The sequence below is a fragment of the Physella acuta genome, unplaced genomic scaffold, assembly GCF_028476545.2.
Source record: "Physella acuta isolate Inbredline_101_S28 unplaced genomic scaffold, ASM2847654v3 ptg001284l, whole genome shotgun sequence".
NCBI classification, from domain to species: Eukaryota; Metazoa; Mollusca; class Gastropoda; family Physidae; genus Physella; species Physella acuta.
The window spans coordinates 159,808-281,703 of record NW_026732799.1 but is presented as its reverse complement, the minus strand read 5'-3'; the positions used below and the strand labels follow the sequence as shown (position 1 = coordinate 281,703).

General features: G+C 41.7%; 3 protein-coding genes across 5 annotated transcripts; 1 reads left to right on the top strand and 2 right to left on the bottom strand.

Moving 5' to 3' along the window:
- Window positions 1-3,841: 3,841 nt before the first annotated feature.
- Window positions 3,842-68,534, top strand: LOC131958029 (buccalin). 2 transcript variants are annotated; one of them, XM_059322919.1, is made up of 3 exons: window positions 3,842-4,203; window positions 64,243-65,011; window positions 68,317-68,534. In XM_059322919.1, the coding sequence occupies exons 2-3, from the start codon at window positions 64,259-64,261 to the stop codon at window positions 68,335-68,337; spliced, it is 774 nt and encodes a 257-aa protein (XP_059178902.1). In that variant the 5' UTR covers window positions 3,842-4,203; window positions 64,243-64,258; the 3' UTR covers window positions 68,338-68,534. The 2 variants fall into 2 exon arrangements, with proteins under 2 accessions (XP_059178902.1, XP_059178903.1); XM_059322920.1 differs by lacking the exon at window positions 3,842-4,203 and adding an exon at window positions 60,288-60,438.
- Window positions 68,535-96,288: 27,754 nt separating this feature from the next.
- On the bottom strand, window positions 96,289-98,123 carry LOC131958033 (general transcription factor IIF subunit 1-like). The gene has a single exon (XM_059322934.1). The coding sequence runs from the start codon at window positions 98,011-98,013 to the stop codon at window positions 96,463-96,465; it is 1,551 nt and encodes a 516-aa protein (XP_059178917.1). The 5' UTR covers window positions 98,014-98,123; the 3' UTR covers window positions 96,289-96,462.
- A 5,485-nt stretch (window positions 98,124-103,608) lies between these two features.
- On the bottom strand, window positions 103,609-117,611 carry LOC131958019 (uncharacterized). Of its 2 annotated transcripts, none has more exons than XM_059322903.1 (14): window positions 117,455-117,611; window positions 116,682-116,757; window positions 115,586-115,707; window positions 114,716-114,796; window positions 114,198-114,368; window positions 113,706-113,810; window positions 112,867-112,989; window positions 110,445-110,576; window positions 109,057-109,090; window positions 107,415-107,515; window positions 106,696-106,853; window positions 105,983-106,145; window positions 105,468-105,590; window positions 103,609-105,145 (listed from the first exon to the last, which is right to left on the bottom strand). In XM_059322903.1, the coding sequence occupies exons 2-14, from the start codon at window positions 116,743-116,745 to the stop codon at window positions 104,954-104,956; spliced, it is 1,569 nt and encodes a 522-aa protein (XP_059178886.1). In that variant the 5' UTR covers window positions 116,746-116,757; window positions 117,455-117,611; the 3' UTR covers window positions 103,609-104,953. The 2 variants fall into 2 exon arrangements, with proteins under 2 accessions (XP_059178886.1, XP_059178885.1); XM_059322902.1 differs by having other exon boundaries at window positions 117,463-117,611.
- Window positions 117,612-121,896: the final 4,285 nt, after the last annotated feature.

Below are 121,896 nucleotides of genomic sequence, written 5' to 3'. Positions count from 1 at the left end.
ACAGTTGGGCCATGTCGGAGATTGTTGTAACAGTTGGGCCATGTCGGAGATTGTTGTGACAGTTGGGCCATGTCGGAGATTGTTGTAACAGTTGGGTCATGTCGGAGATTGTTGTGACAGTTGGGTCATGTCGGAGATTGTTGTAACAGTTGGGCCATGTCGGAGATTGTTGTGGCCAGAGTTGGGCCATGTCGGAGATTGTTGTAACAGTTGGGCCATGTCGGAGATTGTTGTGGCCAGAGTTGGGCCATGTCGGAGATTGTTGTAACAGTTGGGCCATGTCGGAGATTGTTGTAACAGTTGGGCCATGTCGGAGATTGTTGTAACAGTTGGGCCATGTCAGAGATTGTTGTAACAGTTGGGCCATGTCGGAGATTGTTGTAACAGTTGGGCCATGTCGGAGATTGTTGTGGCCAGAGTTGGGCCATGTCGGAGATTGTTGTAACAGTTGGGCCATGTCGGAGATTGTTGTAACAGTTGGGCCATGTCGGAGATTGTTGTGACAGTTGGGCCATGTCGGAGATTGTTGTTACACTGTTGGTGTCCGAACAGATTTGGAAAAATTAGAATCTTTGTCTCAAAGTTCAGCGGAGATATACATTTGGGATTTCTGAGACAAGTCAGATTCTGTGAGACGAGTTAGATTCTCTGAGACGAGTTAGATTCTCTGAGACGAGTTAGATTCTCTGAGACGAGTTAGATTCTCTGAGACGAGTTAGATTCTCTGAGACGAGTTAGATTCTCTGAGACAAGTCAGATTCTGTGAGTCAAGTCAGATTCTCTGAGACGAGTTAGATTCTCTGAGACGAGTTAGATTCTCTGAGACGAGTTAGATTCTCTGAGACGAGTTAGATTCTCTGAGACGAGTTAGATTCTCTGAGACAAGTTAGATTCTCTGAGACAAGTTAGATTCTCTGAGACGAGTTAGATTCTCTGAGACGAGTTAGATTCTCTGAGACGAGTTAGATTCTCTGAGACAAGTTAGATTCTCTGAGACAAGTCAGATTCTCTGAGACGAGTTAGATTCTCTGAGACAAGTCAGATTCTCTGAGACGAGTTAGATTCTCTGAGACGAGTTAGATTCTTTGAGACGAGTTAGATTCTCTGAGACGAGTTAGATTCTCTGAGACGAGTTAGATTCTCTGAGACGAGTTAGATCCTCTGAGACAAGTCAGATTCTCTGAGACGAGTTAGATTCTCTGAGACGAGTTAGATCCTCTGAGACGAGTTAGATTCTCTGAGACGAGTTAGATTCTCTGAGACCAGTTAGATTCTCTGAGACAAGTTAGATTCTCTGAGACCAGTTAGATTCTCTGAGACAAGTTAGATTCTCTGAGACAAGTCAGATTCTCTGAGACGAGTTAGATCCTCTGAGACGAGTTAGATCCTCTGAGACGAGTTAGATTCTCTGAGACGAGTTAGATTCTCTGAGACCATTTAGATTCTCTGAGACAAGTCAGATTCTCTGAGACCAGTTAGATTCTCTGAGACAAGTCAGATTCTCTGAGACGAGTTAGATTCTCTGAGACGAGTTAGATCCTCTGAGACGAGTAAGATTCTCTGAGACGAGTTAGATTCTCTGAGACCAGTTAGATTCTCTGAGACAAGTTAGATTCTCTGAGACCAGTTAGATTCTCTGAGACAAGTTAGATTCTCTGAGACAAGTCAGATTCTCTGAGACGAGTCAGATTCTCTGAGACAAGTCAGATTCTCTGAGACCAGTCAGATTCTCTGAGACGAGTTAGATTCTCTGAGACAAGTTAGATTCTCTGAGACAAGTCAGATTCTCTGAGACGAGTCAGATTCTCTGAGACAAGTCAGATTCTCTGAGACAAGTCAGATTCTCTGAGACGAGTCAGATTCTCTGAGACGAGTCAGATTCTCTGAGACAAGTCAGATTCTCTGAGACGAGTTAGATTCTCTGAGACGAGTCAGATTCTCTGAGACGAGTTAGATTCTCTGAGACGAGTTAGATTCTGTGAGACAAGTCAGATTCTCTGAGACAAGTCAGATTCTCTGAGACGAGTTAGATTCTCTGAGACGAGTTAGATTATTTGAGACAAGTTAGATTCTCTGAGACGAGTTAGATTCTCTGAGACGAGTTAGATTCTCTGAGACGAGTTAGATTCTCTGAGACAAGTTAGATTCTCTGAGACGAGTTAGATTCTCTGAGACGAGTTAGATTCTCTGAGACGAGTTAGATTCTCTGAGACGAGTTAGATTCTCTGAGACGAGTTAGATTCTCTGAGACGAGTTAGATTCTCTGAGACGAGTCAGATTCTCTGAGGCAAGTCAGATTCTCTGAGACGAGTTAGATTCTCTGAGACAAGTTAGATTCTCTGAGACGAGTTAGATTCTCTGAGACAAGTTAGATTCTCTGAGACGAGTTAGATTCTCTGAGACAAGTTAGATTCTCTGAGACAAGTTAGATTCTCTGAGACGAGTTAGATTCTCTGAGACGAGTTAGATTCTCTGAGACGAGTTAGATTCTCTGAGACGAGTTAGATTCTCTGAGACAAGTTAGATTCTCTGAGACAAGTTAGATTCTCTGAGACGAGTTAGATTCTCTGAGACGAGTTAGATTCTCTGAGACGAGTTAGATTCTCTGAGACAAGTTAGATTCTCTGAGACAAGTCAGATTCTCTGAGACGAGTTAGATTCTCTGAGACAAGTCAGATTCTCTGAGACGAGTTAGATTCTCTGAGACGAGTTAGATTCTCTGAGACGAGTTAGATTCTCTGAGACGAGTTAGATTCTCTGAGACGAGTTAGATTCTCTGAGACGAGTTATATCCTCTGAGACAAGTCAGATTCTCTGAGACGAGTTAGATTCTCTGAGACGAGTTAGATCCTCTGAGACGAGTTAGATTCTCTGAGACGATTTAGATTCTCTGAGACCAGTTAGATTCTCTGAGACAAGTCAGATTCTCTGAGACCAGTTAGATTCTCTGAGACAAGTCAGATTCTCTGAGGAGACGAGTTAGATTCTCTGAGACGAGTTAGATCCTCTGAGACGAGTTAGATTCTCTGAGACGAGTTAGATTCTCTGAGACCAGTTAGATTCTCTGAGACAAGTTAGATTCTCTGAGACCAGTTAGATTCTCTGAGACAAGTTAGATTCTCTGAGACAAGTCAGATTCTCTGAGACGAGTCAGATTCTCTGAGACAAGTCAGATTCTCTGAGACAAGTCAGATTCTCTGAGACGAGTTAGATTCTCTGAGACAAGTTAGATTCTCTGAGACAAGTCAGATTCTCTGAGACGAGTCAGATTCTCTGAGACAAGTCAGATTCTCTGAGACGAGTTAGATTCTCTGAGACGAGTTAGATTCTCTGAGACAAGTTAGATTCTCTGAGACGAGTTAGATTCTCTGAGACGAGTTAGATTCTCTGAGACGAGTTAGATTCTCTGAGACGAGTTAGATTCTCTGAGACGAGTTAGATTCTCTGAGACGAGTTAGATTCTCTGAGACGAGTTAGATTCTCTGAGACGAGTTAGATTCTCTGAGACGAGTCAGATTCTCTGAGGCAAGTCAGATTCTCTGAGACGAGTTAGATTCTCTGAGACGAGTTAGATTCTCTGAGACGAGTCAGATTCTCTGAGGCAAGTCAGATTCTCTGAGACGAGTTAGATTCTCTGAGACAAGTCAGATTCTCTGAGACAAGTCAGATTCTCTGAGACGAGTCAGATTCCAGGATTGGGAAATCTTGCTTCACCCTCTCACTCGCACACCGATTCGGCGCCTGCCTCACTGCGCATGCGCACGTGGGTGGCGCCCGCTATCGCCCGCCGCCAGCCAACCAATGCCCAGCTTTCGAGGGGGTAGATGCTTCCTCCCGCTGCCGCCTATAAATGTTTTGGAGCCAACTTTTTTTGAAGAATTAGACTTTTTCGAGCGGGTCTTTGATGCTGGTAGTTTGGTTGTTTAATTTGCTAAGTAGAGAAAGCTACGGGCGAGACAAGGAAAGAAAATTGTAACAAACAGCTAAACAAGTTTTTCAGACTATTCCAACAAAATATTAGCTGCAGGCGAACTGTTGTACGATTTCTTAAGACAATAGAACTTTTGTTGAACAAAGATAAGCAATATTGGAATTTAATTGATAGATAACACAACAGCGAACTACAGGGACGAGCGTGTATATTCTGATGTCAATTTTGCCTTTCGTCTGCTAATATTTGTCTGCGCTATCCGATTGTCTCAGGTAAGAATTTTTTCCCCTATTCTACAAAGTTTGTCTTTTAAAGCAAGTTTAAAATGCTCCCCCCCCCAACCCCGTGCTATAATATGTGACCCTAATGTAAAAACCAGTTTGAATCTTGCCTAATGTACCGATACAATATGTGACCCTAATGTAAAAACCAGTTTGAATCTTGCCTAATGTACCGATACAATATGTGACCCTAAGTTTGAACATATTTTTCTCAGCTTTTCTAAGCCGTGTCCATCCAACTTATACCCGGCACACGGGCATAACCGATTCTATTGTACTAGTTCGTTACGTTTAAAATACCGGCTGGTAATTTTTTTTTTTTTACCGTTAAACATTCTTTAATTCGTACTATCCTAGAAAACTTATAAATACTCAGGTTATTAAACAACTCATCCTCATAATAGAACAGCCAGTATTTTGGTACACAAGTATTTAGATAACTCCAGCCTCTTTTCCTAATGCATTCATTTCAGCATTTTCTGTTTCCTTTCTTATTATCTCAATCTTGACTCTATGCTTTTCTTTAGTAGCATCCTCGTGCTTCTGTATCTCTATTTCCTTGTTAGCCATGTATTTCTAGCTATATACTTTATAAACAATGCCTGGAAAACCTTATAAGTGTGAGGGCCGTCCCTTCCTTCTGTTCAGCAAATAACATTAAAATTATAAAAAATTACAAAGTTATAATATTATTGTGGTTACAACATCCTTGTGGTTACATAATCCTAGGAACTGACTTGTCAAAACAAAACAAACTCTAATGCATACTTGACTGAAATAATCCCACAATAATCTTAGGAACTGACTTGTCAAAACAAAACAAACTCTAATGCACATTTGACTGAAATAATCACACAACAATCCTAGGAACTGACTTGTCAAAACAAAACAAACTCTAACACACTTGTCAAAACAAAACAAACTCTAATGCACACTTGACTGAAATAATCCCACAATAATCCTAGGAACTGACTTGTCAAAACAAAACAAACTCTAATGCACACTTGACTGAAATAATCCCACAATAATCCTAGGAACTGACTTGTCAAAACAAAACAAACTCTAATGCACATTTGACTGAAACAACCCAGAACTGTCTGCTTATAAAGTCATCTGAGTGCAAGCCATAAAAGAACCACAACTGTCTTTTACGTGAAATATCGATATATCATAGTTATCCTTCTGGTTTTCTAGGGTTATCCTTCTTGAATACCCTCATACAGTTGCTGGTCTTGGATTAAGATCTGCAGAGTTATCCGACCTGAATTAGGGACTTGCTAAAAAAATGTTTAATTAATGCTAAAATTGTGTGTGGTGAAATGTGGCTGTGAATTCAAACAGCTAATGCTAAAAGGTTTGTTTTTTTAGTTTAAATTCACCTGATGGCATAGTTTTTAATGGGCTTTTTTGTTGTTTTTTACCAACAAAGGGCATTACTTTTACTGACGTTAGGGGAGGTCATTTTTGACCAACAAGCGGCATTTTATTCTGGTCATAATGCCTCTGACGTACGCCGTGAATGTTAAGCTACAAAGTTCCAATCGATTCATTTTCCAGCTTTGACACAAAGTCAACCCAAACGTAACCCTTACCCTAACTATAATCCTGACCTTAAGCCAAACCCTAACCGTAACACTAACTTTAATCCTAACCTTAACCCAAACCCTAACTTCAACCGTAACACTAACCCCAAATTTATCTCAACCCTAACTTTAACCCTAACCCTAAAACAAACATTAACTTTAACCCTAACCCTAAAACAAACACAAACACTAACCCTAACCCTAAACACAACCATAACCCTATCATTCTATGGCACTTAACCCATCTACGTAGCTCATTAATTATTAGCAATACATTACAAATCAAGATACGCCTCCCAGAGAGCAGAGAACTTGATATTCATCAAGATTGGTGATTGGCCTTAAGTGCATTTCCTCGTCTTATCTAGCATATCATCGTCCTTGTTATCTAACACAACATCGTTTTTGTTATCTACCACAACATCGCCTCTATCATCTAACACAACATTGCCACTATCATCTAACACATCAACTCTGTCATCTACCACACTATCGCCTCTATCATCTAACAGAACATCGTCTCTATCATCTTACACAACATCAACTCTATCATCTACCACAACATCGCCTCTATCATCTAACACAACATCGTCTCTGTCATCTAACACATCATCTCTGTCATCTATAAAACAGCGTCCATCACCGACAGTTTGTTCATCAGGATGAGTCAGGCACCACTTGTTGCAAACAGATAAATCTTAAATTAGTCGCGTTGTTGAATGCTTCAAGTACCTACATCATTGTTAAGCCGAAAACAAATCTGTACCTCATTAGTTCAATATATTTAGTGTAGTTCACGATTTTAGATTATGAAATGGTCAACCGGCAACTAAGGGGCGGGTATGTAAAGGTCTGCTGGGAGTCTATTTCCTGGCCAGGGCGGCGGCAGGGTGGGGAAATGAGCCCCGTCAGGAAGAACAGCTGGTCCAGTTAAGCTGCTCGAGCCTAGGGGGAACTCGGTTTGTAAACCCTGGGATATTGGACCGGGGGGTGGGGGGAGATAAGGTTTTTTATCGGCAGCTGGAAGAATGGCTGTTGGTTCTACTGCTCCAGGTCTAGTCTAGCCCCCCCCCCCCCCCACTGGACCCATGGTTCTACTGCTCCAGGTCTAGTCTAGCCCTCCCATTGTACCCATGGTTCTACTGCTCCAGGTCTAGTCTAGCCCCCCCTCCCACTGTACCCATGGTTCTACTGCTCCAGGTCTAGTCTAGCCCCCCCCCCCCACTGTACCCATGGTTCTACTGCTCCAGGTCTAGTCTAGCCCCCCCCCCCACTGTACCCATGGTTCTACTGCTCCAGGTCTAGTCTAGTCCTCCCACTGTACCCATGGTTCTACTGCTCCCCTAGCACTGTACCCATAGTTTCACGGCTAACATGGTAGCCTCATTTCTACTTTCTTGTATACGAAGTATAGAGAAAGTGTAATTGTTTTACACCTCCTTAAGTCGGAAAAGCTTACTTTGGCATTTTTTATGTAAGTCTGTGTATACGTGTGTGTGTGTGTGTGTGAATGTGAACTTGAGTACCATTTCAGTTATATTGATGAAATTATATATATATATATATATATATATATATATATATATATATATATATATATATATATATATATATATATATATATATATATATATATATATATATATATATAACTATTCTATGAAATTACATTTATCTTTTGAGAGCTTTCCGGTAATCGGAAATGTGGTGACTTTTCAAAAGAACAACAGCATCTTAGTGGTCAGTTCTCACAACATCATTTTCTCCACTGAACCATTTACCCATTCTATCCACCAAGTTGCTGCCGTTGTTGTGTGAACTCACCAACAAGTTGATGCTGTTGTTGTGTGAACTCACCAGCAAGTTGATGCTGTTGTTGTTGTGTGAACTCACCAACAAGTTGATGCTGTTGTTCTGTAAACTCACCAGCATGTTGATGCTGTTGCTGTTGTGTGAACTCACCAACAAGTTGATGCTGTTGTTCTATAAACTCACCAGCAAGTTGATGCTGTTGTTGTTGTGAACTCACCACCAGTTTGCTGCTGTTGTTGTGATCTCACACATCTGATACCAGCAGAGAAGAATTAATCGCAGCTTGAAACAAAGGCGACCGGAGGATCAGTTTCATGTCCCCCCCCCCCCCCTCCATACAAGCTTGACGGATCTGTGAAGCGATAAACACGTGCAAACACTCACTCACGGACGCACGTGCGATAGCCTGGTTGTGTTCGGGTGCCGGTCAGGATGAGGGTGAGTGGAATTCTCTTTGACAACAAGTCGTTCAGGTGACGCGACAGCAACACGCCGCTAATGATTTCATTGCTTCAATGGTCCTAATAAAGGTCATTCAGCGGTCCTACCGAAGGTCATTCGATCGTCCTTCTGAAGGTCATTCAATGGTGCTGCTGAAGGTCATTCAGCGGTCCTACTAAAGGTTATTCAATGGGCCTATTGAAGGTCATTCAATTGTCCTACTGAGGGTCATTTAACGGTCCTATTGAAGGTCATCCAATTGTCCTCCTGAAGGTCATTAAACGGTCCTACTGAAGGCCATTCAATGGTCCTACTGATGATCATTCAATTGTCATACTGAAGGTCACTGTCACACTGACCACTGTTACACTGACCACTGTCACACTGACCACTGTTACACAGACCACTCACACACACCACTTACACACACCACTGTCACACACCACTGTCACACAGACTACTGTCACACACAGACCACTGTGACACAGTGACATATTCCACTGACAGGATGCCATGTAGATTTAGATATCTGTACTGGTCTGAAACTTTTTATCTGGGTTAACAGATCACGTGATTGCGTGTGTAGTTAAAGTTCTAATCATGAATTTGTACAGAGCTTAAAAGCTAATGTCGTTTTAGCACAAAATTGTGATTTAAAACAGCAAGATCTTTCAGCGGTCCCTTCCTAAACTTCCTGACTCCGCGTAGGTCATGCCCCCCCCCGTACGTCCTACCCACCCCCGTACGTCCTGACCCCCCCCCCTCCCCCCGTACGTCCTGACTCCCCGTACGTCCTGACTCCCCGTACGACCTGACTCCCCCCCCGTACGTCCTGTCCCCCCCCCCATACGTCCTACCTACCCCCGTACGTCCTTACACCTTTTATCCTGATAACGTACCACGTCATCCAGCTAACTCCAAAAGACAGACGAGAACATGAATGTGGCGTCTATCATTCTTCAGACGTGCTCCGTTCTATAGACGTCCCCCTTCCTCAGACGTCAATCGTCTTGTCTGCCAGTTTTTACCTGCGATCGTATGTCTCACCCAATCTCCGACTGTATCGGTGAAATTAATTCGATCCGGCTAATTAATTACATTCCACTTGTGTTCTCCTGATGGATAAGGCTGGCGTCAAATTGCTGGGAGATTCGACGTGGGAATCTTTGCCACGCTCCAACTGTAGCCGCTGGGGTGGGGAGGGATGTGGGTACGGGGGACAATGAGGGGCACATACGCATGTTGACAGGGGTGGGGGTGGAAGTGTGGAGGTGATGTATTGCTATGGGAGAATGGGTGTTTTGTCATAGGTATCAGAGTCTGGATATTTCGTATGTCGAGATGGATGACATGAACAAAAATTGATTCTTTAATGTGAAATTTCCACATTTTCTTCCAAAAAGCGGAATTCGCATTTTTTTTCTGTACCTTTGTAGACGTATCTCATATAACATTACTCCCACGAGTTTCCAACTTCACTTACGTTCCAATTTGACACAGTAGTGTATGATGTCTAGAAAAAAAATAAAGTCCGTACGTTATCAGACCACTTGATCAAACACCTTCACAAAAAGTATTTTATTTGTTTTAAATTTAGCATCAGCGCTGCACAGAAAATAAAATGAAATAAAAATAATGAGCGATTCTACAATAAAACAATTTGCACGAACTCGAAGAAAAAAATTACGTCTTAATGGCCGGTTGAGAAGTGTGCATGTCGAGATATCATTCAACTACAACCTTGGAGGCGACAATCATTTATTATCGCCAGCTAATTAATTTGAAGTTTGGTGTTTAATATCGTCACCTAATTAATTGTATTGATATGTTGGCGGTTAAATCGGACGCATATCGCTCAACATTTGTACGATTTGATCAAATACAAATAAAAACATGCGATCGCCAAGGCTCTATGGGGTGATAGGATGTTTTGCGTGCTGCTAGGGGGGAATAAAAATGCCGGAATTTTTATTTCCTAAATGCGCATGACACAACCAGAAACAGGAAGAAGACAAAGGCCATTAAAGACAGACCGCACGGATCTAGAGCACGTCATTATTCCATGGTTGATAGATCACTTTACAGTTAGTGGCTTTCAATGTGCGAGAAGGATTCTATTGTTGGTGGAGAGGGCTGTGGTCAACAGAATTGTTCTGTGGTCAGAGAATTGTTCTGTGGGACTTGATGGCTCGCCACATTCACGTGCTAAACAAGAGATCGACATCTCTACGCTCAAACATTGGGCTGGCGGAGTCAATGGTCAGCTCAAGTCATTAACTATTTGTTTGCATTCATTCTTGATTACATCAACTAAAGATTCTTCTCATTAATGAAATAATGTACAAATATTCTTGACATTAATGAAATAGTCTACTAAGATTCAAATTTCATTATTTGTTTATACGACAAGTGTGACTCTGGACCGTCGAATATATTAATATTTTAAACATCCGTGTGAGTCTAATTATAAATGTTAGTAAAGTTAGGTAGATTAAATTGAAATAAATTAATGTACATAACTAACTTATACATTTCAATTCATTTGATTAATTAGATTTAAAATTAAAACTAATATGTTTAACAATATGGTAAATTGAAATAAATTTGAAGAAGTGTGGATACTACCCATTTAAATTGGCTAAAAGTCGTGGGTGATTTTAATGAAAGTTAATTAGATATATAATATTTGTACACAGAATGGGACAAAATGCCCCTTTAATAAATAGAGCCCTTGCAAAAAACTTGGATTATATATGTACTTTTGATTCAGTTAGATTTCAAATTCAAATTTTGTTGTGACCCAAGTCAAATAAAAGTTTCTATTATTTTTCTGTAATCTTGCTTCGCGTAATTGTATTTATTGCCTGTCTATCTTTACAATATGTGGAGTGAGGTGTGAGGTTTACAAAATGTAAGGTTTATAGCATGAAAGGCTTACAAGAATGGACCACAAAACGACAATGTAGAGTTGACTAAATGTAAGGTTTATTATAGCACAGCATGAAAGGTTCGTAAGAAGGGACGACAGAATGGCAATGTAGACATCTGTCTATGACAGATTATTGACAGAAAGTTGACATCATCTGGCTGTCCAACTTCTGTACATTTTTACCGCATGGCCGGCCTAACCGGTTAACCAAACACTTAACCGGTCAAACCGGTTAACCAAACATTCTGATAGGCCTAACCGGCTGATCAAGCACTTTGACCGGTCTAACCGGCTGACCAAACACTTTGACCGGCCTAACCGATTAACCAAATATTTTGACCGGCCTAACCGGCTAACCAAACACTTTGACCGGCCTAACCGGCTGACCAAATATTTTGACCGGCCTAACCGGCTAACCAAACACTTTGACCGGCCTAACCGGCTGACCAAATATTTTGACCGGCCTAACCGGCTGACTAAATATTTTGACCGGCCTAACCGGCTGACCAAATATTTTGACCGGCCTAACCGGCTGACCAAATATTTTGACCGGCCTAACCAGCTGACCAAACACTTTGACCGGTCTAACCGGCTAACCAAATATTTTGACCGGCCTAACCGATTAACCAAACCACCACCACGGTTATTTGGATCTGACTGACCGTGCTAGTGACGTCACCACCAACCGGTCCGTGGTTATTAAATTATGAGCAGAATCACAAAAATCTGGCATGGAAATAATGGCCATCTCAAGATACAAGGGCACCGGTTTTTAGTGCCGGCAAAATCCGGTAATGAAGACACTGCACAGCAGCAATATAATCCATCTTTCGGCAGGGCCAGTGTTGGGGTGGAGGTAAGGTGGGGGGCAGTGTGTTTTAGTTGGGGGTGGGGGTAGGAGCCAGTGTGTTTTAGTTGGGGTCGGAGGTGGGGTGGGGGCAGTGTGTTTTAGTTGGGGGTGGAGGTAGGGGTGAGGGGGCAGTGTGTTTTAGTTGGGGGTGGAGGTGGGAGTGGGGTAGGGGGCAGTATGAGTGTGGAAAGGGGTGGGGTGGGATCAATAGTGTGACCCTAACCCAACCTCAACATTTATTTTAAAAATGACGCTTATCTGATGAGAATGTTATGGAAATCTTATATTTTCTATTACAATACGTTTGATCGCCAATGTATTCTGTTTTAGTCAAGTAAAATTTCCACTTAAGCCAATATTTGTGTACTCCTCATGACCATATCAAAGTCAACATCTAGACCAATGGTCGCACACGATGGTAGGACTATTTAGTTCGAACCGGAAACAGATAAGTAGTGCGCATGCGTCGCGTGAGTGTGGCGTTTCTTATGATACTCTCAAACCTCAATTGAAACGCCCGCGAGTACTCACGCTGAAGATGCAGAGTTAAATGTCAAGTTGTGCTGGTGCTATGACATGTACAGCTTGTAAGACGTATACCCGCTACACGACCATGTACCTTAACGACTCGTGGTTTTCTATCGCCATCTAGCTGTGCTACGGCCACTACATCACTAAACGATTGGGATTTATTTTTGCACGTTTAACGTGAATTCTTCTGATCTATAAAAAAAAAATTACAAACGTTTTCGAGGGCTTTTAAAATTCAAATTATTCTTTGTCTACGTCTTGAGAAAGAAATTATTCTAGTTCTTGAGTGTATTCTAGCTCAGTATAGATCTATCAAACTCCCTAATTAGTTTCAAAAGGATATTAGTATTCCAGTATTTATATCAGAATCTTGTCACGATATATGCCAGTATTTATATCAGAATCTAGTCACGATATATTCCAGTATTTTTATCCAAGCCTGCTGAAGTTATCTCCCCGTAATGTCGATAGTGTGAGCAAAAGACCGCTTCTGTTATACTTTAATCGTGTTGAAGGTTCCATTATTTTTTCTTGATTCGCCGAGGAAGTAAAAGCAAACACTGGCCAACGACCTGTGGCTGTTTGCTTTAGTCTTCCCCGACCTGTGTTTGAAGAAATTCGGATTGTATTATACTCTGGTTGTTTGCTTTAGTCTTCCTAGACCTGTGTTCAAGGGAATTCTGATTGTATTAGACGCAACAAAACAAAGCGGGGTTTTTATTCTTTCTGTAGAATACATTCAAGGCTTTGGTATTTCAGATCTTATCTGTAGCACAGATTATATAAAACATATTTTTATGTATATAGGAAAAATAAACAAAGGTTGTGTAACAGAATACAAATATACCCTTCGGAAATCCCGTAGATCTATTTATAAACTTTAAAACTCCGTTGATCTATTTATAAACTTTAAAACCCCGTTGATCTATTTACAAACTTTAAAATCCCGTTGATCTATTTATAAACTTTGAAATCCCGTTGATCTATTTATAAACTTTAAAATCCCGTTGATCTATTTATACCCGCCTGCAGCAAGTGAGCTAGCCTATTGAGGGACAGACTTGACCCAGCTGAATGACGAAAACTGTTCCATTAGATTTACTTTAGTCGCTCAATTTTCCTCAGGCTTCTCAACTGTGTAACAAAACACACAGATTTCAGCCGTCAACATTGGACACCACGGCCCACAATGCCAGGCCCTATTAAAGTTGACTGGTTTCCGCCTAGCTTTGTTCTGTGGGACCTTTTTCTTTGCCGCCATCTTCGGGTAGCTTGTTTTATAGTAGCCGCCATCTTAGGGTAGTTTGTTTTATAGTAGCCGCCATCTTGGGGTAGTTTGTTTTATAGTAACCGCCATCTTGGGGTAGTTTGTATAACATATGGTCTGGGATGTTTTATTTGTTTGTGTGGGTGCGCGCGTGTGTGTGTGTGCGTAATTTCTAAAGACATCTTCTACTTAATATTTGACTTTTTTATTTGCATTCCTCATTTCTAAATATGTTCCTATACACAGATTTAGGAAAATAAAAAGTGTAAAACTTTATCGCAGACACTTGACGTCACGTGACTAGATCACGTCACATCAGGTGACGTCACGTCATAACACGTCATCACTGTACCAAAACTTTATCTAGGTAATTCCGCTTCGGAAATATTTCCGGTTACGTTATGTTGTGAGTAATATTTGGATCCTGAATGCTTCACCTTACCTTATTGTGTGAACACTATTCAGATCATTACCGTCTCGTCTTTAGATCCCATTACACCAATCTGCAGAAAACTGCTAAGCTGCTAATTATCATCGTGGGATATCCATCCCCATACACTATGGCTCCAAACCTTCATCTCACCATTAACTTGTTACAAACAAAACAACTAATTTCCTCAGGTATTAGATCAGAGTTAGGTTTTCAAGTGGGTTTAAAACGATGAGATATTATGGAGTTATCGTCCATTGTTGTTTCGCCAATTCTGATGCACAAATTGGCTATATACTCGGCCGACTGCGCCACAAGGGGCCATAACTTAGTGCCGCCCCCACAACAAAGGGAAGTAACTTAGTGCCGCCCCCACAACAAAGGGACATAACAAAGTGCCACATCAACATCTAGGGATTATAACTTGGTGCCATTACATCCTACCACGCTATTTCCGACTTGGTTAAATAAGCGAAGAAAAAATTCACCAACTTGTGGGACGAATAGATTTAGTTTTTAATCTTGACGTGTTTAAAGCCCACATTAGAGTGCTGCGGATAATTAGGGTGTAACATATGTTAATTACGTCAGGTATTGATTTTTAATGGCACCTGATGCTTGTGCCGGTCGTGAAGTTATGATGGCAGGGGGGTACGTGCATTTTAATGAGCTCGTGACTTTGTCAAGTGTAATGTCATTAAAATACAATTACAGTGGAGAGATGGTAGGATAGAGAGTAGAGCAGAAACAGACTTACAACTATATGGTGTATTTTTTCTGTGACAGACAGAAACAGACTTACAACTAAACCTCGAGTAGAGTCCATGTTGCTGTCGTGTGGTACATTAAAGGTGGATGTTGTTGTTGTGACTCACACACCACAGTTCTGCCAGTGCATGATACCAATGGCATCGTGTCCGTCCTAAATAAACTGAACTGACCTTAGACTGACCATTGTGACATCACTCGACCCCTTTAATTGGTCGTTGGTCGTAATGACTGTGTGTACAATTGTGTGTACAACTGTGTGTACAACTAAAGGCTACTTATCAGTGTCAAACATTTCCTTAAGTCTGACCGTAGTTATACACTACTATTGTTGTCTAGTTCAACATTCACCCCAAGATGTGTTTAATGACCTGCTGTAAAGATCTACTTTGGAGGTAAGTAACATCAACCCCCCCCCCGCCTGACATGGTGTTAAGACTTACTTTGGAGGTAAGTAACATCAACCCCCCCCCCCCCACTGACCTGGTGTTAAGACCTACTGTGGAGGTAAGTAACATCAACCCTCCGCCTGACCTGGTGTAAAGACCCAGTGGCGTAGCGAGGTCGGGTGTCACCCGGTGCGGCACTTAATGGTGTCACCCCCCAGAGGCGTAGCGACCCTTCCTGGGGACAAATTTTCGATTTGCACCCCCCCCCCCCCGCTTTCAAGTTTTCGATTTGCAGCCCCCCCCCCCTCAAAATTTCGATTTGCACCCCCCCTCAAGTTTTGCTATTTTTTGCCCTCCCCCCACCCCCCTAAATGGTGTCACCAGGTGCGGTCCGCACCCCTCGCCCCCCCTCGCTACGCCTCTGTAAAGACCTACTGTGGAGGTAAGTAACATCAACCCCCCCCCCCGACCTGGTTTAAAGACCTACTGTGGACGTAACATTACTAACATCAATCTCCCCACTCCACTCATCGTCTCTGTCTTCTCTATTGTTATTTGCATTCACATTCACTCGTTCTGTCCACACACTCTCCTTTGACCGAATGACCTCAACAAATTCAACAACTACTGTATGTTAGATACTTTTAATGCTTTCATTTAAGTTTTTGCTTAAGCCATACATTTTTCTCCCTGTTATTTTATATTACCTGCCTTAACTCTCAGCTTCAATGCCGGACAATTTAGAAGGCGTGCACATTTTAAGGGTCGAGACTGACGCAGTATTTAATTATTGTGCTCATTGCTCCAGTGGATGTGTTCTAGTAATCTTTTATAACACGAGATTTGAGTCGTGGAAGTGTTCTAGCCATCTTTTATGACACGAGGTTTGAGCCCCTCCTCCCCCAGAAAGTGCCGTCTGCTATCGGCCATCCATTATTCATGCAACAGTTACAAGAACTGCTCTATGAGAAGGTCGGTGTCCCGGCAAATTCCAAGACAATGACTTCACTTCATCAAAATATCCCCAGCCATAAACTGGTTCAGCAATCACGCATTGAGTACCCGTGCTATGGGCCGGGGTTTAAACCTTATTCTCACAAGGTATGCTAATAAGTTAGCACGTTCATAGCTTGTGCTAAAGTGGTTGATTAAATGTGGTTATTTATATGCCACGTGTGGCTAGAAGCAATCAAGTCAGTGGTTCAATGTGTCGGTGGGTTATAGACTGCTAGGTATATGTGGCTGTTGTATGGTGTTATAGACTGCTAGGTATATGTGGCAGTTGTATGGTGTTATAGACTGCTCGGTATATGTGGTTGTTGTATGATGTTATAGACTGCTCGGTATATGTGGTTGTTGTATGATGTTATAGACTGCTAGGTATATGTGGCAGTTATATGGTGTTATAGACTGCTAGGTATATGTGGTAGTATGGTGTTATAGACTGTTAGGTATATGTGGTAGTATGGTGTTATATACTGTTAGGTATATGTGGCAGTTATATGGTGTTATAGACTGTTAGGTATATGTGCCAGTTATATGGTGTTATAGACTGCTAGGTATATGTGCCAGTTATATGGTGTTATGGACTGCTAGGTATATGTGCCAGTTATATGGTGTTATAGACTGCTAGGTATATGTGCCAGTTATATGGTGTTATAGACTGCTAGGTATATGTGCCAGTTATATGGTGTTATAGACTGCTAGGTATATGTGCCAGTTATATGGTGGACAAACGTTATGCCTGATGGTGTGGTGAACATGGACACAGGCAGATGTAGGGAGTTGTATGACTGACTCATTCATTCATTGTCTACTCATACAATTCTAATTTTCTTAATTTTTCTTAGTTAATTTGAATATCGCGTTTTGATTAAAAAACATATTTGTTCCAAAATTAATCGCGATGCGTCATGACATTAGTATAAGTTTTTAAATTAGTTATAAGTGTGAGTGATGGTACAAGCATATACACCCCCCCCCAGCACATGCATAGACCTCTATAGTCTGAGGTGCTACTGGTGACAAAAATTGCAAGTCAGTCCAAACGTAAAAAAAAAGCTGCCTTTGACAATCTACGGCCAAAAGATAGATCACACAAAAATCTGGCATACTATTTGGTGGCATCATCAGCAGACGCACCAAAAATCTGGCATATCGGAGTGGCGAAAAATTGAATTATATTTGGAGCGGCTCTAAGCTCGTTAGTTTGGGAGGAGGGGGGGGGGGAGTCAAGAAGTTCATGAAATTGTATTATATGGGACAAAAATTGTAACTTTGTCTGGCAACTGGTCTGTAGCATGGGTTTCTTGTTGTAATCATCCAGCCTCTGGTAAGATCAAAGCGAGATACACGTCAATATGCCTCATTCATTGAGTCACTTGCTAGCTTGTTAAATTAGTAAAAATATTGCTAAAATTGATTTTAGAAGTGGCGATTTGGTTTTCTTAAAGCAGTTTTTGTCTTTTTATAAAACTTAGCTCCAGCAAGCTTTCAGAACTACACGTGATTTCTACACGTCATATACAAGTTCCTACATGTTCCCGTGTGTTCCCTTATACGTCATTGTTCCCCTGTCTTATGGAATGCCTCACGCTCTATTCAAGCGCACTGAAGCGTCTTAGTAAACTGATTCAAGTAAATCAAATGATGGCTCATGTAGCAATGAAATGATGGCTCAATGTAGCAATCATATGATGGTTCAATTTAGTAATCAATTGTAGAAGAGATTTAAGCAAAAGTTCTGTAGAACTATTTTGTGTAATATTTTTATGGAACGAGTTTGTGCCAGATTATTGAGGAACTGTTCAAAAAGAATTATTTTGTACTAGATATTCAAGGAAGTTTCTTGTCGAAAGCTTCCTTAAGTATTGTGTTGTGTTTTAGAATATGGACACTATGTTTCACATTGTAGGTTTACTTAACTCAGTTTAAAGTATCATGCATTTACGATCATAAACAGTTTCAGTTATGTGTTTTTAATGTACACAATGCTTTAAACTTGAATGCACTTGCTCTTCACGATAGAGTGACCGAATTAATGAACGAATTAAAAATACATTCTGAAGATAGATTGACTGACTGAACGAACAATTGATTCTGAATTTTTGAGCAAGTGATGGCAGTAGTGTGGAATGGAGTGATTACATATAGCATCCAAGAAGAATAGAAAAACAGGTCGATTCGTTGATTAATCACCAATTACGTCATTGAATTCAGCGCTAAAAAGCTGACCAAGTTGAATACGTTTGTTGCTCTATAGCACACATTTTATATCATATTTCTGCTTTATCGCATATATTGTATGTAGTGAAGCTTTTAAGTCGTGTTTTATTTATCGCATATATTGTATGTAATGAAGTCTTTAATCAAATGTACAGAGGGGACAACGTGATAAATATGTCCTGGAGTCTATGAGGCATCTCCCTAACGCTCGATCTAGATGACGACTGATACAGGATCCAAAAATTGTCTGACTGATTTATATTTATATCAGTCATTTGATATAAGGCATATCAGGTTAGCGTTTTGATGATATGTCTCTATGTAGGGGAGAGACAGGATAATTCACTTGTTAATACTATAAATAGCTTGAATATTGAGATGACGTGGGCGGGGAGGGGTCTAACCCCCCCCCCCCCCCCCCAACGCGGTGCCCGCCGGTGATTAACTTAATCGGCTAAAGACATAATAGAAGCTTCACGCCAACTTAGCGGTGTGTGACTGATTATCGCCCTCTGAACTTGGCCATCGATCTGATGCTGGGGGTGGGGGGTGGGGGGTGGGGTGGGGATCAAATTGCCGGTCACAGATGACGTGATGAGGTTAGGTTTAAATGTCGGGTTAAGGCACGTAATCCAGCAATTAGACAATTATGTCGGTTTTAAGATCAATACGGTCACCGCTATACGTTTTTAATTTTTATAACACCTAATACATGTCATTTGATATAGTGGTTTAACACCTAATACATGTCATTTGATATAGTGGTTTAACACATAATACATCTCATTTGATATAGTGGTTTAACACATGTTGGCGTCGAGTCGGATGGAAAGTTTTGTGATGAATGCAGTCAGTGTTTCTTCCAGACTTTTTTCTCCGGGGGGGGGGGGGGCACTTGAAATCTTCGGGGGGGGGGGGGGGGCGGTAAACTTTCTTCGGGGGGCGGACACTGTTAAAAGTATATATTTTCTATATAAATTATATAAATTACATTTCGTTCGGGGGGGGGGGGGGGGGGGGAGGGGGCCGTAAAAAATTTTCGGGGGGGGCGAAGAGAGAGATGCCTGGAAGAAACTCTAAATGCAGTTGCTATTCTAACCTAAATTGTGATCAATGCAGTTGCTATTCTAACCTAAATTGTGATCAATGCAGTTGCTATTCTAACCTAAATTGTGATCAATGCAGTTGCTATTCTAACCTAAATTGTGATCAATGCAGTTGTTATTCTAACCTAAATTGTGATCAATGCAGTTGTTATTCTAACCTAAATTGTGATCAATGCAGTTGCTATTCTAACCTAAATTGTGATCAATGCAGTTGTTATTCTAACCTAAATTGTGATCAATGCAGTTGCTATTCTAACCTAAATTTTTTGGCCATAGCGAGCCGGCCTGGTCAAAATGTAGCACGTTCGCTTGACTATCCGATAGTCTACAGTTCGACCCAAAACTGTAAGACGTACCCACGACCAAACTGCCCCACCCCTACCCCCTCCCTCATACTTTTAACAAAACCAAGAAGGGGCCTAACTATTTCACGATCTTAAGTCTCAAGTCAAAGTCACGCCGATTAAATTGGCCCTGTCATCTAATGACATTTGGATGCGTTAGTCTATTTTGATCAGATGACATGTGGGTTAGATTTGGATCTCATGTCACCTAATGTCACCTATGTGAGCCTATGTTATATTCCCTAATATCACCTAATGTCACCTAATATCACCTAATGTCACCTAATGTCACCTATATGAACCTCGCCTGTCGTGTTTAGTGTGTCTTGTTCAACACCTTGACTCCGCCTCTAATCGCCTAGATTAGCCAATCACGTGCTATCCCTTCATTCAACTCATCCCTGTAACCTTAGACTGTCATGATCAGCCGGGGATCCTCAATGTAATCAGCGGTAGCACTTAGCACTCACGCTAGCCGGCATGGGGTGTACGTCACACGCTAGCCGGCATGGGGTGTACGTCACACGCTAGCCGGCATGGGGTGTACGTCACACGCTAGCCGGCATTGGGTGTACGTCACACGACGTATGTAGGCTCATGACGTATTTAGGCCCATGACGTGTACAGACCATGAGAACGTTGAAACCTACCCAAGCGTGTCCCCACGGTCCGTGACGCCCCCACAACACCGCACCGACGCGCGACAGTGTGTAACAAAACTGTACGGTCGATGGACAGACGTCATACAGACAAACGTACGGTCGGTCACGGGCAGACGACACAAAACATACGGTCCTTCACGGGCAGGCGACACAAAGACAAACAGACAACACTAGAAAAAGATGGTCCTGTTTAATTGAGTGCTCTATTGATTCCAGCTTTCAATGGAAACAAAAGTTGACGGTAATCAAAGACCAGGGCTTTGTTCTAATGGTAAGGTTCAGCCGTGTACAGAGGTTAGGTTTAGGTTTAACATCCGATGGATTTAGAGACAAGAGCATTGTTAAAATATGTTAGGTTTAGATGAAAGTCTTTTGTCAAAAGGTTAAGATTCAATTTAAAAAAAAAGCTTTTATTTTAAAAATGATAATTTTGTTTCTTAACTTCTAAACGTTAAGCTGAAAAGAAAAGTCTGGCGGAATAAAAGATGAGGTCTGTGTTACACATAATTTCTGGAGACGTCCACCGGCTCCTGCCGGCTTTATTTCCAATGCGCTTTCAATCAGCCGGCAGTGAACCGTGAACCATTGAGCCGGACGTTTTTGTATTCTCCCTCCTGTGGCAGGATCGTAAAGAGAATGGCTAAAGACGTGTCTCATTAATTAGACGAAATCATTCAATTAAGTCCAGATCTATTTTGTCGTCGTTTTGTGTCCTGTTGTAAATGGTGTGCTAACTATTCGGCCGTGTACAAAGGTGTACATGTCAATGGTGTAAATGTGAACACTTTCTCAATGTAAGTGACAATATATTAAATAGAGACATGTGTACATGTCAAAGTTGTAAATCTTGAAATATATTCCAATGTACTTGTGTACATAATTTTACCGTACGCAAGAAGGGCATTGGGTTGTTCTAATGTACGCATTATTTGATTAACTTCACCTCAGTCGTTGTAGCGGACATGGTGCAGAGGGAGGTGGGTGGGGCCACAAGAGGCGGTGGGGGGAGGCATTAAAGTCCTGTACCATGTGACAATTTCACAGCCCAGGGCGCCCGGGGACGGGGTGCCCGCTGAGCCGGGTTACAGTCTAGTCGGGATGACGAAGGCCGTGAAAATTAACGACTTGAAAACTAAAACGGTTGGAGAAAACAAATGAAGTGATGAAAGTAACGAGGAAAACAGCGATAAGTTCAGCGGGTCATCGTGTCACAGTGGATAAAGTGGTGGACTTCGGATGTGGACAGTGGATAGAGAGATGGTCTGATGTGGATGGTGGATAGAGTAGTCTGATGTATGTTGTGATGTGTCCAGACGCCACATTACCGTCAACTAGCCCTAGTATGACACAGCTCGGGACGCCCAGGTTGTACTGGCCCAGGTTGTGCGAAGAATGTTGGAAATGTCCCTGACCTTGATGATGCGGCTTTTGACGTCATCATCTGCTCCCCCATCCTCACTTACTCCCCAACCTAGACACGTGCAGTAAAACATCCGAAATTGTCGTACTTCTTATATCAAGTCGAAGCCTCTCATTCTTTTCAGTCATGAAAATCTTTTAAATATATTTTATTTAAAATATCCGTAAACAAATCTTAAAATCATTAATGAATCAAGTAACACTTTAATTATATTATTTCTAAACCTCTGGAGGATAGCCGTGTACTCTAAATGGTTCTAGTAACTTCCACTAAACAGGTAGATAGGCCTAGGATCGATGGCCCCGGCTAGATTGGCTGCCCAGAGTGGCAGAGAGATAGAGATTTGATCGGGGACGGGGTAAGATGGGACGGCTTAGGGGCTTACAAGTGACCAATGGGTGGGGGGTGGGGGGACTATGTGGGGGGGATGGTCGTCGGCTCACTGAAATTAAGTGGAGAGACCAAAACACAGACATAGACACGAGACATAGACATGAGACATAGACATGAGACATAGACAGCCATAGATGCTAGCTGCTACAACACCGACAATCAACAACACCACTGCAGACAACGTTCACAGCACCACTAACTACCACCATAGCACCACTAACTACCAGCACAGCATAACTACCACCATAGCACCACTAACTACCACCATAGCACCACTAACTACCACGACAGCAACATTAACTACCACCATAGCACCACTAACTACCACGACAGCAACATTAACTACCAGCACAGCACCACTAACTACCAGCACAGCACCACTAACTACCAGCACAGCATAACTACCACCATAGCACTACTAACTACATCCATAGCACCACTAACTACCACCACAGCACCACTAACTACCACCACAGCACCACTAACTACCACCACAGCATAACTACCACCACAGCACCACTAACTACCACCACCATAGCACCACTAACTACCACCACAGCACCACTAACTACCACCACAGCACCACTAACTACCACCACAGCACACTAACTACCACCACAGCATAACTACCACCACAGCACCACTAACTACCACCACCATAGCACCACTAACTACCACCACAGCACCACTAACTACCCAGCACAGCATAACTACCACCATAGCACTACTAACTACATCCATAGCACCACTAACTACCACCACAGCACCACTAACTACCACCACAGCACCACTAACTACCACCACAGCATAACTACCACCACAGCACCACTAACTACCACCACCATAGCACCACTAACTACCACCACAGCACCACTAACTACCACCACAGCACCACTAACTACCACCACAGCAACATTAACTACCAGCACAGCACCACTAACTACCACCATAGCACCACTAACTACCACCACAGCATAACTACCACCACAGCACCACTAACTACCACCACAGCACCACTAACTGCCACGACAGCAACATTAACTACCAGCACAGCAACATTAACTACCACCATAGCACCACTAACTACCACCACGAAACATCTAAAATACACCAACATCTATCATTCTCCGAGTTACACTCACATCCAACCAACATCCATTAACCATCCAACATACACCAACCATCCAACATCCACCAACCATCCAACATCCACCAAACATCTACTCACATCTAATATCCACTAACATCCAACGTCCTCCGAACGTTTAACATTCGTTTAACGCTTCCATCCCCCCCCCCCCCCCCCCCCCCCCCCAAAGATTTCAGCCTTCAGACTGCAACCGGAGCTAATCATATTCAATGAAGCGCGAATATCCAATCAACAGCCGGGGTTTTCTCCCACGTAATGCGCATGTCAGCAAGGGTAAGGGGAGGTAACACAAGACCACTGCATCTATCGTGGAAACACGATCACAACTAGAATGGCAGAATGATATAAAAGAACCAGGGTTCCACAGACGTTTAGATCAGCTGTGTTCTTTCGGGGACAATCACTATTTCATTTAGTCATTTGTTCAATGGGGGATTTATGGCTCGTAGGCGGTCATAAGTTTTTGTATATCTGTAGCTCTCAATATCCGGTTGCAGTGTGCAGGTTAATTAATGCAGCTTGCAGGTTCATGCGGGTTGCAGGTTCACGCAGGTTGCACAGTGCCGGCATCAGGTTTTTTGTCCTCCTAAAACTATTTAAACACATCTACATAATCCGATCACATAACCACAGTGGCGTAGCGACCCCTCCCGGCGCCCGGGGACAAATTTTCAATTTGGCGCCCCCCCCCCATAAATGTTTTATATTTATAATTTAAAATAGCACCTAAATTAGCTTATTTTGGTGCCCCTAGGGTCGGCGCCATTGGACATATGTACCCCCCGCCCCCCCTCCCCCTCCCGTCGCTACGCCTCTGCATAACCATTTCATACAACCCCTTACTTAACCCCTTACATAACCCCTCACCTAACCCCTTACATAACCCCTTACATAACCCCCTTACATAACCCCTCACCTAACCCCTTCACATAACCCCTTACATAACCCCTTACATAACCCCTTACATAACCCCTTACATAACCCCTCACCTAACCCCTTCACATAACCCCTTACATAACCCCTTACATAACCCCTTACATAACCCCTCCACCTAACCCCTTCACATAACCCCTTACATAACCCCTTACATAACCCCTTACATAACCCCTCACCTAACCCCTTCACATAACCCCTTCACATAACCCCTTACATAACCCCTTACATAACCCCTTACATAACCCCTTCACATAACCCCTTGACATAACATCAGTCCCAAAGATTCATACATCAATGAGAACAGTGTCCTAGAGTTTTGGCTTTGTTGTAGACTTAACCCTTCGTTAAACCTGACAAAATGTCTAGTTAATCCGACGTTAACCCGACGTTAAACCGACGTTAAACCTGACCTAGCTCTAGCTGTCATTACTGTAACGACAGACAAACCCTCACATCTTCTATGTTGTATTTTACACGTACCGAAATATTTGTCTACAACAATAGACTAATCAGGACCTGCTGACTATGCAGGACCTTTAGGACCTGTATTATAGGACCATCAGGACCCGCTAACTGTGCAGGACCTTTAGGACCTGTAGTATAGGACCATCAGGACCTGGTAACTGTGCAGGACCATCAGTGCTAACTGTGCAGGACCATCAGTGCTAACTGTGCAGGACCATCAGTGCTAACTGTGCACAACTAGCAAACTACTCTGGTGCCAATTACCCCCGGTATGAAAGCTGGAATGGATGGCAACCATTCGTCATGATCGCCTTTCTTATCTCAGCTTGCAGTATCGTATTCATTGTCTGCTAGTTTGTGATGGTGTTGCGACTTCGTTGCGGTGCTATAGAGTAGTCACAATGGTTGTTTTGTTAGGCAAGTGGTCGGTGCTATAAAGTGGTGATTGTAGCGAATTTGTAGTCAGTGGTTGGTGATATGGACTGCTCGCGATGGTGTATCATCGTGCTTTGCCTAGCGTCATGGTCACCTCTTATCGTTACTACTTCCAGTTAACTTGTCAACACCAGCTTAATTAAGGTCACATTTTGCTCTATAGGGTCTCCACCTCAACCTAGGTGTATACGTGCATACAGATGAGTAAATTAAACTAATCTCCAACAGAGAATATCACAGGAGTTGTTTTTTTTCTAAACTTCTTTTTTTCTCTTGTCCGGTGTCACATGATCAGTTTCCACAGTTCCGTCACGTGATTAGTGTCCCTCTTGACATCACGTGATCAGTATCCACAGTTCCGTCACGTGATTAGTGTCCCTCTTGACATCACGTGATCAGTGTCCGCCTACGGTGCTATAGGACAATTATAAGCACTTAATCTTGAACGTCTTCCCCAACCAGATTGTAAACCTACCAATTTACCCAACCTACCCAATCTACCCCACCTACCAACCTACCCACCCTACCCCCACCTACCTAACCTACAAACCTACCCCACCTACCAACCTACCCAACTTATCCAACCTACGCAAACTACCCCACCTACCCTCTAGACTACCACCCACCATCATAGCCGTATCACCCTCCCCCACCCCACCCACCGTCATAGGCGTACCACCCTCCCCCACCCCCACCCACCGTCATAGCCGTATCACCCTCCCCTCCCCCACCCACCGTCATAGCCGTATCACCCTCCGCCAACCTCCTTCACCCCATCCCCATCCCCACCGACGACGTACCGCCTTCCAAATTCCCTTGTCTTCCTAATGCCCAGATTTTCCAACTTCCGGTGCCCCGTGGCATCTGTTAGAGGTCATTTCCGGCCGAGTTTCTCGTCCAGGTTCCTAAGACTCCGTGAAACTACTGGCCGTGTCACCAGCTATTGCTCAGCTCCAAAAGACGGGATCGTGTTTTAAAACAAACTTGACAAGGCGAACATTTGACGTTGGACCTATGGTATTCGCGTTGATGCCAATTTTTATAATCTACCATAGCAAGTTGGAACTAATACTTTGGTAAACTATATTCGGTCTAATTGCACTATAGTACACAACTGTATAAATGATTTGAAATGCGATCGCAGGCAAAAGAGATTATCTTAATGTTAAGTGTGAATACAATCAAAATGTTTTTGCTAAATGTACCGTTGATTGTATCGTGATTATTTCCGTCAAAAACAATTAAAGACAGCAACAAAAAAAAAATTTTCGATTTTTTTTAACGCACAAATTACTTTCCGACAGTAAAAAAAAAATGAGTGTATTTTTAAATTAATTTCTAAAATTAATTTTCTGGCGCAAATGGCAGCTAATTTAACAGCGGCGATAATTGTGTATTTCAATTACAATCTTTGTCTATTGGATGGAGGCTAGCTCGAATTGTGGAGATAAGGCGATGTTTCTTTCGTTTGGTGATGTTGTGTGATGTTGTGTGATGTTGTGTGATGTCGTGTGATGTTGTGTGATGTTGTGTGATGTTGTGTGATGTTGTGTGATGTCGTGTGATGTTGTGTGATGTTGGTTAGAGAAGGGATGTTTGTATGAAGGATGTTGTCTAAAATTATGTTGGCTACTGTCTAAGTGGAAATGACACTCCCAGAGCTGGAACAAACTTGCCGACACCCTAGACGTGTTTTTGTGGGTGCTGGACATTCGGCCTTGACCCCATCATGTTACACGTCACCAGGTTACGTCCAGCTGACCAATTAGAACCACGTGGCACGTTCATTCAAGTAGAAACAAGAGCCAACAGCGTAAAAATTAAAATCAAATTAATTTAATCTTTAAAACGCCCGCCGTATTAGACTACTAGATTAAAAACTATGTTGTTCCGCCTCCAAAAGAACCTAGAAAGCCAAAAATAGATACAATCTATATTTAGATTGTTTGCAACATTGCATTACAATACATCCATATACGCAAAGTAGGGAGATGTAGAACGATGAAAACTGTCAAAATATGCAAATTATTCTAAACTCTAAACGATCTCACTACTTCCTGTATACGAGAAAGTAAAAGCAAAGTATCTTCTTGTAATTTGTAACAAAATATTGCGAAAGCTCAGAATTTTAAAAATGACCTAAAAATGACAGTAAAAAAGTGTTGATTAAATGGCTAATCAAATATGATATGACACAAAAACTGTCCGACTCATGGTCGTATGATTAACTGTAAATGTGTCCTCGGGTTTTTAAACAATATGCATCTAAAAATTTAATTATAATTTGTTGAGAGTTTTTACATTTTTAAAAGCTTTCATTTGAGCAAGCAACAGACGAGACAGAAACCGGTTTCGTCCTGCCGACAATTACTCTAACCACACCTGTGTACGGAGGCCGCGCTAGACGGACGATGACAACACCTGCACGACAGTTTTTGTTTTAAGAAAGATTTAATTTCACGTTTTCACACAAAAGTTGAGCAGATTGCCAAAATCATAAACAATTTCAAATCTTCACGCGGATTTTTGAAAACTCAAAAATTGCATTCAGTTCAAAAATAAATTCCAAAATAAGTTTTAAAATTCGTATCGAACGTGCAATTTTTTAAACTGGTATCTAAGCTACAATTTTAAAGTCGCATCGATTCCACAATTTTAAAGTCGATAAATAACAAACGGAACCTGGGCACATAAACACCCCCCCCCCCCTCTCCGCCGTTTGACAAGTTTGAAATGAAAACATTTTCCTCGTCGATATTTTACTGGCATTTATCTAACATGTGAGGCGGATTTTCTCGAGATATTTTTGTTTTTGTTTAAAGATTTGGTAAGTCTAAACGGATTTTCTCGAGACATTTATTTTTCTTGACATACAGAGCGAGTCTGAGCGGAGTTTTTCGAGATGTTTTAATTTTTATTGACATACTGGGCTACTGGGCAAGTCTGTTCGTAGTTTCTCGAGACGTTTTATTTTTTTATTGACGTACAGAACAGGTCTGAACATATTTTCTCGAGATGTCTTATTTGTATTAAAAGACTAAGAAAGACTGTACGAAGTACCTATGTGATTGGCAAGCTGTGTCTGAAGCTCAGATCTAAAGTTTAAAATTGTTCTCTCCCTTGATCATTTGGACGCAATGCTAATGACAGTATTTCAAGAGGAAGTGTTTAATGGGGCCTGTCCCTACCCCGGCATGCAGTTGGGGGGTGGGGGGGGGGCGTCGGCTGCACCGATCAATATTTGAATGTCATTGTTTGTGTCGGCCTTAGCACGTGACATTAAACGCGAGCAAAGTTCAATCAAATACACGGATTAAAACTCTGTCATTTGGCTTTAATATGAGGCCGAGTCAGTCAGCCCGACACAAACCTACAAAAGATTACCTGACGGGGGGGGGGGGGGGATCAATGGAGCCGCCACAGGGTACACCACCACAACAAGGGGGACAACTCTATAGTACATCAGCAGATCTACGCGCGCCCCTCCGTCTTCCTGCTGGCCTGATCGATGGGCTGTGATTGACAGGCGACCAATCACCTGCGGCCACAGGTGTGGGGCCAAACCAACCCCCGGGGGAGCGTTGGGGGTGGGCAGAAATCTCGCTAATTGAAGCAGTTGTTACCTCCCCTGATTTAGTTTTCAGCCGACGACTCCCTACATGTTGATGTGGTGTTGTTGTGGTGTTGCTGTGGTGTTGTTGTGGTGTTGCTGTGGTGTTGCTGTGGTGTTGCTGTGGTGTTGCTGTGGTGTTGCTGTGGTGTTGCTGTGGTGTAGCTGTGGTGTTGCTGTGGTGTTGCTGTGGTCATGTTGTAGTGTTGCTGTGGTGTTGCTGTGGTGTTGTTGTGGTGTTGCCATTGTGTTGCTGTGGTGTTGTTGTGGTGTTGCTGTGGTGTTGCTGTGGTGTTGCTGTGGTGTTGCTGTGGTGTTGCTGTGGTGTAGCTGTGGTGTTGCTGTGGTGTTGCTGTGGTGTAGCTGTGGTGTTGCTGTGGTGTTGCTGTGGTGTTGCTGTGGTGTTGCTGTGGTGTTGCTGTGGTGTTGCTGTGGTGTAGCTGTGGTGTTGCTGTGGTGTTGTTGTGGTGTTGCTGTGGTGTTGCTGTGGTGTTGCTGTGGTGTTGCTGTGGTGTTGCTGTGGTGTTGCTGTGGTGTTGTTGTGGTGTTGCTGTGGTGTTGTTGTGGTGTTGCTGTGGTGTTGCTGTGGTGTTGCTGTGGTGTTGCTATGGTGTTGCTGTGGTGTTGCTGTTGTATTGCTGTGGTGTTGCCATTGTGTTGCTATAGAGTTGTTGTGATGTTGCTATGCTGTTTCCACAGTGTTGCTACGGTGTTGCTATGTGTTGTTATGATATTGCTTTTGAGTTGCTATGGAGTTTCTATGGTGACGCCATGACGTTGCTATAGTGTTGCTATGGTGTCGCTATGGTGCTTATACTAGCGTGCTAGTGGCACTAAACTATCTTGATTTAAGACTTAAGCCAATCGCTCGGGTCTGAGAATATGTTTTAACCTAAAGCCGGCATTAAACCATCGTCTACAGTCAGCCAAAGCATTAATTTACAGTCCTCTGTAAACGGCTTTACCCCAGCTTTACAGGAGCCTTGCCGACTGTGGGCCACAGAATGGGATGATTGTAAATTAAGAGCCAGACACGAGGGGGGGGGGGGACTAAACGGGACTGTCGCACGACATGATTGAAACAATCCTACCCAATCCTGGCACAACCCGACATTCTTATGTGTGATTGTTGTTGTAATGGTGCAGGAAATAAGTTTTCATCTTGTGACCCGGGTTTATATGTGGTACATACACTGTGGTGTGTACATGTGGTACATACACTATAGTGTGTACAAGTGTGCTAGCGTGTGGAATGTACAAGTGTGCTAGCGTGTAGAATGTACAAGTGTGCTAGCGTGTAACGTGTACAAGTGTGCTAACGTGTAGTATGTACAAGTGTGCTAGCGTAGCGTGTAGTATGTACAGAAGTGTTAGCGTAGCGTTTAGCAGTCTAAAGCTTACCAACTTTTGACTTAGCCTTACGTAATGATGGGGTAGTTTCGCTTATTAAAATATAATCTCTAGCAGTGACATTATTGACTTAGTTTTAAAGATTTTTTTTTTTTTCTGAAAAAAAAAAATCCGCACTTTAGTTAAGCGGGTTTTGATCTGACTGCGCTGTTGAGCAGTGGTGGTGAGGTAAGGATGAGATAAGGATGAGATAAAACATCTCACCATCTCTTTTCACGTGATGACGCAGCTGCAAGGGACAGAACTCGAATTAGATTACCTTTCTAAAACTGGAGTAAGAAGTTATCTTAGCATTTCCGGGTTAATCGCAAACTCGATCAATCAATTAATTAATTAAGCCGATGCTTAAATGCCAGGATAGAGCGTTTAAAATAACTCTCAAGGTCGTCCGGTCAACTTCCGGGTTTGAAATGTGAGCCTGGACTCACATTTGAAGTTCCTGAACAGTTTCTTGTTTCTGTGTCCTCTCACCATTCTATCCCATAATTCCTGGACGAACAGTGTCGTGTGGCGGTGCTATTCAAGATGTGTGGCAATCCACTTTATCTCTTTAGTGGCGAAGGGGGGGGGGGGGGTGGGGTTGGGAGGGGGTGGGGGAGGGAGGGCGGGCTATCTATGACAAGTTCTTCAGCTTTAAAGCAACGCGACAAGAAATGATTCAAACAGCTGGTGTTTTGTTCCGTAAATATTATCAGCCCATGTTTTGTTCCGCAAATATTATTAGCCCATGTTTTCCCATGTTTTGGTTAGTTTTCACAGACCTGTGGTTAAGTGCGCCATTCATCATTGAACAAATGAAAGCGAGTTTTTCTACCTAGTGGTAACTATAGTATAGCTGGTCTGATGGGGCAGCCCAACCCACAATCATCAGCTTACACTTACATTGTACATGAGTTCAAAGGATGGTAACGTATAAGCGAACAATTACATTGTACATGAGTTCAAAGGATTGTAACGTATAAGCGAACAATTACATTGTACATGAGTTCAATAGATGGTAACGTATAAGCGAACACTTACATGGTTAATGTGAAAATGGGATGGTGATGTAGCTTGAGCCAATAATTCTATGCAGTGATATATCTAGACATTAACCAACTGTCAACACACTGACCAACTGTCAACACACTGACCATCTGTCAACACACTGACCATCTGTCTACACACTGACCATCTGTTCTCTACACACTGACCATCTGTCTACACACTGACCATCTGTTCTCTACACACTGACCATCTGTTCTCTACACACTGACCATCTGTCTACACACTGACCATCTGTTCTCTACACACTGACCATCTGTTCTCTACACACTGACCATCTGCCTACACACTGACCATCTGTTATCTACACACTGACCATCTGTTCTCTACACACTGACCATCTGTTCTCTACATACTGACCATCTGTCTACACACTGACCATCTGTTCTCTACACACTGACCATCTGTTCTCTACACACTGACTGTCTGTCTACACACTGACCATCTGTTGTCTACACACTGACCATCTGTTGTCTACACACTGACCATCTGTTCTCTACACACTGACTGTCTGTCTACACACTGACCATCTGTTGTCTACACACTGACCATCTGTTCTCTACACACTGACCATCTGTTCTCTACACACTGACCATTTATCTACACACTGACCATCTGTCTACACACTGACCATCTGTTCTCTACACACTGACCATCTGTCTACACACTGACCATCTGTTATCTACACACTGACCATCTGTTCTCTACACACTGACCATCTGTCTACACACTGACCATCTGTTCTCTACACACTGACCATCTGTTCTCTACACACTGACCATCTGTCTACACACTGACCATCTGTCTACACACTGACCATCTGTTCTCTACACACTGACCATCTGTCTACACACTGACCATCTGTCTACACACTGACCATCTGTTCTCTACACACTGACCATCTGTCTACACACTGACCATCTGTTATCTACACACTGACCATCTGTTCTCTACACACTGACCATCTGTTCTCTACACACTGACCATCTGTCTACACACTGACCATCTGTTCTCTACACACTGACCATCTGTTCTCTACACACTGACCATCTGTTCTCTACACACTGACCATCTGTTCTCTACACACTGACCATCTGTCTACACACTGACCATCTGTTCTCTACACACTGACCATCTGTTCTCTACACACTGACCATCTGTTCTCTACACACTGACCATCTGTTCTCTACACACTGACCATCTGTTCTCTACACACTGACCATCTGTTCTCTACACACTGACCATCTGTTCTCTACACACTGACCATCTGTTCTCTACACACTGACCATCTATCTACACACTGACCACTGGAGATGTCCCACAAATCAATGCACAAAGCTCCTGCATCAATAAACCCTCAAATCGCCAGCTAATGCGAGAACTGCAACAGGACACAATTTTCAGCAACCGGCGGAGAATATTTGTGTTGTTAGGGGCATTAATTATTGATGGTCTAGCGGGAGAGAGTTCTCACCTAAAGAGATAGTTTCCCCTGGGGGCCCAGGATCACATTTACATCGTCTCTAGCTTGTGGTTACCGCTCCTGTATATGCCTCAGGTTAATCCGGGGGTTAGCGCTCCTGTTTGTGCCTCAGGTTAATCTTGTGGTTACCGCTCCTGTTTGTACATCAGGTTAATCCGTAGCGCTCCTTTATGTATCTCAGGTTAATCCGTAGCGCTCCTATATATGCCTTAGGCTAATCCTGCGGTTACCGCTACTGTATGTACCTCTTGTTAATTCGGGTGTTAGCGCTCCTGTATATGCCTCAGGTTAATCCTTAGCGCTCCTTTATATGCCTCGGGTTAATCCTGGGATTAGCGCTCCTGTATGTGCCTTAGGTTAATTCAGAGGCGTAGCGACCCTTCCCGCCCCCCCCCCCCCCCCCGGGACAACTTTCAATGTGGTGCCCCCCCCCCCCCATATTTTTTTATATTTATAATGCAAAACTGCAGATAAAATGAGCTTTTAATTTTTTTTTAAACCCATTTTGGCGCCCCCTTTAGTCTGCGCCCGGGGACATATGTACCCCCCCTCGACCTCCTCTATACGCCTCTGGGTTATTCCCAAACAAATAGTCGCTTATATTATTTTCTGACAACTAAAAACGTTTTGTTTATTTATTTTATTCCGACATTATAACACGCCCAACGTCTTGATAGGTCTACACAAGCACTTTGTAGCTTGCTTATACATCACTACACGGTACTACACGGTACTACACGGTACTACACGGCACTACACGGTACTACACGGTACTACACGGTACTACACGGTACTACACGGTACTACACGGTACTACACGGTACTACACGGTACTACACGGTACTACACGGTACTACACGGTACTACACACGGTGCATTTTAATACCCAACAGAACACTACGACACCCTAGTGCACTATCTGCTGAGCTGGTATTAAAACTTTTGATTAGAAATTCTAAGCATCTCTTGACAAAAATAGAAAAAAAAAATCAATGATCGAGATGATGTTTCAACCTCAAGACTTCTACAGACTGAAACACCCAACAGTAGAAGTTAGAAAAATAAACAACCAACAGCAGAAGTTAGAAAAATAAACAACTAACAGTAGACGTTAGAAAAATAAACAACTAACAGTAGACGTTAGAAAAATAAACAACCAACATTACAAGTTAGAAAAATAAACAACCAACCGCAGAAATTAGAAAAATAAACAGCAGAAGTTAGAAAAATAAACAACAAACAGCAGAAGTTAGAAAAATAAACAACTAACAGCAGAAGTTACAAAAATAAACAACTAACAGCAGAAGTTAGAAAAATAAACAGCAGAAGTTAGAAAAATAAACAACTAACAGCAGAAGTTAGAAAAATAAACAAACAACAGCAGAAGTTAGAAAAATAAACAACCAACAGCAGAAGTTAGAAAAATAAACAAACAACAGCAGAAGTAAGAAAATGCTGATTTGATTTCACCTGTGTGACCGCAGCTTCGTTTAAAATTCACAGCATTTAATCCGTGAATGTAGCGGGTAAATGTCAGAACTTCGGCCTTAAAGGGCAGATCTTTTTTTATCTTTGTTGATCTTTGTTGATCTTTGTTGATCTTTATTGAGACAACACTAAGCGTGTTTAAGACAACAGATTTGCTGGTAGGTGATATAAGGTCAGCCGCAATATTTAATACGGTGGAAAGCTAAATGTAAAATGGTTAACAGTTAGATGTTATAAGGGTATGCAGCAATTTAAATAGGGTTGACAGCAATATTGAATAGGGTTGACAGCAATATTGAATAGGGTTGACAGCAATATTAAATAGGGTTGACAGCAATATTGAATAGGGTTGACAGCAATATTAAATAGGGTTGACAGCAATATTAAATAGGGCTAACAGAAATATTAAATAGGGTTGACAGCAATATTAGATAGGGTTGACAGCAATATTAAATAGGGTTGACAGCAATATTAAATAGGGTTAACAGTAATATTAAATAGGGTTGACAGTAATATTAAATAGGTTTGACAGCAATATTGAATAGGGTTGACAGCAATATTAAATAGGGTTGACAGCAATATTGAATAGGGTTGACAGCAATATTGAATAGGGTTGACAGCAATATTGAATAGGGTTGACAGCAATATTAAATAGGGTTGACAGCAATATTAAATAGGGTTGACAGCAATATTAAATAGGGTTGACAGCAATATTAAATAGGGTTGACAGTAATATTGAATAGGGTTCGCAGCAATATTAAATAGGGTTGACTGCCATATTAAATAGGGTTGACAGCAATATTAAATAGGGTTGACAACCATAAAATAGGGTTGACAGCAATATTAAATAGGGTTGACAGCCAAATGTTCCCGATGAAAATTTGCAGACATTTTTGTACTGTATTAGAGTCCCTGATTTTTTCTTAACTCTCCTCGAAGCTGGGCATTTAACTGAAGTGTAGTTTAATACATTACTAAATTGCGGTTTAAATAGATATTAATTGAATTCGATGTCGCCTTACAAAGTGTAGTTTAACACAGTTCAGCTTACATGGAGTACTTTGAACACCACTGCCGCTATCTACACTAAAAGTCCGACAGCCAATTTCATCATGGATTAAAATATTAAACCATTTAGTGCTCCGTAAGGAATACAGTTTTGAAAACATTTTTATTGATTTTAAAATTGTTCTGTCGAGGTTTCACAAAAATAGTTTTTTTTGCATTGCATATTATGTTAGACCTATAGAGCGCAGATTGGTAAAAACTCCAATTGTCAGCTATTTAGTTTTAATCTCGCCCGACGGATGCAGCTATCATTGGGAGATTGGAGAATGGATTAAGTCCCACTCCTGATATCATTCGTTTATGGTCGCGGTAAACGATTGAAAAATGTGCTCAAAGTTTGCTACACGTCACAAATGCTGGTCTTAAATAATTGCCAGAAGTTTTTCTGGGCGGCGGGGAAACACTTGACAAAACATTGACGAACACTTGACAAAACATTGACGAACACTTGACAAAAGATTGACAAACGTTAAACAAAACATTGACAGTATAAATGTGCTCATAAAACATTGACAGTATAAATGTGCTCATAAAACATTGACAGTATAAATGTGCTCATAAAACATTGACAGTATAAATGTGCTCATAAAACATTGACAGTATAAATGTGCTCATAAAACATTGACAGTATAAATGTGCTCAAAAAACATTGACAGTATAAACGTGCTCATAATTGTTTGAGGTAGTAGTTTTTTCATGATCGTCGAATGTATGATATTTACTTCATCGTGCATGTAAGATTGTGTTCATGATTGTTCGTGATTGCAGTTAGTAAAGTATCCGTGCAATCGATTTGCTGCGGACCGTTTTTTTTTAAATTTAAAATAAAAATAATCGTTGTCAATTAATTTAAACCCAGAAGGTGATGTGCTCTTGTAGGCGTAGAGGCAAGATTTTTTTTAAACGTGAGCTGTACTGATGTTTGATATCTAGTCTTTAACGTGAGCCCCCCCCCCCCCCCACCCTTGCCTGGTATCCAGTCTTTAACGTGAGCCCCCACCCCCACCCCCCACCCCTTGCCTGATATCTAGTCTTTAACGTGAGCCCCCCCCCCCACCCTTGCCTGGCATCTAGTCTTTAACGTAAGCCCCCCCCCCCCCCCTCACCCCTTGCCTGGTATCTAGGTGACCGTGGATGCTGATGCTGCCTTTACGTAAGACACTTTCTTGTTTTGTTTGTCTTGCCAACGTCCACTGGACACCATTCGTCCTTCAGAGTCACGTGACATAGCCACAAGTGGAAAAGTGCAACAACCCAGTTTAAGCAGGTGTCGGGTGTACGTCTAATCGCCCTAAAAACGCCCCACACCCCAGAAGTTTCTCCCCAGCGGACGCCCTACTCTGACACCCTAGCAATCATTTTTCTCAAAGTCCGTTCGTGACAACGGGAAAAAAAAGTCAATAAAAGCTGAAATGTGTGCAGCAGCTAAGGATTCAGTGCCCTCCCCTATAATTTAAGTCCCCTACATAGAAGCTATTTAGTCCTATCCCTCCCATCGACCCCTTCCCCCCCACCCCCACTCCCTGTTTTTTTCAAATTTCGAATAGCTTGAAGTTGTCATCGTGAGCTTTGGATCGATCCTATCTTTTCAACTCGCGATACTGGCAACTCCTTCCTTATGTTGCTTTAATTGTCGCCCCACTTCTTGCTGCCTACGCTTGCTGAAGTAGTTCCTAAACTATCTATTAAGAAAAGTGTTGTTGGTCTAATGAAATGTTCCTTTTACAGTCGGCCTGGTCCATTCAGTACTCAACATTCTGGTGAGTTGATTCAGTACCCAACATTATGGGGGTTGATTCAGTACCCAACATTATGGGGGTTGATTCAGTACCCAACATTATGGGGGTTGATTCAGTACCCAACATTATGGGGGTTGATTCAGTACCCAACATTATGGGGGTTGATTCAGTACCCAACATTCTAGTGAGTTGATTCAGTACCCAACATTCTGGTGGGTGGGTTGATTCAGTACTGACTCCACGAATTTCTGACTCCACGAATGCCTGACTCCACGAATGTCTGACTCCACGAATGTCTGACTCAACAAATGTCTGACTCCACAAATGTCTGACTCCACGAATTTCTGACTCCACGAATGCCTGACTCCACGAATGTCTGACTCCACGAATGTCTGACTCCACGAATGTCTGACTCCACAAATGTCTGACTCTACGAATGTCTGACTCCACGAATGTCTGACTCCACGAATGTCTGACTCCACGAATGTCTGACTACGAATGTCTGACTCCACGAATGTCTGACTCCACGAATGTCTGACTCCACGAATGTCTGACTCTACGAATGTCTGACTCCATGAATGTCTGACTCTACGAATGTCTGACTCTACGAATGTCTTGACTCCACGAATGTCTGACTCCACGAATGTCTGACTCCACATATCCTCACACCCAGAGTCTGTAGGATGTCTGTTCTCAAGTCTGGTTAATTGGTCCTGTGAATCTCTGTCTTCGTACTTCTGGTAGATCTCTGTTCTAATTGGCCCATATGTTTCTCTGGTCTTCATAGAGTGACCCATCTAATGCCTTGTCCGTCTTCATGGAGTGACCCATCTAATGCTATGTCCGTCTTCATGGAGTGACCCATCTAATGCTATGTCCGTCTTCACGGAGTGACCCATCTAATGCCATGTCCGTCTTCACGGAGTGACCCATCTAATGCTATGTCCGTCTTCATGGAGTGAACCATCTAATGCTATGTCCGTCTTCACGGAGTGACCCATCTAATGCTATGTCCGTCTTCATGGAGTGACCCATCTAATGCTATGTCCGTCTTCACGGAGTGACCCATCTAATGCTATGTCCGTCTTCATGGAGTGACCCATCTAATGCTATGTCCGTCTTCACGGAGTGACCCATCTAATGCCATGTCCGTCTTCACGGAGTGACCCATCTAATGCTATGTCCGTCTTCATGGAGTGACCCATCTAATGCTATGTCCGTCTTCACGGAGTGACCCATCTAATGCTATGTCCGTCTTCATGGAGTGACCCATCTAATGCTATGTCCGTCTTCACGGAGTGACCCATCTAATGCTATGTCCGTCTTCATGGAGTGACCCATCTAATGCCTTGTCCGTCTTCATGGAGTGACCCATCTAATGCTATGTCCGTCTTCATGGAGTGACCCATCTAATGCTATGTCCGTCTTCACGGAGTGACCCATCTAATGCTATGTCCGTCTTCATGGAGTGACCCATCTAATGCCATGTCCGTCTTCATGGAGTGACCCATCTAATGCTATGTCCGTCTTCATGGAGTGACCCATCTAATGCCATGTCCGTCTTCATGGAGTGACCCATCTAATGCTATGTCCGTCTTCAAGCTTGGATTATTTTGTATAGAAAACCGTTATACAATTTACCATTCCCTCAATATGTATCTCGTTTGTTTTAAAAGAAAGTATTGCGAGCTATTAAAATCAGTTCCATTAATTTAATCAATCAGATGCTAACATCCGCATTACAATTCCAAAAAAAAGTATGCTTAAAAATTTCACAATATAAACATGAACAGTTTAAAAAAATAATGAGGCAAAACCCGTTGCTATTTATAGTATTGCTTATCTGTCTGCTTCCCCCCCCCCCCCCCCCTCCCCCAATCTCCATTTGTGATTAAGTATTTCAACATCCAGTGCAAGAAAGAGTTTAAAAATTAATCTCGGCACTCTGTAGGTGGACCTCGGGGAGGTGGACTCAGGGGAGATGTACCCGGGGCGGGGGTGGGCGACATTGGGGACGTGGACCCTGGGGGAGGTGGACCCGGGGCGGGGGTGGGCGACATTGGGGACGTGGACCCTGGGGGAGGTGGACCCGGGGCGGGGGTGGGTGACATTGGGGAGGTGGACCTGGGGGAGGTGGACCCGGGGCGGGGGTGGGTGACATTGGGGAGGTGGACCTGGGGGAGGTGGGCCCGGGGCGGGGGTGGTTGACATTGGGGAGGTGGACCTGGGGGAGGTGGGCCCGGGGCGGGGGTGGGTGACATTGGGGAGGTGGACCTGGGGGAGGTGGACCCGGGGCGGGGGTGGGCCTGGGGGGAGCCAGGGGACCCGGGGGAGGGGGCTAGACCTGGGGGAGGTGGGCGACATTGGGGAGGTGGACCCGGGGTAGGTGGAATCTGGGAGCAGTCCACCGGGGTCAATGACCGCTTGCAACATGAGCATCTGATCCACGGAGCCCCAGATTAGGCCACGCCCCCATGTTTGACCAACGTCTCCCATCAAATCCTAAACCAAACACGGCTCCTGTTTGTTCCAATGAAACCATCAGCAAGGGAGAGAAATGCCAGTATCTTGAGATAACTGATTTTTTACGTCTAGACATTGCTTGAATGAAGTACAAAATATATCGGTTTGATTTCTTCTAAATGTTTTAAAATAGAACCTTTTTACTTTCTCGTATATGCTAAGTGTAGAGAAAGTCTTGTAATCGGGCAAAAAAAAAAAAAATTGAGATTTTTGCAAATCTCGACGGTTTACACCTCACTGATACGGAAAAGGGTATTTTTGCAATCTTGTCCATATGTCTGTGTGTATGTCTGTGTGTGTGTCTGTGTGTGTGTGTCTGTGTGTATGTCTGTAAACACGATAACTTAAGTACCGTTACAGCTAGGTTGATGAAATTTCAGATATAAGTATTTTATCAAAATCGTAGATCCGTGCCAACTTTTGAGCTATTTCCATTAACCGGAATTGGTACTTTTTTCACTTTGAATTTTTCAAAAGCCTATAACTTGCGTACTATTTTAGATAGATCAATGATATTTCACACGTAAGTAAAAGATCTAATTCTCTATCTTCTGTCAAATTTTGAGTAATTTCAGTTGACCGGAAGTACTAATTTACGCTATTTCCGATTTCTCAAAAAAACGAATGTAAATGTATAAAGTACTAATAATATTGCGCACTATTATGCACATTTTGTTTTGGCGTTCGCTTGGTGTGCAATTCTTTTTTCTATGAGATATTATTCTATTTTAGAAAGTTTAAGTAATTAAAATGGATTAAAATTCATGTCTATAACCCGAGTTCCCATCTCCTGTTTTTTTATATAAGAATATTTGAGAAAGTTTAGGGGATGTAGCTCCCGTTTTATTTATGTATATAATATAAATTTAAATCACTCTTTGAAATCATAAGTCGTAAAGGTGAATCTCAACTCCTGATTAAAAAAATAAAAAAAATAAAACGGATAATCGTCACATATTTTTGTCCCAGGTGCCAAAAATAGGATAATCGTCACATATGTTTGTCCCAGCCGATTTGTTCGATCAATATTTCCACGAAACAAAATCAAATGTAGCCACTGTGTTTTCCACAAATCTATTTTAAGCGTGTTGTTGTGCTGCTTGTTACACCACACCGCTACCACTGACGTGTGGTTGTAAGACCCTAATGAGAGCCACGGAGCTGTAATTAGAGGGCCGGGGACGATGCCTGGCTTCCCCTGAGCCAACCCGGAGCCCGGGCTTCCCCTGAGCCAACCCGGAGCCCGGGCCCCGTCCCGCTAACCACCCCGTCACGTGACCGTCCATCTGAGCCCGGCATGGCTTCGTGCCGAAGGTTCCAGAAAGCAGCTAACGATATCTGCAGGCGAGACAAGGTCCTTGCATGTCTTCCCGCTGTGGTCGGGCGAACTGCCTCTCCCATCCACACTCGGTAATTAGCCGAAAACATAAACCAAGAAGCCAAGTGAAAAGACGAACTGGTGCAATTTGACCAGTTCTAAAATATAATTGGTTGCTCAATTTCCTAGAACATTTCTCGGTAAAATGCTAAAGTCAATTAGACGAAATTAAATGAGATAAAACTGAAGGGAAATAACCCATTAAATGTATAGAATTTAAGGTTTTATCTTTTGATGTAGTCTAAATTGTATAATTTATTTATTTTCTAATTATATACTGCAACATTTTTAAAGAGTAAAGATCGAAAGGTTTCAATTATCGACTGATTTCTATTAGCCTTTACTCGGTGCAGATCAAAATATTATATGTGTCTTCACGTGTTAAAAAGGTCAGATATTTTTTAACCGGTAAATATCTTTACATATTCATTGAGTAAACACTCTACAAAACTGTTCTATCGCTTTATTTGCAAACAAAGATCTGTTTAAATATAGACTTTACAACTGGGCAAACTTGGACAACAAAATTTTGTCTTTCGCGCGCGCCGCCAGTTAATTTTATTCCTTGTGAAAATTCCCGCAAACAATTTTATTGTACATCTATTTTTTTTTTCTTCCTATTGGATTCCTGTAACGTTAACCTATCTATCAGCTAAATAGAAGGAGAACGTCCCCGGATTCTTTTTTCGGGGTCATATGCAAATGCCTTACGGCCTAAGTGGATGAACACTTAGCACAACGACCCACTAGGGCTCGAAATTAATGTCTAGGGAAGCTAGTGGTACTATTGTAATTAACACTCATCCAATCTACATACGACCTTTTAATCAGCGAACTCAGAAGTGGCAAAACACAAAGATGAACTAGATAAAATATTTAATGTATAAAATATCAAAAACCCAACTTACAAAATGTAGGAAAAATCACTATCACAGATTTCTACACTGTCAAAAGAACAGCTACAGGCCACACAACACTGCTGTAGCTTCTAGACTTACTTAGCGACAAGTAATATTAAACTAGAAGACTAAATCAACTGAAGAAAGCAAGGCACACACAGGTCTTAAGTACTCTCACGTTCAAATGGTCAGAGTCTATAGCCGGACAATATGGACGGCTGCCTGAACGAGGTAAAACGGTCCCGTAGACTGCCAGGTCAAGAAAAAACTGCCTCGTGTTGCGAGTGTGCAGTGCAATTAAAGACTTCTGTGACAGGGGAGGTTATCCTCAACTCATGTCGCCATTGGTTGGGATAATCATCTGATCAGAATCATTCAATCAGATTTTAATGGAAAATTTCTATGTCTCAAACACCTTAATAAGTCAGTGGAAAAACCCCAGGTGTTACACCATCATTCCATATAAGGAATTATACAATGTCAAAATAAAAATGACTCGACCTAAGTAGGTCACATCCCCTCCCTTTTTGGAAGTGACAGATAGGTTCCACAAAAACATACATAAGGAACCAATCTGGCAATGAAATAACAAAAATGTTTTACAAATGTAGGCAATCAAAATCATAACACCAGATGAAAATATCCCTGAACATAAAAGGGAAGTAACTCCAACTTTTACAATTGGTGAAAGGGGAGTAACCCTTCAAAAAGTAATTATACATCAAAATCCCTCAAAAAGGGGAATTACAATTTTTCCATGAGAATATTAAAAGTGGTAAACCCGCCAGGGTAAGACCTTTATTTCAATGACTAGCTACAATATCAACTGATTCATATGAGACATATTATTATAAAAGATTACATATAATCAAAAACCACCTTTAATTAAGGTTCACCTGAAAATAAATAAAATTTTCAACAGGAATGGAATTTTGAAAAAATCAAAAATCATACCACTCATTTCCATGTTAAAACACACTACTTGTGTATGGTCTCAATGAACCACAAAACATGTCACATGATCAATGTGTACAATAAGATTTTACATCCTTGACAAACAATCAGCCACAACATTATCACTACCCTTAATGTGTGAAATTTCCAGATTAAAATTTTGGAAATATAAGCACCATCTCAATATTCTTTGATTTGTCTGTCCTAACTTAGAGGTAAATTTCAGGGGATCATGGTCAGAAAACACTCTGACTGGATTGGTTGAAGAAGAGACATAGACTTCAAAATGTTGTAATGACAAAACCAAAGCTAAAGCCTCTTTTTCAATAGTAGAATAATTCTTTTGGTTTTCATTTAACTTCCTGGAAAAAAAGGCAATGGGATGGTCAATTCCCATGTTGTCTTCTTGAAATAGGACTGAGCCAATGGCTAAGTTGCTAGCATCAATGGCAAGTTTAAAGGGCTTGCTAAAATTTGGTGCAGCCATAACAGGAGCATTTGATAGAAATGACTTAATGGTTAAAAAAGCTTCTTGACATTTATCTGACCATTCAAACTCAACACCCTTTTTCAATAATGCAGTAAGAGGTTCAGCAATAGCTGAAAAGTTTTGACAGAACCGCCTATAGTAACCAGCCATCCCAAGGAACTTTTTGATCTCTTTACAATTTTTGGGAGGTGGTAACCTTACAATAGCATCTACTTTAGCTTCAATGGGCCGAACTTGGTTCGTTCCCACTTGATAACCCAAATAGGTAATTGAAGCTTTACAGAAATCACTTTTATGTAAGTTTACAGTAAAATTAACTTCAGACAATTTTCTAAAAAGTTTAGTCAATTGAACAATATGTTCTTCAAAAGTATTAGAAAATACAACTATATCATCTATGTAGGCCTCACATTGGTCTATGTCAGCAATGACAGAGTTAATGACCCTCTGGAAAGTTTGACCAGCATTTCGCATACCAAAGGGCATGCGTTTGTATCTATAAAAACCATTAGGGGTTACAAAAGCAGATAATTCTTTTGCACGGTCAGATAAGGGGATTTGCCAGTATCCTGAAAGTAAATCAATTTTGGAAATTATCTTAGCCTGACCAACTTTATCAATAACGTCCTCTATCCGAGGTAAGGGATAGGAATCAGCTTTGGTGAGCGCATTCACCTTCCTAAAGTCGGTCACAAACCTGAAAGATCCACCGTCTTTCGGGACTAGGAGACATGGGGAACTCCAGTTGCTGAAACTGGGCTCAATGATATCATTCTTGAGCATATAATCAATTTCATCTTTTATCAAAGCAGCTTTTTCCGGGTTAACTCTATAGGGGTGTTGTTTAATGGGTTTTGCGTCACCAACGTCTACATCATGAGGTGGAACCTTCGCTTCTTTGGGGACATCCCCAAAAATAGAGGGAAATGTCTCAAATAACTGAGACAATCTATGGCTTTCCTCTGTGGACAAATGCATAAGGTGGACATTCAAATTATCTAAAAAGGAAGAATTTACCAATTTTGGGGGTTTCAATTTATCATGTATCACATCATCAGAAACATTTGAACATACAGGTAAAGTAGTTTTAGCTGTGGATTGAAAATTGTTACAATTATCATAATATTTTTTCAGTGAGTTGACATGATACACTGTCTGTTTCTTTCTTCTGTCGGGCGTATTGACAACATAGTTCAAATCACTTAATTTTGAATGCACAGTAAAGGGTCCACAATATCTCAAGGATAACGCATTGTTCAGATTAGGTACTAGCACAAGAACTTTGTCGCCTGGATTGAATGTTCGTTTACAAGAACTCTTATCATACAGTTCTTTCATTCTAACTTGGGCCTTTCTTAAGTTCTTGTGAGCCATTTCGCACACGGCTTTCAGTCGAACGTGAAAATCGTCGAAGTTTTCCACTGGATGATCACTGGTACCTGTCCAACGTTCGTGTATCAGCTTCAGGGGGCCACGGACAGAATGTCCAAACACAAGTTGAAAAGGCGAGTAGCCTAAAGAGTCCTGGACACAGTCTCTCGCGGCGAAAATAATCCAAGGAACAGACTCATCCCATTGGGTGTTACTGTTAGCGAATGTCCTTAGCATGGTTTTGAGGGTTTGGTGGAACCTCTCAAGTACGCCTTGAGACTGAGGGTGGTAGGCTGAGCTGGTGATGTGGGTAACGCCTAGCTTGGCTAGCGCTTCCTGAAAATGGTGACTGGTGAAGTTGCTGCCTTGATCTGTTTGCACGATTCTAGGTAATCCAAAGGTAGTGAAGAACCGGGTCATGGCTCTGACTACAGTCTTTGCCTTAATGTTCCGTAAGGGAATCGCCTCGGGAAAACGGGTACTTGAACACATAAAGGTAAGTAGGTACTCGTTGCCCGCCTTGGTTTTAGGCAAGGGACCTACACAGTCCATGACGATTTTAGAAAAAGGTTCTTCTAATACAGGAATCGGACTCAAAGGGGCCTTAGGAATTGTCTGGTTTGGCTTTCCGGCCAACTGACAGTTCGTGCAACTTCTGCAGTAACGCGACACATCTTTTCTCATTTTGGGCCAAAAGAACAGTTCTTTGATCTTCGCCGTCGTTTTAGTGACACCTGGGTGCGCTGACATTGGATGGTCATGTGCCAGCTTAAGTATTTCATGCCGATAAGGTGGAGGGATCCACAGCTGGTTTTTACCCAACCATGGTTCGGCTGGTGAGGCAATCACTGGTATAGCGCGACGAAAGAAGAGGCCGTTCTCGGAGAAATATTCTCCATCGTCAGATGATAGAGATTTTTCGACCGTTGCTTGGAGCTCCGCGTCGACTTGTTGAGCTTTAATGATGTCTTCCTGAGATATTCTCAGGGGTAAGCCCAGACTTGTGTTCTCTGGAAGCATAGACTCCAGTTTGGGAGTCGAATTTCTTGACGATGATGGTAGATGTGGTTCAGACGTTGTGTCAGCCAATTGTTTGGTCTGGCTTCTTGTCACCGCACATGCAGGATACAGTTCATTATCATTATCTGGAACTGTTGACAAAGGGTCTGAAACCGTACAGGGGTATACTTTGCTTCCCGCAAGGTCATTCCCTAGAAGTAGGTGTACTCCTGGGACAGGAATACTATCTATCACACCTAAAATGACCTCACCTTCGACGAGATGATGTTTCAGGGCAAACTTGTGTAGAGGGACGACAGTAGATTTTGTCCCCACTCCCTGGATAATGGAAATCCTTCCGGTGTTCGTCTCTGGTGTAATGTCCATTGAACTTTTCAAAAGGAGTGATTGTGACGCTCCTGTGTCTCTTAGAACGGTGATATTCTTCTGAGACAACGGATCACCTGGTTTGCTAATGATGGCTTCGGCAATAAAAGATGAAAAGTCAACTTTTCTCGATCCCTCGAGATCGGTAGACTCGGAAGAAACTGGATGGTGGCGAGAACAGTCAAAATGTGACTGCACATAATGTGTGGAGACTTGACTACCTTCTTGCGGACACTTAGGGTTAGAGTCCTTTAGAATTCTAGAGTTCATAGTTGAACTGGCTGCTTGAGGGGATAGAGCATAGTGCGCGGAAGTACGCACCACCTCTCTGTTATTCTGAAGACGTTTGTAACAGTCCTTGACAAGATGACCAGGCCTTTTGCAGAACTGGCATACTGCTCGACGATTGAGAGTTGATCTTGGTTTCTCTCTGGACTGTGATGTCTTCAAATGTTGGCCAACAGGAGGATTGCTGCCAAAAAGGGGAAGCACGGGGTTGAGGCGGTTTCCTGACACTGGTGGTTTCTTATGCACCAACATATATGTGTCAGCCGACTCAGCAGCCTTCTGGATGTCAGTTATCTTGTTATCCAGTATGTGTAGTCGTATCTCTTCAGGCAGGGACGATAGGAATTCTTCCCTTAGGATAAGTGACCTGAGTTTCTCAAACTCAGAAACTTCCTCAGAGTGTAGCCACCTTGAGAATATTTTCTCCTTTTCAAAGAGAAATTCCACATATGATTGTGTGGGTAACTTGCGGAGTGTTCGGAATTTTGTCCGATAGGCCTCGGGCGTCAGTGCGTAGGCCTTTAAAATGGCAGTCTTGACCAAACTATAGTTATTTTGAACGTCGTGAGAGAGTGCCTGGTATGTTTTTGCAGCTTTCCCAGTAAGGACAGAACTCAATAAAGCAGTAATGGAGGTTTCGGGCCATTCACATGTCTTCGCTAAACTCTCAAATGAGTTAAAGAAAACGACCAAATCTGTTTCATCAAATTTCGGAACTAATTTCCCAAATTTGGCAATCACTTGCCCTACCGACAACTTTTTTGGATCTACCGGAGAAGTGACATCACTAACTTGACCAAACTCTAATTCCAACCTCCTCTTATCTAAAGCAATCTTAGCCTCTAACTCCTGTTTCTCTAGAGCAACTTTCTCCTTCTCTAGAGCACTTTTAGTTTCAAACTCCTTTTCTTTTAATAAAAGCTCCCTCTCTTCTATAGATTTCTCCTCGCGGAGCAACACACTAGCTAACAAACTTTCGTCAAATACTCCTTCATTAATGAAATGAACAACAATTTTATCTCTCAACACCTCTGACTTCTGCGTAACAGAATAATCCAATTTCAATTCCTTAACAACACTAACCAAAACTTTTCTACTCAACTTTTCTACATCTTCAACAGTAGGATTAGCCAAAAAAGACTCCATAACACTACTTGAAAATCACAACAAGCCTAGATCCTTTAAATTAACACACCGTGTTGGGCCGTGTACTCGACCTCTAAATGTAGGACGACACGTCTGCTTATTTGACCTAGATACTCTAGCCTGAGCGCGCGTTGTAAGAACACTGCGCTACTGGATATAAAAACAACTAAATCCAACTAACCTTAGTATTCAACTGATATAACCAACAACTGGAACGACAGATTAAATCCCGGACGAGCCCCCACTTTGTAACGTTAACCTATCTATCAGCTAAATAGAAGGAGAACGTCCCCGGATTCTTTTTTCGGGGTCATATGCAAATGCCTTACGGCCTAAGTGGATGAACACTTAGCACAACGACCCACTAGGGCTCGAAATTAATGTCTAGGGAAGCTAGTGGTACTATTGTAATTAACACTCATCCAATCTACATACGACCTTTTAATCAGCGAACTCAGAAGTGGCAAAACACAAAGATGAACTAGATAAAATATTTAATGTATAAAATATCAAAAACCCAACTTACAAAATGTAGGAAAAATCACTATCACAGATTTCTACACTGTCAAAAGAACAGCTACAGGCCACACAACACTGCTGTAGCTTCTAGACTTACTTAGCGACAAGTAATATTAAACTAGAAGACTAAATCAACTGAAGAAAGCAAGGCACACACAGGTCTTAAGTACTCTCACGTTCAAATGGTCAGAGTCTATAGCCGGACAATATGGACGGCTGCCTGAACGAGGTAAAACGGTCCCGTAGACTGCCAGGTCAAGAAAAAACTGCCTCGTGTTGCGAGTGTGCAGTGCAATTAAAGACTTCTGTGACAGGGGAGGTTATCCTCAACTCATGTCGCCATTGGTTGGGATAATCATCTGATCAGAATCATTCAATCAGATTTTAATGGAAAATTTCTATGTCTCAAACACCTTAATAAGTCAGTGGAAAAACCCCAGGTGTTACACCATCATTCCATATAAGGAATTATACAATGTCAAAATAAAAATGACTCGACCTAAGTAGGTCACATTCCTATGATTGATTTGATATTCAGCTGGTCCAAGTAACACAGTCTAGCGTAAAAAGTGAGTTAAGCTAATCAACACACAGGGGGATACTGTAAAATTGTGGTTGAGTTAAGCTAATCACAACACATAGGGATAGGTCTAATGTAAAATTATGGTTGAGTTAAGCTAATCACCACACAGAATGATACAGTAAAATTATGGTTGTGTTAAGCTAATCACCACACAAAGGGATAGTGTAAAATTGTGGTTGAGTTAAGCTAATCACAACACATAGGAATAGGCCTAATGTAAAATTATGGTTGAGTTAAGCTAATCACAACACATAGGAATAGGCCTAATGTAAAATTATGGTTGAGTCAAGCTAATCGCTGTAAAACTGATGTTCTAGTCAATGTTGCGACCGTTTCTTCCTCTAGACGGTCGCAAGTCTCTTATATTGTTATTGATCTCAGGTAGAAAGTTAAAAGAAAGAACGTCATGTGATCCGTTTTATGGTTTTATGTCTAGTTTGAATCATTTTTGTTACAATTCAAAGACTTGTAGCAAGTTTCTAGTTCAGATCGCCCGGCTGCTACCGCATCCAGTTCTTCTGACGCCGGCTTGTACCTCTACCAGTTCTGCTGACGCCGGCTTCTACCTCCACCAGTTCTTCTGACGCAGGCTTCTACCTCCACCAGTTCTGCTGACGCAGGCTTCTACCTCCACCAGTTCTGCTGACGCAGGCTTCTACCTCCACCAGTTCTTCTGACGCAGGCTTCTACCTCCACCAGTTCTGCTGACGCAGGCTTCTACCTCCACCAGTTCTGCTGACGCAGGCTTCTACCTCCACCAGTTCTGCTGACGCCGGCTTTGACCGCCTCTAGTTCTGCTGACGCAGGCTTCTACCTCCACCAGTTCTGCTGACGCAGGCTTCTACCTCCACCAGTTCTGCTGACGCAGGCTTCTACCTCCACCAGTTCTGCTGACGCCGGCTTTGACCGCCTCTAGTTCTGCTGACGCAGGCTTCTACCTCCACCAGTTCTGCTGACGCAGGCTTCTACCTCCACCAGTTCTGCTGACGCAGGCTTCTACCTCCACCAGTTCTGCTGACGCAGGCTTCTACCTCCACCAGTTCTGCTGACGCAGGCTTCTACCTCCACCAGTTCTTCTGACGCAGGCTTCTACCTCCACCAGTTCTGCTGACGCAGGCTTCTACCTCCACCAGTTCTGCTGACGCAGGCTTCTACCTCCACCAGTTCTGCTGACGCCGGCTTTGACCGCCTCTAGTTCTGCTGACGCAGGCTTCTACCTCCACCAGTTCTGCTGACGCAGGCTTCTACCTCCACCAGTTCTGCTGACGCAGGCTTCTACCTCCACCAGTTCTGCTGACGCCGGCTTTGACCGCCTCTAGTTCTGCTGACGCAGGCTTCTACCTCCACCAGTTCAGCTGACGCAGGCTTCTACCTCCACTAGTTCTGCTGACGCAGGCTTCTACCTCCACCAGTTCTGCTGACGCAGGCTTCTACCTCCACCAGTTCTGCTGACGCAGGCTTCTACCTCCACTAGTTCTGCTGACGCAGGCTTCTACCTCCACCAGTTCTGCTGACGCGAGCTTAAAATTTTAAATTGGCCGCCACTTCAAGACACTGATCTAATTGTAAAGATAAAAACTGAGACTTGTCTCCCCTATAAAGATGGACTGACCCCTAATTTGCATACAGTAAAGCGAAAGACGATTGGGCGAGGATTAGAGGGGTCCGTGCAGGGGTTTATCCACGGTGTCGCGCTGGCGGGAATCTTCTAGATGGATCTGTGGCTGTAGGCCGTGGACGTGGTCAGACAATTTGATGGTCAGATGGTTAAGTGGTCAGACAGTTAAGTGGTCAGACAGTTTGATGGTCAGACAGTTAAGTGGTCAGACAGTTAAGTGGTCAGACAGTTAAGTGGTCAGACAGCTTGATGGTCAGATGGTTAAGTGGTCAGACAGCTTGATGGTCAGACGGCTTGGTGGTCAGACAGTTAAGTGGTCAGACAGTTAAGTGGTCAGACAGTTAAGTGGTCTGACGCTAGGAGTTGAAGCTGTCATTTGTTAGAGAATGTACTTTCGTACTTAAAGTGATTTTTGTAGAGAGTGTACTTTAGTGCCTGTCATTTCGTTAGATTACTTTAGTGCCTGTCATTTCGATAAAGTACTTTGGTACCTGTCCTTTCGTTAGAGTACTTTGGTGCTTGTCATTTCGTTAAAGTACTTTGGTGCCTGTCCTTTCGTTAGAGTACTTTGACCATTACTGTACGAGTGTACTTTAGTGTATCAAAGCTGTACCCGGGGACAAGATTAACAACTTCTCGCTGGCCTAATGGAAATACTAATTAATTATTTTTGCAAAGCGAGAGGGATACATCAAAATATTAGAACTTTTTTTTTAAGGCTGGTTTGAAATTCTCTCTACGTTGCAACTGTTTATTACTTACTATACTACTACATACATAACCCCCGCTTCCCCCTTCCAAAGTCAGGCCTTGACACCCCCTCCCCCAATCTAATACTTTTCTCAAAATCATCCGCTCCCACTACTAAATAGATTGATCCGTCCCAACCTCACTGACCATTTAGTCAAACCCAACAACTGGTTGTGTGTGGGATAGTCCAGCCGATGACGTCACTTCTGTAAGTTCAAGGCCAGAGCTCAGTACCAAACGTTCATGTTTGTGCCAGACTACAGTTCCTAACCTTTGATTTCAGTTGGTTTTTCCCGTAGTCTAAATTTAGAACATGCAGTCAGCAATTTAAAATGTCTGCTGTTGTTTGAGAGTTAAGTTAAAATTTTATTTTAATTTCCCAAGAACGCACGTCAAAAGTTGTAAGCAAAACCTAATGTCTCCATTCTTTTGCCGTGGCGCTTCCATTCGCGACAAAAAGTTACCACAAAAAATGACAAGTTCCCCCAACATACCTAGATCTATAGAACAGCTAACACTATTGGCAAGATAACAATAACAATCACTACCAATAACAATAACAATCACTACCAAACATGAGATTTATTTTTTAAACTAATTGTGCGACTAAATGTCAAAGCAATTTTAATCTAACAGTACCGCCATTTTCAATTTTTTAATGTCCGGTGTAAGTGTCGTCGTCTGCTGTTTTTATTGTATTTGTAAACACAGCAAGGGAATCAGTCTCAGCAGATGGCGGGAAATTGGTCTGAGTTTTGGACAGGGTAGGTCAAACAGGTCTAGCAAATGACAGCCACATTGTTCGATATCAGCCTAAGGAATTTTTCAGCCAACCTACATCGTTCCGGGTTGGCTAAGTTTATCTTGACAACCATTCCGCCTGGTTTAAATATGTTCTTGTCTTCTTTTATAATCTGACATTATCATTGACACGATAAAAAAACAACAAAGTTTATCATTTAAACTTGTCAACAACAAAAAAAAAACAAAAAAAAAACCAAAGTTTATCATTTAAACTTCTCAACAAAAAAAGTTTATCATTTAAATTTGTCAACAAAAAACAACAAAGATTATCATTTATCATTTAAACCTCTCAAAAGAAAAAGAAGATATGTCAACTCCACACAAAGCCTCTCTGAAGCTTCCAATAAAAACTGCGATATTTAATCTTGTCGTAAAAATGTTCTTTCAACTCCCCAAAAAACTTAAGACGTTGTAGGCGTTTGATCTTAGATAATACTTGCCGGAATGAGATAATTCATACCGGTCTAAGATAATTCATGCGGAATGTAAAATATGTTTTAATTAAAAGTTGTATGTTTTGTAAATGAGGTGAATATTATTGTAAATGTTGTCACGTGCTACATGAGTTACATCAAAGCTGTTCACAATACAGAATGAATAACACTTTATTTGGTATCGATACCGTAATTACATCAAATGTGATGTAAGTCACATAATCAATAACATTGTATTTGGTATCGATACCGTAATTACATCAAATGTGATGTAAGTCACAGAATCAATAACGTTGTATTTGGTATGGATACCGTAATTACATCAGATCTGATGTAAGTCACAGAATCGATAATATTTTTTTTGGTATCGATACCGTAATTACATCAGATCTGATGTAAGTCACAGAATCGATAACATTTTATTTGGTATCGATACCGCAAACTGCCAACTTGCAATTTAAGGCATACACCCCCCTTTGTTTAAAACTCCCCGGGCCTCCAGTAATAAAAGATTGCCAATTATGTTTTTCTCATCTAAATGAGTTAACCCAACAATGTTAGAACGAAAATTAACATAATCGCCCCCATACATGCTAAACTGCAACACTGGAGCCAGCCGCACGCTTGTAGCTGGCGCCCCACCCATACTACACCCGCCCCTGACTACCCCACGTGACACAATACTGAAATGAAAACACGATATTCGATATTCGATATCGATACCACAATCATCATGGCAGAAGTTGGTAAATAAAACTCGGCACGGAGTAATCCAATTGTTTATGTAATGTAATGTAAACTTAGTGGTAAGGCGGCAACCTAATTTGTATGCAATTTAATCTTTAGCCTATTTTTACATTGATCTGTGGTTTCTTGGTTAATTCGTTATTGCACAATGTGAATTCAAACTAGCATCGGGTTATTATAATTCCAATTTCCAATTTCTTTTTACACTTTTATAATGCTAATACACATTTATTAAGAATGTCTACTTAGTAAGTGTGCATTCGGGCATTTTTCGCATTCGGGCAAGTGTTTATTAGGGCGTTTGTTATGACACCACCATCGCAACACCACCATCAAGACACCACAATTATGACACCACAATGACACCACAATTATGACACCACCATCGTGACATCACCACCATGACACCACCTTTATGACACCACCATCGTGATACCACCATGACATAACAATTATGACACCACCATCGTGACATCACCACCATGACACCACCTTTATGACACCACCATCGTGACACCACCATCGCAACACCACCATAATGACACCACTATCGTGATACCACCATGACACAACAATTATGACACCATTATCGTGACACCACCATCGTGACACCACCTTGACACAACAATTATGACACCATTATCGTGACACTACCATCGTGACACCACCGTCGTGACATCACCATCGTGACACCACCATCGTGACACCACCATCGTGACATCACCATCGTGACACCACCATCGTGATACCACCATCGTGACACCACCATCGTGACATCACCATCGTGACACCACCATCGTGACACCACCATCGTGACACCACCATCGTGACATCACCATCGTGACACCACCATCGTGATACCACCATCGTGACACCACCATCGTGACATCACCATCGTGACACCACCATCGTGACACCACCATCGTGACACCACCATCGTGACACCACCATCGTGACATCACCATCGTGACACCACCATCGTGATACCACCATCGTGACACCACCATCGTGACACCACCATCGTGACATCACCATCGTGACACCACCATCGTGACACCACCATCGTGACATCACCATCGTGACACCACCATCGTGACACCACCATCGTGACATCACCATCGTGACACCACCATCGTGACACCACCATCGTGATAACACCATGACACCACCTTTATGACACCACCACCATCGTGACACCACCATCGTGACACCACCATCGTGATAACACCATGACACCACCTTTATGACACCACCACCATCGTGACACCACCATCGTGACACCACCATCGAGTCCCAGAAACTTGTATTACTTATCTTGTATCTCATTTGTTCAACACTAATCCTTATGTGTAAGCTGTGGTTAAAAACTTTCAGCATAAATAACCACCACAGCTTACAACTGCGCCAGAGTTTAGCCACCTACAACAACCCTTTCAGTTGACTTTAACTAACGAACTGCTGACCAAAGTACAACCACTGAATCAAACGTTTTTTAATTTACCACGATTCCCAATAGCCAGCAGTTTCTTTACATGTTAAACTACAGACCAGAACTGATAGAGTATTCCAGAGAGCGGAGCAGCTAATGAATCCGTCTCCGTGAGGTGGAAATTACATGGAAATTTTAGAGGTGGAAATTACATGGAAATTTAAAGTCTCATTGCAGACCTGAACTTCTTGTTGGTATATGCCACAGGAGAATTCATTAGACATTTAAATTTCGATACTGCTCAAGTAAAGTGCTAGATTTGGACTGTGGTATAATAGACTTCCTATATATTTACATTTACACACACATACATTTATATATATATATATATGTATGTGTATATATATATATATATATATATATATATATATATATATATATATATATATATATATATATATATATATATATATATATATATATATATATATATCTGTGTGTGTAAACACTGGTACATATCCTGACACTGCCCACTACGAAAGAAACGTTCAAATGCCGCCAATAGAGATTTTAAAAAAGTGATTCTTGATCACGCTGGTACCATTGACCTGACCGATTTAACGCCTACGGCAACATGTCAATTACACCTACAAAATACCACAAGTCTCGTCTGTCGAGTTGAGCGCGAGATCTCGCCGAGAGGCAAACATTCATGGACCGCACTTGACCCTTGGAGTGGTATCCAATGGAATGTTCTTTCAGACGATTTGAATGTTTATCAATGGTGTGTTTTGTAGTTCAATACTTTTTCATCCCAGCTGATTTATTGATTTGTTTAGTGTCTGATCAGCTATATATTTCATACACTAGTACATACACTGCATAGTTTTAAACTTCTGACATACATAGTAAATACAGTGGCCAACATTTCATGGAAACGGATGTATGAGAAGAACCAAGAAGACTGGATGGTGTCTGCGCATAATGTTGTAACCATATCTTTCTGTAGCCTTAACAGCTTCCACGGCTCTCTGTAGCCTTTACAGCTTCCACGGCTCTCTGTAGCCTTTACAGCTTCCACGGCTCTCTGTAGCCTTTACAGCTTTTTGTAGCCTTTACAGCTTCCACATCTTTCTGTAGCCTTTACAGCTTCCACAGCTTTCTGTAGCAGCTTCCACAGCTTTCTGTAGCCTTTACAGCTTCCATATCTTTCTGTAGCTTTTACAGCTTCCACAGCTTTCTGTAGCAGCTTCCACAGCTTTTTGTAGCAGCTTCCACAGCTTTCTGTAGCAGCTTCCACAGCTTTCTGTAGCCTTTACAGCTTCCACAGCTTTCTGTAGCCTTTACAGCTTCCACAGCTTTCTGTAGCCTTTACAACTTCCACAGCTTTCTGTATACTCTACAGCTTCCGCGGCTTTCTGTAGCCTTTACAGCATCTAAAGCTTGACAGATCGATGCCTTAACCCCTCCCCCCTTCCCACTCAGCTTATAATCAGATAATCGATGGAGATCTATCACACAGTAAACAGCAGATTATCTCCACACAGCAACATTTGTTCTGTCATAATGTAGCAAGTCAATGAATCACCACACTTTGACACAACCCCACATTAACAAAACACAATGAGAAATTAGCACAACACTTCATCAACAGAACACCACATTAACACATTACCACAACACCACATTACCACAACACCACAACACCACATTACCACAACACCACATTATCACAACACCACATTACCACAAAACCACATTACCACAACACCACATTACCACAACACCACATTACCATAACACCACATTACCACAACACCACAACACCACCACATCACAACATCAACACATCACAACATCACCACAGTACAACACCACCACATCACAACACCACCACAGTACAACACCACCACATTACAAAATCACCACAGTACAACATCACCACAGTACAACACCACCACATCACAACACCACCACAGTACAACACCACCACAGTACAACATCACAACAGTACAACATCACCACGGCACATCACCTTACCACACGCAACATCGCTCTGTTGTCTCGACGCTGCAAGGTATCGACCGACCACACAAACAATCTTTCAGAATTTTCTGATGGCTTCTAGAGCTAAGTGCGATAACCCACTAGGCTAAGTATGATAACCCACTAGGCTAAGTGCGATAACCCACTAGGCTAAGTGCGATAACCCACTAGGCTAAGTGCGATAACCCACTAGGCTAAGTGCGATAACCCACTACTTGAAAACGATATCTGATTAGTAAATTATCAAAGCATAAACCTACGCAGACCATCTAACATGAGAACTACCTTTTGTAGACAAGCGTATTGTCTAAACATGCTTATCATATGTGTATATGTGTCATGCTGAGTGTATGTATGTATTCATCAGATGTGTCTGTTTTAGACGCATATGTCTGATACTACAAGCTGATATACCCATACAATTTTAGTCACGTGACATATACATTAATAGCCTAGTAACAAATCAAACATGGATTTCTTTTGCCACGACAAACTATACCTGGGTTGCTCTCTGATTTTTAGATCGTCTGAATGAACTGGTATAAAAATTTTAAAATTCTTTGAAATAAATGGACTTACGTGGACTTGTATAAAAACCTATCGTCTTGGTTTCTCTGATGTCCGTCTGTGTACCGGGTGATGCCCGACCTAGCGACATTGATCTGACTATGAACCACGTTGCCGCACCATCATCAGATGTGTGGCGTCACCAATCTAGGAGTCAGGGACTCATTGACTCCTTGCCCTGAGGGGACGAAACCAGATTGATACATTTCAAGGGGATGGGGTCTATATAAAAGTGTGGACGGCATGTGTGTGTGTGTGTGTGTGCTTCTATCAGCTTTCTGTTATTGTGTTTTGTATTCGCACTCTAAACACGATTTACTTATAGAACAACACTGCCGTAGGTAACATGGGATCACGGCTGATATAGGCGTCCATTGACAAGTTCACTCACTGACTCGTGACATCTACTCACTGACATGTGACATCTAGTGACACGTGACATCTACTCACTGACATGTGACATCTTCTCACTGACACGTGACATCTAGTGACACGTGACATCTACTCACTGACATGTGACATCTACTCACTGACACGTGACATCTAGTGACACGTGACATCTACTCACTGACACGTGACATCTACTCACTGACACGTGACATCTAGTGACACGTGACATCTACTCACTGACACGAGACATCTCATCATTCAAACGTGACCAAACTGCATGTTTAATCAGAACTAAAAATTCACATTCTTGTGATAACCTACAATTCTACTTTTTGCCATAGTGATTAGCTTTTATGTCGAAAATCGTCATCAAACTATATTTGAACGCTTTGCTAATCAACCTAATTTCCGATTAATTAAAACGTAGCGTCGTTTTACGTTTCCTTTGACCTTGAGCTTTCATTTGCACTCCTTTTGTTTTTAATGTTTTCCCCGTGTTTCGCTTGATTGCTGTCTAGCAAACTTCAAATCCCCCCCCCCCCCACACACACATCACGCCTAAATCTCGACACAACTTCTCGGGTCTCAGTCTAAAAGCACCAACAGACTCTGGCAGTGAGAAAACCTCTTATGCCCCCAAAAAGTGGACACAAAGAATGACTTTTGTGTATCGAGAGGATTTGAACACAAATTGTGTTTTGTACATTTTGATTTATAATTCGAACACAACAAACAAAAGTTTGTGACTAGAGTCTAGACTAAGTCTCGAGAAAGTTCTATGCCACCCAGGTATGCTAGTGCTGATTCATCGATATCTGTGACGTCATATCGTTGATGGAATCATTTGTGTATTTATCAGCTGTAGTGCGTTGTCAATTTGGTGGAGAGGGGGTGTCTGGTGGTATGTGGGTGTTTGGTAGCATGTGGGGTGTTTGGTGGTATGTGGGGTGTCTGGTGGTGTGTGGGGTGTCTGGTGGTGTGTGGGGTGTCTGTCTGGCTATAGAGCATGAAAGGTTTCCAAAAAGCTTGCAGTGCATCAATGGGCAACAAAGGCGGGCAACAAAGGCGGGCAAAAACGGCGGGAAACAATTAATGACTCTTCTACTTCCGGTGCTCTCCGCCTGATATGGTCATCTCGCCCAGTGCAATCACGTGTGTAGATGGTCTCAGTCCTCACAGACTTAAAGATTAATGGCTGCATTACAACACCCGTCAGGCACCGACCCGGCACAAACAAAGAAATAAATGGAATAGCAGCGCCCCGGCGCTCCAACGCCCCAGCATTGCTCTAAGTGAATTGAGGCACCGCCAGAGTTTATCACCACCCCTACGTCATGGGCGTCCACCCACGATAGATAACTCGCTTCTCTTGTGGCCCTTTGTCAGCTGGTGCGCTTGATTCATTTTTACGACTTATCCCCCTTAGTTTACTCAAAACGTTGGCTACTTAAGAAATGAATCTAAGTGGTAGCCATATTTCTTGGTGTTTCCTTGGCTTTGTACAGGAAAACTTAATAACAAAGTACATGTCAGAAAGAAGTATTACTGCTGTAAATCTGTATCAGTACTCATAAGCCGATGATGAAAACTAACGCTGTAAATTACAAGTCTAAAACAATTAAAAAGAAAGAGTGAATACATAAAAGCCACCCCCTCCCCCCCCCCCCCCCACCTTACTGACTTAAATTGTACTTTACACGTTTAGTACATCCGGACTGAGGACTGATATGCAAAGTCACGGGTCACTTTACAATATGTAATATAATATATTAAACATAATAACAAAACGACAAATAAAAAATGGCTAATTTTAAAAAAAAAAACACAATTTAATTAAACATCAAAACAATTACAGCGATCTCGGCGGCCCACCTAAATTATTTTTTCCCGGCGGCCCACTTGGATTTGTTCCAGTGTCCCAACAGCCCAGTCTACCGCTGATTTTTTGGATGCGTTCATACAATTATTTCACTTACAGCAACAACTATTTCATTTTGACATCATCGTCTTATTTCGTAATTGTCACATTGGAAGGTATTTCCTCCACCACTATGAAGTGTTTGGTGTCACCATGTCATACATCACGTGTCCTGTCACCATGTCATACGTCACGTGTCCTGTCACCATGTCATACGTCACGTGTCCTGTCACCATGTCATACGTCACGTGTCCTGTTGACCCCGACTCCAGCCCTCATATTTCTCTACCACCTAACGAGCCCCCATATGTTGGGGCCGACTCGGGACTTTAGCATCATCAAACATACGTTCTCCTAGATTTACTTCAAACCTTAAAACATACGTTCTCCTAGCTTTACTTCAAACCTTAATGTTGCAGTGTTCAAATACTATTGTCAAATTTCTATTTTTAACCCTTTATGTGCCAGACTTTCGAGAAAGATTTTATCAGATCAAACATCTCTTTATCCCCCATTGATCCGCCATACCTAGAGCACTGGTTGCGAAAACCAAAGTTCACTTGAGCTAGAAGTTCAGTACCTCCAGTGATAAAAGATCTATTGACTGTTTAATTAGTACCCGAGTGGGCCAGTGGCTGGGCTAAACAAACATGGGGCCGTCGTTAGTTGGCTCAGCTTCACACAAACACCGGGGCCACGCAGGTAAGAGGTTATAATTACCGTTCGGAGATCGAAGCGTGCGCGCCGTCACATTGATCCCGTGAGCACAAGGGTAGCCGTGATGTCAGTTCTGCTCACGACAAGCGCCGACTTCACGCTAGACGTGTACTCAGCTTGCGACAAGTTTGGCTGAAAATGTGTCTGACATGACAGGTTCTGTCGTATGCTGGATGTCCCATACGTTCTTCATCGTGGCAGTCGTTCTGTGTCACTCGTATGTGTTATGTTATAGTTCTAACCTACGTCTCCGCGACTGATCATATGTGTTATGTTATAGTTCTAACCTACGTAAGTATCAGATAGTCTAATCTGCAGATCTCACGTGACTGACTTTCAATGTAGAGTCGACGGTGAAAAGGATATACTAGTAATAAATGTCAAATGTATTTTCTAACGTTGTCATTGATACGGTTAGGTTAAAAGTGCATTAATAATACCACAGACATTTATATTCAAAACACAACGAAATAAACTTGGTTCTTCATTTCTTAGATGCATCATAAACTTTGATAGTACTTGCTATTATTGGCTTTGTCTGATTATATATATGTTACGGTCAAAGCCCGAAGTCGGCCAAAGCTAGGATTGGCCGGCCAATCCGCGCATTGGCCAATGTCGCCTCCCATAGGTCGGTCAAAGTCCGAAACTTTGCTTGATTTCGGCCTTTGGCCGGCCAATCCGCAGACTGGCCATGGTGGAGCGGCCAAAGTCTGAAATAGCTCTTGATTTCGGCCTTTGGCCGGCCAGTCCGCGGACTGGCCATGGTGGACCGGCCAAAGTCTTAATTAGAAGATCTTGAGCAGATTTTTTTTTTTATGCCGTAAGGATCATGAAATTAAGTCTTTATTGATTATTAATTAAAGTAAATGACAAAAACATTCAAATTTTTTATTGTACTATAGTCTCAATCTATTAATATGATCATTTGTTACAACAAGTTGAACTTTTATTGCATTTAGAATTTTTATTTAGAATTGTTATTTTTACACTTGCAGCGATTTGTTGTGCACTTAGGTGTGCCATTGCAGCTAGTGTAGCCTTGGCCCCCAGTCAATGATTGTGAAGATGCGATGGTTCGTAGTGATTTTTCCTCAGTGCCAACTGACGACAATAAGAGCAGTTTTTCGTGAAGAATTGAAAACTCACTTCTAGCATACAGTTGTTTTAGAACACCATGTTCCGTTCCTAATTTGTAGAAATCGCCCTAGACGCTCATGACAACTGCAATCAGAGTTTCTTCCAGGCATCTCTTTTACCGCCCACCGAACGAAATGAAATTTATATAATTTATATAGAAAATATATACTTTTAACAGTGTCCCCCCCACCGAAGAAAGTCTACCGCCCCCCCCCCCCCAAAAAAAAAATTTCAAGTGCCCCCCCCCCCCCCCCCCCGGAGAAAAAAGTCTGGAAGAAACACTGACTGCAATCACGCTTCGGGGATCACCGTGACCTCCGTTAACATCTGGAAAACGGATGCGTACATTGTCACCCACTTCACCATCTTTAAATATTTTGTATTTAAGGTGTTAAGCATCTTAACACCTTGAGTGTGCAAGCCAGTATGAGCTGCTGACCTGTGTTCCATGATGTCTTGTTTGTTGTGACACAATCTGCAGGTAATGTTCCCTCCGTACCCTTCGTCTGCTTCATTGGGTATTCCACAAATAGCATGGACATCGTAGCCACAGGATCCAAAAGAATGAGCTGCACTACAATATTTTTCACAAACTATATAGAATATGTTGGCCACATTATTGTCACGCAACTGGTCTGGGCGTTCCGCCACGGCAGTAGATGTGCTAGCTGAGGATGTCGTTGCATTTATGGCAACCTCCATTTCTTGTTCAATGTTCTCAAGATCTTCCTCAGTAACTATTTTATCGAGAGCCCATATATGGAAACTAACATGGATTTACATTTTTTTCTTTTGACAGCCATCTGCTATGTCTGTCTCATGGTCTGACGGCCCTTTTGATCCATGTCGCCTTGCATATAGAATGGTAAACAAACAAGAGCTAAACAATACGTTACTCTCAATGAAAACGCACCCAGAATAATGAAAATGCGATCACGACTTAGTCTAGATAGAACATTGGCCAGGAGATCCCGGCCAGTGCGCGCATTGGCCGGCCAATGTACAAAATACGCTGTCAAGTTTAAGTGCTTCGGACTTTGGCCAGTACGTCCCGGCCAGTGCGCGCATTGGCCGGCCAATGTACGAAATACGATCTTAGTGCTAAGTTCTTCGGGCTTTGGCCAAGAGAGCCGGCCAATGCGCGGATTGGCCGGCCAATCCGCGCTTTGGCCGCACTTCGGGCTTTGACCGTAACATATATATATATATGTTACGGTCAAAGCCCGAAGTCGGCCAATGCTAGGATTGGCCGGCCAATCCGCGCATTGGCCAATACCGCCTCTCATAGGTCGGTCAAAGTCCGAAACTTTGCTTGATTTCGGCCTTTGGCCGGCCAATCCGCAGACTGGCCATGGTGGAATGGCCAAAGTCTGAAATAGCTCTTGATTTCGGCCTTTGGCCGACCAGTCCGCGGCCAAAGTCTTAATTAGAAGATCATCTGGCTAGGGACGACCGGCCAAAGTCCGAATTAGAAGATCATGAGCAGATTTTTTTTTAATGCCGTAAGGATCATGAAATTAAGTCTTTATTGGTTATTAATTAAAGTAAATGACAGAAACATTCAAGTATTTTATTGTACTATAGTCTCAATCTATCAATATCATCACTTGTTACAACAAGTTGAACTTTTATGGCATTTAGAATTACATAGCAGCTTGTTATTTTTACACTTGCAGCGATTTGTTGTGCACTTAGTTGTGCAATTGCAGCGAGTGTAGCCTTGGCCAGCAGTCAATGATTGTGAAGATGCGATGGTTCGTAGTGATTTTTCCTCAGTGCCAACTGAGCAGTTTTTCGTGAAGAATTGAAAACTCACTTCTACCAAATAGTTGTTTTAGAACACCATGATCCGTTCCTAATTTGTAGAAACCGCCCTCGACGCTCATGACAACTGCAATCACGCTTCGGAGATCACCGCGACCTCTTGTCAACATCTTGAACACGGATGCGTACATTGTCACCCACTTCACCATCTTTAAATTTTGTATTTGATGTTTTAAGCATCTTAGCACCTTGATTTTGCAAGCCAGCATGAGCTGCTGACCTGTGTTTCATGATGTCTTGTTTGTTGTGACACAATTTGCAGGTAATGTTCCCTCCGTACCCTTCGTCTGCTTCATTGGGTACTCCACAAATAGCATGGACATCTTTGCCACAGGATCCACAAGAATGAGCTGTACAAACAAGAGCTAAACAATACGTTACAATGAAACCGCAACCAGAATAATGAAAACGCGATCACAATTTAGTCTAGATAGAACATTGGCCAGGACATCCCGGCCAATGCGCGCATTGGCCGGCCAATGTACAAAATACGCTGTCAAGTTTAAGCACTTCGGACTTTGGCCAGTACGTCCCGGCCAGTGCGCGCATTGGCCGGCCAATGTACGAAATACGATCTTAGTTTTAAGTTCTTCGGGCTTTGGCCAAGAGAGCCGGCCAATCCGCGCATTGGCCGGCCAATCCGGGGTTTGGCCGCACTTCGGGCTTTGACCGTAACATATATATATATATATATATATATATATATATATATATATATATATATATATATATATATATATATATATATATATATATATATATATATATATATATATGTATATGTATGTATAATATGCTTGTACGTATCTTATATATAAGTAACTGACTGCACATACACCTGTTGATACAATTTTTATCGCCTACTCAACCCTGTCATATGGTAAAACAAACATCATGACATACAACTAATGTAGGCTATTACATACAGCATACTAAATATTGATCTCAGATGAAACAAACATCATGACATACTACTCATGTAGGCTATTTTACATACAACTTGCTAACATATTGCCCTCAGATGAAACAAAGATCATGACATACTGCTAATAATAGCTAATACATACAACATACTGACCAATTGACTGACCTTGTACTTTGTTGACAACTGTCTTGTACTCTCGTCTGCAGGTCCAGCTCAGCCGCCATGTTTAAGAGAGGATTATTACGTCACTTCCTGTTGTGTTTGCTCGCCCTCGCCTTGACCTCAGCGCTTGCCGACGACGATGTACGAGAACCCAACCAACTAGGTGACCTTGACACCGAGTTGTCCATCGAAGACGGGCAGGACCTGGAGTCCTTGCTTGACCCTGACGATCTCGAGGATGACCTTGAGAAACGAAAGATGGACCGGTATGGTTTTTCTGGAGGAATCGGTAAAAGAGGAATAGACCGATACGGATTCGTTGGCGGTATCGGGAAACGGCAGTTAGACAGAATAGGTTTTTCTGGGGGAATCGGGAAACGCGCAATCGACCCGTACGGCTTCTATGGCGGTATCGGTAAGAGGGGATTCGACAGATACGGATTCGCTGGAGGTATCGGCAAGAGAGGACTCGACCGATACGCTTTCTACGGCGGTATCGGAAAGAGAGGAATCGACAGGTTCGGCTTCGCTGGAGGAATCGGCAAAAGGCGAATCGATCCCTTCGGCTTTACAGGAGGAATCGGCAAAAGAAGAATGGACCGATACGGTTTCGCTGGAGGAATCGGCAAACGTGGACTAGATCGGTACGGATTTTATGGAGGAATCGGTAAGCGATTAGACCGCTTCGGATTTGCAGGTGGAATCGGCAAAAGGATACCGGATATGGAGGATGGTGAAGTAGAGTTTGTGAAACAGGATGACGCAATGAGGGACATGGACAAAAGATCGGCAGACGAGACCAAGACTGACATGGTGAGTACAACAGTTGCTGTGTCCTGTGTGTGGTATGTGAGGATGTGTGTGGTATGTGAGGGTGTGTGTGGTATGTGAGGGTGTGTGTGGCATGTGAGGGTGTGTGTGGTATGTGAGGGTGTGTGTGGTATGTGAGGGTGTGTGTGGTACGTGATGCAGGAGTCGCTGGGTGAGGGATAATGGCCGCTTGTAATGTACGGATATTTTTAGTGGAGAAATATTCGACAAGTTCACACACTCTCACTACATACCCCACACACACCCACACACGTCATAGCTCTACTACCACACACACATACATCACAGCCCTCCTCACACACCCACACACATCACAACCACACTCCCGCACTCACATCACAGCCCCACACCCACACACATCTTATCCCTCCCCCAAACACATCACAATCTCCCACCCACACCACATCTACTACCTGTACATATGCTAATCCTGGTCACGTGGTCACACATGTTGAGCTCATTTTAATTCCTAGCATCAACCTATACAAATACTTTGCTATTTAGCTAAATGTAAACACATTTCTTAAAGAAACTATTTTAATTCCCAGCATCAACCTATATAAATATTTTGATATTTAGCTAACATATTTTTTTTTTAAGAAACGGAAAGTATATCATTGGATTGTACCTCTGATTACCTACAATAATTTAAATCGTCAGACGCCGCGCAAATATCGTGCGTGATTTTTTTTTTATTCTAGGAAAAATCGAAAACTAATTAGCGATCACTAATTGTAAGACATTACCTAGAGAACTGTAAGAAATTTTAATTAATGAGCTTTAATTAATGAGCTTTAATGAAAGAACGGTGCTTTATTTTTCATATAAAATGTTAAATTTCCTATTAATAGTTAATTTAAAATTAATAAACTACTAGGCTATACCCCATTGACAGCTATTGTGTATTTTATCATGGAAAAGAATTGTTTTGACTTTCACTTTTTTACTTTCCCTGGCCGCTCCGGTTGACTTCAAGCGGGGGGGGGGGGGGGCGTTTTTTTTAAACATTTGAATTAATAAAATAATTCAAACAGCTTTTCAACGGCTTATATTAAATACACAAATAAAAAAATGGTGTAATCAATGGTTCCCAAACAGCTTTAATTTTTTTAATAAGTACCTATAATTTTATCGCTAGCCATATTTTTTTTTACATTATTTTTTTAAAAATTTAGAATAATTACATATACTTTGCAAGCCTATTGCCCGAAGGCCGTTTGCTAGAATAGAAAGTGGCCCAAGAATATATTAAGTATCGAAATTTGCGAATAATTTACTTTTATAGTTTTCCTTACTATTTAAGTCTATAAAAAGAATCTAAATTTTGGATAAAATTAAAGAACATCATTAAGGGCCTGCTTAAATATACGTAACGCCTAGACAATGTGCACTGATTGGAAATCAATTAAAACAAGCAGTCATTTCTCAACAAAACCACGCTTTACATTTTGTGAAATGATCACCGCTAAACATCGACAATGATCACCACCGAACATTGATAATGATCACAACCAAACACTGACAATGATCACAACCAAACACTGACAATGATCACCACCGAACATTGACAATGATCACCACCGAACATTGATAATGATCACCACCGAACATTGACAATGATCACCACCGAACATTGATAATGATCACAACCAAACACTGACAATGATCACCACCGAACATTGACAATGATCACCACCGAACATTGATAATGATCACCACCGAACATTGACAATGATCACCACCGAACATTGATAATGATCACCACCGAACATTGACAATGATCACCACCGAACATTGATAATGATCACAACCAAACACTGACAATGATCACAACCAAACATTTACAATGATCACCACAAACCACAGGTTTAACACGATCACCACCCAATATTGGTTTAACACTATCACCCCATACGGGCTTAATATGATGACCATACACCATTGGCTTAACATAATCTCATCATAACATAGACTGAAACAATTCACACAGAAAGCCAGCCTTCTCAATCATAAACAAACGAAATCGCCTGTTCTCGCTGTTAAAGACCCCCCCCCCCCCCCCCGAACCCACCTAGAAGAAAGGATGTAACTAGCCCAACATGTAGAACAAACTAGGTGCTAAATCACGAACCAGAAGTAGCCAGTTCATGTGACACCACCACCTACAACTACAACACTGGCCTAAATGTCACATAATCACATTGATACATGGGGTTAATGTACGATTATTTTAATGTTAAACATGTGTATTAATAAATGTTACAGAACTTAATAAAATAATATTAAAGCAGTTTCTCAAATTAAATAAAGCTAAATCTTCAAAAATTGTAGTACAGTCTTTTTTTTTTGAGGGGTTAGGGTTAGGGTTAGACTTATTTTAATTAAGAAAATAACAAATCCATTTTACTTCCATAAGCTACAATACAATATTTCATATTTTTTGGAAATTGTTGCAATGGTCCCATTCAGGGCCAAAGCGACAAATGACATTCGGGTAAAATCCTACCAGTCGAGAGTGTGAAACATCCGAAAGTTGATTCTCCGTTTTAAATGGGTCAAACAGAGTTACTAGACTGGACGCAATACAACTGGACAGTCAACAATCGGACAACAGGACAACTCGACAGTCATACAATCGGACAACAAGTCACGGCTAGCCGGCTTTAAGACCCCCATCACGGCTAGCCGGCTTTAAGTTCCCTATCACGGCTAGCCGGCTTTAAGACCCCCATCACGGCTAGCCGGCTTTAAGTTCCCTATCACGGCTAGCCGGCTTTAAGTTCCCTATCACGGCTAGCCGGCTTTAAGACCCCCATCACGGCTAGCCGGCTTTAAGACCCCCATCACGGCTAGCCGGCTTTAAGTTCCCTATCACGGCTAGCCGGCTTTAAGACCCCCATCACGGCTAGCCGGCTTTAAGTTCCCTATCACGGCTAGCCGGCTTTAAGTTCCCTATCACGGCTAGCCGGCTTTAAGTTCCCTATCACGGCTAGCCGGCTTTAAGTTCCCTATCACGGCTAGCCGGCTTGAAATAGATCCGTCTAGAGAGCGCTGACTGGTACCCGAACTCACGATTTTAGTTACAGCTAACGCTCTAACCCTCGACTCTTACCATCGCAACCTGTAAAATAAGCTTCAGTTAACCTGTGCTCACCTGAGTTTAATCCATCCCATATTTTTTCTTACCATCCCGACCTGTAAAATAACCATTAGTTAACCTTTGCTCACCTGAGTTTAACCTGTGCTCACCTGAGTTTAACCCATCCCATATTTTATCTCTCGTGCAGGCTGAGTCCAAGTCCACGTGAGGGGATACGCTTGTGACGTCATCAACTGAAGCAACGTCATACAAATGCTCAGTGTCCAGGACAAGGAAACAAGACTGAAACAGATTTCTTTCATTCCAGAGTTTTGTTTTTTTATTTAGGCATCAATTTCTCGTTTCGCGTCTTTCAAAAAGTAAAAGAAATACACAAAAAATAAAACGGAACAAAATATCAATTTACATTTTGTGTTTCACAGGTCTGGAGTGTCTGTACGCAGCTCGTGTGATAGAAACTATTTTTTCAGCTGTAACCACCATTCTGTAATTAAACCAGTTCAGCTGTAATCGTTATGTAATTAAAGCAGTTCACCTGTAATCGTTATGTAATGTAACCAGTTTTGTTTCAAGCAATGCACTTCTAGATTAGGACAATGTGAACAACTGTACGGCTGTAGCTCGGTCAGTTCATCAAATTTAAAAAAATTGGTTTTCGACAACTAGTATGACCTGTTTGAAATGTTTTAATTAACATTCGATGCCTTTTTTAAAAAGAATATATTAATGGCAACACATGCACCAAGGACGGATATCTGTGGTGACATACGTCCATACGTCCATACGTCCACACACCCACACGCCCACACACACACACCCACACGTCCACACGTCCACACACCCACACACCCACACGTCCACACACCCACACGTCTACACACCCACACGTCCACACGTCCACACACCCACACACCCACACGTCCACACACCCACACGTCTACACACCCACACGTCCACACGTCCACACACCCACACACCCACACGTCCACACACCCATACAACCACACGTCCACACACCCACACGTCCACACGCCCACACACCCACACGTCCACACACCCACACACCACACACCCACACACCACACGCCCACACACACGTCCACACACCCACACGCCCACACACATACACGTCCACACGTCCACACACCCACACGTCCACACACCCACACGTCCACACACCACACGTCCACACACCACACACCACACGTCCACACACCACACACCACACGTCCACACACCCACACATCCACACACCCACACACCCACACGTCCACTCGAGTCAGATCTGAAAGAAATAGCTTGCTGTTGTCCAGTCCTCCACAGTTGTTAGCTAAAAATTTGTTTGCTCAGAAAATAAACTCATTTCTATCAACACAAGGGCTTCTCAAGTTTGTTCACATGTCCCCAGCAACTGGTTCTCAAATTTGTTCATATGTCCCAGAGTGCTTCACTTCAAATGTATGTAGATAAACTTGGTACCATTACACACAAATGTAATCAGCGGCATAACGCGCCCTTTGTATCGTGAATAAAAGAAAGTTCAAGAAACATGCAACACCAGCAACTTAAACATACAACATCAGCAACATAAACATACAACAACATCAACTTAAACATACAACACCAGCAACTTAAACATACAACACCAGCAACTTAAACATCCAACATCAGCAACTTAAACATACAACACCAGCAACATAAACATACAACATCATCAACTTACACATACAACACCAGCAACTTAAACATACAACATCAGCAACTTAAACATACAACATCAGCAACATAAACATACAACATCAGCAACATAAACATACAACATCATCAACTTAAACATACAACATCAGCAACTTAAACATACAACATCAGCAACATAAACATACAACATCAGCAACATACAACATCATCAACTTAAACATACAACATCACCAACTTAAACATACAACATCAGCAACTTAAACATACAACACCAGCAACTTAAACACACAACACCAGCAACTTAAACATACAACATCAGCAACATAAACATACAACACCAGCAACTTAAACATACAACATCAGCAACTTAAACATACAACATCAGCAACTTAAACATACAACACCAGCAACTTAAACATACAACATCAGCAACTTAAGAAACATACAACATCAGCAACTTAAACATGCAACATCAGCAACATACAACATCATCAACTTAAACATACAACATCATCAACTTACACATACAACACCAGCAACTTAAACATACAAGATCAGCAACATACAACATCATCAACTTAAACATACAACATCATCAACTTAAACATACAACATCATCAACTTAAACATACAACATCATCAACTTAAACATACAACATCATCAACTTAAACATACAACATCAGCAACTTAAACATACAACACCAGCAACTTAAACATACAACACCAGCAACATAAACATACAACATCAGCAACATACAACATCATCAACTTAAACATACAACACCAGCAACTTAAACATCCAACATCAGCAACTTAAACATACAACACCAGCAACATAAACATACAACATCATCAACTTAAACATACAACACCAGCAACTTAAACATCCAACATCAGCAACTTAAACATGCAACATCAGCAACTTAAACATACCACTTCAGCAACTAAGCTCTGAAGACAAATACACCGGGAACAAAATACATTAACGTTTTCAATGACAATTTGAACAAAAATATAAATACAATTACCATTCCAACTTAATTAAAGCCACAACTAAATAAAAAGTAAAGAAGCTTTTACAACCACAACCAACAAATAACTCGGGGATATAGACATGATTTTTAAATCCATTTTAAGTACTTAACCTTTTTAAAATAGAATAGAATCTCGTAGAAAAAAAAATTGCGCATCAAGTAAACGCCAAACAAAATGTTTATAATAGTGCGGAATATTATTAGTACTTTATATATTCACAAGCGTTTTTTGAGAAATCAGAAATAACGTAAATTACTACTTTTGGTCAACGGAAATTACTCAAAATTTGAAAGAAGGTGGAGAATTAGATCTTTTACCAACATGTGAAATTTCATTTTTCTATCTGAAATAGTACTCAAGTTATATGCTTTTGAAAAATTGAAAGTAGAATAAGTTACACTTCTGGCTATTGGAAATCGCTAAAAAAGTTGATACGTAACTACAAATTTGACATAATACTCATATATGAAATTTCATCAACCTAGCTGTAACGGTACTCTAGTTATCGTGTTCAAAGACGAACACACACACACACACACACACACGGACGGTAATGCAAAGCTAAGTTTTTCAGACTCGATTATGCATAAAACGTAAAAAAATTTAATAAATCTGGATTTATAATTTTTGCCCAATTAAAATAAGTCCTCTATACTCCGGATGTGTAGGACTGAGGTGTAAAACGTTGAAAACTGTCAAAATCTCATGTGACTTTTGTGCACAATTACAATACTTTCTCTCTACTCGGTATACGAGAAAGTAAAAATAAAAAATCGGCTTGAAAAATCTAGGTAGTCGTACTAAGTTTTTGAAAAAAATGTTGCTTTTTTAAAAATATAGCAACTACAAAATTAAAGTTACATTTTAAAATCTTAAAGCTGTTTAGGAACCATCGATTACACTCATTTTCACATTTTTTATTTAATATAAGCCGCTGAATAGCCGTTTAGAATTATTTTATCAATTTAAATATTTTCAAAAATCGCTATCAACTTCTCTTTGAAGTCAACAGGAAATGCCAGGGAGAGTAAAACAATTGTTTTCCATGGTAAAATACACAATATGGGTATAGTCTGGTAGTTTATTTATATTATTTATCTTAAATAATATAACATCCCCTATCATCACAATACCCTGACTGACCCTGAAATAAAAGTGTTGGCTAAATGACTATCATACTACTAGTAATTATTTGTTTGATTATTTCTAGACTTAGTAAAACCGGAATATATTTTGAAATTGTTGAACAAGTATTGTAAAACAATTTATTATTTCTTTTGGTTGAAAAATATGCTTTCTGGCAACATAAATGTTGAACCATTTGGAACCTGCTTTTCAAGCCTATTTAAGCGAAAACGTGTAATTAAAAAAAATAATGTAGCTTAGTTCGTGAAGACATTAATCTAAGAGATTTAAAAAAATATTTTCAAAATGAAAATACTTTTTTAGATGTGGCTCGGCAAGATTTTAAAATAATATTTCAGGTGTAGATCAGAAAGATTTTTTTTTAAATATGTAGATCAGAAATACTTAAACTTATCTGGCTTTTCAACTAAAATATAATTAGATAAAGTAGTCGCTTTAATTAAGCTGTGTAAATAACACAGTCTCTGGTAATAGCACCACAACAATTCAATGGTGTGTATTGATCTACATCAAACCTTAATTGACTTACATTATAGATCGACCTCCATCCACCTTCTTTATAGATTGACCTCCATCGACCTTCATTATAGATTGACCTCCATCGACCTTCATTATAGATTGACCTCCATCGACCTTCAGTATAGATTGACCTCCATCGACCTTCATTATAGATCGATCTCCATCGACCTTCATTATAGATTGACCTCCATCGACCTTCATTATAGATTGACCTCCATCGATCGTCATTATAGATTGACCTCCATCAACCTTCATTATAGATTGACCTCCATCGACCTTCATTATAGATTGACTTCTAAACAACATTAACCTCTAGCGACATTGACCTCCAACGACATTGACCTTCACTGTAGATTGACCTCTAATGAAATTGACTTTCGTTATAGATTGACCTCTCATACTGCTATAAGTTTAAAAAAACAACAACGTAAAACCATAAGTATAGTAAAACCATAAGTATAGTAAAACCATAAGTATAGTAAAACCATAAGTATAGTAAAATCATAAGTATAGTAAAACCATAAGTATAGTAAAACCATAAGTATAGTAAAACTATAAGTATAGTAAAACCATAAGTATAGTAAAACCATATGTATAGTATCTGATGAAAAATTCATATCATAAATTAGGGAACGTGTTCAATTCTTGTTCCTAGTTAGGTCACGTGAATTTAACCACGTGATCTGGAAAAAATAAATGGGTACTTCTGAACACCTGAACATATCACCAGTTAAAATATGGTCAAATGAGCTCACCCCCTCCCATAAACACACACATGTAGCCAACAGCAGATGATGACGCAGCTAGCAGCAGATGATGATGTAGCTAGCAGCAGATGATGATGTAGCTAGCAGCAGATGATGATGTAGCTAGCGGCAGATGATGATGTAGCTAGCAGTAGTAAATGATGATGTAGCTAGCAGCAGCGGATGATGATGTAGCTAGCAGTAATTGATGATGTCGAAATAAATGAAAGCTGCAGGTTGAATCAACACAAGACTTAATTAATGACGGACGACCAAACTTTCGACGTTTGAAAACAAGCCGCGATTGGCCGCTACTAACACAGGCTATCCAAGTGCTAAGTGCCGCATTTGTTGAAAGGCCAATGTGGCAATTACCCCATTCTCGGCCCTGGCCAGGGAACTGAAACCGCTAACAATTTACCTGCAAGGTGAATTAACCTGAGGTTTTTAACCCATCCATTTCGTCTACGATTCTCTGATAGCCTGCAATAGACCGGGTACTTAATCAGCCCTTCAATAGAGCAGGTTGTAAATTGGGACGAAATGAAATCGATCTGACTTTGATTAGTAGAAACTCATCACGTTGTCGGGGTGAGATAATTAGTTTTAAACTGTCCTGATGATTGTGACGTAGATAGTGTCACAATGTGATTTCAATGGTCTCTCACATCCAGGGTGTGTTATGGACAGGTTGGCGTATACAGGTGTGTGTTATGGACAGGTTGGCATATACAGGTGTGTGTTATGGACAGGTTTACATGCGTGTGTTATGGACAGGTATACAGGTGTGTGTTATAGACAGGTAGGCGTATACAGGTGCGTGTTATGGACAGGTATACATGTGTGTGTTATGGACAGGTATACAGGTGTGTGTTATAGACAGGTAGGCGAATGCAGGTGTGTGTTATGGACAGATATACAGGTGTGTGTTCTGGACAGGTATACAGGTGCATTATGGACAGGTAGGCGTATACAGGTGTGTGTTATGGACAAGTTGACGTATACAGGTGTGTATTATGGACAGGTTGGCGTATACAGGTGTGTGTTATGGACAGGTATACAGGTGTGTGTTATGGACAGGTTGGCGTATACAGGTGTGTGTTATGGACAGGTATACAGGTGTGTGTTATGGACAGGTATACAGGTGTGTGTTATGGACAGGTATACAGGTGTGTGTTCTGGACAGGTATACAGGTGTGTGTTCTGGACAGGTATACAGGTGTGTGTTATGGACAGGTATACAGGTGTGTGTTCTGGACAGGTATACAGGTGTGTGTTCTGGACAGGTATACAGGTGTGTGTTCTGGACAGGTATACAGGTGTGTGTTCTGGACAGGTATACAGGTGTGTGTTATGGACAGGTATACAGGTGTGTGTTATGGACAGGTATACAGGTGTGTGTTCTGGACAGGTATACAGGTGTGTGTTCTGGACAGGTATACAGGTGTGTGTTATGGACAGGTATACAGGTGTGTGTTCTGGACAGGTATACAGGTGTGTGTTCTGGACAGGTATACAGGTGTGTGTTATGGACAGGTATACAGGTGTGTGTTCTGGACAGGTATACAGGTGTGTGTTCTGGACAGGTATACAGGTTTGTGTAATGGACAGGTATACAGGTGTGTGTTCTGGACAGGTATACATGTGTGTGTTATGGACAGGTATACAGGTGTGTGTTCTGGACAGGTATACAGGTGTGTGTTCTGGACAGGTATACAGGTGTGTGTTCTGGAAAGGTATACAGGTGTGTGTTCTGGACAGGTTGATAGCCCTCAAATAAGGAGAGCTAACCATAGTTAAAATAAGAAGAGCTGAAGACGTAGAAACAGCGATCTTAAAACTAGGAAAGCGAAACAAGTTAAAAATATGAAGGCTTAAGAAAGCTTATCAAGTTAAAAATATGAGGGCTTAAGAAAGCTTATCAAGTTAAAAATATGAAGGCTTAAGAAAGCTTATCAAGTTAAAAATATGAAGGCTTAAGAAAGCTTATCAAGTTAAAAATATGAGGGCTTAAGAAAGCTTATCAAGTTAAAAATATGAGGGCTTAAGAAAGCTTATCAAGTTAAAAATATGAAGGCTTAAGAAAGCTTATCAAGTTAAAAATATGAAGGCTTAAGAAAGCTTATCAAGTTAAAAATATGAGGGCTTAAGAAAGCTTATCAAGTTAAAAATATGAGGGCTTAAGAAAGCTTATCAAGTTAAAAATATGAGGGCTTAAGAAAGCTTATCAAGTTAAAACTATGAAGGCTTAAGAAAGCTTATCAAGTTAAAAATATGAGGGCTTAAGAAAGCTTATCAAGTTAAAAATATGAAGGCTTAAGAAAGCTTATCAAGTTAAAAATATGAAGGCTTAAGAAAGCTTATCAAGTTAAAAATATGAGGGCTTAAGAAAGCTTATCAAGTTAAAAATATGAAGGCTTAAGAAAGCTTATCAAGTTAAAAATATGAAGGCTTAAGAAAGCTTATCAAGTTAAAAATATGAGGGCTTAAGAAAGCTTATCAAGTTAAAAATATGAAGGCTTAAGAAAGCTAAACAAGTTAAAAATATGAGGGCTTTAGAAAGCTTATCAAGTTAAAAATATGAGGGCTTTAGAAAGCTTATCAAGTTAAAAATATGAGGGCTTAAGAAAGCTTATCAAGTTAAAAATATGAGGGCTTAAGAAAGCTTATCAAGTTAAAAATATGAGGGCTTAAGAAAGCTTATCAAGTTAAAAATATGAGGGCTTAAGAAAGCTTATCAAGTTAAAAATATGAAGGCTTAAGAAAGCTAAACAAGTTAAAAATATGAGAGCTTAACAAAGCTTATCAAGTTAAAAATATGAGGGCTTAAGAAAGCTTATCAAGTTAAAAATATGAGGGCTTTAGAAAGCTAATCATGTTAAAAATATGAGGGCTTAAGAAAGCTTATCAAGTTAAAAATATGAGGGCTTTAGAAAGCCTATCAAGTTAAAAATATGAAGGCTTAAGAAAGCCTATCAAGTTAAAAATATGAGGGCTTAAGAAAGCTTATCAAGTTAAAAATATGAGGGCTTTAGAAAGCTTATCAAGTTAAAAATATGAGGGCTTAAGAAAGCTTATCAAGTTAAAAATATGAAGGCTTAAGAAAGCTTATCAAGTTAAAAATATGAAGGCTTAAGAAAGCTTAACAAGTTAAAAATATGAGGGCTTTAGAAAGCCTATCAAGTTAAAAATATGAGGGCTTAAGAAAGCCTATCAAGTTAAAAATATGAGGGCTTAAGAAAGCCTATCAAGTTAAAAATATGAAGGCTTAAGAAAGCTAAACAAGTTAAAAATATGAGGGCTTAAGAAAGCCTATCAAGTTAAAAATATGAGGGCTTAAGAAAGCCTATCAAGTTAAAAATATGAAGGCTTAAGAAAGCTAAACAAGTTAAAAATATGAGGGCTTAAGAAAGCTTATCAAGTTAAAAATATGAGGGCTTTAGAAAGCTTATCAAGTTAAAAATATGAGGGCTTAAGAAAGCTAAACAAGTTAAAAATATGAAGGCTTAAGAAAGCTTATCAAGTTAAAAATATGAAGGCTTAAGAAAGCTAAACAAGTTAAAAATATGAGGGCTTAAGAAAGCCTATCAAGTTAAAAATATGAAGGCTTAAGAAAGCCTATCAAGTTAAAAATATGAGGGCTTAAGAAAGCCTATCAAGTTAAAAATATGAAGGCTTAAGAAAGCTTATCAAGTTAAAAATATGAAGGCTTAAGAAAGCTAAACAAGTTAAAAATATGAGGGCTTAAGAAAGCCTATCAAGTTAAAAATATGAAGGCTTAAGAAAGCCTATCAAGTTAAAAATATGAGGGCTTAAGAAAGCCTATCAAGTTAAAAATATGAAGGCTTAAGAAAGCTAAACAAGTTAAAAATATGAAGGCTTAAGAAAGCTAAACAAGTTAAAAATATGAGGGCTTTAGAAAGCCTATCAAGTTAAAAATATGAGGGCTTAAGAAAGCTTATCAAGTTAAAAATATGAGGGCTTAAGAAAGCTTATCAAGTTAAAAATATGAGGGCTTAAGAAAGCTTATCAAGTTAAAAATATGAGGGCTTAAGAAAGCTTATCAAGTTAAAAATATGAAGGCTTAAGAAAGCTAAACAAGTTAAAAATATGAGGGCTTAAGAAAGCTTATCAAGTTAAAAATATGAAGACTTAAGAAAGCTTATCAAGTTAAAAATATGAGGGCTTAAGAAAGCTTATCAAGTTAAAAATATGAAGACTTAAGAAAGCTTATCAAGTTAAAAATATGAGGGCTTAAGAAAGCTTATCAAGTTAAAAATATGAAGACTTAAGAAAGCTTATCAAGTTAAAAATATGAGGGCTTAAGAAAGCTTATCAAGTTAAAAATATGAAGGCTTAAGAAAGCTTATCAAGTTAAAAATATGAGGGCTTAAGAAAGCCTATCAAGTTAAAAATATGAAGGCTTAAGAAAGCTAAACAAGTTAAAAATATGAAGGCTTAAGAAAGCTAAACAAGTTAAAAATATGAGGGCTTTAGAAAGCCTATCAAGTTAAAAATATGAGGGCTTAAGAAAGCTTATCAAGTTAAAAATATGAGGGCTTAAGAAAGCTTATCAAGTTAAAAATATGAGGGCTTAAGAAAGCTTATCAAGTTAAAAATATGAGGGCTTAAGAAAGCTTATCAAGTTAAAAATATGAAGGCTTAAGAAAGCTAAACAAGTTAAAAATATGAGGGCTTAAGAAAGCTTATCAAGTTAAAAATATGAAGACTTAAGAAAGCTTATCAAGTTAAAAATATGAAGGCTTAAGAAAGCTTATCAAGTTAAAAATATGAAGGCTTAAGAAAGCTAAACAAGTTAAAAATATGAGGGCTTAAGAAAGCTTATCAAGTTAAAAATATGAAGGCTTAAGAAAGCTTATCAAGTTAAAAATATGAAGGCTTAAGAAAGCTAAACAAGTTAAAAATATGAGGGCTTAAGAAAGCTTAACAAGTTAAAAATATGAAGACTTAAGAAAGCTTATCAAGTTAAAAATATGAAGGCTTAAGAAAGCTTATCAAGTTAAAAATATGAAGACTTAAGAAAGCTTATCAAGTTAAAAATATGAAGGCTTAAGAAAGCTTATCAAGTTAAAAATATGAAGACTTAAGAAAGCTTATCAAGTTAAAAATATGAAGGCTTAAGAAAGCTTATCAAGTTAAAAATATGAAGACTTAAGAAAGCTTATCAAGTTAAAAATATGAAGGCTTAAGAAAGCTTATCAAGTTAAAAATATGAAGGCTTAAGAAAGCTTATCAAGTTAAAAATATGAAGACTTAAGAAAGCTTATCAAGTTAAAAATATGAAGGCTTAAGAAAGCTTATCAAGTTAAAAATATGAAGACTTAAGAAAGCTTATCAAGTTAAAAATATGAAGGCTTAAGAAAGCTTATCAAGTTAAAAATATGAAGGCTTAAGAAAGCTTATCAAGTTAAAAATATGAGGGCTTAAGAAAGCTTATCAAGTTAAAAATATGAGGGCTTAAGAAAGCTTATCAAGTTAAAAATATGAAGGCTTAAGAAAGCTTATCAAGTTAAAAATATGAAGGCTTAAGAAAGCTTAACAAGTTAAAAATATGAGGGCTTAAGAAAGCTTATCAAGTTAAAAATATGAGGGCTTAAGAAAGCTTATCAAGTTAAAAATATGAGGGCTTAAGAAAGCTTATCAAGTTAAAAATATGAAGACTTAAGAAAGCTTATCAAGTTAAAAATATGAGGGCTTAAGAAAGCTTATCAAGTTAAAAATATGAGGGCTTTAGAAAGCTTATCAAGTTAAAAATATGAAGGCTTAAGAAAGCTTATCAAGTTAAAAATATGAGGGCTTTAGAAAGCTTATCAAGTTAAAAATATGAGGGCTTTAGAAAGCTTATCAAGTTAAAAATATGAGGGCTTAAGAAAGCTTATCAAGTTAAAAATATGAGGGCTTAAGAAAGCTTATCAAGTTAAAAATATGAGGGCTTAAGAAAGCTTATCAAGTTAAAAATATGAGGGCTTAAGAAAGCTTATCAAGTTAAAAATATGAAGACTTAAGAAAGCTTATCAAGTTAAAAATATGAGGGCTTAAGAAAGCTTATCAAGTTAAAAATATGAGGGCTTTAGAAAGCTTATCAAGTTAAAAATATGAGGGCTTAAGAAAGCTTATCAAGTTAAAAATATGAGGGCTTTAGAAAGCTTATCAAGTTAAAAATATGAGGGCTTTAGAAAGCTTATCAAGTTAAAAATATGAGGGCTTAAGAAAGCTTATCAAGTTAAAAATATGAAGGCTTAAGAAAGCTTATCAAGTTAAAAATATGAAGGCTTAAGAAAGCTTATCAAGTTAAAAATATGAAGGCTTAAGAAAGCTTATCAAGTTAAAAATATGAAGGCTTAAGAAAGCCTATCAAGTTAAAAATATGAAGACTTAAGAAAGCTTATCAAGTTAAAAATATGAAGGCTTAAGAAAGCTTATCAAGTTAAAAATATGAGGGCTTTAGAAAGCTAATCAAGTTAAAAATATGAAGGCTTAAGAAAGCTTATCAAGTTAAAAATATGAAGGCTTAAGAAAGCTTATCAAGTTAAAAATATGAGGGCTTAAGAAAGCTTATCAAGTTAAAAATATGAAGGCTTAAGAAAGCCTATCAAGTTAAAAATATGAAGACTTAAGAAAGCTTATCAAGTTAAAAATATGAAGGCTTAAGAAAGCTTATCAAGTTAAAAATATGAGGGCTTTAGAAAGCTTATCAAGTTAAAAATATGAGGGCTTTAGAAAGCTTATCAAGTTAAAAATATGAAGGCTTAAGAAAGCTTATCAAGTTAAAAATATGAGGGCTTAAGAAAGCCTATCAAGTTAAAAATATGAGGGCTTAAGAAAGCTTATCAAGTTAAAAATATGAAGACTTAAGAAAGCTTATCAAGTTAAAAATATGAAGGCTTAAGAAAGCTTATCAAGTTAAAAATATGAAGGCTTAAGAAAGCTTATCAAGTTAAAAATATGAGGGCTTTAGAAAGCTTATCAAGTTAAAAATATGAAGGCTTAAGAAAGCTTATCAAGTTAAAAATATGAAGGCTTCAAATGAGGAGAACCCAACAAGCTAGCGAAAGGTAGCTAATCAGGCTACACTATTGAGAGCTACGGGAGTTAAATGAGGAGAGCTAAGAGAGTTAATAAAGTCTGTCAATGTTTCTAATGTCAATCTTTTAGTTCTGATACTAGAAACATTATGTGTAGATTTGGTTGCCTCAGATGTGTCTAATGACCTTCATTCTACGTGCAAACAATCAACTAATTACATAATTAACACCAATTTACCTGTGTATCAGACACTCCCAGTACACAGGGATTCTCAAACTGTATTTAATTGGAGTGGGTAACTAAATAGATAGATAAGTGAATAGACGTTTTTGTAATGTTTTCGTGTGTGTTTTATTGTGTTTATGTGTAGACTATATATTTCAGGTTTTGTTTCTTGTACGCTTTAAATAGTTGAATATTTGTACGTTGTTGTTTTTTTTTCATATTTTGTTTTTTCAGTTTTTTGTTAAATAAACTTTCAGTGAATTGGACTGATAATAAAAAATATAATAAATATCCTCAATCCAACCTTATTTTGGTGACCAGTAAACACTTTCATCCACCACTTCATCTATGCTATTGTATTGACTTGGTCGATGATAATCGCTGAATCCATATAATCCGTTGGTCGATGATGAGTGAAAGGACAATTACAAAAGTCTCTCGACACACTGACGTATTTCACACGTCAGATGACGTATTACACACATCAGATCATTATCATAAATTATGTTTGAACTGAAGAAATAATCAGCTTGGCGGATATAGAATATAACAATACTTTAAGATGTTAAGACTTCCGATAGCGCATTAACATCAGCAATAATGGACAGGTTCAAGAGTTGTGATTGGGGTTTAATGTGAAAATAGAAATGTCTTTCATTGACGTGAGTGTTTCATTGTCTACACAGAACAACGTGAGAACATCTGTAGCTTAGTTCTTTTAGCTCTTACTTTAGATCAAAGTGAGAACCTCTCTAAAGAAGTTTCATCAGTCCCTACATTAGATCAAAGTGAGAACCTCTCTAAAGAAGTTTCATCAGTCCCTACATTAGATCAAAGTGAGAACCTCTCTAAAGAAGTTTCATCAGTTCGTACATTAGATCAAAGTGAGAACCTCTCTAAAGAAGTTTGATCAGTTCGTACATTAGATCAAAGTGAGAACCTCCCTAAAGAAGTTTGATCAGTTCGTACATTAGATCAAAGTGAGAACCTCTCTAGAAATGTTTGATCAGTTCGAACACTTAACAACACGAGAACCCCTGTAGCTTAGCGCTATCATACCCCCAACAACACACAAGTGTCGCTGAAGATTCCAGAGTGAGTGGTTCACCCGGCTAATGAGCCTAATTCAGCTAATTATCTTTTAAGAGAGTTTTTAACCTCAAGAATTGTTCTTGTGAAATTCTATGCCAGTTATATCTAGCAGCGGTGTCTAGATAGTTTTTTAAGTGTAGAAAAGACAATCAATTGTATCCTAACATTGGGGTGTAGAAAAGACTATCAATTTTATCCTGTTGCTGTCTAACTTTGTTACACAATTAAGTGCGTTTTTTATACACACAATATATGGTGATAAACTGATATTATAGACAATGTACATTCAACATCTGCCCAACTCATAAACTTTGTATAAAGTGAAATAAAAAATGTTTTAATTTGTGGGGAATGATCTAAATAAAATAATGACACAAAAATAGACTTCTAATTAACTAATGCGTTTTTTACCTTTCGAAAACATTAGAGCCAGTTTTTTTAGCGTCTTGATTCGGCAGTTTTGAAAATAATTAGCTAGAATAAAAAAAGGTGTATGTTTTGATTTGGGTCAAGGCAAAAGATCCGGATACGTCTGGGTGATATAATTGATAATTACAATAAAAATATGTTGTATAGTTGTGGATTTTTGTAGTTTGTAAAATATTTTTAATTCAGTGGCGTCGCTAGGTCGGGTGTCATCCGGTGCGGCACTTCGTGGTGTTACACTCCCCACCCCCACCCCCCAAATAAAACAACAACAACAACAAAGTATATATATATCAGTGGTGTAGCGAGGTCGGGTGTCACCCGGTGCGGCACTTAATAGTGTCACCCCCCAGAGGCATAGCGACCCTTCCTGGGGACAAACTTTCAAATTTTCGATTTGCACCCCCCCCCCTCAACCTTTCGATTTGCACCCCCCCCCCCCCTCAAACTTTCGATTTGAATCCCCCCACAAGTTTTGTTTTTCTTTATATATTTTGCTATTTTTTGCCTTGGTGTAACCCCTTAAATGGTGTCACCTGGTGCGGTCCGCACCCCCGACCCCCCCTCGCTACGCCTCTGATATATATATATATATATATATATATATATATATATATATATATATATATATATATATATATATATATATATATATATATATACATATTATACATATACGATTGATTTGTCCAGTCGATTAAAGAAAGAGTTTAGAAACAGATCCTTTAAGTGACCTGACTGTGTATGCGGTGTCACAGGTTAGAAATGGGTTAATCACGTCCCTTGCTTATCCTGCATTGAGTCTTGCGTCACGTCCTGTTTAGGACGCGATTAGGCCAAAGATTTAATCATATCGTGTTGACTTCAAACAGCAGATAATCCAGGAATTAAATCTGGGATGTAACGAACCGAAACCAATCAGTCATCGAACTGTTCAATCGATCTCTGGGACTTAGGTTTTTGTTGATATCTCCCAGGGCATCGTGTGTGGGGGTGTGTGGGGGGAGGGATCAAAGTCCATCCCTCTGTTGATCTCCACGACATGACCAACGCACTTTTGGGGGGATCAGGTACCTGACGATCACTTCTGATTGTGTCGATCACCTTTAAGCAGACGACAGGGTCACTGCACGTGCATGTGTGGGGCAAGATGGCGACTCATTAGCCACAGGAACCACTTCCCGTTTACCATGTGAGCGCTAAACAATAGCTGGTCGTCCGGTGACCGTCAGTACCCAAACCCAGACGGTGTATGTTTTGTGTTGGCCGCTTTAGTTTTACATGTATGAACTATGAATCATTCTGAAACTTCACCAAACTAAAACTACTATCATTTAAGGTTCGTTGTACCTGCTGTTTTGGGCGCTTTACCAATTCTAGTTCAAGAGTTAACAATTAAATTAATCAGCTGGAAAAATGCAGCTAGTGGAAAACTAAAATCCTCACATATGTTGCTCAGAACGTTGCCAGGGATTAGAGTTTTGTAAGAGATTATCTCACAGTAAATCCATATAAGGGATTATCTCAAAGTAAATCCGACAGAGGTTATAAGTCAACTATCGGGTCCCCCTACAATATTTCAAGTCAAATGTAGGGTTCCCCTACAATATTTCTAGTAAACTCCCCCCCCCCCCCCAAAAAAAAAGACACCCTAGACGAGTTGCCCGCCGCTCCGTGAGACAAAAGACCATTAAACACACGGGACCCCGGTGGCGACACCAGCGCCCGGAGACATCTGGCCGGTCGGTGAGACACGACCGCCGGACACCAGCGGACCCACGGCTTAATTAAAGGTTATCTTTCATATCTTGAGCCGTGGTGGACGTCCCCCGCCGGTCTCGACTCTCACCCCCCGGGATGGTCTCTATTCACTGGAAGCCAGCCGCTTCCTGTGGTGGCTGATGTGATACTAGATACGTGGGTTTGTCATCTGGTGATGGTGTTAGTACTCTTTGCTTTTTTAGACCTGATATATATATATATATATATATATATATATATATATATATATATATATATATATATATATATATATATATATCCATATTTCATTTAATAATGCATATATATTGATGGATGGTTACATGGTGTATGGATACATGGATACATAGTGTATGGATACATGGTGTATGGATACATGACATATGGACACATGGAGTATGGATCACAGCTATCGTCATACTGAAGCAGCCGTAAGATACAGATCTTTGTTTACAATTTGCTGTTTGTTGAAAAATGTGTGAGTAACCGCACATGCATGAGACAAAACATAGCAGTAGATCTTTTGGTCGACGCACGTCAACTCTAATCCCCCTCAATATCCCGGGGGTAGGGAGACTAAGTTCTCACAGCGTGTCCGTGCGGCCATCTTCTTTGTTGTCCACGTGAGTCGTCTTGTGGTGTACGGGTGAGCCAACTCACGAGCTTAGACCCTCCTTCCGTCCAGCGGTCACGCATGAGTTGTCTTAGCGTGATCACCCTTTGTTCCACGCACGATCCCCCCACTGGGAACTTACACGAGCTAATCTCAGTCTTAGGCTGATAATGCTAGTGCTCAGTTCATGCTTTATGGGAAATCTTGTGTGCAAGATGTACATTAACTATATTAATATGACCAAAAATATACATAGAAAAACAGGGGATTATGGATAAGCAATGCTGTGGTATTCGGATTATAACAAGGTTTAAAGTATCAAGTTGTAGTGTCGTGACTTGAAATATGGTGTTATGACCACCTGATATTTGTGAACACCTGATATTTGTGGTCAACACCGAACCTGAGGGCCATATTACACACAGGGCCATCACAGTCATAGTCCATGAAGGGCCATCAAGGCCAGGTTCCATAAAGGGCCATCAGGGCCAGAATTCACGCAGGGCCATCAAAGCAATATTTCATGCAGGGCCATCAAAGCAATATTTCATGCAGGGCCATCATGGTTAGTGATAATGAACAGAAGGATTAAATTTGTAAACGTAGAGGTTATAGTCACGTGTTAACCTGTGTTATATCGTTGTGTGTGTGTGTGTGTGTTGGGGAGAAGGGGGTGGTCAAGGGAGGGAATTCTAGACACGGATCTCCAGGTAAAAGACCATTGACCTAACGGCTACAAAACATTGAGTTCAATGTACGGCAACCATTGTACCTGCAAATTTTAACCGTGGTGTGCTTTCTTTTATTCGATGTGTGGAGTTATCTGATGAGTGACGCGGATATTCTCCTATCACTTATCGTGTACCAGTTGGGTGATATGCGTGTTTGTTGGTCACGTGTTTGCCTACTACCTCACGTCTCACCCCATCCAACGTTTCCCAAACTTCCCGGCACGACCCAACAATGTGGGCCATCGTGTCTAGCGACGGTGTTGGCTCACCCAACAATGTGGGCCATCGTGTCTAGCGACGGTGTTGGCTCACCCAACAATGTGGGCATCGTCTCTAACGACGGTGTTGGCCCATCGTGTCTAGCGACGGTGTTGGCTCACCCAAACATGTGGGCCATCGTGTCTAGCGACGGTGTTGGCTCACCCAAACATGTGGGCCATCGTGTCTAGCGACGGTGTTGGCTCACCCAAACATGTGGGCCATCGTGTCTAGCGACGGTGTTGGCTCACCCAAACATGTGGGCCATCGTGTCTAGCGACGGTGTTGGCTCACCCAAACATGTGGGCCATCGTGTCTAGCGACGGTGTTGGCCCATCGTGTCTAGCGACGGTGTTGGCTCACCCAACAATCTATCATCAGCCGCTGTACAGGAACATGTTCACAATATTTTCTCTCTGTTGACTGGGAGAAACCCCGAACATGCCTGTATCTGGGCCTGTGTGGACTGGTCTTGTGTTCGCCGGGACGAGAAAAAATCTGGGTAAACGAGATGGAAGCTGGACGAGAAAAAATCAGGGTAAACGAGAGCTGGGATGGAAGCAGGACTTTGTGGGAGATAAGCTTGACGCCAGTCTAGGGCTGTGCTCCAATATTTCCTGAGTAAACGGGACGTCCGTGTATCCACGTCATCACAACTTATCGCAATAGGCGTCGCCGGGTTGATGCCAATGTGGGATGGGGGGGGGGGGGGGGTGAATCATAGTAACGGCATTGTGTACACTAGGACAGTTAAAAGGGTAAAATCCTGGTGTGTTAGAGTCATTTGTGCGTATGTTAAGATAATAAGGGTTTATTTTTACAATCACCTATGAGTAAAAAAACATTGTTTCATATAGAGATAATGAAATACAAAAGTTCACCTTATAGAATCATATTTTCAAGCACACGATGATATTCTCTTGAAACATTGGAGACACCACTGCGTTGACAGTAATCACACCTGACACAGCACCACTCACCGGCACCCCTCTCACAGTACCACTCACACAGCATCTTTTCACAGCCCCACCCCCACCCCTACCCTTACACATTTCTGACATAAGACACCACTACCTCTATTCTAGCAATTGTCCCCCCCCCCAACCCCCCCCCTTCCCTCAAAAAAAAAGAAACAATTTAGACAGTCGCTATTTTCCCGTCCCTCAACTCACCCATAACCCCACCCCTCACCCCCACCCCACACCAACTGACATTACTGAGACAGGCGCCTGATGAATCTACCCCCCTCACCCCACCCTACCACCCCACCCCAACCCTCACCCCCCCCCCCCCCCACCAACTGACGTCACCGAGACAGCCGCCTGATGAATTCTCGTGCACTTCCGGAAGAGGGTCAGCCCTTGACATCGTTTGGGTCACCAGCCAGTGACCCTCCAACCACGTGACTGCGGCCATTTTGTCCCGAACCACGTGACCAGAATGTACCGGTTATCTCCTCCTGCCTCTCCCCAGGCTCTAGCCAAGGTCAAGGCTGTCAGTTTTTGAGCGCCGTAAATTTTGATTTAACATCCAGTTAATGGATCCAAAAGTGGATCAACACGCTCTCCTGCAGGCCGAGTGGATACCGAGTGGATGCTGAGTGGATACCGAGTGGATACCAGTGATAACGGCCACTTGGTCCATTACAAAATGACCCGTTTGATAAACGAGCACTTGAGGTGATTTGGCCGCAGCGATAGCGCGTTGGCCCGGTGCTGACGTGGCAAGGGTTCGAATCTCTGTGAAGCTACTAGCAAACGGTTGGCTGGGTGTGATGTTACTAGCAAACTAGCAAACTAGCACACCATCACCACACCATCACCACACCATCACCACACCATCGCCACACCATCGCCACACCATCACCACACCATCACCACACCATCACCACACCATCACCACACCATCACCACACCATCACCACACCATCACCACACCATCACCACACCATCACCACACCATCACCACACCATCACCACACCATCACCACACCATCACCACACCATCACCACACCATCACCACACCATCACCACACCATCACCACACCATCACCACACCATCACCACACCATCACCACACCATCACCACACCATCACCACACCATCACCACACCATCACCACACCATCGCAACCCACTTACTGTAAACAACATGTTATATCACCTGCAGCTAGATTACAGGATACGAGTATCATGGTATTGTTGATACCCTCATTCCTAGAACCGATCGGTCTAGCTTTTATTAAGTTTGACTATTCAAGATATCAGTAGCTAAAATCTTCAATCAATAACTCTACGGTGAAAACATTTAAAATAAAAACTGTCACACAAAAATTAATCTGAAATTGATGTTTTAATATTATTTTAATTTCCCTCTAAACTGTTCCATCGTTAAAAAAAAAACCTTCACAAATAATTTTAGGCAATCATTGAAATCAGCCAATAACAGGACTTGTCATGCGCACCGGATGTGACGTAGTCGCTCACCACGTGACTGATGGAGCATGAACAACATTCCGTCCGTCGTATTGACGAGCAAAAATGGTGAAAATGTTTGAAAATAAAATTGCGCAAAACAGAATTCGAAATGACATCAGGCGCTTTTAAAATGGGGCCACACGTCACTATTCCTGAAGGCTGGAAGATGCAAAATGGCTCCGAAAGGTCGCCATTATTTTTAGAACAGATTTTTTTCAAGAGGAGAGGGTGTGGGGGTGGTGGGATTTTGTTTTCGGATTGATAAATGGCGGTTCTGTCGAGCTGATTAACGTCTGTACAATCAATCGTCTGCTAATTGTGTGAACTAGCGATCGGCAGTAGATAACAGACTGCAAAGATGTGATTTCTAAAACATGTGACATCTAAAACATGTTATACTAGACACGAGTGATATTATTTAAAATTTGTGATAGTAAAAACATGTGATTCTAAAACATATTATTATTAAACGTGATACTAAAACATGTGATACTAAAACATTATTCTTAAACGTGGTACCAAAACATGTGATATTAAAACATGCAATATTAAAATAATTAAATACATATGAATACATTTATAGCAAAGCATTGATGTAATTCTTGTGTAATCATAATGCAATATTTGTGTAGTCTTTGCTGTAAAAAAAAATTAATCAGTGTGTATTCGTCTTATATTCAATGCAATGATTATGAATTAGGGCATGTTTAAATAACTAGACAGAAAATTTAGACCTATGTAAGGGTTAATATACCAGAGACTGAAATGTGATTCTAGAGCTAAACTAGATGCCAGAAATATTTTATCCCACACTTAAGCCGGTGTGTAGGGGGGGGGGGTGTACCTTAAAACACCAGATAGAAATATTTCACGTGCACACCAAGGTCTCGAGCACACAACTTGTGAGTTCTAACCAATCAGCTCGCCATAAATCACGTGCAGTTCCCGCGATGTGACGTCAGTGTCTTTCAGCAGACGACACGACCCCAGCAGACGGGCACCTACCCCGGGGCTAGTTTGAGGCTGAGGTTCTCAATGATCGTGGTTTGGTGGACTGGCGATTCACGTGATCACTGGGGCAGGTTTTGAGCAATCAACTTAAGCACGTGCCCATCCATTAGACCCGTGTTAATTTTCAGACTCAATAAATATCCTTTGACACGCTGCACAATCAAATCACAACAAACCCATTCAAATACTAGACACACTTCAAACATGATGTGTCGGTGAGATAATATGTTGTTGAGATAATGTGTCGGTGAGATGTGTCGGTAAGATAATGTGTCGGTGAGATAATATGTTGCTGAGATAATGTGTCGGTGAGATGTGTCGGTAAGATAATGTGTCGGTGAGATGTGTCGGTGAGATAATGTGTCGGTCAAAAAAGTGTCGGTGAGATAATGTGTCGGTCAAAAATGTATCTGTAAAAAATCTGTTGGTGAGATATTGTGTTGGTGAGATAATGTGTCGGTCAAAAAAGTGTCGGTGAGATAATGTGTCGGTGAGATAATGTGTCGGTGAGATAATGTCGAACGAAATGGAATTTATATAGAAAACATACTTTTACCAGTATCCGCCCCCTCCCCTCTCTGGAAGAAACACTGAATTTAATGATGCTAAAGTTTACTTTTAATTAACTGTTTGCTTATCATGCCACCATCACAAAATTGAATATTTAAGACAAACTTGAAATGACAATCTCAGAAATATCAACAATGTCACGTTTTTTAAAATGATCTGGCAACATATACAGATGGTCACGATAACAAGCATTTAAAAGGGGGTGGGGTTGGGGGCTGACGCTGACAATTGACCTTAAACGAGCGTGTTGAGCAACTTCCGGTTATTAGAGGTCAGGATTGTGCTGGCCTAGTTGTCTGATTGCCAGGTACATGACCAGGTACTCTAGCGATAATTGCTCCAGTTGTACGACTCGCTCCACGTTCTTAGAAACTCGAAATAAAAAGTTCTTTACCTGGGGGGGGGGGGGGGGTTGTATAACGTGACTGGTCACATGGTCAGTCAAAAGACAAGGTCAATTACTTGGTCAGTCACGTGGTCAATCCCATGGTCAGTTTTTTTTTGTAGTCGCGATTTCGCAGCGTTCAGTTCAAATCAACACGGCGTGTTGGTGTGGAGGGTATACCCAACTTGGTTGTGAATTGTGTAGTCTGATATAGAAACACAACGTACAAACAATCGACTGTCGGCCTGTCGCTCAGTTTGTCCTTCCAGTCTGTCTGCGTGTATGTCTCTCTGTCTGTGTGTATGTCTGTGTGTATGTCTCTATGTCTGTGTGTATGTCAGTGTGTATGTCTCTCTGTGTGTATGTCTGTGTGTATGTCTCTCTGTCTGTCTCTGTGAGAGAGAGTCCAGCAGTGTGCGAGACTGTCTGTGTATATGTACCTCTGTTTCAGTGTTTCTTCCAGACTTTTTTCTCCGGGGGGGCGCTTGAAATTTTCGGGGGGGCGGTGGACTTTCTTCGGGGGGGGGGGGGGGCGGACACTGTTAAAAGTATATATTTTCTATATAAATTATATAAATATCATTTCGTTCGGGGGGGGGGGGGGCGGTAAAAAATTCTCGGGGGGGGGGGGGGCTTAGCCCCCCCCCGAAGAGATGCCTGGAAGAAACTCTGCTCTGTTTCTATGTGTGTATGTCTGTCTGTGTGTACGTCTGTCTGTCTGTCTGTCTGTGTCTGTCAGCCTAACAAAGCAACGTGAAACTCCCATGTCTAGACTGAAATTAAACTGACATTTACAGGAGTTTATAAATTCATCAAGTAAAACCACTTTCACACAAAAACAACCCTTGTCCTATACTTTTTGTAATTAAAACTTTGATAGCCTCGCTTTCAAATAGGAAGAGAAAAGATAAAAATAGAACACTGCGCATGCTAGGAGAAACAGTAGAGTAGAACAAAATACGCACAGAGTGGCTAACTACAGGACAAACACTTTGTGTTTACATTTCAAACAGAATCAAATAGATCTAATAGTTTGTCATTCAGACGTTCACTTTCACATTATCAATTAATTTAGAGGACAATATATGTAACAATTTTGTTGTGTTGTGTCGGCTTGTTGATTTGTTGTGTCTGATCAGAGATGTGTCAGATGGTAGCTGTGTTGGATGGGAGCTGCCGGCTGGTAGCTGTGTTGAAAAGTAGCTGTGTTGGATGGTAGCTGTGTTGGATGGTAGCTGTGTTGGATGGTAGCTGTGTTGGATGGGAGCTGCCGGCTGGTAGCTATGTCGGATGGTAGCTGTGTCGGATGGTAGCTGTGCCGGATGGTAGCTGTGCCGGATGGTAGCTGTGCCGGATGGTAGCTGTGCCGGATGGTAGCTGTGTCGGATGGTAGCTGTGTTGGATGGTAGCTGTGCCGGATGGTAGCTGTGTTGGATGGTAGCTGTGTCAGATGGTAGCTGTGTTGGATGGTAGCTGTGTTGGATGGTAGCTGTGTCGGATGGTAGCTGTGTCAGATGGTAGCTGTGTTGGATGGTAGCTGTCAGATGGTAGCTGTGCAGGATGGTAGCTGTGCCGTAGTCTACTGTCCTTTCAATGCTTTGTGTAGCGAAAGATCATCATATGGCTAGTAGATAATTTGTTGGTTGGCAGGTCCGTGTTTTAAAATCAGTTTGTTCGATGACAGATAATAGTGCTGGATGACGTGTGTTGGACGACAGATAAGAATGCTGGACGACAGGCTACACGAATCACCACGACAACACCGAATGTCAGTTGATCGATGGTTACAAAAAAACAACCTTTCCCAGTAGGTTTAAATCACGTGACTTTAGCAACATTACAACACTTCCCTCCCCCCTCTCCCTTGATTAACCCTATCATGAAATACTTTCCCCCGACCCCCAATCTTACATCATGTACCCCCCCCCCCCCCGATACATCTACAGTAGCACCCCCGACGGTGACTCTCAACAGTAGCAGGACTAAAAGGATTACATCCGGTGCCATTCTTTAGCCCAAGATTTATCGCTCCCACGAATAAACTACGTACTGTAGGGACAGGCCGGCGGACTCTCACTTTTTACCGCCCTTGGTTGGTTTTAAAATTGAAAGGTTGTCTCCCCTGACTTGATGCAAGTCTCTTGTGTAAGAGCCGGGTCTTGGGATATTGTGGGGGTTTGGTGGGGGATTTTGTGTGGGGGGGGGGGTTCGTGTGGGGGGTTTCGTGTGGGGATTTGGTGTGGGGGTTTGGTGTGGGGGTTTGGTGAGGGGGTTAGGTGAGGGGGTTTGGTGTGGGGGTTTAGTGAGGGAGTGGGGGTGGTGTGGGGGTTTGTTGAGGGAGTGTGGGTTTCGCGTGGGAGTGTGGGGGTTCGGTGTGGAGGTTTGGTGTGGGGGGTTTGGTGAGGGAGTGGGGTGTTGGTGTGGGAGTGTGGGAGTCTGTTGCTTCTCACTCAATGTTCGTTTTAATACATTAGAATGTAGCAGTTACACAACTAGTTATCGACGATGTTTAGATTCTCTTTAGGTACACGATTCTTTAGAAAAAAAGACAACTACCAGCCTTTTTAAAGTTGGCGAAATATTCGTGGTCAAGAGGTAGGGCGTCAGTCTCGTAGCGTGGAATTCCAGGGTTCAACTCCCTTTAAAGGCAGCCATGACCTCACGGTCAGCTGTGTGCTTTAAGGCTACAATAAAAAAAATGTTCTAAAGAAAAATATATCCCTTACCTCTAACTACCTCAACACCGAATTAGCACAACAGATTTTGTCGCTAAAACATGCGTACACCCTGTTTTTAGGGAAAACCAAGGTTGTAAATGTTCTGACAATAAAACTATTTTCATAAGTATGTGTTCGCAAAGTGGCTACTTTCATGAAACTTTTAACACATTTTGGTTGACACTCGTTTGATGCAAGTCATTTTTGTATCATCCCGTGAACACGACGCTGAAACTTACAATTTTGCTAACCCAATCAGTGACTTACGATCAAGGAAGACACCGTTATCTTCTATCTGTGTCGTGGACAGAGGATTGATACAAAATCTACTCATTTCTCATTGACTATGGTAATCTATGACAGAAATTGCTCCACTAGAAAATGTGAACATTGAGTTCACAAACCTGCCCCCCCCCCCCCCACGCCCACACATTCTCCGATATAATGACCCAAGATATAGATTGTAAAAAGATAACGGCGCCTTTTATGCCTCATTAAATGATGTTAAATTATTTGATGAAGTGTTCTGCACTCCATACCACCATTAGACATAAGACAAGGCGTCAGGTTGCGAATCATTTTTATACTGCTGAAAATGTCGAATGTGGTGGCCAGATCAAATTGGCTCCAATAAAGTGAAATACAATCGACTGGTCATATAGACAACACTTTCGTGGGGACACAGAACCCAGAGATTCATGTGAGGCGACCTGCTACTGGGGTTGACTACGTGCGACGGGTTGCGACAATCAAACGATGGGGTTGTCTGGCATGCCGCGGGTTGCGACAAGCCAAACGATGGGGTTGTCTGGCATGCTGCGGGTTGCGACAAGTCAAATGTATAAAGGCTTAGACTGAAGGACGTCGACACCTGCCGTCAAGAAAATTGACGGGGTCGGTGCTGGTGAATACAATAAGAACTCAGTTCTCTCACATCGCTTTACACGGGGCTGGTTTTAACCACACACACACACACACACACACTGTACCACACACACACACTGTACCACACACACACACACTGTACCACACACACTGTACCACACACACTGTACCACACACACTGTACCACACACACTGTACCACACACACTGTACCACACACACACACCTCATTGCCACCCACTCAATAAATCCCCCACCTCCCATACAACCAACTACACCCCTACACACAAATACAACACTCTACACAATGTCTTTAGCTCCCCTCCCTCCCCTCCCCCCCCACACCCCCCCCCACACTCCGGTCAGACATTCCAATGTCACCCCAACCCACGTGATGCCCGTACTAGTCTCCCTTCCGTCGCCCAATCACAATTTACTTTTATGTGCTGCGTGTTCGGAAACCTCGATGTCTACAGGCCCTCCCCCCCCCCCCAACCCTTACCCCCAGCAAAAAAAAACCCTACCCCACCCTCTTCTTTATAAGGTGTGGCACATATGGCGAGCTGTCCTCAGCTTGAAATAATGGCCAGATATTACAGCACAAATGTTCATTCAAGTTACATTTTAATACGTGTTTAGTGCGTGATTTCTATTTATGGCTGCTGGCCACAACATCACAACATTAGATGCAGCTATTACAACAGTAAATTGTTGTCTTACAACATTGCATGTATGTCTTACAACACGACATATCGTGATTGTATTCGACTATTTTAAAACATGTTGAAATTGATACATAAAAAACATATTTTTATGAAAAAATATTGAAATATATTTTTATTTTTTAAGCTAAAGGCCTCACTAGGGTTTGAACCTGTGCCTCAAAGTTGCGGGTATCGTTGTGTGTGACCGTTGTGTATGTGACCGTAGTGTATGTGAGCGTTGTGTATGTGACCGTTGTGTTTGTGACCGTTGTGTATGTGACCGTTGTGTATGTGAGCGTTGTGTATGTGGATATTGTGGTGGAGATCTCACAAACGTGCATGATGTGTTAGCAGGGTCAACCAAAAGGTTAAAGTTCAAAGGATGAGATCTATTTTTAGATTGGATTGATTACACAGTCCTGCAATTAAAGGTCAAAACGACACCAGAGGCACCTAAGTTCATCTGACCTTTGACCTAACCTCTACACAGACTACAAAGGGAATAAGAAGTTGTCGATTAGACGTACTCACGCATAGTATGGTAGCTCCGCCTAAAAATAGATTTCATTTCAACATTGGCAGTGTCACTAACGCTTACGTCATCCTTAAGGCTGATGCGTGTACATAATGAACTTCCTATGTTTTGATGCGTGTAAATAATACACTCCCATGTCTAAAGTTTAGTTATGGGCACTCCTTGTTTTAACCGTGTTACGGTATTTTTCATCAGTCATGTGATTTTTAAAAACACAATCCAATAGAAATGATGAAAAGAACTCACGATCGGGTCATCTGTCCGCCGCCACCCCCCCCCCCCCCACCCAACCCCCAGACAGTTGCCATACCAGTTAATACATGGGGGGGGGGGGGGGTATTTTAAAAACTAGCGGGTTGTTTTTGCTAAATAAGGAGAAACTGTGGTAGAGAAACGTTTTGTGGGGTGGGGGGGGGGGGAGTGGTGCGATGCCCTGGTGTTTCCAACAAAGAGTAGGTAATTTGCATGACAGCCGTGCTTTAGACATTAATTTCGTGGTTTCACCCGCTTATCTCCTCTTGTCTAGCGATACAAGCGTGCTCGGGATAATCCGCCTTAATCCGGCCATACCCCGAGTTGTGTCCCCTGCCCATCTCGGTCTCGCGTCTAATCTAGACGGCTTGGTTTGTATTGGCAGGCTGACTCCGTCTGCGTCATGATTAGATGGAAGTCTGATGGTGAGTCAGCGTCACAACTATTGGCAGCCTGACGCCGAGTCTGCGAGATTCTGACTCTTGTATTGGAACTATAGCTTGCGTGCCATACTCGTTCTAGTAGAAACTTCACTTAGTTACAATACATGACTCTGTGATAATACTGACGCTAATACTTGACTGACTCTGTGACAATACTGACGCTAATACATGACTGACTCTGTTACAATACTGACGCTAATATATTAATGACTCTGGTACGATACTGATTCTAGTATGTTGCCACTAGTATAAAATAGTTACTTTCTGGTGACAGTTTATTTTAATTAGACATATGTGTAAAGTGTGATTATTTTATTCACTGGGATACTCGTCATTTGATCGTTATTGAATGGGACACTCATCATTTGATCACCTATTGAATGGGACACCCATGATCTGACCTAATAGATTTGATTACATTGAGTAGGTGTGTGAATGAGAGGGGTGGCATGGTGTCTAAAACACCTCTACTGTATTATCCCTTACATTACAACCCCTGAGCTTTCTTTATAGAGCTCGTTTAGCTGGTGGCTGAAAGAACAGCGAAGACAATAAACTGATTAAAACCATACTAGCCCAGTAGACTAGCCCAGCCCCCTGTCCCACTGAGAAACTGATCCACCCATCCGATATGTGAACTCTGGGTTTACTATGACAGATGGAGGTTTGAATGACTAAAATATATAGTTCAAATATCTCTAATTTAACCGTTCTCTTATTCATTGGACTTTTATCTTAGAAAAACATCTTTATATATATATATATATATATATATATATATATATATATATATATATATATATATATATATATATATATATATATATATATATAAACTAAATTTTTTTTTTTTTTTTTTTTTTTTTTTATGTTACAAAATGACTTGTATTTGATTATTTATTGTCATGAACAAAATGTCTGTACAGTTCATATATTTACAGCTGATGCTTAAATTAAGTATTACAAACACAAGCATTCATGCTAGACAGGTTAAAAACAAATGCAGCTAATCAGTCATTGTTACTTAGCTAAAAACAAGATAGTATGTAAACAAAGTTTACTCAGGCTTTTTTAAGGAGAGGTAAAGTTTTTTGTTTATGGTCATCCTGTCTGGGTTGATTTTTTTCAACAGCTGGGCTATAACATGGGTAATCTTTTCATTTGTCATATTCAGCTTTTTAGATTTAAATTTCTGCAGAAGATCTTTTGTGGTCATAGGCTTTCGCATGAGGTACCTCCTAATTGCATCCTCTGAAATGCCTTCGCTGTCCTCTACTTTATGTTTCTTAGAAATATGAGCCTTTCCATCCACTGCTTCAGCTTTTCTTTTCATGGCTTTCTCCTTCAATTTGTCCGGTGTTGGTGTACGATTAACCGCCTGATTCGTATCTGTTGCTGCTGTGTCTGCCTTTTCTTTTTTCTCCTTTTTCTCTTTTTTACCACCTTGCAAAAATATTGCTGAAGCCAATTTGGCATCCTTTTCAATATCTGAGTCATCTTCTGAGCTGGAGCTGCTACTGTCATCATCCCCTTTCTTTTTCTCTTCTTTTTTTTCTTCTTTGTCCTCAATTTCCTCTTCAATTTCCTCTTTCTCCTTCTCCTCCTCCTCTTCTTCTTCTGCATCAGAGTCAAGAATATTCCTCAAACCAGCTTCCTGATCCACACCCTTTTCATCATATTTCTTTTCCTTTGCATCTTCTTCTTGACCAGATAAACTGCTAGAGCTTCCAGAGTCTGACATATAATCAACCTCTCTGTCATCAAAATCACCTTCATCACTTTCTTCGACCGCTTCATCATCTGAATTTTTCTTTGAGTTTTTCACAGCTTTTTTGGCTCCTTTATGTTGTTTTTTCTTTACTTTATTACCATCTTCATCACCTTCCTTTTCATCCTCATCATCATCGGACATCTCCATATCATCCCAATCATCCTTATCAGTTAAAATAAGGTCCTTATCTTTTTTCTTAGATTTTTTACCCCCTTTCTTCCCATCTTCATCTTCATCAACATGATCCTCTTCTTTTTTTATTCTCTTCTTTACCATAATACTAAAGTAGTTCAAAGTCTTATCTCTTCTGCTGTATTCTTCCTCAGCCTCTTCAGAATTCAAATACTTGTACCTAACCATTGGTGTAAAATTATACCATTCTTTAACTGGAAAAGCTTCAAATGCTCCATCAGATGCTTTGGTGAAGATGTAGTAAGAAGTGTTTTCTGTAATTGTACCTTCACGAACACCTTTAAACCTTTTTGTCTGCTTTCCACCACCAATTTTAAGAAGCCAGGGTTGATCATCAGGGTTATATTTTTTTAACATGATGCCATATTTTTTTCTTCGTGATTCTTCTTTCTGATCTCTGCCATACTCACTGCCTGCACCAAACTTAGGCAGCATATCTAGGTCATTGGCTGTTTTATATTCCTTCAAGTTATTTTCTCTTTCAATCTTCACTGGTTGATCTCCAAGTTTAGAAAAATCTACAGAGGAACCTGTTCCAAATTTCATCATAGTAAACTTTCTTCTGGTGTCCCTGGGTATCCTGACAGTAAATTCATCAGCAGGCGTTGCTGCTGATCCTGAGCCACTGGGCTGATATGAAGCCATTATCACAGTGTCTGGATATATAAAAAGAAGTTCAATAAAACAAAACTGTTATCGTCAAAATTCAATAGATTTTTTTAAATCTAGCATATTTTACAAACGGTAAAAAACATGGTTCAATGATTTACAAACTTATCTGAAGTCTATTTGGACCCATCGTCAGTTTGGATAAAATTAATCTAAAATAAACCGGATGTTTAAAATAAAAATCTCCCAAACATCTTGAATGGAACATCCGTTTATAGACCGCTCAAACTCAATCTCTTGAAATGTCATAAGAAAAATCAAAATAAAACGGTGAATAAAAACAAAATCTCCGAGTAAAAAAAATGGAACTGATAAAATTTCATCAAACTCATTGAGTGTTCATTGAACCGGAACTAGAACGTCGTGCGGTGAATGATGGCCCCTTACAAGATGACAAAATTATGCATTCGATAGCCAAGAAGCTACACACATAAAAAATCGTTCGGAAATAATTAATTAAAATTAAATTGACGGAAAGGGGGAAAACTCTTGTGACAAAAAATGTTCTGGAGGAGGGCAGGAACAAGAGCGTCATCTGTCAGGGGGGACACGGGCGGTTGTCTTCAGATGGGCGCCCTCTGGCGGTTCATTTGTTCGTTTTCTCTGGTGCAACTGTCGCCCCCAGCAGGCGCACACAGGGCGTTCTGACACGAAAAATCTGGGGCGAATTGGCGAGTTTTGTGGGGGTCGCACGGAGAGTTCTGACAATCTGGGGCGAATTGGCGAGTTTTGTGGGGGTCGCACACAGAGTTCTGACACGGAAATCTGGTGCGAATTGGCGAGTTTTGTGGGGGTCACACGGAGAGTTCTGACACACAAATCGTATAGAATGTTTTATTTCAAATAGATACAAACACATCTCTGCGAAATTAAGTTATTACACAGCCAGAACAAATACAAAACAAACATTAAAACATAGTGTAACATGTACAATTAAACACAAATTTAGCAGCAAAGAAAAGGAAAAGTAATTTAAAGCCTGGCAAAATTAAGCCTGAATTTTGCTTCCATCGTACAAGAAATGTGAATTATGCTTACATCTTAATAGAAACATGTATTATGCTTACACCCTACAAAAATGTGAATTATGCTTACACTCTACAAGAAATGTAAATTATGCTTACATCCTACAAAAATATGAATTATGCTTACACTCTACAAGAAATGTAAATTATGCTTACATCCTACAAAAATATGAATTATGCTTACACTCTACAAGAAATGTAAATTATGCTTACACCCTACAAAAATATGAATTATGCTTACATCTTACAAGAAATGTGAATTATGCTTACACCCTACAAAAATGTGAATTATGCATACACCCTACAAAAATGTGAATTATGCTTACACCCTACAAAAATGTGAATTATGCTTACACCCTACAAAAATATGAATTATGCTTACATCTTACAAGAAATGTGAATTATGCTTACACCCTACAAAAATGTGATATGCTTACACCCTACAAAAATGTGAATTATGCTTACACCCTACAAAAATGTGAATTATGCTTACACCCTACAAAAATGTGAATTATGCATACACCCTACAAAAATGTGAATTATGCTTACATCTTACACGTGACCAATGGCCACCCCTGAGATGATCTTTTACCTATTCAGACTTTGACTGGTCCCACAAAGCACCGACCTGATCAATATCAAACTCTGAGAGAACTGTGCAGACGATAAAAAGAAGTCGGGAACCATGGGATTGAATGCACTGAATGACTCGTCACCACGTGACAGATCCTGTTTTGTGCTGTGTTGCGCATGTCCTTTCATCGCCGGAAGTATCGATATGAAATAGCCGGTTTTCTTTTCGCTCTTTTGTTTTTAAATTAGAACTGCAATTATCAGATTAAAGTTTTTAATTAAATTGAAGGCTGCTTTAATTTTTTGAAGTTTGGCTTTAATTTTTTTTTCTGCTCGCCGTTTGAGAATTGGATAATATTTCTTGATTTAAAAATGTTTGGATGGGATTTGTTGCATTCAGTTTTCGCTTCAACTTTACCCGAGACTAAACCTTGAGGTGGATCTGTCGCAGTTACTTCTCCTGATTACATTAAGTCTAAATGTAAATCAGAACTAGATCTATACAGCCAGTTACTTGATTTACGAGACTGCTGACTCTAGAGCATGAAGACTGATTTGATGAATGAATGTGTATAATTATATGCTACTATTTAGTTTACAATATCTAGATTTTGTTTACTTATTTGTCAAAGTTTGAAAATCAATTTTAATGCAGAGATTCCGTTCAAACTTTCTAGATGCATTCGTCTCTGTTGACAATGCAAGAACATCTAATTTTTAATCTAATTACACAATAAGCTGGTCATTAAAACTTATTTAACAATTACTTAATTCAATAATAGAAAGGGGAAATCACAAGATTAAATACTAGCAATCCGTAGAGGGTCAACTGTTTTTTTTTCACGGCTGAGTGATTTCTTTATCGTCTGAGCTTCAATCGTGGTCTAAGAAGGGGCAGATAATTGTCTTTTAGAGATTGCAAGCAACGCTTCGAACTTAACGCGAATACTTCGTCATGTAATCTGTATATAAGATTCTCTTCATGGAGACCATAGAAAACACCCAGCTGTAAGCGCGCCTTGCAGCCCCCTCTCTTCTTCTCTAGTAAAATCCCTACCACCCCCACCCCCACGTGGTCTAGTGAGCTGTGGTTCACACTAAATGTTTACTATCGTAGAGCCGGGTTTAGTGACGGCTATTAGGGGCAGATTTTTTAGTTAGAAACGATTTTAAACTTAGGGGAGGTAACTAAGTGAAGGCTGCTTTCACGGGGGGGGGGGGGGGGGGGGAGTAGGGGTTGGGGGAAAGGAGGGTGGGGGTGTAGTATCGTCCTTAACGACCTACTGAGAGTGTTTTAAAGCAAATATTTTCAGTGGCAGCATTGGTACTGTCGAGTTCACAAATTATGAATTACTGAAAAGAAGAAAATAAAACAACTAAATAGCGGCATATGATACGTCGGCTCGTTAATAGTAATAGGTAGGCAATGTAGTGTCAGTTTTATTTTGAAAGAGGGAATATAAATAGGAAAATTAAACAAACATTCGAAAATAAAACGAAAATAAGAAAATAAAACTAACTTGCTTTCGTTAATAAAAGCTTTTGACGCTAAACAATGTAACTAATCGCAAGAGCGACCAATTTTGTAATAAAGAAAACAATAGTGTTTTGTTTTCTTTATTTCAGTACATTCAAAAGCTAATTGTTTTGAGTGGGTTTTTAGATATATTTTATTTCATGATCATTATTGCAAACTTTATATTGTTATTGGAGAACGTACTTGCTTTTAACAACACGAATAATTTTATACTCTTTAAGTACTTTTAAAATATTAATTTTTAAGGCAAGTTTTATTTCGCTCGTAGTAAAAAGTTCTACGTAGATATTAAAATAACGTATTGATCGAATCACTCTATACGTATTTATTTGAAGATTTCAAAGTGTGAGCAGAAGTTCAATATTTTCACTTGTCTTAAAATCGATATATTTGAAAGTTGTATTTCCATATTTAGATTTCAATTGGACTATAAATGGGCATGTAGGGCGACAATGGGCTACTTAATTAGCCGTAGTCAAAGTTTAAGGAACATAGTCGAATCCGTGCCTGGACTATAAATAGAAACATCGAGACGAGGACGGGGAGTTGTAGGCCCGAGTAACGTAACACGCCATCAGACCAGCTACTATTTGCGTGCCCCCACCCCCAGAGTCTTAGCTAACCCTACCATTCTAGACCAGTTACGACACAAACCCCCATTCCCACCTCACACCAAAGGACGCCTAAAATTCCAGATACAACTCTGGCCAGATTTTGTCTTGTCTGGCCTACCGTTTTGGCCACACGCGAGACAGTTTGTTCTGGCTAATAGTATTTTCCCCTCTAACTGTTTTGAGCTTACTGTTTGTATGTCACATACAAATATGAACATCCAGACTTGTTTGGAGATGTTTTAGTTCCTATAATTTCCTACACTTAACATATCACAAAATAATTATGTCTTTTTATATATCTAGTATATATTTTTATACAACCAAACTTGCACGTTATTAAGTTGATTGGAAGCTGGATGGTTGGTAGGTGATTTAAAGGATTGAATGCTTGATGGGTGGCATATCAGAAACATGGTATAAGTAACCTCACACAATGTAGGAAACATCCAACACAATATACATACGAATGGTAAAATAATTGTGGCACTTCTTTTAAAACCACACGGTTAATTAATTAACTATTGAGCTTAAACCTAACTAACAGCCACGTGTATGTTGTAATTATTGACGTCTAGTATGTTGCTTCGTTCATACAGCTATTTGTGGGTTGTCAGTGCTTGTAGAAGTGGCTACCTCCATGTAGTTACAATCTGGCTACCTGAGTGTTTTTATATTGTGGCTTCCTCCATGTAGTTACAATCTGGCTACCTCAGTGTTTGCATCTTGTAGCTACCTCAGAGTTGTATCATGTGGTTATCATTCAGCAGTAAAGAAAAGCCAAAAAAAAAACCAGGAAGAATCTCTGTATTTTCTAGAGCTCCAGCTCAAAGGACGACAACTTCTATCTCGTCTTTTTTGTCGTCGAACACGTTTTTGTGTCAACTTTTTGTTTCTAGCTGAGGATGAAATCAATCTCGCTTCTCCTCCGTTAATCTCGTGGCGTCCATGTTTGCTGGACTATGAATTAATTATGCTAATGAATATTCCAAACGGGAACGAACGAGATTAAACCAGCACAAACAGTTTGATCAGCCAAACATAAAATCTGGACAAAAAAATGTGAGCGATATCGCGTTAGGTTTTTATGAAGGCTCTACTCTCATGCAATAATCTCAAACTTATTTCTGTTCAAAGAGGAATCGATCCCGTCTTTCTTTAATGAAGGATCGAATATATTCCGTGTGAAAAAAATAGTCGAAGTAAAGAATCGAGAAGATGAATCTATGTAAAACAATTGTAGTCTAAATGAATTTTTCCTTTGCGTCGATTTGGCAACGAAGTGGTTAAGTACTTAGCCTATATCGCTAAATGGTGCCTGGACAGGTATCCCACTTTTCCTGTTTATAGACACCGGTCTATGATATCTCCAATTTCTCCTATGTATAGATACTGGCCTATAATGTTGTCCATTTCTCCTGTGTATAGACGCAGATCCACGATTTCACCTGACACCAACACTTGTATCCATCTCCACCGTGGGAGAATGGTGAGGGATCACGCATGAAAACTACACGATCGTATTTATAAGAATTTTTTTTTTAATTCTTTCTCCAAACATTTTACTCTGTGGTTTAAGTCCAAAGCCATTGTAGGCTGTACAAATTGGACCCATCCTAATTTGGCTCATGTATAGATGGACCCAGCATAATTTGGCCCATGTATAGATGGACCCAGCATAATTTGGACCATGTATAGATGGACGCATCATAATTGGGCCCATGTATAGAATTAGAAACAGCATTATTTAGTTTATGTATAGATTGTCGCAGCATAATTTGGCTCATGTATAAAACAAATAACAACACCAAGTTACACTGTCGCCTGTTGCAAATGATTTCTTTCTTTAATTGTACATCATTAGAACAGGAATACACACAGACACATGACTTAAATCTAAAGTAGATGTGAGTTTGTGTGTTCACGTGTCTGTGTGCTCATGTGCGAGTAATCGCGAGTGTGAGCGCCTTTGTACTTGTGCGTATATGAACGTGTGTGTGTGTGTGAGTGTGTGTGAGTATGTGTGTGAGTGTGTGTGAGTATGTGTGTGTGTGCGTGAGTGTGTGTGTGTGCGTGAGTGTATGTTATTGTGTCAACAAATTATGGAAAGTGTACAGTACACACGTCTTGATGACATCACAGCGTGACACAACTGCAGTGTGACATCACAACGTGACACAACTGCCGTGTGACATCACAACGTGACACCAAGAGTCGATATTTTCGTGTTGCATGTGTAGTGGGATGTTATAATGGCACCATTGCGGTCAGCAGGGTGAAGGTCACAGGTTAGCCGGATGACCTGTCACCCGCCCCCTCCTCTAGAATGGCGACCTACAAACCCACAATTTGAAACATTTCTGATAACCTACAAATGACAGCATCGGTGTGTCAGCCTTAGTCAAATACATTAACATCATATAAATCAACAATCATTTCTAAATAGGTAAACATTATCGAGTAGGCTTTAAAATTTGAGTAAACATATAGATATAAATATACAAATTTGATGAAAGTATAATTTAAAAAAAAGACTTACCTATTTACTACATCGTTAAATGTTAGGTAACAAGAAGGTAAATAAATAATTCATTATTGAAATAAACATTGATTTCGCTTTGTGCCCTATTGACACGTGATCAACAAAATTTGACAGTCTTAAGAAAAGTTCTGCCATTAATTAGAAAATCTCTCAGCGTGTATAATTGCTGCATACAAGTTTTAGCCCAGACCTTAAACCGTGGTTGTTTCACATCACCCACCCACTGCTGTGAGGTGGTCATCAACTCCCCACCCTTCACGCTCTCAGAGGCAAGCAGAGAAGTACAGCAACTTCTTGTGAGGACAAGCTTTCAGGACACAAGTTCAGGCATACCACACGCTTACAGCCACACCGCCACACCGCCAGACAGCTAGACGGTCACACAACTATAGAATCAGACAGCCACAGACAACCACACGACTAAAACACACCATTAACGCACACCACAGCCAGGTATACAGAGCTAACATACAACCACATCGATATACGACAACTACACACAACAACAACACACCACACCACACACAACCAGCAGACACCACACACCACACGACCAGCAGACACCACACGACCAGCGGACACCACACACCACACGACCAGCAGACACCACCCGACCCCCACACGGGGCTCAGGGTGCCTTGATCTTCTTGTTCTTGGCGGCGATCTCCTCGGCCCTCGCTTTCAGCATCTCTCTGGATGTGAACCCTGGCTGGTCCGACTCGAAGGCCTCAAACGCTGTCATCTGGCCGGCTATCAGGGAGTGCTGCATCTCCACCCGGATGGAGTCCTGGGGGATGCGCTTCTCTTTGAACATGCGCAGCTGGGGACGGAGGCGAACATGGTGACGTCAGGTTTCATGCGCACGTGAAATTAGAGAGTAGAGTACACCTAGCATTGGTCAGAAAGCTTAAGCTATAGAAGTGACTTGTCTCCCATGTAGTGTATGTCAAAAGGTAGGTCTTAATAATTCGCCTGTCTAGTGTTCTACCATCAACATGAATTCAGACAATGCTTGAAATGGTGGTCTTATTGTCCAACATATCGAAAAGTGTGGGTGTTCTTGTGGTGGGTGGGGGAGGGGAGGGGACATACGAGAGAGCATCACAATGACAGAAAGTGTGGACAGACATGACGAGACTGACCATCAGGGGCTTGACCCTGCCTACTGGCACCGTCCTCTGCTCCACGATGTTCATCATCTTCTGCAGCTTGACCACAAAGTTCTGGATGTCTTCCAACAAAATGCCCTTGTAAAAGTTGGACTCCTGGGGGACGGTACAGCGCGATTACCGACCAACTAATTACAGGTCAACTAATTACAGGTCAACTAATTACAGGACAACTAATTACAGGTCAATTACAGGTCAACTAATTACAGGCCAACTAATTACAGGTCAACTAATTACAGGTCAACTAATTACAGGTCAACTAATTACAGGTCAACTAATTACAGGCGACAAGGTTAACAAAAACACAGAAACCAATTAAATGTCGCATACGATTACAATCAACAAAAAACGAACACATTGGACATGAAAGGAAAAAAAGCAATTGATTACCACAAGTTTAAAAAAAAACAGTTAAAAAACGACCACCCGCCAAACGGGTGTTTCTAGGGGTTTTAGCGTAGCGCGCAAAGTGAAGAAAGGCGACTTACGTCGGACACCTTGATGGGACGCAACCTCTCAAACATGGCATGGAGTGAGACTGAGATCTCGGAGAGTAACCGGTCTTGATTCCGTAAACAGACGTCTAGTTGTTCGAAGCGGTCTCTCTGTTCTTTCTCAGCTCGCCTGGCTTCACCCAGCTGTTCTCTCACCCTGGGGGAGGGGGGGATATGGGGGTAGAGGTGAGGGTTAAGGCTGGCTAAATTTAGTTTGATGAATACATCCAAACATTCAAACACATATTGAGCTATTCACAGCTATCTGAGGAACAGCGTTCACTACAGACCAAACTTCATGTCTAGTTGCACGTGTGTGTAATGTAATCACGTGCTTACATGCGGTTAGGTAGAGGTGTAGAGTAGAGGTGTTAGCCATGGCAATAGCTGCGCCAGCTAGGGTTAGCTAGCTACAGTAATCTCAAGTCGGCCAAGGTTTGTTAAGGCGAACTGTGGTTTACTAAAGCTAGCTGGTGTTACACCTTGTTAACTTTGTGAGTTTGGGCTGAGGTTTCTGGGCATGCTAAAAAATCCGGTTAAGTTTCTGTAAATGCTAATAAAACTTCCCTCAAGATATCCTGGTGACGGTTGAGCTCTTGACGTAAATAATGCAGCAACCTGTGTACTCGACGCGTTTACGTCTGTGGTCAACCAAGCATAGCCACACGTCACCGAATCACTCACCCCCCCCCCCCCCTCAGTCTCACCTGGCCTGCTTGAGGTCATTGTACTTGAGCATATTGTTGTTTCTGGTCAGTCTGGCAAGGTCCGCCTTCAACTCGGCGTTCTCTTTCACTTTCTCCTCTTTCTCGTTCCTCAGTAGACGTGTGACGTCAGCTTGGTCAAGGATACAGTCCACAACAAACTGAAAGGTAGGACACACCATTTCACATGTAGGACACAGACCACCAAAAACAGAAACATGAGGTCCTCTCAGAACGTACAAGACATGCCCCCATTAAAATACCATTACAAAAACAAAAGTACACACACTGTCGCGTCAATATGCTAATGTCGCGCGCTAATTACATTAGCTGTATCTCTAAATTGTTGAACCGACCTAATGAATAGACAGATATTCAAATGTGTCGAATTAATCAAATTTATGAATTTTTATTTGTCATTGAGGAAGTCTTTGTTTAAGCAGATAATGCTAATTAAATCATTAGCTATGTTCTTAAGTAGTACTACTAACATCAAAATATTATTGGTATAATTGCTATTGTCTTTACATGGCGGCTTCTACCATACTTGTATAGCGGAGTTTGTATTGTGATGCGGTAAAGAGAAAAGTTTTCTATACTTTAAAACTGACTCCATCGTCTGGCTGTTTAAAAACATGACACGATTTGTCCCCAGTTTTAACTCAGCGTCTCTGGTCATTCCTCGCCGACCCTACTGTTGTTGCCATGACAACGCCACTGACCTGAATGTCGGACACCAACATGGCGTCCATCAGCTGTAGCAACATGTCCTGGGCGTTGACCAGAGCCTTGTTTCTGGCCTTGATCTTCATCTCAGTGATGTCTGCAAGCACGTGCAGAACGGACATGGTGAGTACAGGCACGGGACAGTTAGATCCATGGTGAGTACATCAGGCATGGGACAGTTAGATCAATGGTGAGTACATTAGGCATGGGACAGTTAGATCAAACAAATGGTGAGTACATCAGGCATGGAACAGTTAGAGCCAACAAATGATGAGTACATCAGGCATGGGATAGTTAGATCAATGGTGAGTACATCAGGCATGGGACAGTTAGAGCCAACAAATGATGAGTACATCAGGCATGGGATAGTTAGATCAATGGTGAGTACATTAGGCATGGGACAGTTAGATCAAACAAATGGTGAGTACATCAGGCATGGAACAGTTAGAGCCAACAAATGATGAGTACATCAGGCATGGGATAGTTAGATCAATGGTGAGTACATCAGGCATGGGACAGTTAGAGCCAACAAATGATGAGTACATCAGGCATGGGATAGTTAGATCAATGGTGAGTACAGGCATGGGACAGTTAGATCAATGGTGAGTACAGGCATGGGACAGTTAGATCAATGGTGAGTACAGGCATGGGACAGTTAGATCAATGGTGAGTACAGGCATGGGGCAGTTAGATCCAACACATGGTGAGTACAGGCATGGGACAGTTAGATCAATGGTGAGTACAGGCATGGGACAGTTAGATCAATGGTGAGTACAGGCATGGGGCAGTTAGTTCAATGGTGAGTACATCAGGCATGGGATAGTTAGATCAATGGGGAGTACAAACATGGGACAGTTAGAGCCAACGAATGGTGAGTACAAACATGGGACAGTTAGATTAATGGTGAGTACAAACATGGGACAGTTAGAGCCAAGAAATGGTGAGTACAGGCATGGGACAGTTAGATCAATGGTGAGAACAGGCATGGGACAGTTAGAGCCAACGAATGGTGAGTACATCAGGCATGGGGCAGTTAGATCAATGGTGAGTACATCAGGCATGGGACAGTTAGATCAATGGTGAGTACAACAGGCATGGAACAGTTAGATCAATGGTGAGTACATCAGGCATGGAACAGTTAGATCAAACAAATGGTGAGTACATCAGGCATGGGACAGTTAGATCAATGGTGAGTACATCAGGCATGGAACAGTTAGATCAAACAAATGGTGAGTACATCAGGCATGGAACAGTTAGATCCAAGAAATCGTGAGTAGAATAGGTATGGGACAGTGAGCAGTTAGATCTAACTACTGGATCAATAACTTAAATCACCAGATACTCTAACAAAGAAATTTAAAGATTTGAAATGGATACAGCACCAACACGACATTCACCCTATTACTTGCTAACCTTTTACACACGTATCCACCCTATCCCTAGCTAACCTTTTATCCATCTTATCTAGCTAACACGTTCTACACATCAACACACCCAAGTCTGTATATCCACCACTGGCTAGCTAACCGTTTCTAAGAACCCCATGAGCTCTAGCTAACCCAATCTATACACAATCAGGCTTGTGAGACACAACTAGATGATGTTTTTATTTGTGCGCTTTATTTAAAATCAACTTACTTGAACTTCCTGTGAAATTGAAACCGTGGGATTCCTGTGAAAATATTGGAACAATTGGAGCTGGTGTGTGCATGAATAGCTCGATATCTCTCTCTCTCTCTTTCTCTCTCTCTCTCTCTCTCTCTTTTACTCTCTCTCTCTCTCTCCGTTCATGTAAGCCTTGTTTTCTCTTTATCTTTATTTTTGCTTTCCCTTGCCCTCCCTATTAAAAACTTACCCTCTCTCCCAGAAACTTACCCTCTCTGCTAGAAACTTACCCTCTCTGCTAGAAACTTACCCTCTCTGCTAGAAACTTACCTCTCTGCTAGAAACTTGCCTTCTCTACCAGAAACTTACCCTCTCGGCTAGAAACTTACCCTCTCTGCTAGAAACTTACCCTCTCCGCGAGAAACTTACCCTCTCTGCTAGAAACTTACCCTCTCTGCTAGAAACTTACCCTCTCTGCTAGAAACTTACCTCTCTGCTAGAAACTTGCCTTCTCTACCAGAAACTTACCCTCTCGGCTAGAAACTTACCCTCTCCGCGAGAAACTTACCCTCTCTGCTAGAAACTTACCTCTCTGCTAGAAACGTACCCTCTCTGCGAGAAACTTACCCTCTCTGCTAGAAACTTACCCTCTCCACGATAAAATTAACCCTCTCGGCTAGAAACTTACCCTCTCTGGGAGAAACTTACCATCTCTGGGAGAAACTTACCCTCTCTGCGAGAAACTTACCCTCTCTGTCAGAAACTTACCCTCTCTGCGAGAAACTTACCCTCTCTGGGAGAAACTTACCCTCTCTGGGACAAACTTACCCTCTCTGGGAGAAAGTTACCCTCTCTGGGAGAAACTTACCCTCTCTGGGAGAAACTTACCCTCTCTGGGAGAAACTTACCCTCTCTGCTAGAAACTTACCCTCTCTGGGATAAACTTACCCTCTCTGCCAGAAACTTGCCCAGAGAGTTGTTCTTCCTCCTGTCTCCCAGAAACTTACCCTCTCTGCCAGAAACTTGCCCAGAGAGTTGTTCTTCCTCCTGTCTCCCAGAAACTTACCCTCTCTGCGAGAAACTTGCCCAGAGAGTTGTTCTTCCTCCTGTCGTCCAGAAACTTACCCTCTCTGCGAGAAACTTGCCCAGAGAGTTGTTCTTCCTCCTGTCTCCCAGAAACTTACCCTCTCTACCAGAAACTTACCCTCTCCGCGAGAAACTTGCCCAGAGAGTTGTTCTTCCTCCTGTCTCCCAGAAACTTACCCTCTCTACCAGAAACTTACCCTCTCCGCGAGAAACTTGCCCAGAGAGTTGTTCTTCCTCCTGTCTCCCAGAAACTTACCCTCTCTACCAGAAACTTACCCTCTCTGCGAGAAACTTGCCCAGAGAGTTGTTCTTCCTCCTGTCTCCCAGAAACTTACCCTCTCCGCGAGAAACTTGCCCAGAGAGTTGTTCTTCCTCCTGTCGTCCAGCTCTTGTTTCTTGACTGCGATCACCTTCTCGAAGTGGGCGTTGACGATCTTCAGCTCTTCGTTCAGGGGTCCTAGCTGGGTCTGGACAAAAACAGGGGTCATGGGGTGACACAGGGAGGTTATGGTGACACAGTGGTCATGGGGTTATGGTGACAATAGGGGTTATGGGGTTTATGGTGACACAGGGAGGTTATGGTGACACAGGGGTCATGAGGTTATGGTGACGATAGGGGTTATGGGATTATGGTGACAGGTTAGTAGGTGACCAATGGTCGTAAGGTTAAATGGTAACACAGGGGTCGTGATGTTAAATGGTGACATGGTCAGGGGTCTATGTCAGCTCAAGAGTCCCATCTGTGTCTAGATAAAAGCAAACATTTCGACAGGCTAAATGGTGACTCGGTCAATTAGGATGGTGATAGAGGTCATTAGGTCAGACCTTACTCAACTGGCCTTGAGGTCATATGGTGGCTGTTATAAAGTTGTTTAGCTCGTGCAGATGTCACGGGTGAAGTGACGGAGGAGGCTGGGGGTCAACTGTGTGGGGCTGGGGCCAACTGTGTGGGGCCAACTGTGTGGGACTGGGGCCAACTGTGTGGGACTGGGGCCAACTGTGTGGGGCCAACTGTGTGGGACTGGGGCCAACTGTGTGGGGGGCTGGGGCCAACTGTGTGGGGCTGGGGCCAACTGTGTGGGACTGGGGCCAACTGTGTGGGGCCAACTGTGTGGGACTAGGGCCAACTGTGTGGGACTGGGCCAACTGTGTGGGACTGGGGCCAACTGTGTGGGGCCAACTGTGTGGGACTGGGGCCAACTGTGTGGGACTGGGGCCAACTGTGTGGGACTGGGGCCAACTGTGTGGGGGGCTGGGGCCAACTGTGTGGGGCTGGGGCCAACTGTGTGGGACTGGGGCCAACTGTGTGGGGCCAACTGTGTGGGACTGGGGCCAACTGTGTGGGGCCAACTGTGTGGGACTGGGGCCAACTGTGTGGGACTGGGGCCAACTGTGTGGGGCCAACTGTGTGGGACTAGGGCCAACTGTGTGGGACTGGGGCCAACTGTGTGGGGCCAACTGTGTGGGGCCAACTGTGTGGGACTAGGGCCAACTGTGTGGGACTGGGCCAACTGTGTGGGACTGGGGCCAACTGTGTGGGGCCAACTGTGTGGGACTGGGGCCAACTGTGTGGGGCCAACTGTGTGGGACTGGGGCCAACTGTGTGGGGCCAACTGTGTGGGACTGGGGCCAACTGTGTGGGGCCAACTGTGTGGGACTGGGGCCAACTGTGTGGGGCCAACTGTGTGGGACTAGGGCCAACTGTGTGGGACTGGGCCAACTGTGTGGGACTGGGGCCAACTGTGTGGGGCCAACTGTGTGGGACTGGGGCCAACTGTGTGGGGCCAACTGTGTGGGACTGGGGCCAACTGTGTGGGGCCAACTGTGTGGGACTGGGGCCAACTGTGTGGGACTGGGGCCAACTGTGTGGGACTGGGGCCAACTGTGTGGGACTGGGGCCAACTGTGTGGGGCCAACTGTGTGGGACTAGGGCCAACTGTGTGGGACTGGGCCAACTGTGTGGGACTGGGGCCAACTGTGTGGGGCCAACTGTGTGGGACTGGGGCCAACTCTGTGGGGCCAACTGTGTGGGACTGGGGCCAACTGTGTGGGGCCAACTGTGTGGGACTAGGGCCAACTGTGTGGGACTGGGGCCAACTGTGTGGGACTGGGGCCAACTGTGTGGGACTGGGGCCAACTGTGTGGGGGGCTGGGGCCAACTGTGTGGGACTGGGGCCAACTGTGTGGGGCCAACTGTGTGGGACTAGGGCCAACTGTGTGGGACTGGGGCCAACTGTGTGGGACTGGGGCCAACTGTGTGGGGCTGGGGCCAACTGTGTGGGGCTGGGGCCAACTGTGTGGGGCTAGGACCAACTGTGTGGGGCCAACCCTTAAGGCCAACAGGGCCAACTGTGTGGGGCTGGGGCCAACTGTGTGGGGCTAGGACCAACTGTGTGGGGCCAACCCTTAAGGCCAACAGGGCCAACTGTGTGGGGCTGGGGCCAACTGTGTGGGACTAGGACCAACTGTGTGGGGCCAACCCTTAAGGCCAACAGGGCCAACTGTGTGAGACTGGGGCCAACTGTGTGGGCTTGGGCCAACTGTTTGGGGCCAACCCTTAAGGCCAACAGGGCCAACTGTGTGGGGCTGGGGCCAACCCTTAAGGCCAACTAAGATGGAAATAAAAACCATGGTGTAGTCGGCTTATTGTGTATTATGGGCATATTCTATTTTTTCTATTCATTATATTATGTTCATTTTTTAGGATTAAAAAGATTGCACTAATTAAGCTAATGAGCATTTTGACACGAAACTGACCTCCTCGATGTCGAGAAATCTCTGAGCCCCGGCCTTTAGTTCCTGGAAGTCGCTGACCTCCTTCTTCCTCTCGACAATTTTATCCTCAATTTCCTTGATTCGAAAGGGATACTCCATCAAGTTCTGGAATCAGAAAATCATTTTTTACCCAGAAATCTTAATTGTTGAACTATGACGTCTGATGTGATCTGACACACAGTGCATTAAGTGTCACGTGGTTGTGCTATGGATCTGTTAAACAGGTTTGTCTGTTGTGTAACTGGAATGTACGTCTTGTGGTCTGTCATTTGACCCATCCCCCCCCCCTTCGTATGTACATGTAGCGATCTGCCCTACGACCCCCCACCTAAAATGTACGTGTAGTGATCTGCCCTATGCCCCCCCTTCCCTAAAATATACGTGTAGTGATCTGCCCTATGCCCCCATCCCTAAAATATACGTGTAGTGATCTGCCCTATGCCCCCCATCCCTAAAATGTACGTGCAGTGATCTGCCCTATGCCCCCACAGCTAACATGTACGTGTAATGATCTGCCCTATGCCCCCAACCTAAAATGTGCGTGTAATGATCTGCCCTATGCCCCACCTAAAATATTCAAGTAGTGATCTGCCCTATGCCCCCATCCCTAAAATGTACGTGTAGTGATCTGCCCTATGCCCCCCTCCCCCACCTAAAATGTACGTGTAGTGATCTGCCCTATGCCCCTCATTCCAGAAATATACGTGTAATGATCTGCCCTATGCCCCCCCCCCCCGAACTAAAATGCACGTGTAGTGATCTGCCCTATGCCCCCCTCCCCCACCTAAAATGTACGTGCAGTAATCTGCCCTATGCCCCACCTGATCGAGGGCAGCGAGGATCTTCTGCAGATCTTTGTAGACCAGCTTGGCCGTGATCTCGCGACTTTTGTTGTCCTCGACACGAACTTGTTGGCTCAGGTAGGACTGGGGGTGGAAATTTTGGTGGATTACGTTGGTGGAACTTTTGGTGGATTATATTGGTGGAAACTTTGGTGGATTACATTGGTGGAAACTTTGGTGGATTACATTGGTGGAAACTTTGGTGGATTACATTGGTGGAAACTTTGGTGGATTACATTGGTGGAGGAACAGTGGATTACATTAGTGGAGGGTCATGGTGGATTACATTAGTGGAGGGTCATGGTGGATTACATTGGTGGATGCTCGGTGGAATACATTGGTGGCTGCTCAAAGAACTAGGAATAAAACGTGGTAAAACACGGCTGGTCCACTTGGTTAAAGTAAGTTTTAGTGAAAAGGACAAAAAAAAACTTTAAACAAAAAACAACAGGCAGATGATTGAGGCGTTACCTCGCAATCGGCGTTGAACTCCTTCTCGGTACAGACTTTCTCCTGGATGGCCCTCTTAAGTTCCTCCTGCTGGAACTGCTTCTTGTACTCCCGCTGTTCCCGCTTGTAGTCCTGCTTCATCAGCCGCTTGCCGTACTTGAACAGACGGCCGTCGTTCTTCACGATTGATGTCTGCAACACCACGACAACCTTGTCATGTATGCTACACCAGCAGTGCTGTATGCTGCAGCAGCATTGTATGATACAGCAGCAGTGCTGTATGCTACAGCATCAGTGCTGTATGCTACAACAACAGCACTGTATGCTACAAATAGCAATACTGTTTGCTACAACAGCAGTGCTGTTTGCTAGGGTAATTCTATATGCTACACCACCAGTGCTGTATGTTACCATAGCACTGCTGTTTGCTACAACAGTGTTGATTGTGTGCCTCATTAAAATAATTTCACCAGTAAATCACATATAATCATTCAATTAATCTACCGCTAAATCACATATAATCATTGAAATAATCTTACCGCTAAATCACATTTCATCATTGGCAGTTTCTCGCTGTTGGGGCGACTTTCAAAGATTTTCGTGTTGATGGCTATGGTCATCTGTTGGTCAGAAACAGATCAAGGTCATAATCAAGGTCATAGCTAATGTCTGAATCAAAGTCATAGTTAATGTCATAATTAAAGTCATAGCTAATGTCATACATGCTGAGACACAACACACAGACTCTGCTTCACCTGCTCATTTAACAGCTTAGGCTTAAATGAACTATCACAATACACAGGTTTCTGGTGTGAAATTATAGCCAGAAAACCCGGCGTTTAAATTCGGAAAAATAAAATATTCCAACCATCGATTATTGTTCTTGGATATATGTCCCGTGTAGTGTCCGTCAATTTTTGTTGCTGGTATAAACTTGTCAAATCAAGTTGTCCTTTTCCCTGGCGCAACTTGTTGCCTTGTGATTAATTAGGCCAATAATGAGTTCAGAGTGTAGGCCAATCACGAAGACAGAGTTGATGGAAACATTTCAACTTCCACATCATGTTTGAGACGGGTATCTTCATCTGAATGAACCCTGAACTAATCCTTCTTAATCCTAATTAATTTTCTGTATTCGATTCATCGCGCACCGCGGCAAAAACCTGGCTAGGAGACATTGCCGTACGACGGTGGGCGGGGCACGTATGACGTACGGCAAGATGTACTGGACACATCCATCAGGCAAGTCTTAAAGTATGACAGACGTATACATCTAACAAATATAGATGTACGACAGAGTCATCCAACAAACGATAGATGAAGCATGACAGAGACACCCAACAAGTGACACATGAAGTATGACAGACGTACACATCCAACAAGTGACACATGAAGCATGACAGACGTACGTTGTTTTGTCGCCGTGTCATGAAGCGCAGACAATCGTTGCCGATGCGCAGGGCGTTTCTCTTCTCCCTGTTGCCGTTCAACAATCTCTCCATCTCGTCCATGTACACTTTTCTGTCGATCTCTGGGGATAGACATTGGTGTACATGTACAAACATTGGTGGTGTAGATGTAGCCACATGTACAGGACAAACATTGGTGTACAAGAAAGGACAAACATTGGTGTACATGTACATACATGTACAGAACAAACGCTGGTGTATATGTACACAAGTACAGGACAAACATTGTACATGTACACAAATGTACAGGAAAACAATTGGTGTACATGTACACACATGTATCTGACAAACATTGTACTGGACACAAAACCTACACGCCTCGACCTTGTCTAGGATTATGAGGTACTTTTAATATCACTGATGTGTACGGGAGGGGGAGGGGAGGCCGAGAGGATGGGAATTCCCGAACAGAAGGTCAAATTACCGACCTTACGTTTTTAGTCAGTACCTGGGGGCGACTCACGGGCTAAAGGTGGCAGCGGCGACTAATGAGGTCACTCTAGGCGGCCAAACTTTCTGACCCTACTAACTCTACGCCTCTACCACAACCACCACAAAATCTACATCACCCAGTACAATTTTTACCACCACAACCACCACAATATCTACATCACCAGGTATAATTTTCACTACCACAACCACCACAATATCTACATCACCCACTACCACAATCACCACAATATCTACATCACCCAGTACAATTTCCACTACCACAACCACCACAATATCTACATCACCCAGTACAATTTCCACTACCACAACCACCACAATATCTACATCACCCAGTACAATTTCCACTACCACAACCACCACCATATCTACATCACCCAGTACAATTCCCAATACCACATCTACAATTACCACTATAATATTCACCATCATTCCAACCACTACCATAACTTGGCTTGCCATCAAAGACCATCCATAGATCACTGAAATACCCCTCTCATTAACAGATACTAGTTTCTAAGATGATGTACCAGGGGACATAACCGAATAAATTCCTGCTATCCAAGGGACACAAACACTGTCTTACTTTTGATGCGGATTTTCTCCCGAAGGACAGCGACGTCCAGACTCTCTTTCTTATTGTGCATCATTTTTGCAGTTTTCTGAAACAATAGTTTAATATTGTAGTGAATTTTTAAAAAAATAATTATCAATTACTTGCTAATTAGATAAAAATTGTTCAGTTAAAAAATGTGGAATTAAAAAAAAAGTTAGCGCGTGGTTTGGTGCATCACACCTAGATTATAAAGCAAGGGTTGGCATCAACGATTCTTTATGCTTAAAAAACGGGTATTGTGTAGCTATGAACAAAATAATTGTATCAAGGAGTCTTAGAGAAAACCGAGATACTACATTTTAAAAGAATTATCAGGTTCTCTTTGACGTAGATCTTCTAATGGTTGAGTTTCCTTGCGCTTCACGTTTTACTTCAACGTTCTAACGTTCTCATCACAATCTGTTTGTCATTACTCCATATCTAGCATCTATTAACTTTAATTATGATAAAATTTATAGACCTACAAACTGACGCACTAGCTAGCATCTATTACAATTATTGTAATGTTTATAGTTCTAGATATATAAAGTTAGTCATTAAATAGTATCTATTGTGATAAAGCTAATAGACCTACAAGGTAAGTGTTTAGCCTGCATTTATTATACTACCTTATGGTGAAGTTAATATTCCAGATTCTATTCAAGACTTACAAAAGTAGTGTCTTAAATAAATAATAAACTTAATCCCTTACTACTTTACTCGCATCCATTATGGAAAAGTTTATAGACCAACAAGGTAAGCACCTGTTTACCTGTATTAAACACAAGTTTAAATGTCAGTTCGCGTGTTCAAAACACCTGTTCTAATGTTGTTTCCTTGTGGAGAGGTCGTGGATTTATTTTTGTGATTTTGTTATTAATGTGGAAGCCATTACAGATCCGAGACTGTCAAGGCCATCTGTTTGCATCATTTCCGGCACGAAATTGGTTTCGAGATTTTGTTGGACATGAAAGGTGGAAATGACGTAATCATTACACGTGATGCGTGAATGATTGAATGATTCTCCTGCTACTCACAACTAGCGTTTAGGGAAAGTTCCTTTCAATCTACAAATAGCTTTATTCGCAACATTTCTATATGCCTAGTGCTCTTTATCCAATAGTTCCTGTAGCCAATAGTTCCCTACATCCAATACTTCCCTTAATCAATAGTTCCCCGCATCCAATAGTTCCCTAAATACAATAGTTTCTTACATGCAATAGTTCCCTACACCCACTAGATTCCACACCCAATAGTTCCTCACTTCCAATAGTTTCCTTCCTCCAATAGTTTCCAAAATGTAATAATTTCCTACAGTCAATAGTTCCCTACAGCGTTTTGTTCTCTAAATTAAAAAGCTTCGTGCTGTATGTCACTTTTTAACACGTTTTTCTTAACTCAGCTTCGCGTTTGTGGATTTGTTTGTTGTTAAAATTAACCCACTTCTGATTGCTCTACAGATCTGAAATTTGGCATGCAAGCTACTTTCGCCTAACAATTTCAGATGCAATCATAAAAACTAGCAATTAGAGACCGTAATTAGCTTAATTTAATTACGCCCCAAGGACCATAAAATTTAGGACATGATTTCTAAAGATACCGACAAGACTGGAGGCCTATTGACACAGTTACTTCGGCCCCAATCGATGTGAGCGCGCTGGCCGTGATCGTATAGTGGTTAGTACTTCGCGTTGTGGCCGCGACAACCCAGGTTCGAATCCTGGTCGCTTAAGATTTTTAGTCGGTGTATTTATAAACACTTGGTCAAGTCATACTTAATCAAGTCATTAGATAAAGTAGAAAATAAACTATATAAAAAACTTTTTTAAAAACTACGTTTTTCATGTGTAGCAACGGACTAAAAAGGAGAAAATAAAATACTTAAAAAAAACTTTTTAAAAAACCACGTTTTTCTCGTGGACTAAAAAGTAGAAAATAAATTTTTCTTTTGTGCTTCCTCGAGCTGTGCAGATTCTTGTGATGTCTGACAAAAAACGTGGGTCGGGCAGATGGGTCGGGAAATTTGATGGTGAACGTACCCACGTTTTTTGTCAGTCATCACAAGAATCTGCACAGCTCGAGGAAGCACAAAAGAAAAATTTATTTTCTACTTTTTAGTCCACAAGAAAAACGTGGTTTTTTAAAAAGTTTTTTTAAAGTATTTTTACCCTTTCATTCGCACATAAAAGAATCGTGTCTTTAAATTGTGGTCTACAACATTTAAGGCCAAGTGTGCTGGCCAATGAGGTGACCCGGCACAAGTTTTTACAAGTATCAACAAGGAATTGAACATGGCGGTACACGATATGTAACAAGTGATCACACTAGTAACAATTGAACAGGCAGTGACACAGAATGCATCAAGTACCAACAAGTAATCCAATACGTCCGTACAAGAATTGTTTACACCGACTTGAAATTAGTTCACAGAGCACGTGACCAGGTAAGTGACAGCTCGCCAGTGAGTGTCGTCTGCGTTTGTCAGACGATAGTTAAAAAAAGTTAACGAAAATGAAATAATCCATCGCCTATGTTGAAACGGACAGTGTGGTCAAATGGTAGAGCTTTTGACTGCTAACACAGTAACACGAAAGTCTCGAGTTCGGATCCAGGGTTCAAGTCTGTACGACATGTATGGGTTCCCCCCCCCCTCCCAGCTCTGATAGGCACGTGAGTCACGTGAAGGAAAGTAAAGGCGGCTGGGTACAGCGCTGACTACCCTACCCCCCTGGTACTTCGTGGTCATTGACACAGATGGAGCATGGGCCGTCAGGGCCGTCAGTGGACTCTACTTGGTTTACACGTGCGTACAGTTTCGCTTCACCAACACCGAATTTTATTGTTTGAGTATTTCAACTTCAGTTCCTTTGAGGTTTTTAATAAAATTGTTAGGGGCCGTCCTTAACTGAGCCTCACCCCTATGTGTGGGTGGGTGTGTGTGGGGGGGGGGGGGTGATTTCGAGACTTTGTGATGAAGTGAGGGTCTAGAAATTTGTGATGTGACAATATTGCATTTAAAAAGTAATTTTTAAAACTGGATTTAATGAAGCCAAGTCGTCAATAGAGATATCGTGTATGTTAAGACAGTCGATGTAAGTGAGCTAAGTGACTATATCGTGAACGTTAAGACAGTCGATGTAAGTGAGCTAAGTGACTATATCGTGAACGTTAAGACAGTCGATGTAAGTGAGCTAAGTGACTGTATCGTGTACGTTAAGACAGTCGATGTAAGTGAGCTAAGTGACTATATCGTGTATGTTAAGACAGTCGATGTAAGTGAGTTAAGTGACTATATCGTATATGTTCAGACAGTCGATGTAAGTGAGTTAAGTGACTATATCGTATATGTTCAGACAGTCGATGTAAGTGAGTTAAGTGACTATATCGTATATGTTCAGGCAGTCGATGTAAGTGAGCTAAGTTACTGTATCGTGTACGTTAAGACAGTCACAGTGCGGGAAAGTGAGACGTCAAATTGACTGTAGCGTGGACGTGATATGGTGAGGGGGGGGGGGGTAAAGATGGGACACTACCTTTACCACAGGTACAGGTGTGAAAATGGCGAAACAAACACCACTTATAGCGGCAATGTTAAAAAATAAATAAAAGTAAACACACCTTGGATTGGTGGAACCGAATGTGTTACTTTTCTCAAGTAAACAAACACTTCATTGTGAATAAGACTGAAGTAGGGAGGGGGGGGGGGGGAGGGGGTGAACCTAGGGCGTCTACTCGCGATGAATGGTCAACAGGAGATTTTCGTTTTCAATTTCCTGGCTATTGTTTTATTCTTTTCAGACGGCGTCACTTCCCCTGGTCCTTGTCTAATGGCCGCTCTGGTCACGTGATGATCACCGGCCGCTGCCGCCGTGTTGATGACGGCAATAACTCGCGCGAACCTCCGAGAGAGCATCGTGTGCGCATGGCCGCTGAGGTCGCCCCGTCTGGCGTTGATGTCGGGACGGTCGTCCAATTATTTCCGGTCGTATCGTCTGCTGGGTTTGTAGATCTTAATATACACATGTGGCTGGGGTGGGGGCAGGGGGAGGGGAGAGCTGCCCGCTATTCTGAATTCAATCAGAAAAATCATAAAAATGCAATATGGGTGTCGGGGTCGGACGGGAGGTCTGGCTACATCGCTGTTTGGTCAATGTTTACTGCCTAGCTAGTGTTGTAGATCACACAGTAAGACCACACACAACCCACACAGCAGGCCCACACAACAAGCCCACACAGCAGGCCAACACAACAGGCTCACACAGTAAACCCAACACAGCAGGCCCACAATACAAGCCCACTCAACAGGCCCACACAACAAGACCACACAACAAGCCCACACAACAAGCCCACACAACAAGCCCACGCAACAAGCCCACACAAGAAGCTCACACAAGAAGCCCACACAACAAGCCCACGCAACAAGCCCACACAAGAAGCTCACACAAGAAGCCCACACAACAAGCCCAACACAGCAGGCCCACACAACAAGCCCACACAACAAGCCCACAAGCAAGCCCATACTTCAAGCCTAGACAACAAGCCCACACAAGCCCACACAAGCCCACACAAGCCCACACAAGTCCACACAAGCCCACACAAGCCCACACAAGCCCACACAATCCCACACAAGCCCACACAAGCCCACACAAGCCCACACAAGCCCACACAATCCCACACAAGCCCACACAAGCCCACACAATCCCACACAAGCCCACACAAGCCCACACAAGCCACACACCTTTTCTAAGCAAACCCACCAGACGACAACATAGGCTATCACTAGCACACGGTAAAAACATATTTGATAAATAACCCTCTTTATAGATCGTCTTGATTTATTACAATTTAATCGCTATAAACACTGATTCATTAAATGTTATCATTGCATTAATCAGCCGTGGAAGTTAATTAGTTCTAGTTGTTGTTTTTTTTTTTAAATTGTCTGCCTTTCAATGATATCCGAACTATCAACACAAGAATCTACATAGGCAAATACACATGCCGGAAAAATAAACCAGCCCAGGTCTAGGATATATTGGGTGGATTCTATAGGCCGGATGTGTGTGGGTTGAGGTCGGCAATGGCCGGTGGGTGTATGGGTAGAGTGTGCGGGAGAGGCCGGGTGTGTGTGGGTACAGTGTGTGGGAAACGGCCAGATGTGTGTCCCCATTTGTCCCTGTACATATTTGTCCCTGACCACATTTGT

Coding starts and splice junctions, on each gene's coding strand:
- LOC131958033 (XM_059322934.1), bottom strand. CDS start 98,013: ATGGCTTCATATCAGCCCAGTGGCTCAGGATCAGCAGCAACGCCTGCT.
- LOC131958019 (XM_059322903.1), bottom strand. CDS start 116,745: ATGATGCACAATAAGAAAGAGAGTCTGGACGTCGCTGTCCTTCGGGAG. Junction 113,811..114,197: donor AGTTCAACGCCGATTGCGAG/GTAACGCCTCAA, acceptor TTCCACCCCCAG/TCCTACCTGAGCCAACAAGT. Junction 107,516..109,056: donor CAATTTCACAGGAAGTTCAA/GTAAGTTGATTT, acceptor ACGTGCTTGCAG/ACATCACTGAGATGAAGATC.
- LOC131958029 (XM_059322919.1), top strand. CDS start 64,259: ATGTTTAAGAGAGGATTATTACGTCACTTCCTGTTGTGTTTGCTCGCC. Junction 65,012..68,316: donor ACGAGACCAAGACTGACATG/GTGAGTACAACA, acceptor TCTCTCGTGCAG/GCTGAGTCCAAGTCCACGTG.